Source organism: Bombus bifarius, unplaced genomic scaffold, assembly GCF_011952205.1.
Source record: "Bombus bifarius isolate JDL3187 unplaced genomic scaffold, Bbif_JDL3187 scf7180000007987, whole genome shotgun sequence".
NCBI classification, from domain to species: domain Eukaryota; kingdom Metazoa; phylum Arthropoda; class Insecta; order Hymenoptera; family Apidae; genus Bombus; species Bombus bifarius.
In genome coordinates, this window is record NW_022884369.1 from 525073 (window position 1) to 669251 (window position 144179).

Sequence of the window (144179 nt, forward strand, 5' to 3'; positions counted from 1 at the left end):
GCTAACGTATTGTATATCATTTTTTATGACTCTCGTAGGTCTTTGAGGAATATTTTTTCCAGGTATCACTATACAGGGACATTAAATGTATCGTAAATCTTATCGTTAGTAGTAAATATATATAGGATATATTTTTGAAGATTCGTCTTTAAGGCTATCACATTATTCAAAACGATTGAAGAATCGTTTATTATATTATTTCGATTTTTGTACCCATCCTTTTTGTAGCTCAATATGTCTTTCGATGACTGACTCGTAGGAATTCATAACACAATATAGGAGTTTTTTGTTTATTTGATACGATAGAATCCTTCGAAGTATTTTTTAATTATTCTGAACGTTATATTTGAGTTTAAAAAAAATATACGTGTATTTTGAACAAACAAAAAAAAAACGTGATACGTGATACCTAGTTGATAAAACGAAACGTACAGATCGCGCTTCTTCTATAAAAGTAAAGAATATTCCATAAAGAAACCAAATTTGACGCGTCATTCACATTACCGACAAAGAACCGAGCCAATTTCTCCATTCTTTGCTATAAAGGATTCGTTTGATACTTTTCCTTGCGTGTATCTATTCCTAAAACGGTTTACAACTCGTCGTGTGCTTCGTAGCCAACTCAATCGACGAGTTAAACGAAATCCAATAAGTATCTCTCTTCCATACGCGATTGCTTCTCGTTAAGAATTCGCCTGGTCAATTCCTCGTTAAAATAACATTACAAAGAAATTCGCCACGCTACAGAGCAAGCCGAACGTTTCGCCTCGTCTCGTCAGAGTCGAAAGGGTGAATTAATTAGGAAATTCAGCGTTTCATAACTTACGATCGGACAGGACTCGAACGGTGAAAGGGTCTTCAAGCTCTCCTCGAGTGCCTATTGAACCGCCGCCGCCGCGACCAGCACTCCTCAAACACTTCAACTCCGAGAGGCAATATCTCGTAATTGGACTATCATAATGGCGTGCTCGATGGACCCGGCGAAGAAACGTTTCCAAATTAAAACACCTCTATTCGGGACGTATCGCGCCTTTTCGAGAGACTTTGTGGATTTCGATGAATTCTTGGATATTTTCTTCGTGGATATTTGAGATTGGAATTTCCTCTTTTCTTGCCTCGTTCTATTCCGATTCGTTTTATTTGCAATTTTATGGACAATTGGAAAATCTCGATAATTTGTTACAGTCGTGTCGCGGAGATTGTTTAGTACTTTAAAAGCAGCCGAGGGATTTCACGGATTTTGTTGGATTTGTAGATGTTTTATCCGTGCTTAGAATTGGAATTTCTTGCTTTTAGTTTTGACGGGAATTACAAGATTGCGAAGAGTATTTTAAAAGTATCGTGGATGCAATTGTGGAACTTTTTTGTCGCACGTGCTTGGGTTTCGGATTTTTCCTGACTTGCCGTATCTTGTCGCATCTCTGGCTATTGTCGTGTCTAATTTAAAATTACAATTTCTTTCGCAATTTTTAATTCTATTAACATTCGAAAGATCAAGATAATCCATACTTTAGACATACTACAATATTAGATATATTACGTTTTAATGTTTTAATTGAATGTTTTATCCATAGCTAGAACTAAAACTCTCTCGTTTTCTTTCATTTTTATAAAAAGAGAAAATCGATAAATATACACGTATAATAGCTTCAGAAATTCTCTAGTGTATTAAATACCATCTGGAAAATGGCTTTTAAAGTTTCATCATAGATTGCATTAAGCTTTAAATCCTGCGATTTCTGGCCACAGCCCTGAAAGAACGCTTACGTCAACGCTTTCTCTCGTTAATGTCGTTAATTAAATCTGGCGCGGCCGTTGCGCCCCGTTGCAATCCGATTTCGATCGCGGACGCGTAAGAATTACACAGCGGCTTCTGTGTCTGTCACGAATAACAATGTATCGTTACGATTAATTACCCGGATTCAGTTCATTAGGACACCGGCGTGTTTCGCATATGCTTTAATTAATGCAATTTACTTGCCAGAATCCAAAGAGGCAGACAGAGACGGGGCGATGATGGCCAGATAGAGGGGAGTGGAGGGTGGAAGTGGCCGCTACAAAAGGAGTTTCATCCAATTACGATTTCATTCCACCGTTCATCAGGGAATTCTTTCGTTCCATCTGCAACAATTGTAAAAAATATATTTCATGTAGCCCTTGTGCCTTTAAAGTGGTCAAACTTTGTATTTCTAATAATTTCTTTCAATCAGAGTTCTAATTAACAAAGTAGTTCGTTTCTTTCCGACCTCCGACGAAACAGAAAATTCTATGATTTTAATCATTCTTAATTAGTTTTACTAAAATAAAAGTTTATAGAGCAACAGAAAGTTTAGAGGTTCGCAATACTGCACAAACTTCATCAAACCTTATAATGTTACAACTCCAATGCCGACCTCAACTCCTATTCCTGTCCACTCAAACTCACCCTTAAACTTATTATTTCCTCTGGACTCTAGGTCACATTTTCCTTTTCCTTCCACTAATTAACTTTCATCAAATCTCGTAGTTTCACGACTTGAAGATTACCCACAACATCCACCCTTGGCCATTCATCTCGAAAACCATCATTTCGTCCATTCCGATTCAACACTCATTCGCTTTTTCTTGCTCTATACCATATAAGCTCTGTCAAAACTCGGAAACTTCGAGCTATACAATTATTCCGAACAATCACCTTCGCCTGCACAAACCTATCTTCAAACCTATCGTTTCCTTGAGTTTCCCACTTTCTTCCAACGTATCCCAAACTTCATCAAAGCGCAAAACTTCCTTCAACTCCAAAATCATTCTCAACGACCACTCTAGCCTACTTAAAGTCCAACATTTTCTCGATTCCAGCTCTCGATCTCTCCTTCATCACCCTACCTTCTCCTACCTTCCAATCTGCAGCGAAAGGAGGCACCAATCTTGGCGAATTCTTTCCACGAGCGGATACGACGCGCTCGTGGGAGCAGCTGCCCGGAAACAGCGTCTATCCGCGAGCTCCTGATTGGTGCATGTTACACCTGTGCCATCGTGTGCATGTGCACACGTAATATTTAACGCGCGCGCGTACTCCCGTGTCTACGACAATGGGGCTTGGCAAACAGCTTTTCACGCTGGTTTCCTCTCGCTCGGGCACATTAAGCGCACCCGTGTAAATTTCGTGTACACCTGATTGTTCGCGTGTTAACGCGGCCCAGAGCCGTATGCATATATATATACAAATACACATATATGTATACACACATATATATATACATATATGTAACGCAGGAATCGAGCGGAACGTATGTACCAAGCCCGGAGAACATCCATGACAATCGCAGTTCGTTTAAGAGCGACGTCGACGAGCGGCACACGGCGACGCGTACGCAAGCGTAAAACCGAGTTTCCGGTTATTCGGATTATATTCGAAGACGTAACGATTGGCGCGACGATCTCGATCAGAAGAAGAAAGCTCGAGCGAGCTGCGCGTCTCAGAAACGAAATTTACCCGTTTCTTTATGGGGCCGTTGTTTAGGATGGAAACTATAGACGCAGATAATATTAATAACATATAACGACGAATAACAATGAAATTGTGGATTTTTATGCACCTATATGAAACCTAAAGCTGCACGAAGAAGACAGAAGGCGCACAATAGAAGAAAATATAGGAAATGTTCAAAGTAGGATACGAAATGTCAATAATATAACAGTTTAGTAATTAGAATTTCTATGCATTTATGTAGATGAAATTTACGTGATAACGTAAAAATGCACAGAATGCATACGATATACGAATATATACAGAATAAGTAGATTACTGGTCTTAATCTTTGTTGAAGTGGTTACCACTTCTAAGAAAACTCTACATCTGGTCTTTTTAGTTTTCTCAAGCACTGAAGCCATCGATAGCGTGTAGACAAAAGACTGCGACAAAGACAGACCATAAACAGTAGACAGGCGACGTTGGCTTTCGGGGTTTTCAGCTATTGGGTAACACAGTTAGAGTGCGGATCTGGACCAGCTCAAATTGTATTCTTACTTATAATTACACTGCTATTTAAATATATTTTTTGCCTCACAATTTATCCACGAGTTTTCTCCGTTTACACATCGAATAACCTCAACAATCTTGAATAAGTGAAACGAATTTTTATTTAAGTTTTACCTTTTCAGTTGCGTCCAAAAAAATATAAATTCGTATAAGAATCCGCGGTGCGTTGAAATTGTTGTAGAATATTTTTCGTGCCACCCAGGACTTCTAATAATTTTGAAGTGTCGTTGTAACGGTCCTCTCACGATGACCATCGTAATTAGCAGTTCTTATAATTTACATCCTCGAGTGTTGCTTCTGCACGTTGGTGGAATTCTAATTTGCAAGGGTTCATTGTTTCGTTTGGGGCGCAGAATTCTTGTAATTCACAGGGTTGCAAGGCGTTAATTTCTCGATTTTGCCTGGCTGACAAATTTTCTGCCCTAGTTTGGCTTGCTTCACCGTGAACAGCGGCTAATTTCGTCTTAACCGCGAGTCTGCTTTGAGAGTTCTATTTCTGTTTTGGAGTTCAACGAAGAGTTTCGGACGTTCTTCGGATTTGGCATGAACAAGTTTTAAAGAAGTCGACGGCAATTAGTTTCAAATGTAATTTCCACGCTTATGATACAATCTTTGTCGATATCTTAACAAGTTTCGCTGTTCTACGTAGAAAACTTGTGTTTCCGCGTTATCAAGAAAGACAAGGGGACAGAAGTTCTACTCGAACCTGATTGATTTTCTTCTACCAACGATGGCAACCGAGTTTTATCGTAATGATAAAGTAGATTTCAGAAACTATCGCTTGTTACAGATCCCAGTGATTTTAGTTTTGCGCCAGATACTTCGCGGAGAGCGAACTTGATAGAAAGGAAATGAATTTCCTTACATTAAAGAGGATTCTTATTGATTGCGATCGATCGTTATTTAAAAACTTTCTAATTTTACCATTAACCATATTTGACAAAGATTTTATGAAATCCGGTAGACATTCTTACATAGAACTGCAGAATATTTTAATCTCGAATCCTTTGAAAACTACAGTTCATTTCTCTCTAAAGAAATACCCGTCTTCGATCTTCTCTTTATTTCAGAAGATTGTTTTATTCGATTCGCATAATCTCCCTCCAAGGATTTCCTTCTTCATGTTCTGCAATGAATTTTGTAGAAGATAAAATATATCTTTCCAAGAAGATTGGAAATTCTCTTATATGAAAAAACCATCTATTGTTTCTTAAGAATCTTTTAATTTTTGCTATTAACCATACTCGACGAATATTTGTGGTCTTTTCTCGATTTTTTGATAAGTGTCTTTGAATAAAATTCCCGAGTACTCTCATCCCGAATCCTTTAAAAATATACCATTTCTTCCAATTCTCTACAAAAAAAAGACACTTGTCCTCAGTATTTCTATTTTAAAAAATTATTTTATTCGATTCTCCCTCTAAGAACCTTATCTCCATCCTCTGTAGCAATCGATCGTCGTGAGCGCGAAAGAGAAACCGCCTCGATTTATCCCAGAATTTCTCTTAATCACCGGTAGTGAGCTGCCCCGCGAAGAATACAAAATGCAGCCGAGAGACGAGGTGCTCCATGATCATGTAAATAAGGTACGAAAATGTAGTTTATGCTACGTAGCCGAGACCCAGTTTCGTGTTTCCGGGAAAAACGGTAATGGATAGGGACGAGGGCGGACAAAGCGGAGGACGAAAAGAAGGGATTGCTGCGCCAAGAATACGTACAGCTTCCGGAATATTTCCTATTAGAACAAAGGAGCGGAATACAATTTCCCAGGCAGCATCGTCTACTGCAAATGTATAATGACTTTGGGAATCGACGGACGAGTTCCGCGAAACTTCGTTCGGTGTCTCTCGTTCTGGTTTCATAATCGCAAGATGGTACACGAGAGATCGTTCGTTTCGCTGTGGATCGCCTCGATAATTGTCCCGGCAATTACACACTTTACAATCTCTCTCGTCGTTGTCATCGTCGTCATCGTCGTCGTCGTCGTCGTCGTTGTCCTGGGTGCTTCGCGACTGCATCAGCGCAGCAAGATAAGCTTCCCCTTTCCACCTCTTTGGAGCGTGGCATGGAAATTATGCGACATAATGAAATTCATCGATCGAAAGGCAATTTTGCGCGATGCCAGCGTACTCCAAGTCACCAGTATTATTTATCGGGGACCCGTTATCGCTAATTGCGGCCGATATTTTAAAGAGAATGTGAAGCACGCCCGAGCATTACCAGACGTGCACGAGGTTTATCGTGAAACTGGATTTGGCTCGGCTGGTTTGGCTCTCTTTTCGCTATGGTATTGTGCCGTTTAATTATTTATAGGCGGGGTACTTCAAGTTCTAATTGGGCAGCGAACCACTTGCTGAATCTTGATAGGATTCAGCAACCATTGTTACGCTGCAGATGTAAGGGAATAATAGCGGATCGTAGACAGGTACTCGAAGACCGTGAGCTCTTCCTATATCAGATTCCAATCTTCCATCGAACGATCTTCCGCCGGTTGCCGTTTTTAGGCGGTATATTATGCTCTTTGATATCGAGTAGTTGCGAGAATGTTCTGATATTCTATTATATAAAATTGTAACTTTAACATATCAGTGAAAATTTATCTTCTATTAACTATATCTGTTGTAACAGCGTTTCATTCATTCAAAAATATCAATCTCAAAATCACTTTCGACTCAAATTATACTCACAATAAAATTTTTCTTACAAACAGTTTAATCAGGACTGCATGTCGCAATACTTTTCACGTCGACATACGAAACACTTTTATTTTTAAAAGCTACGTCCGAGCAACACGATAAAGTTTGGTTGCGAACTTTTGCCAATCACTGTACGCTTGGCTTATGGTTCGCTTTCTTCAAATAACGATGGCAAAACCAGTAACCAGCCGACGAACTCGTTGACGCGAGTTAATCGGCGCGTCGCCGCTAAAAACAATCAGCCACGGGATCGAGTTAAATATAAAGTAACGCGAACGAAATAATAAACAGGACGCGCCAGAAATTGCGACGCATTTTAATGTTTAATTGGCAAACGTGCGCCGATTAAAAACGACCGGTCGCTGATTACCAGCGATGGGAAAAGGTGGAAGTGGAGGGAAGGGATCTTTTCAATCGAGTTAACGAGGGGATGCGATGCGATCGCGACCGATTTCCCTCAGTCTCGCCTACCGGTTTTCTCTATTAATATACTAATGAATTGTATCCATGGTAATTCGCTTTTGTCCTCTGGCAGCTGGACCATGGACTGTAGATCGACTTTTCTGCTTCGACGCTGGGAACCGGGAACCTGCCGCGTTTATTTCGTATACGTAGATCATAATTAAAGAGTACTTTGATTAGATCCCAGTAGAGATCTCCATCTACATCTTGTCTAGATTAATCAAGGAAACATAAATAAATATAAATGAAAAATCTTAACTTTGAATTTGTATTTGGTTGGCAACTAAGTGATTGCGGATTTTGTCGTTAAGCCTAGTTACTTAAAGCCGCAATCGCTTAGTTGCCAAACCCAATAAATCGAGTCTATTTCATGGCCTCTAGCTTGAAATTAAATAAATACGTACACGTGAATTTTAATTTTCCTTGGTCTATGATCATTTGATAATTTTTTACCCTAAATACCGCTTCTAAGTAGCTTTAGCTGCTTTCCAAGTTTCAAGATATCATTTGTTAATGCACCATCGTTATATTTCTAACAGGGAAATCACGTTGCACGTATCATTAAGAATATAGACTTGCCAAATTCTATAGCATCATCGTAATGACATCGCATAGTTCGTTTGGATGCCGGCAGTAACTTAGAAATAGTTACGGCTTCGTAAAGCTAGTTATACATGTTTCCCAAGATCGAGTAGTTGAAATTGGAAGCGGAACCTGCGTGGTTCGATTAAAATTTAAGCGGATCTACCGGTTCGAGAAGTTCGTCCGGATGTTTGCGTGAGTATACTGTTGATTAACAAGATCAAAGATATCGTGTCGAGATGTAAATGACGTAGTTATAACGTACATGATTTATGTACATATTGATAGCTTCCAGTTTGTTTTTCCCGCAATTAGCTCCTCTGCAAACTAAAATCTAATCAACATAAATTATCGAGACTATATCCTGTACATTGTGTCACGGTATACTTTTATATCGTTCGAAGAATTATCGATTAAATTCCCGAAATTTATTTTCTTATTTTTACGTAATCTACGCGAGGCTCCATACATTTCATTTTCGTGGCATTACATTTTTTAACTATACCAAAGTACCATTAAATGATCCGAAATTTAATATACCTCTAATTAATTAGTAAATGCTGTAATAAATATTTACTACGATGCGCAAATATTTTTTATAACCATTGTGTGAAGCGAATGACATAATATGTGCGATAAAATAATAAAGAAATAAAAGCAGTGGAAATTCGATTCACATTCAATTTATACTAAATCTGTAAATTTCATTTCAACTTATATTAGCTATACAATTATTTATATTAAACATAAATATAAGCTATCATCCTGATACTTATTGCCAGCAGTGTATATCGCAAACGATTTCTTCACGTGTCGGCGATGCTCGTCACCACGGAAACCATATATTACCCGCGGACCGATGGCAATTTGTACAGTTGATTTTCCAAGTCAACGAGCAATCAGGAAGCTGACACACAACTCCCGCCGCATTGTCACGTGAAGATTGCTTTTTCATTTCGTTGGTCGTTTATTTTTTCGTCGATCAACGAGCCCCGGGAATGTAAATTAATCCGGTATTGCATATGAGATGCGCGGATGTGCGGGCATATCGGGTCCGTATTGAATTCCGTGATTGGAAACAGGTATTACGCGTCGCTCGTGAAGGGTGGAAAACCGGCGTTGGGGGTGGAAAAAAAAGGACTGGGGCAAAGGGGGAAGGAGAGTCTGTGGCTCGTTTCTGGCCGTCGCTTTTCCCCCGGTCTGTTATCGAAGGCGTTTCGTCGAGGAGCGAAAATAGGGGAGCGCTTTTAGCCTCCACTGATTTGAAAATGTATCCTCGTCTCTGTCTCTTTCGGTTCTCCTCGTGGAAAATTGTACGCGCGATATCGTGTTCAAACTCTGCTTCGACTTTTATCCTGCCACTCTTCTTTCTTTTTTCTGTCTAGTAGATAATTATAGAGAAGCAGTCTTCGATACACCGTGGCTGAATATGTAGTAGCTCTCGTGATGTAGCGAGCTTCTAAATTAAAGCGTCCGGAACTGATTGATGCAGTGACATCCAGCATCGCTCGCGATACTCTATCCGTTTCTGTGGAGACTGAATCAAAACTGAGTTATGCTTTACGAGAGTCTTTTAGACACTTTTATTCGCCCGTTCAAATATTCGATATTTTAGACGTTCCTGAGATCTGTGTATTATTCCGATCTGTTTATTCATTTCAGGCAAATCGAACGATCTAACGTTTGCAATAATTCGTGCAGACGTGTAATTATAAGTTAGAATTCGGATTTCAGGATCTCCTTATGATACACATATGTTTATGTATGTTAGTAAAAAATTAATTAGGGCGCAAAGATACAATCAAGTTAAGCGTCATCGTTACGGATCGCGGAATGATGAACAACTACCTGCATTTTTTACGGAGACCCTAATTAATTCTTATGACTTCGGTTCCTCGAGTGTCTGGCTGCTCGAAGCTGTCCAATTAACCATCCCTTGGCCCACTATCATGAACGTCTATCTTGTAGTTTGTCTCAGTCATCATAGAATTTTTATAATAATATTTCGCAGAGCACGTAATTTTTTCCAAACTATCCTCCACGTTATATGATACGTTTGCCCAACAACTAAGTACTGTATTATACAGGGTGGTTGGTAACTGGTGGTACAAGCGAAAAGGGGGTGATTCTACGCGAAAAAAGAAGTCGAAAATATAGAATAAAAAATTTTTTCTTTCAATTTTTCCATCGAGACAACGATCAACAGTGAGATCCGTCATAACGTACCGCACGAGTTCCGAGCGAAAATTCAAAGTCGATTTTCTCGAAAACAAAGCCTCAAACGAAAAATTTTTATTCTATATTTTCGACTTCTTTTTTCGCGTAGAATCACCCCCTTTCCGCTTGTACCACCAGTTACCAATCACCCTGTATAAGTTATATATGTAAGATTAAAAAACTCTACGAATGGATCTCTATAGTATAGTAACAATTTCAACCGTTTCAGCGTCGATTTTGTATTAGTGGAACAGCACCGTACGATCCATCGTCGCGATTTCTCTTTCTTTTCTCTTTAACATTTTTATTAAATCATCTTAAAGCAGAACGATTCCAGGTAACGGCGCGCGAAATAAACTGCACGAAACGTAATTTGTGCTCGTTGTTTACGAACAATAATTCACGACGCATGCTGTTTCGTTCGCAACAATTAAACGAATACCGTGTTTTCACCCGTTTCAACGTAACGGTTCGCGTGCGTTTCACCCCCTCCCCCTGTCTCTTTTTTCTCCTTTTTTCCCCGCTCGTTTCTTTTTCCCATCCCCGTTCTCGTTTTCTGCACGGTGCTCGCGCGCGATCGCGCTTTTATTGGAAAGCCGCAACAGATATTTTCGCTGCGTGCGAATAACAGCATATGGCGGGGCCAATTTTCCGGCAACTTGGTCGGCTGTAAATTCAGCTGATCCTGGAGAACCAGTGCCGGACAGCAATTACATTTTTCATGAAAATTAAAACGCCGTCCACGTTGGAATTTGTAATAGGCTGCTTAATGGTCATGTTAAATTTCAACCTCGGACCAAGTCGAACGAACGCGATAGTTGAGCTTTACTTTCGATTCGAGTAATCATCGCATTTGTTCTCCGAACAGAACGAAATAATATGCCGAAAAAATGTTGTTTCAATTGGCAGAATTTTTCTAAATTTCCGTAGACGAGTTGAAGCTTTAATTCAACTTCGGAAAAGCACAAAATCAATTGCAATAGCTGTCTGTGCGTTTATGGAAAATATTAAATACAGAATGCACGACTTAATACGCCAAATTATATTAAAATATACAAAGTAACGCATTGGTTATAATATTGAATAGATAAAACGAATCTCCGCTTGCTATTCTTTTAACTATGCCCACGAAAATATGAAATTGCGCGAACATTCTAACAATATTACGCTACCTTCTTACAAGCAACTTAACTAAACGATTAATTTCAGGTACGATGAATATAGTCTTAAAATCTAGAATATAAAGTGATCTTCGTAATAGCCTCGTTCGAAGAGGCACGACTGACGAAAATTGGCAAGCGTCAGATATAAAATACAATGGCGAATACGCGTGATTATTTCGAAAATGAAATGGTAGCCTGGAGGCGGCTCGACCTGGCTTATTTACATTCCGGGTCAAGGGCTCACAAAGGAAGCTGTAATTATGAGATGAAAGCATTCCCCTTGGTTCGAGAGTAGAATACCCTTCCATACACGGGGATATACGTATAGATTCGAAAAAGAGGCGAAGCATTCACAATTTTTTGGCGTTTCATCGCGTCCAATTATTCGTTACCCAATGAAGACCATCCCTGAACCTTGGCCCTAATCAATTAGTCTCACGGACGATCTTTCTTCATTTTCTTTTTCTTCTTCTTATATTCCGTGTATTTTCAAAGCAAACCACTGAAATCGTGGTAGAAGGAAAAGCATATAAAAAAACGAACGAACGAACGAACGAGTCTCTCGAATCTCATTAGCCGTTCAGCTTCGAAACTTTGTCTTCCGATGTTATTAGAAGAAACGAGTTCGGTCGCGTCAATCGATATTTAATTAAACTCGAATTTGCATGAAAGTTCGACGTGGGTAAGAAAGGATAGGGGCGGCGGCATAATTAGGGATAATCTTTTACCATTTATCTTCTAAGCGTTCCGGATGTACATTGTTAATTACGGCTGACAGTAACGAAGAGAGCTCCACTTAATCGAGCACGGACTTCGCAGCCACCGACGTCTCGGTTCTTCCACGACTTTCTTTTCCTTTGATCCTTTGATCCCCCGACTGCTGCTGCTGGTCTGCTCCTTCAATATTTATTTATCCTGCCAGACGCTGCGAGAGCTCCGGCTAGAGAACGCTTTTATCGCCGTTTTCGCGGTCAATGGCGTCGCATAAAAGGACACCGGTTCTCGTGTAAACTGGCCGAGAATTAAATGGCCGAGTAAATTGTAGGACGAAACGAACCGCGAGCCTCGTCGCGTCATTTAAGAGACGACAAGATTTCGCTGGAATTTCAGTGGAGGCGGCAGATTGTTCGAATAAATTGAGAAAGAAGGCGTTAACCATGGATGGTTAGAGAAAAATGAAATACCATAGTACGTGAATGGGTGGACATTATTTTTCGATGTAATTTGTTGACGATTGTGCTCGAAAAATTATGACGACGAGTGATAATGGCACGAGTGGAGAGCGGTTGAGAGCTTTCACAGAATAAATGGTAAAAGTGTTCGATCTACCGATGGTTTTGTCAGTCTGACGAGCTACGCGATACTCGAGTTTCGCGAATAATGCTGTGTTTCAAGAATATTCGTCAAATTCGAGTATTAATTATAATAGCTTGTTATTATCGCAAAGAAATTTTCGAACAAAAACGCTTTCGAGAAATTAAGTAATTCAATGTTCGTTAGCATGGTTAAAATCGCGGCGAAACAATTTCCTGTTAGAGGATGGAAAGTTTAATCGGTCAGTTTTTTTTATGTTTCGAGGATGTTGACTCGTTGCGAGTTGATTCCTCGAAATTCTCTGCTCGTTCGACGACCGTCGATTCGACGATTTACACGGCGGAACGACGTCACGTGAGAGTTCTGGCGAACTCTGCGAGCAATTTTCTTCGAAATGAAACGAAACGCGTCCCCATCAGTATGCAAAGCTCGTTGCCTTCTTTTCTAGTCTAAGATCGAGGCGTCGCGACATAAATAGCACCTCGATTCTAAACGAATCTCCTAAATCGTCTGCTCGTTTTCTAATCAGCCGAACGGTGTTGGAATTTCGATTATTTCCAGACGAATTTGCTATCAAGAATAAGAAGAAAATTTCAAACTCTAATTCATTAATTTTTGTACGGTTAGATTGTACTTTCACCGCAGCTGCTGTTGAAACAATTAGAATTATTCGTAGTCTGAAGACGTTGTTTCCAAAGCTAAGCGATCGCGAATGAAATTTTGCGGTAGAACGTTTCCCTTCCGAGGAAGATTAGCTACTCTACATTGCTATTTCCACTCGTTGTTGCTCTATCTTCTATCACAAGAGAAACTCTGCTTTGTATTCAGGAAACGTTAACAGTTTTCGAGTCGCGGCGTGGGTGGGGTTTAAGCAAAGGCGGTTTAAATAACCGAGCAAACAGAATGAGTCACGTGCAACTTCCACGGAGGGTGCCGATATATTTCCGTTTATAGGAAGCTGGGTTACTCTCGGTAAACTTCGGTTTAATTGGAGCATCTTTCGTCTCGTGTCCCGTTGAAGGTAACGAAATATCAAACTATAGACTCGACGATCCCTTCCAAGCCATAGACCATCAGCCTATTTTCTTTCTTTTTGCATGTTATCGAATAAGAGAGAAATAAATATATTGGATTATACACAACTGTTCAATAGTATCTGGATATTTACTTTATCTTTATCAGATGTATTTTAGTTAGAGGATTATAAATGAATGGAATTGTATTAATTTTATTCTTTATACATATTAGTTTAATTTGTAAAATATAATAGGTAACAATAAAACTAGTGTCTGTAATTGCCAAACCTTTGTGTAGGTTTTTTTGTTACTTCAGATCTTTTCATTTCAGAATCATAAATCATTCCTGAAGCAAAAGTATTTAAATCGTATATGGTAGATGGTAGTAATATATGTAGCAAATAGTAAAACATATTATCGTCATATGTTCTAATAACAAATTTGAATTTACAATTTGTTGATTGCATAAACAGGCAGTAAGTACTGTATTTAGTCTTAACGATTAATTTTGCGAATCGAGAGGAAGCATCTGGATACTGGTGAGTGGTATTATACAAAAGCGGCGGTGTAATTTAACAAAGTATCAAAATGCAAAGTACTGTCGCAAATTGAAAAAGGCCGGGCCATTACGATTTGCACATGAGTATCATAACGTCAGAAATTATACGTATAATCATCAAAGACCCAATTCCATTTACATGAACAGTACAGATTACAAGCTCTTACGCGAGCAAACACGTAAAAGGTACACAAGGCAGGAACGAGCGTGGAACGGCAATGGGGAACGAATGTAGAAGCTTTTACTCGAAATTCGTCACGTTCTCATGGCGTACAAAAGCAGGGGCCGCGGCGCGTCCCTTTCGCACAAAGAACACCCTTTTCGAACGCATTTCTGCGAGTAGTGGCCGCGTTAGAAATTCAGCGTGCAGTTTAGCCCACAATCGACGTGTGCTCTCGCCGTCAGAAGGCTGTGTCGTCGCCTGGGAACACCTGACACAGAGCAAAAGGAGAGAAAAGATAGAGACAGAGAGCACGATGTGTAACAGTTGGCACGAGCGAAAGTTAACACTGTACCTGCTAATGGCACCCCTTCCTCCATTTTCTATTCGTGATTGTACACAGTACCGAGCGTACTCTTTTCCGAAACACTGCTCACTCGAGTACTTATCGTGTAGGACAGAGAAGAAGGAAGAAACGAGGACGAGGAGGGGCAAATAGCGGATTCGAAACGGTGTTACGCCGATACGAACGATAGAAGAAGAGAAATAGGGGGAGGTTGCGCAGCCGTTTTGTTCCCAGCGAGGGACATCAATATCGTTGCACCGCGCCAAGTATTCAGAATGCCCTTCAAGAATTTTAATGCGACGGAGAAAGAATTTATTGCGACATAGAATGCGCAGTAATGGCGGAAATACGTATAAAAGTCGGGAAAAGGGTGCGCATTGTCGCCGTCTAATGGCCTGCCCCGGGCGTCGCACACTGGCGACGTGTACACGCACCACCACCACCACCACCGTCACGCTCCATCGCTTCCACCCCTTTCTTCTTGCCGGTGCAGTGCCGTCCCTTCGAGAGCACCCCGAGGAGCAGTGAAATTTTAAGAATTCACGGGGACCTGGCGAACTTTCGACGCAGCGTTTGAGGTTCCTTTGTACACTTTCCAGTTAGATACTTTATCGTCTTTTTTTTTTGTTCATTGTGTGGTGCTACGATGGAAATTTAGATGCGTGAATTATTTATAATCCCGACATTGTGTACGCAACTAGGTAAATGAATTCGGTTCCTTATTCGAGGTAACTCGACGCTCGGTGTTAGGGAGTTTTTAAGATGGTTTCGAGTTTCCCAGTCTAGAAACGAGATCGGGAAGTTGAAATTAATTTTCTTTCATGTTGATCTCGAATTTCTTGTGTCTTCGTTTCTACGGTCTGATGATTTTTGCTGTCGAAGAAGGCGCGTAGTTGATAATCCCTCGATATAAGAGCAATTGGGAGAAATACGTAAGCATTCTGCGCCTTAACATAATAGCAGCCTTCATCGACGATTGTAAAAATACAAACGTACGATCATTTTATTTGACGATTTTAGAATTCTTACACTGACTTTGTTTCCATGTACGATGCTTTCTTACGTTCGAAGAAAGCAAAAAACCTATTTCATGACTTTATAATCTTTATACATCCTATAATTTTCCATATTCATCCTATAATTATAATTTATTATCCTATAATTTTCTTAAACACGAAAAATCTTTCAATCAATTTTATGGAGATAATTGGAGCTTCCTTGCACCCTTAATTATCTCCGCAACAGTCGCCAACCCTAAGAAAGCTCATCCTTTGAATTTACACGACGGTGTCCCCCACGTAACAACTTGGTGTACCAAGATTCATCGCCAGGGGTCCTCGGGCTGAAGAACCCTGACCTGCGTTCAGGGGGATGCCGCGCAAAGAAATAAGCGTGGATGGTGCCTACCCTTTCCCTTTCTCCACGTGTTTCCGGCCTTTCTCAGCCCTTCTCAATTTTACCGTCTTTTAGCATCTCTTTCCAGGCGATTCAAGAGTGTCTCGGGCGAGAAGTGCGCCATTAAAATAGATCAACTGTGATCTCAATTGGGAGAGGCGAGGGAAAAAAGGGTCGTCGCGCTTTCTTAACCCCTGGATGGGGGTCGCTTAACGCGTAATACAGCCCCTGCCATTGTGTCGAGGCTCGTTGAATAAATACCTTTCGCTTCGATCGCTATTATTCCTGGATGGCTGACAAAAGAACAGAAAGAGATCGAATTAACGAGCGAAATATCCATAAAACGTCGAATTCGGAAATCTCTCGGTAGAGTTTTGATTTTAATATGGCGGATAGCCCTGGGTAAATGGTAACATATCTGTTGTATCATTCACATTCTTTCGATTGGCACTTTTCAAGGTAGTTAGTCTGCCGATAATTGATATGGCATTAATTAACCACCAACGAAACTGTATATGGCGTATTCGTTTGTTTCTACGTAAAAAGGGTACGTCAAGGAATTTCTTCGAGCGTTATCAAATTTGTTAAAATGCAGGCTTTCATTCTATTTTCTTCTGCGATTACTAAGACCGCATGAATGCTTTTTACAAAATTAACGCCGACTGTATAGCATTTTACTTGTATTATATCGTTTTAATTAACTTGTATTATATAATTTTAATAATATTGCGTTAGGTCAATTCTTCAATTCCCACGACTTTTCGTTTATTCCATAGCGAAAGCAAATTAATGGTTTGCGTTATTCTATAACGCCTATGTAATAGATAAGTATAATACAAGTATGATATTTCTGTCATATTTCAGCTTTTATATGCATGAAATGCCTGGTCATTACACACTGATGTACTGATATTTTGATCCTAGCGTACATTACGCTGTTTATACTTTTACCGTCCAGTTAAATTTTTTTCGCTGTTCACTAAAATAACGAAATACGGCAAAAAAATTTGCGGTTTATATTAAAAATATATATATTTTACAATAAAACTTTAAAATCTGTTATTTCGTGTACGTGGAATTTAAAAAAAATGCAAATTAACGAAATTGTCTATATTGCGTTAGCCCGAATAAGGTACGAAGAATGGTAGACTTAAAAGATTCAGTTAACGCAGATGTGTAACAAACGGAAAGAATAAACGAAGAAATTATATGGAGCGAGCGGTAGGAAGCTTCTTTTCCAAGATGTTTCTAAGGTGTTTTTAAGATGTTTTCCATAAAACCTGATTGTATCAGAAAGTTAGTTAATAGATCGCGTCTGACGGGCGGGTATATAACTTGCCGCACAGCCCTTGGTATCATCGTCGATACGACGAGCCGCCTTTGAAGATCGTCGGTGACAACGCGCTGTCGATGATAAAGCTTGCTCCAGCGGCGTGACCATTAGAGGTAACGGCTTTTCATTGGAGAAAAGTTTACTTTCTCGAGCATGAGCGTTCACAACGTGAGCGAACTTGCTGACAGCATCTTATATACATAGGTAACGTTGCATTAGCGGTAAATGGCCGTAAGAACATTGATGGCCTCTCCTATTTCTGGCTCGCTAATTATAACTAGCACAAGGTCCCGTGGCACGTTCAATTTCGCGCACCGTTGTGACCCATAAATTACGCTAATAATTCCATTCTCTTTCGTTCTCTCCTACCACTCATACCTTCTCTACCTTTGTTCCTCTTGTCACACTGTTAGCCCGCGCTCAAACTCTTTTCCTTCGTTACGAGTATTATTATTTTCATTAGGAAATACGTTTATTCGCAATCCGTTTGTCGCTCGCCCTTAATTTTCATTCGATTATCGCGCGACACGGCCGATAAATTGAATTTCAAACGCACGAACTTTCGAGCATGAATTGCATTAACACTCAGCCTCTCAGTCTTTGTTACTATTATTTTCACCGGAGATCCTTCCGGCCTTTGTGCCATTTGCAGTTGGCTGGCGCAATGCTTTGCAACCGTACCGATGTAAATTAGCTCGGATGCAACGTTTAACCGTGGAATATCGTCAGGAAATGGGCTTTTGTTAAATACAAATAATCCGGGAATCAAATTATGCGCAAGCCAGCTGTGACGCCGGCGGGCCGAGCGTAGGACTCGGCTAAAGTCAGACAGAGAGAATATCGTTCGTTCTCTTTCGTTCGACCGGATAACGTTTCTACTTCAAATTTCACACTTTACGTTGTAATTTATTTGGTTTATGGCCGTGGAAGATTTAGAAGGGCGATACAAAGGGTTACGGCACGTTGTTTTGCAACGTCACTGAAAAGATCGAAATTGTATTAGGAAACTTGGGAATAGTATAAAGCATTTCCACGAGGTTCTAAAGTTTCACGGGACCATCAGGAAGACCATTATGTACTCTGCGACAATGTTGACACTTTTAAATTGTCTTACGAAACTTAGAAACGCTCTGGAGAATTTTAACGAGACACCAAGGCATCATAGGTCTCTTAAAAAGAGAGAGAGAGAGAGAGAGAGAGAGAGAGAGTACGGAACGCTTTTCAACATTGTTGAGAATTTAGAAATCTCTATAGAATGCTTACGAGGGATGCGTAACGTACTCATAGCATTCCAACGTTCCGTACGGTACCATCAGAGAAGCCCCATGATAATCTTCAACGTTGTTGCAAATTTCAAAATAGTAGAATGCTGAAAATAATATTGTTACGAATTTCAAACTCCATGATGCCTATGTTGAAAGGTTCGATTTTTAATTATTTACAAATTGAAGTTTATCCTCTTACGTTAATGAATCGAAAGTAATGCAGCGTGTAATGTTAAAATACGATTTACAAAGGATAATTAACTATCCTGTAGCTTCTCTATAGATTTTTAAATTGGTTTCAAATTTTGTTAATATAATTACGACAGTCGTGCTTTATTATAATGCTAATGAAGTTACGTAATATATGCATGAAAATTGTCTGTGCTACCTGTGTTCAAATACTGTCGCGAGTCACCGTAGATATTCCAACGAACACGAGAATCATGCAGCATTGTCGTATTATTAAAAATATTTTTAATATCACTGGTGAAATGCCTGCGGATCCTTTCCCATCCATTTTCTCTATTTATCCCGAAATTCCCATGTATGTATTATACAATGCGGCCTCCTCGATCCTCGCGTAACTTCGAGTTAAAGACCCCCGGAGCAAAATTCTGTCTCGACTTTGATCTCGTTGGGAAGCCAACGTTGAATGCGCGTGTATACGTATATCGCTGCTCTACGTCCTTTGTGCGAATAAACGCGAGTGTACGCGCGGAAAAGCGCGTATCTGCGTCGCGAGGAACGATAATGCGGCGTTCACACCGTTCGGTCGGAAAACTGTCCCGCCATTTTCGTCGCGTCGCTCTACCGCGAATTTTTGTCCACATTTGCATATCAAGCCAGCTTCAGGCATTTACTAAAAATCCCCGGCAAACATTACTATCAAACTTTGTATTCTTGTTTTAATTCAGGGTTATCAGGTGGAATAATTTTTGCACGAACCATGCTTCCCCCTTATCGGCTATCTACTCCTGTTTTTATTCTCGCATTATATTTCCGCTCGAGATTCCGCAGCGTTTTCTAGCCGTGTTTGCGTCTTGATTAAACGATAGATAAAATAACAACGAGTGGATGTTCCGAAGCGCGCGATTGGAAACGGCCGTTATCGTTCCGCGTGCTGTTGTAAACAGCGATTAATTCATTTCGCAAATCGCCAATCGAACCGACGCACTTCGTTACAGCGTTGTTTACATGTACAGCTGAATTATTATTTCATCGACAGGGAATTTCGACCAATGTTCGTTCTAGCAATTGATGGAGATATCGTTATCCGATAATGTTACGATGCAATGAAGGAGAAAAGAAAGCTTAAAATTGGTACACTGTGCGTATAAATATTAGTAATTTTTGTGCAAGACAAAATGTCGTTTTTATGCTGATAACGATTATTCGTACTCTGAGATACTGAAATTTACAAATTTGTTGCAGACACATAACACATAACAAACCTTGATTGGATGTATTACAAAAGATGACAGAGTTAAATTTTCGACTTGTAACTTCTAATAGTTGTACCGCGTGTTTTTTCACACCCTGTACATTGCATCTATAACTTGTCCTTAAATATAATCCTGTTTCGGTGCGTTTTATACCCGATCATCTTTTACATTAAATTCTCAACTTCTGGCTTCTATTATACCGCGTATCTTTTTGCACCCTATATAAATGTCAAATATAATTCCATTTCGTAACATAATAGCGTGTTTCGTTCAACATCATAATCGATTACCTTTTCCCGTAACTGCTTTTCTGTAGCCGTATTGCTTTCACAGAGGCAGTTCTTCTCCTGTAACGACTTTTGCCTCATCCTCCGTGTCGATATCCAAAAGAGGGATATAAAGTATCGCGGATACGTTATTCGCGACACTGCAGTAATTCTCGGAGCCACTCCAAACCCGAGGTCGACCCATTTTGCAAATAAATGCCGGAAAGCGTAACCCTCGTCGTTGGTAGCTCGATCGAATTCCAACGTTTCGTTTGATCTCGTTGTGAACGCGGCAGAAAGGAAGACGTAATGCGATGCGGCGCGGTGCGTGACGTAAAATGCGAAAGCTTTTGAAGTTCAACGGAAGGGTCGGTGAAATTGAAGCGATCGGTATGTGTGTTTCACGATCATACGCGTCTCTCTTATTGACGAACGACTGGCTCGCCTCGAGTATCGTCAATTCTCGTTAATTTATATCGATCTGTTGGACAGCTGTTGAAAAATGGTGGATGCAGACGGTTCTTTTCATCGCCGATAACAACATGCGGTAATTATTCTACCGTTCGCCATGCTTTATCCCTTTTACGAATGAAGACCACGCGAAAAACGACAAGACATTTTTCATTCTTTATAGGAGAGCTATTTTAAAGTTCAAAACGCTTTCATGAAATCCTGTAATAATACAGGATTATGTACTTTAACGGTTTGTTTCTTTCTTACGTGTCTTTAAATATGTGCTTTGTAAGCTTCTTGGATATCAGTTTATTTTAAACGTGTTCTTAGGAAATCTTATAGCTATTGTTAAAGATAAGTTTTCATTGGCTTTTAAGTATGTTTTATCGCTTTACTGAACATTGTAGTAACGTCTCCTTGATTTGTTAGAAAACTTCGTAGACTTGTCATCTAGTCTTAAAAGCTTACATCTTTGGACTTGACAGGTTGTTTGTCTTCTCAACCGTGTTGTATTAAAGTACTCCCGTACGGCTACCAGGCTGCATGGAAGTCACAAGATCAACAAAAATGAACTTATCACGCTCTTCCCCTCTGATCTTTAAATACTTGAATCCTTCTCGAAACAGTATTCTACGGTATTTTTCACACATCTACGGCTGTTTAACGTGTTTAAAAGACACAAAAATACTTTAAATCTTGACGAATGAAGAATGAAAAGCTACCTAATGCTTGCCAAAGAAACCAAGTACCGAATATTTGTTGCAAAAGGTTGGAATATCTGCGTAAATTGCGGTGCACAAAACATTAATGAAAGGACAAAGGTGTCTCGGGGGTTAATTGTTCAGCGAAATTCGAGAATATATTTGGTCGAAGAGACGACGTGGATACAATCGGTCGTTCGTTCGCGAGAGCACAATGACGCGTGTGCGGCGCTTTCTGCGTTTCGCCGCGTTACATCTGCGTGTTTAGCGTTTAATTAAATTATTTGGGGGTTACCTCCATATTCACTTCCGCGGAATGTGATTAAATTATGTTCCACGGCTGTTCCTGAAACGTCGTAATTTATTTAGTGTATTCACATGAGCAACAATATTCATCCGCGGGATAACAAGCCGCCTGAGAGTTCCGTGTCTGATTCCCTCTCGCTCGCACACTTTTGCTCTGGATTAATTTCACGTAAGTTTAACCTCTCTCGGTTCCCAACGTCGCAAACGCTTCGCTGCGCCTTTTGTACGCCGAACTTTCGCGGTGAATTGCGAATTCTCCGAATCACCCGCCTGAAAATTTACAACCCGCGCTGTTTTGTTTGCTTTTTCTTTATCTTCTTCTTCCTTCTCTATCTCCACAACGATAAAAAAACGTATCAGTTTATACATTGAAACGTTACGTAAACTTTTATCTCTATACGAAGAACTGGCTCCCTAAATACCTCCTAATTTCTTTTCTTTGGAACTCCTAATTTGTCCTCGTTCTAACGGCATTCGCAATTTCCCTGTAAAATTAACGTCGCAACCCCTGAAACTTGCTCGAGCAGTTGCAGACGTTACCGGATGAGAGATTTTTGGCTACGAATTTTGCATACAGCCCGACAAATCTTGCTGGTGGCGTGTCCCTAATTTCCAAGAAACAACCGCGGGGACCCTGCTGTCTCGTTGCACGCCGCCTGTTACCAAAACGCAGAGACTCGCTTAGGCTCGCGTCGATCGCGATCCAGCTCCGCCTCCAGCCTCGAGGAATCGCCAGGCTTTCCAGTTTGTAATTAGAATCCAACCCAGAATGAGATTCTCTGGAATATCCATGAAACGAGCGAGATTGTTCGCCTTAAAAACTCATAACGCTCGCGTCTTGCCGCAACAACGTTCCCATCCTCTCTTGGATTCAGTGGCTCCGTCTCGAGTGGTTAATCGTTCGAGTTAAGCGCTCATCGTAGTGCGCCATTTTACGTTGCTTCCTATTGTTTACGAGGGAATAGAGGAGCAAAAGCGGTGCTCGAGACGCGAATTCGCATTACATTCGTCGCGGCCTCGTAAAACACCGCGCTGGGATTCGGACCGCGAGATTCTCGCCGGCTGTTTCTGTCGCGTTTCCTTCCGCGTTCAGAACGAAGCGTGATCGTGGAACGATCGTTTAAACGGGGCGAGTAAATGTCTCGACGGAGGCTGCAGCTCGAAGAAAAGGCGGCGGTCGATCAGACGACGCCGATCCTGGACATAAAGTTGCCGGCCAGGTCCGGCAAATCGAGCAATTGGTCGGTAGCAGGCGGCGCGATCAATTCGCTGGAATGTTAGGGCAAATGGCGGGTGAATAGTCGCTGGCTCGACGTATGCCACGGGCTACGGCCATAGAAACGGATTATAGGCATCGACGAGCATAGCACGATACAGTAATAGCGGGCATCGCGTCGCGCGCCCGCGGTAATTGCAATAAATTTTTCAACCAGTCCTCGCGTCCTGTTATACAACGCTGGAGCGAGAGAATAGAGAGAAATCGTGCTTGCGCCAGCGCGATTCGCTTCGAGAGCGACGCCAGAGCAAAAGAAGAGTAAAACCGCTGCTTGACATAGAAAATATTTACGATTATTCGTAGGGCATTAAGGAGGCGAGTAGTTGCAGTGGACGTAGAGTCGGACACCGCGCCGTTTGCTTGGTCGGCCTCATTTAGACGACACCATCGAGAAGAAGGATAAAAGAGGCGGTACAGAGAACATTGGAGGATAGAGGTGGAAGAGAAATAGAGGGAAGAAGCGAAAAAGATGGGGAGTAGCGTGCGACCGAGTCGTTTTGTCGGCAATACCAACCGGCTATCCTTTCTCTATCCTCGTGCTAGCCGCGAACCACGTCTGAAAAGACCTTTATCTGTTGTGTATTTTCCAGTGAATTAAGTTTCTTGCCTTCTGCTGCCCAAGTTTATATGTTTTGCGGAGAAGATAGCGCGGCGTTCATCCTCGGTCGACGCGGATCCAAGGGCTGACTGGCTACCTCCACGACCTTTCTTCGCTCTGAAAGAGAACGCACCCGGCAGGAAGAGGGATTTGGGGGTTGGGTGGTTTTTGTTTGCGTCACTGCGCAATATCCAGCCACCGGCTTAACCAGCTTCCTCCCCGCCGTCTCCTTCTTTTCCTCTTTTCCTCTTCCTTTGTCCAGCTTTCTCGTCATCGTCGGCGCCGTTGTCGTCTACTTCTGGCTCCTCTCATCTTCCAGCTCGTCCTTTCCGGCTGTCTCGCACGATCCTCTCTACGTTAGCTTTCGGCAGGCCAGACACCGAGGGGCTGTGTGACATTGTTTCAGCAGCCTTGGCTGTCGCGCGCCGCCTACCCGAGATCTCATTCTGCCGTTATGGTTTCGCACTTCGTTCTTAGCACTCAACATTTTTACGCGGCCGCCGCTTTTGTTTTCGCCCGCTGCCCCTTTTCACGGCCACGTTTTTATCACAGCCCGGGGAAACGGATGATGGAACGTTCCTCCCAACCGTGATCCCGCACCCACCTCCTCTCTCCGTTAACTTTCAACTACAAATGGATCCTTTTTTTTCAGGCGACCGTAACAAGCCTCGACCCGCTTATCTCGTTACGAACCAACCGGAGGGAACACCAGAGAAAACGCTTCGAGAGATTTTCCTCTTTTACGCGGTTCCAGGCACCGCTTGATTCCTTAGTGTGTTGAGTGCGTTGTGGAAATATTAATCTGTTGATTTGGTTTCTTGAGCAGAGTTCCACATGTAGCTATGTATCAAGCGTGAAATTAGAAGTTAGTATAGTTGAAGCGATTTTAGTTATTTATTGTTAGATTGGTTTTAGTTCTTGGTACACGTAAGTGTAATCTTTAGTTGCATGTAAATGTAAAATAATGTAAATATAGTTTATTTTTTGGAGAAACGAAACGTAAAATGTAGGGAATAAAAACATCAATGATTAAAGTATAAAATTGTACCTTTATCAAAGCAATAAATCACTCAAATCCGTTGAAATATATTGCTGTGAATAAATAACATTTCGATGAAAATTGCAGTAAAATTCCATTCAAAATTATTTTCACCGCTCTGATGACTCTAGTATTATGTGAAGTTAAATATTCAGGACAAAGTTAAATTTTGTTTCGACTAAATGGAGAATCTGTCGTATGGAATCTTCTGACAGTTCTGTTGTTAATCCGCTAAGAATAGTAATATTCTTTACTTCGTCAAGTTTTTCACTAAAAGATAAGAGAAGCTCACTCTATGGTAAAAGAATTCTGAAATACCTTCTTTCTCATTTGTTACGTCATATAAGACACGCAATGATTCGATATTTTTGTCCAGTGGTATAAGTCAACGTTTGCCTCTGCCTTATCTACGTTTCCTTCAAAATTCCCACGACGAGAGATGGAACGCCAGCAGGATTTCCACACTCTCTTAGCAACGATTCCGAAGTAATATACATACGTATCGCGCGTACAGGCAAGCGCGACTCATCCGTGTTCGCAAGCTCCTCAGCCTCGGGATGCTCTTTGTTTGCGCCAATATTTACTCGCCGGCTAAATTACTTCCTTCTATAACTCTCTCCTCTTTCGCAGTTAGGTCTACGAGACTTCCTCTCGCTTTCATCCTCAACGGAACAATTATTGAAAGATCTGCGAGTCTTTGAGAATCGACATCAGCAACTAGATTATTCGTTTAGACGTCGGTTTCAATTGGATCTTCGTGACGAATTTCACGTTCTTCGGTAAATTTTCGAATCAATTAGATTTCACTAACATTGAAAAATATCTCCTCGGTTTAAACAAAATGAAAATACTGTTACATCGATACGCATGATTTTTACTTTCGACTTCGCGTTAAACATCTTCGTTAAACATTACAAATATTTTTTATTTATCCAAGGATCGTTTTTTAATCGACGTCAATTTCGTTTTGTATCCTCGCTACGAGTTCCTCTTTTCCTCGTTGTCCCATGGAGACTTTACATTTTGGATCGCTTTCGCGTAATACCGGGAGCTCAACGCGACAGACAGGCCAGCTTAAGCTAGTTCCTTTGAGGGCTACTGGCAGAGATTCAGACAGCGCGGAAGGGGAGACGCGTTTTTGCGTATGCCGTGGCAGACGTACGTCCATACTACTGAGTCGCCGCAGACGCGCGTCCATACTACTGAGCCGCCTACTGTCAAACGTCCTTTTTGCTCAGCCCTCTGACTTCGGGTCACTTTGAACGAGAATGTCTCCATCCGGAAATCCATGTTATAAGTAAGGTCCTTAAGGGTGAGATTGGGGCTTGTTAGGGGCTGCTTTCTTACAGGAATTGCTGGATCTTAGATCCATGTGGGTTATTAAAAGTTTTTTTCTTACTATTGTGTATTTTGATCCATTAATAACCAAGCAACAAAATAATATATTATGGAAAAACGTAAATAACGTAACTCATATGCTGTTTTATGAATCAATATGTTTACCAATAAACTACATATTAATTTCTTTCAGACACGTAGCAAGCGTCTCTTTATAATCGTTACGTTTTCTACTTAATTTACTTCAGGAAAAAGAAACTTCACGTTTGAAGCTTTCAAAAGTGTTTCCGAAAACTATTATTATAATATAATATAATATAATAAAATATTATTACACCGCGTTTCTTTACAATTCTCTTTTTCTTCGGCGTAATTTACTTTTACAAAGAGGGAACTTTGCGTTTGTTAAGTCTTCCGGAAATTATACTTTTATTACCCAAATAAGCAAGGTGCGTTTAACCCGTTCATTTCACAGAGGATCGAACTGTATCCGACTGCCCTTTCGCCAACCTTTCTCAAAAGACAGAGGCTGTCTGCCAACGTCTATATAGCGAAATATTCCTCTCCATTAAACAGTAATCGTGATTCGGTCGTCGATTAACGCAACAATCGATGATAAGAGAAAGCAGGCCGGGACTCCGGCTTAAGGCTCTGCGAACATTGCGCAGCCGGATCAAAGGTACAGAACTACGGTTTAATATCTCGGAAGAGACCAGATAGAAAGAGAAGTAGGAGCCAGCGAAAGGGATAAATTGGAAAGCGGAACGGGAGGAAGGAAAGTGCCGAGGGCGTGAAAGCACAACGGGGATTGGATAAGGTGGGGAGGTTGAGGTAGACGATGCGTGTAACGGGTACGAAAGACGGAATGAGAAAAAGGGGTGACAATGTGAAAGGTAGAATGGGACGGATAGAGTCGGGACGATGTCAGTGTCTGGCACGTCGTAAGATAAAGGGAAAAGTCCGTGCAACGCGGCGCCAACGATGGAAACAGGCCCCACAGAAGAAGGTGGTTTCGTCGTCGGATGGAAATTACGTAGGCAGGGCAGTACAGAGGAAAGCATCACCACGGAAACGCCCCACGGCCGCTCTGTAATCAAGATGGGTATTACATTTCCGGTAATGTCGTTCCGCCAGTTTGCGCCCCCGCGGATGATGAACTAAAGTGCTGGGAAAAATTCGATCAACCCGGTTTTCTGAACCGCCTCGTCTTTTCCCTCTTTACACTTTTCCGCTGTTATTGTTTCTTTCATTCTCGTTCCTACGGCTGTTTACTCTTTTAACTTGCTTCTCGAAATTGCATCTTGGAATTTTATTGTCTGTCAATAAATGGAGAACTAGGAATCGCAGTATATTCGGCGTTTCTTATTATAAAAAGTTCGTTACGTGTTTTCAAATCACGAAGAGATAAACATCAGTCATAGATCAATTAGTTACGAAAATAAAGGGATGATATTTTTAAGAGTTTAAATATTTCAGTTGATGGAAATCATCGTGATTTCCAGACCGCCGATCTTTTATCTATATCTGATATATTTTCAATTTGCTGTCTTTTATTATTTTGTTGTATGTAGAGAGATAATGGACAGATAATAGTGAAATAACTATCTAGCACGAGAGTTTCTGTAGCTTTCAGATATTGTTCAGGGCTTTTATCATAGTGATGTGTTTCTGCTTGGATACGATTCGACGAATGAAAAATGGAGAACGGCACGAGACGTCGTCCTCGAGATCGTCCGTCACACGGGCCGTCCGTGTGTTTCGCGAGGTTCAGCCGAGCAGATCAAAGATAAATGGTGCTGTGAGTATAGATTCTTGAGACATCGGAACCAGCGACTGAAAGGAAATTGTCTTTATACGGATGTTGGTCATTCGATGAGGGGTGAACAAGTCAGCCATGCGTTCTAACGTTGTCCTGAGTACAGAGTGTTTCTATCGCTTTCAAATATAATCTTTCCGTGCGTTTTACTGTGATATTGACACTGACATGGAACGTTTCGATCTTCTTGAATTTTCCATTTCATGCGTTGTCTACTTTACGTAGTAAGTTTGATCATGTTGGAGTAAAAGTAATTACATAAATCGGATACATAGAACGGGGATGTGAAATAATTTCTGCGTCAAAAATATAATATAGTAAAATAATCCTAAACAGTTTATAACAATGGAAAATAAAACGCGACACAACGCATCACAATGCAATGCACTACCAGTGAAACGAGTCACTTTCTGTTTTTCACAATCATCTGCTCTAAATCATCCAAAATTTCCATTCCCATAACGACGAAGAAACTAAAAACGGCGGTTGATATTTTCTGCAATTTTACAAGTTCACGCTTGGTCGAATCTTCGCACAGGCAAGTTTTCTCAACATATCGTAAGAAATCGAAAGATGCATTTAAAAGGGATGCAGACATCCGTCGACAAAACCTTCGCGACAAACGGAAGCCACCGTCGAGGCGGAACCGCGGTTTTCACACTCGCCAGCGATGAAATTTCAGGAGGGTGATCGCGACTCGTCGATATTCTTCGCGAAAGCTCACTGCTAAGCGACTGAAAGCAGGCGAAAGTGCTCGACGGGGTGTCGTTTCGTATCGTCGATTTCATCGACGTCGTGACGGGGACGAGGATTTCCCGTCTGCGAGGGTGTCGCGACGTTTGGTGAGCACAAATTCCACGAGGTCGTCGCGTGTAATTTTTAAATCGGCGAAAAATAATTAGAAGGTTCGTGCGTGGTCGTTCGTACGAAGTCGAGCTTGATTACTCCTAGGAATACTCGTCGTCGGCGAAACGGCAATTTAAATTAGCGGACGAATGTACGAACTCGTTTGACGCGGTTGTTTGCCTGTGCAGTTTAAAAAAGAATGTGTAACGAGACTGTGTTTGTCGAAATTTCCTACGGACGTCGAGCTACTGAATCATTCGTCTTCTCGATTCAGGAGTTTGCATCAGGACGTTGACCCGACGAATAATTGTCCATGGCCTGTGCATGGTTTCGCTGTGAAATACAGTTTGTATTTAATACGGAAAGGTTATGATCTCTACGACGAGTATACTACGAGTTATGGAGCACAAGATTATAGAAACGAAACAAGAGAAAGGACAATGGGAAACTTGTTGGGAAAATGGTTACGTTTAAAGCGATCAACTACGATCGCAGATCCAATCTCGAACGTGCGAATCTTCATTTTCCCAAAAGTTATTTATTCCCCTGTAAGTTTAATACGCTTGAAAAAATTCTATAATTCCATATTTCCTATTTAAAATATAAAACCAAATTTCATCCGTGTAATATTCTCTAACCATTCTACGTTCCGAACAAAATAGAAACGACTGAGTCTGTCTGCAGGGTAGTCGTGGACGCGTCGCTAAACTCTCAAATAATATCATCCATCACGAAAAGGCGGTTTTAACGAGCGGTATCCGCCGCACGCGGCCGCAGTCGCGTGTTCGCGGCGAAGCGATCGCGTCACACGTGGCCAGTGACGATCTCGTATCGACTGGGATGGGAGCCGCAAACGTCCAACGCATACACTTCACGCATGGCACGGCCGAGTGCTCCGCGCGATTCCACGTTTCTCTTTCGTTTCATCTATCTTTTCCTCTTCCCATCCCTTTCGTCTGCTTGCCAGCAACGAAAAACAGACTTTCTCTCGAAACGAACACGCAACACGCCGGTACGTCTGTTACACGAGAGTCTGTTAGTCAGCTCTCAAAAGGAGCAGAAGAATTAATTAATCCTGCCTGTTTGCCGCTTTTTGCATAAGCTCTCCTCTCATCGTGCTCGCTCCGAAGATTTATCACGACCGCTATTTTGTTGCAGCAAAACCAGACGAGTATGTTACGTTCCATCGAACCCAATAATCACGCTTCAAGCTATAACGATGGCCTAAGGATACGCGAATGTTCTGTCCCTTGGTTATGCGATATGGATGGTGATTTCATGGGGCTGTTTGAGAGATCCGGTGGATGATGAACGTGTCTTTTTCGGGGTTGATGAATCTCTGCCGTTTTTAGCTGTGCTTCAGTTAATATCGAGTGATACAGGTTTGTTAGGATTCCAAGAAAGAAATGGAAGAATTAGGGTAGATGTTCAATTACGGAACACATTCTGCTTGGTATCTTGAAAGTTAACTTTTTCGAGGAATAAAGTTAACCTTATCAGCGATAAACAAAATTATTTATCACATAAGTAGATTCATAGCGCGTGATGAATAATTTCTCGGAACTCACGTATGGATTCACAGTGTTGAAAGAGTTAACAGCCTTCTTTTTCCTTCACGCGGACTCTATGAATATATAAAATTATGCAATTTTTATCTTGGGTGACGTATATATCGTACGTGTACTTCAAAAGCGTTGCTTCTTGCGTGTTTAATAAATCATTCTTTTTTCTAAGCTTTCAGATAATTGTTCGCATTTGTTGAAAAATCTATTGGAACAGGGAATAATCGACGAACAAAAGACACTCTATTATCCGTAGTACGTTCCGTCAATAATACACCGAGGTTTCTTCTCCCTTCCGCCATTAGGCAGATCATTCTCGCCCCTAGACGCGTGTATCAGTCCGCGGGACGTATCGATTAAGGGTTTCGACGATTAATCAACGTCTATGTTAACAGGCGCGTCACTGAGCTTGCCTCAGGACCAGGCAGCGCATCAATTAATCGACGTCTCTATCAACTGACGTCTTGATTAACTCGATCAAGGTCCGCGGGAGCTGTTCTTTTTTAATAGCATCCTCCATAATGCGAATGGAGCTTAAGAGCGGCGATACGATCTTCGAGCGAAGACAAGGAAAAGAGGTAAAACGGAATTAGCAAGAAGATCGATTTCGAGCGAAATACCGAGTAGTCTGCGCGGTCTCGATAAAAATGCGACTTATGCGGACCAAGTATCGCGAGAGGAACACGCTGTTAGCTCGCGAGGAATCTTGGAGTCGTGCAACCTCGTCGCGAGAGACGTACTGGATTCTTGAGATTGCTGAGAGTATAAGACTCAAGGTAAGTGTCGATTAAGTGGATCTTGCAACACTGTGAATCCGTACGTGCATGATAGTTCTTCTAAAATATCCTGATATTGAATATTACATTTTAATCTCTCGCGGTGTTGATATACGATGAGATGTGGTTTCGATCTGCCCTGAAAAAGTGAATTGTGATGTTCAGGAAACATTGGCGCGAAAATGCAACTCATCACACGGTAGTCTACCAAAAAACCAAAATCACACCATAATGATGATCTTAGAGTTTTAAAGACGCAGCAAAGAATAGAAAGACGAGAATAATAAAACGAAGGATAGAGCAAAGAAGCGTTAGATGAAATGTGACGTTTCGCTTATATATTCAAGCGCGTTTCTTACTCGGACTCATTGAAACTATATAAAGTACGACGAGACAGATGGAAGAATTCTTGTGTTCTTCTAAAATTCCCCTATAATTACCCCAAACCTATAAATTCCATTCTACATCCCGAATACCATTGAGAAGCATTCCTGTAGACCGCGGGGAGTTCGCAAACTTGCTATCAGTTTCAATGTCATTTGAAGAGCCCAGACTAGACAGCCGACCGAATGCGACCATCGTGCTCCTCGTAGCTTTCGTAGAAATATATAGGGAACAAGATCTAAAGCGGGCGGGGGTGGTGTTGGAAAAAAAACAGAACGCGGGGCCAGGAGGATGCGTGGGACCGGCTCATGGTCGTAAATAACGAAACTTTATACATCGACGCGAGCTGCTTGCGGTGTTTTTTCATCGCATGAAGTGGAACTGTCTAGACGCATTCAACGCTTCTGCAACACTGCAAGGAACACCTTTACGGTACCCTCTCTCGCAATTTCCCGCAACGCGTCACTATCCCCAACCCCTTTTCTCTAACTCACCCACCTCCTCTCTTTCATCCCTTTCTGTCTTTTTATCTTTTTTTTATCGTCTATTTCTCCGCGTTTCCTTTTTTTCCACCTTTCCCGCCCCTGTTTCACTTTCTTTTTACACAGCGGCGCGCGTTGCGTCTCTCCACAACCTTTTTGTCCATAGACCCGGTGCGTTACACTTGAAAACGGTTACAGGAGACTGGCGCTAGCGGAGGGCGCTTCGTCTACGGCCCGTGGAAACGCAGCCGCGGCTTCGATTCAGCGAAACTACGCGAGGAGTCCACCCTCTCTTTGCACGTGGCGCGTCCGCTATCTTGCTCGTCGCCCCCGCAGAAAAACGTTTCCGCTTTATTAAAACGGAAAACCGGGAGACGCGCGACACCGGCGAAAAACGATCGCCTTTGGGATCGCTTCCCTCGCCACTGGGATTCTTCCACTCACGTTTTTCAGCGTCTCGTCTCTCGCGGTTTTCCAGGGCTAATTTTAGCGAGGAAATGCTTTGGGTAGTCGTTTTTTTAACGATTAGACGATCTGAGAATGTGACATGTGAAGATACGCCCTGTATCTCGCGCGTAATATGCTTTTTCTGTTTGTAGTAATGTGATAATAAAAAGTGAGATTATCGTGTGTTATTGGATTTATCAGTAAATCTTCCTTATCCTTCCTTATCCTTCTTTAATAGAGTCCAAAAGGCTGTACTTGGATGAATGTGACAAGTGGTTAAAGATTTATATAAAATGCTATGTAAGGCTCATGGGAAGCCTAACGTGTTACGAAAGCGAAGAACGTACGTGTTATTTTCCAAAGAAGAAAACGCCAGATTGCAAGAGCAAAGAGAGAAATTTTCAAATTTTGTAAAGTTTCGTTAAAGACAGAGTGGATCAGAGAGTGGTGAATGACAAAAATTGACGAATTATAGTCGTAGAATAACAAAGAGCGAGAAAGACGAAAAACGTGATTTTTGTACGGTCGAGGATATTGTTATCAGCGGTGTAACATTGCACACTGCGAAAATCTTGCAATTACTTATACGTGTGATCTCGAAATTCAGCGTTTAATTCAGCTTTATACAGTATGGCGGCAGTGTATTGTAAATTTCTACGTTGCGCAATCTTGAATCGTCCCTTCGGACCGGATGGAAACCGATGAAACGTTTTGGCAGCGATTGTCGATCCATACGATCGTTCCAATGCTGATGAACGTCCTTCTTCGATGCTCGACCCAGTTTCTATTCCCTTTTGCAACGTGGCGACGTGCCATCCTCTGGCTGAGAACGTTTTATAGGGGAACGTTTTACGAGTTGAACGAGGCGCGAAGTAGGGGAGAAAGATTGTTTGAGATTGAGATCGATTTGTGTTGAAATTTTTGAATATAATAGAATACAGGATATTTTATAATTGACGTAACGTTTTTATATATTATTAGTTTGTTAAAGTATTACAATACTTCGATTTTTCAAGATCGAGCAGATGTTTTATAATTGATGCGAATGAAGAAATATTAAAATTTTGAACATATTAAATATAGAATATTTTATAACTGATATGAAAGGAAAAATATTACAATTCCGTAGAATATACAGTTTTCGAACATTTTTCGCTTTGGCCAAGTTCGTATTACAAGATACACTTTGGTATAAAGTGAAAATTGACTGTCACGAGCATAAAGGTTCGTGCAAATAAACGCTTGTGAGATTGCCCTATTACGAAACTCTCTATATATTTACAACCTTTCTGACAACACAGGTAGATAGCGATACACGTACGTTCTTTTCGACGCGCCAGTTTTCTTTTAATTTTCCGGGAAATGACTTCAAACGATCACCGTTTTGATCGTGACATTTTTCGTGCATGATCGACATCTCTACTCCTTTGTTGCCTTTTCAATACGGAGAGAATTCAACCACGTTGGAATTTTCAAACTGAACTTCAACATGATCATAAAATCTAAAGAAAAAAAAATAGGAAAGAAAAAGGAACTAAATTGTTATATCGGAACTCATTAAATCATAATATTCGATCGTAATTCTATACACAATTTTCCTCGCAAAAAATATGCAAACGCATAGAATTAGAAGCATCGTTCCGTTCGTCGTAAGAACAGAAAATTTGTAAACTAAAAAATCGAGCAGAACCAATCTCGTTACAGAGAAGTAACGAACACTTGAGGGCAAACTAAAATTCCCTGCTTCTGCGGAATTATTGAATTCTCTGGAATAACCCATTGCAATCCACGAAAGCTGCATTGCAGCAACGCAACTTGGTTAAAGATTTCCATCGATCTCGAAGTTGTATTGTTACAGGCGACGCGCAACATGAACGCAAGAGTAAGTTTAACACGCAGCATCGAGAGAAAAGAATCGAAATTAATCCTGATTACCGGTCGAGGCAAGCGTACGCGTTGCATTTCCGTTTCGTGCATCTCCCAGCTCGGGTGGTATCCGCGCGTCCGCGTAATTGCAGGAAAATTTGCGAGCCCCCGCGGCAGAACTTATCCGTAGCACGGAAGCTAAACTTACTTAGAAGGCACGAAGTAAAATTTACTTCTGTAGCTAGCAAGGACTTACGCGCGCCTGTAATAGAGTCGCGTGTGCTTTTGCATGTAGCGGTTTGTACATTCTCCCGCGTTATACTTCTTTCGTATAAAACAATTCCCTTCTGAGCAAGATGTACGCGAGACTGCGGAAACGCGAGTTTCTTCGCGAGTGTTCGTGGATTCTTTCGCATGAAAAGAGAAGAAGAAAACGGAGAAAAAAAATTGAAATGAGAACTGTTGAAGTGGTTACCACTTCTAAGAAAACTCTACATCTGGTCTTTTTAGTTTTCTCAAGCACTGAAGCCATCGACAGCGTGTAGACAAAAGACTGCGACGAAGACAGACCATAAACAGTAGACAGGCGACGTTGGCTTCGGGGTTTTCAGTTATTGGGTAACACAGTTAGCGTGCGGATCTGGACCAGCTCAAATTGTATTCTTATTTATAATTACACTTCTATTTAAATATATTTTCTGCCTTACAATTTATCCACGAGTTTTCTCTGTTTACACATCGAATAATTTCAACAAGAACAATGGAGGAACAGAAGATGTATATGGCGATACTTGGTGAAAAAGATTATTTAAAAGACTGACTAGTAACATCGGTTGATCGCTAATTTGATCGAAACTACGGAAGATGCTGTTTCATCGTGTACAAGGTTTTTGGTTGGGGTTAGGCTGTTAATTTAATTTATGAACCGACACGTCAAGTTTATTTAAAATATGCACAAAATAGGGAATTGTGTAGGATGATCGTGGACGAGAAGATGCTGCACATTTTGAAAAATTGATAAAGCTTTAAAACAAAAAATGCTTTCAAGGATAGGTACTGGTAGTATTGTCTATCACTAACAATCTCACTACATCTTCTCCAATGACATTAACGTCATTTATTATCCATTCTACTGACAACACTCTTATTCGAAGTACCGTAATGTCTGGCGAAACTTACAGAAATCGCCGCGTCATTATTTCTGAATTTCTCCGTTCGAATTTGCTGGTTATCGAAAAACTTTAGAAAAGAAAAAAATTCAGAAGTTTGCGAGATAAAAATTTTATCGACGTCCTTGTACCGGCACGGCAACAATGGCTCAGAGTTGCGTATCCGAGAAATTATATCGTAGGCGAAAGTTACTGAAACGCGGGATGTGGATCGCTTCCATTCCGAAGTTTCTCGATTCCTACGAGGAAAAAAAAAAGAGATACGAAATTCGCGGTTTCAAGTCGGACGAATGTATCATTCGACGGTAGAAGAGTTTCTTGCGAAAATTTGCACCGTAAGAAACTTTTATTGCTTTAGCGTGTCAATAACAATTCCGCGACGCTCTCGAGTTTCCGAACGACGTCGTGATGTTGCTACTCGCTAGAGAAGACACGAATTCGATTCGACGAACGCATCGATACGACAGTTTTCTAGAATGAAACATTTTGTCGACGTTTATCTATTTATAACAGATAGATAAAGTCATATAATGGCTCACGAAAGTATTCGATCATTTAGCACGGGTATCTTTCGCGTGTACATTTATTGTGCAAATTATTATGAAGTATTTTGAAATTCCATTAACGCAATGATGAGACACGACCACAGTGACAGCAAATAATTGCTGATAGAATTTGAAACGAATTTGGAATTGTACGTGAAATTTACGAGATAATTTACTGCTGATATATATTTAAAAAATTGAAATACAGCACGAATAGCCATTTAAAGCATATGGTAAGTACTGGAGGTTTATAAAATGTGCGAATGTGAATGAGTGAGTGAGTGAAAATGTTCTCGTGTGAGTCAGTTTATTAGGATTTGAAAAGCTCGATTAATCGCAGAGAAGATTTATAGGAATTTAACGAGTTATCGAAAGGATCAGCTCGTTCTCAAGGTAAACGAAAAAGAGATTGGACCAGCAGTGGTTCAGGGAATTAAGCAAGCTTTTTGACTTCCTATTTGGCAATTACTGCAAGCTGTTTCGTTCAATAAAGCAGTTCGTTTTTAGCTACGATTTCATTTCGTCTCTGGCCCACAGCGAAAATCCTTCTTAGACCAATCAAATGCTCCTCAACATCGTGCTTTCTTCGCTCGTTTCTTCGTTTTAGCTCAATTATCTAATGGCCCGCGTGGAATGGAATCGATGTTAGTTCCCGGGCTATTGCGAATTTCCGGTATCGAGCACGAGGTTTCCTTTTTGCTCTACACAGCTCTGTATTATCGATACAGATTTTCACTCCACCAATCGTTCCGTTTTGTCGCGATTTATGTTCCAGATTAATAGAGGAATTAGGTCGATCCGCGTTTATATCAGGACCGACCGGTTATTTCTGTCTCGTCTATTTTCGAAGCCGGTTAGTACGTTTCGATAGGTCATTAGATTTTACAATTGTGAATTTATAAATATACCGAATTAAAGTTAATTTATATGTTGACGGGATTGCTTTGGGTTTAATAAATTCTTTGAAATATTAATTCCGCATTGGAGATTGGAAAATTTAATTAAGGGCTCGGGCAATTGGAGTCGCGTCATTTGAAACTTTCAATCGATTCTAAAGGACTAAATTTATCGAAAATGATTATATGTAATAACAACACAGATGGATAGCGAGGAACGTACGAGAAAAAGAGTTGAACACGGGTAACTGGCACTCTGTCTATTCTTCAAAGTTATCACGTGGTTTACACGCCACTGGCTTCCTACCTCCCCGGGCCTCCACTTTTTCTAAATTATTTTCCCTCCGATTACGACGCTCGAATCTTTCGCAAGTAAAATCATCTAGCTCGAAATTATCTAAAATCCGCTGGAAACCAACAATTTTGCTAGCATGTTAATGCCCGAACGGTAAATTCAATAACATAAATTAACTACTGAAATAGAAATGCATAAACGTAATGTTGGCTCTTAATGAGTTAATGGCGAACTGGTGACAGCTGTAATATAAAACTTGTACTAAATTTCTATCAAAATATATGCTGATTCGGTGATATGAAAATCATATTTATCAAACATTACTCAAATCTCCAAAAAGCGTATCATTGTACATTCGTAAAATTCGTATGAAAAACTACGAATTTACTATTTTCATTGCGTTTACAGTTTCAGTATAAATCGTCTAAAAAATATGATAAAAATGACAATGACATAAATCAGTTTCCACCTATTTATTTGACAAACAATTACTCAAGTACTCGAGGATGCATCGTTATACACTGCTTCGGTGTTGGAATCTTCCAATAAGCTTAAAAGAACAAAGGTCATGCGGACCAAATTCCCAAACCTTTCGTCTCTCCCCTTTTACGTCCGACGTATAGCTTTACCACACGAACGACGTAACAGAAAACTCTGGAAAAATCGTTGGGAACAGCTACGGAATCCCTCTGACGACGTTCTACGAGGTATCGTGGCCGTGGCGAAATTAACATTTCTCCTTTGAGCCGGTCGATCGCAGTAACACGACGCGTTTCTCTCCCCCTTTCGATTGGCTGTTTCTCTCGCCGGATATAGGCGACGACGCGGCGAGCTGCGACGTTGCGGAATGCTCGCGTGCCTTTGGAATCGCGATACCGAAACGAGACGAGGGTTATTGGCCGTTGTCAAAGGGGCGACGCTCAACGCCACGCCGGCGACGACGCTCGCGCGTTAACAGCCCAACCAACCCTTTTACGAGGCGTTGGAATTCACTACAGCTACCCCTTTCAGTGAAAAGTCTGCCTCGGCCGAAATTAAGGCTACGCCAACTGGGGACCGTAGACGATCGCCTAGGGAGGACGGTTCTCCAAGAGGATTTTTTTCGATCTTCACTTCTTTTTCTCTTCGTCACTATAGCTAAGACGGTGGCTGTCTGAGGGAACGTTGATCCTAAGAAAGAGGTAATCGACGATGCGAAGGAAGACGTCTCGAAAGATTTGTGGAAATGGTTCTTCCTGTTGCGCGGAGATTTCCCAAGTTTCTTTTAGGACTCGGCAAATAGGCTGATGCGGTTTTGTTTGGTTTGTAGCGGATAAGGGCGGGATTTATATGCTCTTGTTTGTTCGAGGATTTAGTGTATGGTGACGCGTAGGTTTTTCGGAACTGGTTTAGAGCCACGTCTGACGATAGTCAGCTCTTTTTTCGGTTTTTTTTCCTCATAACCTGGCTTCAGCGGAACACAAATCTACATTTTTATAACGTCAAAACACACGCATGGACATTCGATATACGGCGTTATATCTCTGTTAGTATAGTAATTTAACATTAAAATTTCGCAATTTTCACTGCGCTATCTTCGGTAACCATCTTCATAATGGCTCTCACGCCATTAAGTTCTCACTCGTGCTGTGAAAATTCACTAGAATTTCGGACACTGTTGCGAACTTCAACAAATGAATATCAAACTATATATATCTCACACACTGTAATTTCTTTCTGATAATTATGTAACCTATTTTCTTTTCCTCTTTCCAGTTCGAAGTATCTGGAATAATTTTAACAAGATACGATCGATACTGAAAATGTTGATCGATGATGATAATGCTCGGACGACAATGCCTAGCTACTGTTTGTGCTCAACCATGAAATACGCTCAAGGTTTAGATCCATGAATATCAATATTGCAAACAGCGTTATCGATTGGCCATGACTAGTAGTCCTTCGGAGAGACTGTCTCAATTTTACTGCCATATGAATATAAATTATCAAGCTGTCATTACCATCCTATTGATTGCTTGTAAATTATGGGGACACTTGCGTTACTTGAATCACAGCTACACGACTTCGTTTCCCGTGCGTGCCAAGTAATTCAATAAGTCGTCGTCCATGCGTGCGTCTCTTGCTTTGGATTCCGCTTAACGAAGCATTGTGTCGCTTCGTTATCGCGATCGACAGCGAGTCATTCAATAAGCGCAAGAATTTGAAGCTGGATTGTGTTTCTTTGAAAAGTCTGACAGTCGCTCTTTTTGCATAAAAAGTATCAGGCAACTTTGTTGGATCGGACTTCTTATCGAAGAGATTGCTACTTGGCGAAGGTTTCCTGGCTACTCCGGGCTTAATCCTTGACTGATGTGGGATCAAACCGTTGATAAATAAGCATTAAATACACAAACGATTAATCATCAGGACATGTTGCAAGCATACGAGAGGCCACTACGTAGCAAAAGATATAAAGTTACGGAAGAAAATATTTTATATCTCTCGCTTCGATTGCAGGATCATATTTGAATAAATGAAGCTTCATCCAAAATTAAAATTCGTCTCGAATCTATCGGTTCGTCTGCAATGTTCTCTCTTCAGCAAGTATTGAATGCCATCAAGCATCAAATACCACAACACTTGGTAAAACGCACTATGATCTATGTTAATCTCTTGATTGTGTTGCAACCCTTGACGCAATCGCTCGGTTGTCAAAGATGTATACGACATTCTTCGTGTCGTCTCGCAATTCAGCTGCTTGACTCTCGACACCGCGTACTTCAAATTCCCGTCGCCAGGAAACCTGCGCGAGGCCTCTACGCCGCAAAGACGGCCTAGCTGAAGCGTATTCACCCCTGAAAGGCCTCGTTCTCCCGATAATCCCCAATTAACGTTCCAGCATAGGCAACAGTAAGCCTGGCGTTTTAAAAAGCACATCAGACGAAACTTTCTTCCGAAGACGAATACGGAAGTCTCTACCGAACGATAAAGAGGAAGACAACTTCCAAACAGAAGGCAGAAGCGGATAAAATAGAATAGAAACAAACATGATTGATACAGGCTAACGTATAATAAGATAGGGTCTTTAATACCGTATTAGATGCTATTAGTTTTTAAGCGATAATGAGAAAATATGATGTACATCGGAAATAGTTTAAGAAAATATGAAAAACAAGAAAATGATTCGAATAATTTTATGGTAGGATTATATTATTTGAGCGAGTACTTGTAGAAGAAACGATAAAATAATTTGTATAAATAAAGTAACATATGCTATGATAATTATAACTAAGGTTACTCACATTACTTGAACAAACTTTTTACTTTCGAATGAGTATATCTGATGATATATCTGATCAAGGAACTATCAAATGAAAGAGAACGATACATTTCACTACTTGTCGTATCGCTTGTAACGAGTTAAACAGTCTATTGTCAGAAGTATATCGTTCAAAAACTGCAATGCAAATTACTTAACATGACTGGAATATCACATTGACTCAAATAACCCCACTTTGCTCTATAGAGAGAAAAAAAAAGAGGTTTCACCGTAATGCTCCCCATAAGAGGGGAAAGATACAGGGTGGCGGAAGAGAGTTAGGTGCATCACACGCGCTCCCGCGTACATATAATTCAGTTTCACGAGTTGCCCGGCCGCCGTAAGCACAGTAGAATATTAACATATGGATGGGGTTGCACAGTGTGAAGCGCTTATCACACAATGGGGCTACCCATTGTCATGCAGATTCCCCTTGGCTAATATAAAATGATCATCAGACAGATCGGGGGAATCCCCTAATGCTTTAACACCCCGTCGGTCCGGCTGAGCTGTTGCGTTCGTTCGCAAGTGTAGCCATGCGTGATAGGCCAGATACACGCGATAATTATATGCTAAAGGCATGTACGCCAAGTCTAGCTTCAAGGCTAGATGGGATTTACCATCTATGCACGTCTATTTAGCGACCTGTATCCCATGGATTACAAAGATCGATTGGACTCCACGGAAAAAAGGATAAAGGGAGATCGGATTGGTGAGACTGTCTCTCTTTTTTATTTTCTCTCCTTTTTAGTAGGCCATCTTCTTGTTTTTGTGGAGAAGAGATAGAGGTTGGTTAGGCTGGTCGATCAAATGTGTGGCCTAAAGGGCTTCCGTGTTGGTTTCGCTTGATTGATTGGAATTTTGCGGCCGTTTCTCGGTAATTGGGTTAACTGCTAATGGGAAATTTGAATCGCGTGTAGCAGTGGATTTTAAATCGTCCAAGACGAAGGTTTTCAAGCAGGAATTGATATCATTGACGCGTAAAAATATTTATTCTCCAACGAATAATTTTATGTGAATTGTGGAGGAGTAAAAATTTGCGTAGACCAGAAGCGATCATAACACAGAGTACTGGAACAACAGCAAGTGAGGAGCGATGTTGAGAATGCTCGTGGTGATTTGTATGCATAGAGTCACGTGTACATTTGACTGTACGTGGGAAGAATGTGTGTCGCGTGAAGTCGTTAAGAGCTACAATTGAGAAACGAGGCACAGATTCATGCGAATCGTCGAAAAGTTGAAAGTGAGAGCGATTATTACTATTTCACTATTAAAATTCGTATTTTTACTTTATTTTATTTCTCGCGAATAAAAACTCTGTCTACGATCCAATATGACCAGGTTTTCTAATAAAGATACGCGAGACAATACATCTTGCTAGTAACAAGACGAGAACGATGCGTCATTGTGGCGAATGATATTTCAATCGAGCAGGCGAAAGTTCGCGCCAGGGAGTTCTCCTATCAAATTCCAGGCTTTTCAAAGGGAAATTTCCGTGTTGAAAGGGCCGGATGACTCAGCTCCGCGCCACGGCTGCCTCAATTATATTCACGGTTTCAGATGGCCGAGTCATTAACCGCACGTGCTAAGAGCGCTTCTTAAAAAGCGGCCGAACCTTTCTCGATTATATCGCGCGGCTCGTAATTATCTCACCGAGGCGATTCACCGGAACCTTTTATTCGCGACTTGACCCTTTATTCTTCGCGGCCGCATCGGCCGCGCCGCTAACGATTATTTCTCTAGCCAAGTTCGTTCCAGCTAATTAGAAAAGAATCCAACTCGAGACCTGCAGCCTCCAGCAATTTTATTTGATCTCTATGGGAATATTCTATTTATTCAGATTCTATGCAGCAATATTTGTTCGATCGTAGCTTGTGCAATTAACGACGTGTTAATACTGTGATTATTCAAATTAATGATAATAGACGATGTGTACAGTTTCTTCTATTTTCTTGCTCTTGTTCAGTTTCTTTCTTCCATACCCTTATTTTACTTTATTCCTTTTCAATTTTCTTATCTTACATCATCCACTTCCTCTCCTCCTTCATCTTTTTCCCCTCTTCCTCTATTTTATCTTCTTCCCCCTTGTTTTCCTTATTTTCTTCCTCTTCCTTTCTTCTCTTTTATTCACCCATCTTTCCAATCTCTTTCTTCCATTCTAACGACATCACGTCATTCGTCGGTGAAGGATCCAAAAACTCAACGACTCTTGACCGAACGAACGTAGTTGCGGAACGACGTTCGTCTTGCCACTTTGCAGCGTATTACGCTCGAATTCGATTTGGCCCAGTGTCCGCGGCGATCGTTCCGTCGTCACGAGGACGACGTTAATTTAATCGGCATTCTGAAACGACCGGAGAGAGGATAGCCGGTCTGAAGGAGGATGAAAAAGGACACGGCCAAGGCTAAGGGAGAACGGGAAAGAGACAGAGTGGAGGGAGGTGGGGGGTGGAACACTCGAATCTGCAAGGGAAATTAACAATGTTTTCCTCTTGCTCTCCTTCTCGAGGATCACTTGTCACTAAGTAGTCTTCCGCACAGTAGAACATTCCACTTTAACTTTGCGCCCTGTCTTCATTACTTTGGTAACGGGCGCACGGCGTCGGCAAAAAACCCTGGCATAGTTGTATACTTTCGCGGCGCTAATTAGGACCTATCAGCAACGCCAGTTTCGTAACGACCCGCGCTTTGTAATTTAAAGTCCCCTATTCCCCTTCTTTCGCTGCGTTCGAGCCTCATTGAATTGCATTGCACACGGCTTTTTGTCCATTCAGCCTCTCGTTGTCGTTTTAATGCGTTAATTATCGTAGAAATTGAATTTTTTTTTAATCATCGTTCGTAATTAGTATCATTAGACACTTATGCAAATTTACATTCCACTGGGTACAGTCGAAAGAGTAAGCACTAGGCCTAGACAGAGATTTCTTTCTGCAATTACAAATGAGGACTACAAATGAAAACTAATATCATTGATATGTTTTAAATGTTCGAAAGGCTGACAATAATGTGCATTTAATCGCAAAATCAAAGGCGACGAAAATTTTCTGAAAACGTATTGCGTTTTAAAATTGTTTTTCTATAAAACACAGGAGATACAACTTATAATCTCTCTCATCTTTCCGTTTGTATATTTTTCCATATCGCGTACATTTTATACACTTTTTCTTTCATATCAACGCAGAAAAATCCGCGCACTAATTACTAGCCGTTAAATATTAAAAATCGGGTAAGAGAGTTTAAGCGTCTCGTCCAGTGTTCGACGGTCTGTTTCACTTAATCGATTCTTTGAAACTGGCGAAAACGCTGCTTTTAAAGGGATCGAACCGGACAGCGGCTAAGACGAGGTCGCAATACTTTTGTCCGCGAGCAATTTGCAAGGAGTTTTAATTAACCGTGTTTGCGAGTAATTTGGCGAAAAACGGAACTTTCCGTAGCAACAGATTTTCCCCTGTTCCTCCGCGTTAATAACACGCGTCTAACAAGCACACGTAAATTCATAAACACACGAATAACGCAAAGAGGATCACAGCCTTTGATAGCCCCTGGGACCGACCAGCTTGTCTTAGATGTCCGGGTTCTCTATTGTTCCGAGTCTCTTCAACATTTGAGCACCGTAGTCTCTGGCAATAATACCGAGTGTACAAACGAATGAAATTTTAAACCGGGGACAAGTAGTTCGCGTTTTCTACGGCGCCCTTGGGACCTGTAGCTTTCGCGTCGCGTTAAAGCGAGTCTCTGGCAACTTCGACCAAAAAACCAAGAAACTAGCGTCTCGAAAAGTCGCAGCTGCTGAAGCTTTTAGCGAAAACGAAACCGAATTTAAGATTCCAGTATTGTATCAGGCATAAGCAGAGTCGAGAAGGTGGCTATCAATACAGCGGAACGAAATAAATGGAGTGGCGGAGGATTAAGAGTAGATCGATTAAGGAAACGATGAATTAATTGAAAATTCGGTGGTGATCCCTTCCAAGAAAGATTGAGAATCAGACGTACTCCGTTCGCTCTTCCTCTAATTTGTAAATGCAGATGATCGATTTTTAGAGTACGCTAAAATCTCTTGTATCTAAACGAAGATAAGATTGTACAAACAGACGAACAGTTTTGATGATAGAGATCGACCAGTTATTACATCCTTCTTATCAATTCGGATAATGCAAACTCACGTTTGGAACTGTTGAGAATTGTGGAACACTAAGGTCACACTTAGAATTCATATTAAAATAGTTTTAGATTTATTTAATAAACGATTTCCAGGATCTTCGTCGACATACATTTGCACGCGTCTCAGCACTTCCTTTGTCTCGTCATCTTCCGTAGCAGACTGCCAACAGAACAGTTACATTCATCTGTTTTTCGCATACACATACTTCCACACACTCATATTCACATACGTGTGTCACTACTACGCGGCCAATCTAGTCTAGCACACAAAATTATACATATCTCAATAGGAACATTCAAGTAGTTGTATCTTCAGCACGTTTTTTTCACATATGAAATTTATATCGAGACAAATGGTAATGGTACAATATATTCATCACAGTAATTTGTTTATATCGACGAGATGTATCGTGCATACAGACCTGTTGTGCATTGAATTATAAAATAAGTATTCTTCAGACTCGACTGGAAGATGATCCCATTACGCTGTAAACCAATGAAACTTCTAATCCTTCAACTCGATTCTCCATCATAGGACACGCACAGAGGTTTCGAAAAGTGCGTGTTCGATATCAAAATGTGTCGACGACGCTCGCGTTTAATCTTTGACGGTGGATGAAAATTCCGCGAGATACGATGCAATTTCACGAGGCATCGTCGAGATAAAAATGACGCGATGCGGCTGGGTTGGCACGAGCAAAAATCGTCGTACAGCAGCGGCGCAATTTTAAGCTTGTCAGCGTTCTTGCGGGAGCAAGGAAGAAAACGGTCGCCTGGAACGCTGACCGTCACCGCCATTCTGTTTCGTTAAGCCCGTCGACGAGCGGCCCTCGTTGGATAAACCGTGCAACAAGCACGGGACATTATACTTTTATGGCAGCTCGTGATTATGTATCAACCAGACAGATTTATACGTTATGTATGGGCGGTATCGATTCCGCCCGGGCAACAACACCGGAATGCAACGTGCGTTGAGCCCTGTGGGAAATATGCAACGCCGAAGTAATGGCGTTCCAGGGCAATAGACGTTAATCCGGAATAGGCACCTGCCTGGCGGTACGTTTCCAACGGACGACTAGGGAAAAATAGAAGGAAACAAGAATGAAGGATGAAGAAAAAACAAAGACCTTTCGGATCGTGAATTATTAGGTAGCGAGAGCGTGAAGATTTTTCGAGGGTGAATGGTAAAGGGGTTTTAGGATGACACGTAGGATATGGCGTTTTGGGGAACGTTAATGGGACGTTTATTCCGGAGTCGTGTGTCGTATATTTTGTCACGAGCGTTGTGAACATTTTGCTTTATCCTTGCTTTACTTTTATGCTGTTTTCTTTGCACTCGTGAGATATAGAGAACAATATGACGCGAAAAATATTATAGTTGGTAAAAGTTCGCAAGTTTGTGTTTCTCGGATTGTTAACGATCGGGGAGGAATTTCTAAAGCTGTTCACATCTGGATTTGTACGACGTAGAAAATAACGATGGAGGAAGCGATTGATAAAAGCGTGTATATTTCTTCCTTTCGGATTTTTAATGGTCGAGGAAAATTCGAATCTTTAGAACGGAGAAAGTGATCGATGAATGTTTGTAGATATTATTTTTGGTTTGTTAATGATTCAAGAGAATTTAAATTTTCAGAGTTTTCCATATTATTACGAACGTATTACGAAGGTGTAATTTCAGATGGATCGTAAGTCGCGAGCGAACAGCCTGTCCTGAGAGAAGAAATATAGAGATTGCGACATTCCGAGGAACGTGTAAGACATTTTTTTAAAATGAACCATAATTTGTAAGGGAGAGACGCCGTGTCCGAGAGGGAAAGAGAGAGAGAGAGAGAGAGAGAGAGAGAGAGAGAGAGAGGTTAGAAAGGAAATGTGGAGATTGCGAAATTTTATGAAGTGTACCAGACACTCTTCACGTAAGCTGAGCTGTTCTTTGCCAAGAATGGAAACAAAAATTCTTTAAGGGAACGAACCTTGTATTAAATAATAGATATTTTAATCCCTTTTAAGACACGTGTCTTTCTTTTAATTAAATTCCCCCAAAATATCCAGACGAAGCGGAAAGATCATTCTCCTAATTGAATTACCAAAAACTACCAGAAATACCAGATAGATCTGTTCTCTAATGGAACTTTGGAAAATTATCAAATTCACTGTCAATTACTGCTTCAGCAAATACACAGCGAGACTTAAACGTTTATAATTCACAAGAAAATTATTTTCAAATAATTACATTAATTATTCATGAGTCGAGAAGGTGAAACAGTGAAAGAGTCGAATTAAACCAATATATATAAATCAGCGTTATTGGAGAAACGATTATTTGTCAGTAACCGCGAGCAATTACGTTCTCGAACAGTTCCGCTCTCCTTATTTCATCGAACAGATCCAAATGTCGTTTCAAATATCCCAAGAAACGATCGAAACCTCGGCCCATAAAAATCATAGTTTATTGAACAGGGTCCGTACTTACGCTCGTAGCTTTTAACGAGAACCGCCGGTCCAATTTTTGTCGGCGTTTGATAAATGGATCGCACGCGGGAAGAACGAAAACGACGGCCGCCATGAGATTGCCGCGCAGAATTCGCGCGTAAATCGCATTGATAACGTGCCAATGTGCAATCGTTTCGTCACCGATGCCCGTCCCGCCGACCGATTCCGATTCCACCGAATTGCGGAAGCGAAGACAAGAAAGAACGATCCCGAATCCCCATTTCCTGACAGAAAACCCCTTGTTCCGGTCGCTGAAAGGACACCGCGCTTCCCTTCCCTTTGTTTCCCCATCGTGCCTCATGGGAAACAAGGGAAATCGACGCGCAGAACGTTTCGTATCCTCCGTGTTTAAAGACTATTTGTTGGTGAATATTAAAAGGTGATAAGTTAATAGCTCCGAGAAATGAATATGTTTAATCGTGCAGCTTTCTGATAAACGCGGCAATAGATGACGCTTCTGGTGAAAGAGCCGTGCAATTCCAGGCGTGGAATAGCCAGCCGTATTTTAGTAACAGCAAATTTCACTGAAGCAGCGATTTTCAACCTTTCTCATCTCGTGCCACGTATGAACTATTTATTAATATTGTTTCTATTTGACGATCTAAGACAAAAAAATGTCAGTGTTCCTGATTAAGCAATCAGGTATCACACATTTAAAAAATTCTTGCAATACATTGGTTGGAAAATAATCAAAGAACGAAATACCATAGGCTGAAATCGGTCTATCTAAAAGTACACGTACACATAATAACCTCGATAGAAGCAAAGAAGATTCTCATTTTAAAGTAAAAATTGGAAGAAGGGAAGAGCGCACGTGGAGAATTGGCTTCTGAGCCAAGCATACGCCATGACACTTCGATGTTCACGTCTTCCTGCTACCTGTAACCCTACAAACCGTTCTCTCCTCTTACAGTCTTCATCCTCACCTTACTTCCTCATCCTACGTTTTCTAGCCACGTATCGTGAGTTTTGTCTAGCACCGTTACGATCTGCGAAAGTCGAGGGTTTAAGCGCAGCAAACCGCGTTTTATCGACACGGTGGTGGCACGAAGTCTGGCTCCCGATCCTCGTCGGGGAAATAATGTTAAAAGTTCATTCATTACTATCGACGAGATAAGGCGAACGAATTATGGACTCCTGATAGTATGCCCAGGAGAGGGATCGTGGTGTGCGATGCCGGTTCGTTTTCGTACGATATAAATCCTGGAACTGTAATTAGGTCGATAAGGCAGCATTTACATCTGGAAACGAGGTACGCCAGCTTTTTGTACTAAGACGCGGGATTGGATCGAACTTTCCATAATTGATAGTTGGTTCCGGTGCACCGTTCGAGTTCCGGTCGTGTTCACGATGCGATCAATACGTCCTCGATCGATCGACACGCGTAACCATTAAAAGTCGTTGGGCAACGATGTCGTAATTAAACCGAGACCTGCGTTCTTTCGATCACTTTCGGCTGAACTGTGTTTTCCTATCCTTGGAAAGTTTCTTAAATTTGTGGGAAATATGAAAGACTCGTTATTAAATATTTTTGTAACGTCTAAAGTATATTGCGATAGTCTCGAGATATTACAAATTCTCCTCTTCGTTGAAACTAAAGCAAAATTGAGATACAAAGTATTCGAAGACTTAACGTTTTGCCCTTCGACTTCTCGTTACGAATCTTTAAAAACGGTGGAATCAGTGAAATTTATACTCATGTTTCATTTTATAAACGATACATTCGAAAGGGTGCGAAGAGAAATTCCATGCAAATTAATAGAGAATAAGGCATCCGGTAAAAATGAATTTCCCTTTGACTTCATTTTCCGTGTGAACTTGGATGGTGTTCGTTTTTCCAACTGTCGACGCCGGTTTTACGAGAGTGACGAGTGAAATTCGTATTATTATCAGCATCGGACGAGACACAGGGAAGTTTGTTAATTTGTGAAACAATTTAATTACGAAGCGAAGGGGAGTGTGAAAATATCCCTTGCCAAGCTTTAATTACACAGATGCTTTGGCCCGGTTCTTGCAAAAAGCTTTGCCACTACGTCCCAATTTTATTTCGAAAGCGCTGTCGGCTACGTTATTTGTACGATATATTGTTTTATAGCAAACGCATATATAAATACAGATGACAAATATCGTTATTAAGTATTTGTTGGAAAAGAATTTCCGATTGACGCTCACAAATCAGTAATCAAGCAAGACAGAATTCAATTTTCAAAAACTTGTTTGTCTGTCAATGATATCCATTTCATTAGAAAACATACAAATTGTTGTAAAAAATAATTTATGATGTTCCTAAATTCTTGATTTATCACTTATAACCAGGCCTTTTACACATTATATCACTATATTAATTATTTTCATTTTACTTAGTTGTTTCTTTTTTATAATATATACGAGATATTTAATTTTAACGTATTGAACCAAATATTACGTTTCGTATTAGCAGAAAATCCCATAAAACTACCAGAAATTGATACTTAGGCGCAGACAGTTTTCTCGCTAGATCGCCGAAACGTTACACAGCGCACCATACAAGGATGCGTACGATATTCAATTTCTACGACAACGATTGTACCGCGGAGAATCGCTGGAAATTTATGATGTCTCCGCGTAGTTGCAGTAAGCCGGAGCTAAGTCACGGTGATTAGTCACTCGAAAAGCGAGTCGTGGTGCTTTTATCCGCGAACAACTTCCTGATCCGGACAATGGATGGTCCAGGGAATATTAGGATTATACTCGCTCGATCTTCGCCTTACTCTATCTGAACACGCTTTTCAGTTTCGTTCCGGCAATAACCGATCTCCCATTCAATCCGAATCGAACCGAAAAATCCGTGTAAATTAACTCGGCTGTAATTCTATTCCGAATTTTATTCTTTTTCCGTCTATTTCAAACGATATCGTCTAATTTTCTTCGCGGAGAGACAAGGCAATTCTCTTAAATTTCAATTTACAAACGATTCGAAATGCCACGAACAAACCAGGGTCGGGGGCGATCAATTTCACTACATCCCCGCGAGGAATCGCGCGTGTATCCGCTGAAAAACGGACAGATAATTCTGGATGCCTTGAGAATAGACTACGATAGAGCTGGAAGATTCACAGACAGCCTTGGTTCGCTTATTTTCGACCAAGTTGTTCCTTTATCGATCACTCGAGTACTTTCTTATCTCTGTTTTCTCTTCTTCCATGCGCGTCTGTTCTTCCAGAGCTCTTTTCTTTCTTAGCTTTGCAAGCTTCTTACGCATAATCAACGTCATAAACATACCATAAATTAAGCTGTTCCTCTATCGATCACTCGATTCCATTCTTATCTCTGATTTCTTCTCTTCCATATGCGTTTCTTCTTCTAGAATTCTTCTCTTTCTTAGTTTTGCAAACTTCTTACGCGTAATCGATGTTATAAACATGCTATAGATTAAGCTGTTCTTCTAGCGATCATTCGATTCCTTTCTTATCTCACATCCTCTCTTTATCGTTACCATTATCTCTTCACTGACACGCGCCTCTTTTTTCACTGCTCCTCCTCTCGTCCTCAGTTTTTCCGACCCTCCACGCGCAATCAACGTTATAAACATGCCATCTCGCTGTTATTCCAGCTCGTGCAAAGAATCAGAATGGACGATCTCATTCAACGCGCGCTCGTTTCGCGGAATCGTGTCGCGGAAATGATTGCGCAGCCACGGGAACGATGTCGTCTTTCAAATCCTTTCGCCGATGGCTGGCCTGTCTTTTCCGACGAACGACTGTTTACCCACCGCGATACCTTCTTTGAAGTATTTGACGAAAAGAAACCGACAGAAAATGAAGAGAAAAGAAACTTATGAGACAGGAAGTCGCAGAGGCTGGGGATGAGATTGAAAAGAGACAAATGGAGGAGTTCTAGCGTAACGAGGCGAACGAAGCGTGGAGGAACGGACCCTTCCACGAGAAATTGAGAGCGAAATGGAAAGAGGTGCGGGCGGAACGAGGCGAGAGGCAGGCGAAGTGTTTGAATCGAGATGAGAAATGCGACAGATAAGACAGAGACTCTCGAGCTTTCCGCGTATAAGGAAGGAACGTTACTGAGGATCGCTATGGTACAGAAATCGCCCGCAGGCTGTGCGATTCGCGAGGCTTCTCGCGCGAATTCGCCGATGAAGAGAGGAGAAGACCAGCTCGGGGAACTCGTATGTCGCTTGAACGTGCATATTCTTCGAGCACGGCCACGAGACGCTACGTGCTTCGAGAGGAAATGTCTGTCTGGAGAACGTGCCGCGGTTGCCCGAGAGACACTTCCAGGAGCGTGAATTTCGGGGCTTAGATGCGCGCGCCAGCAAAAGAGAGAAATCCCTCGATGAACGGCTATAGTCGCGCTGAGCGTCTACTGCAGTCTGATATCTAAATTATCGGTTCCTCTTCGAGTTTCTTTTTAGGGAAATTTGCAACTTGTTGTAGTTGCTCCAGGGATCGTTACTGTACTGATTACTCCAAAGGAACGATGCACTGTGGATGTTGTTTTTTTAGTAATTTCGAAGCAGTGGAATCTAAAATGTTGCTTTTCTGGAAGATCTTTGGAAGATGGAAGAAGACTTTCGATACTACAAACTAAATTCTTGTACGAAATCTGCGACGACAAGATTGATAAGGGATGTACAGTATAATGGTGAAAAATTGCGTAAGGATAGATCGAAGTTCGAAGAAATGAGTCAAGGTCATAATTAAGTTATTAAATCGTTAGAAATCCTAAAGTTTTAAGCCCATGATCTTTTCTATGGTTTTACAACAATTAGCCGTTCGATCTCAACTGTGAACGAAATGTTTCATCTCGTCCTTTTAATATTTCAAAACCACCCCTGTCTACATCCCCGAATCTCATTCAGCTTCTTCGATGAGGTATCCCGGTGGACTTATCAATCCTGGAAAATCTCCGTGCACAGAATCTCCTTACACTTTGATCCTCTTGCGTCACATTCCTGCGACTCACTTTCCAACTTCTTCTGGTTTTTGGTAATGGCTCATCAAGTATTCGCGGCAGATAAGGAACGCACGTCCCGTTGGTGCGAAGCATTTTCAGAATTATCTGGTACTCTTACTCTCAAGCTGAAGCCAGTCTCGTTCACAAAGACGCGGTAATTCCATTCCCTTGGCAGCCATCAAATTACAAACTGTATCGCGGCCATGGGAGAAAGAGGGAGGATGCTGGGGCCCAGACAGACCCTCTTGCGCGCGATCAGCTGCTAACGATACCAAAAATGAAATTAACCGACCGTGGAGGCGGGAAACAGAGGGCAGGAGGGAGGGGAAGGTTGGATCGAAGCTAATCTCGTCTGGTACAGCTATCTCGATATCCTTGACGTAAATAGATTACCGTGGTGACGTTAGGTGACGTCTGCTTTAACTCGCGAGACAGAGAGGCGGCTAGCGTCTAGCTATGCGTATATAGATATATCTATATATATGATATATAGGGTGTCCCGTATAAGGTAGTGTATAAATAAGTCGAAAATATACAACAAACTTTGTTCGTATAACGCTCCGTTTTCGAGAAAATCGAGTTTGAGCGTTTGTCAAGCGCGCGTATACCTGGTCGATTCTTAACTGAGCATGTTCAAATTCTATTTTCTTAACAACGAGAACTTAAACAGGAAAGTTACAGTGACATTCATGTTGATGATTAGCGGAGTTCACTTCGATTTCCTCGACGACTAAGTTTCCGACAAACAAATTTTATCCCACAAATTCGACTTGTCTCTGCGCGTGGAATCTCCCTCGATGTAGATTGTACGGGTCACCTTGTATATATATAGAGGGAAATCTATATTCAGGGGACGACGGTTGGTTTCGGGAAAGCGCGCGGAGGAAAAGACAGTGCGGCGAAGGAGTCGTCGTCGTCGTCGTCGTCGTGGCAGAGACAGAGGGCAAAAAGCAAGGGAGGACCGACGATAGAAAAAGAAAGGAAGGAGAAGAGAAGAGACGTAAGAGGCACACGAATGGGCGGGATTGGATAGAATTGTACAGGACACTGATAAGGGGACTCGGAAGGAACTGGCACGCTTTGACAGCCGGTAAATTAAAGTATATTTCCGCGACGCTAGAAGGCAGATGTGCTGTACGTGGTAATCCGGCAGAGATTCTGTGCCGAGATGAAAGGTAGACTCGAAAGAGGGAATTTTTTATGAACGAGATCGGTATGCCATGGAAAGGGAACGGGCGAAAAGAGAATACAGAGGTTGAACGAGGATGGCTGGAAAATGGTGTCCACCTGAATGCAAGAGACATCGGGACGGGAAGAAGTCAGCGGGGGGAGTAAAAGAAGTTGTCAGAATCAGATGAGAAGCACGGGGAGATACTGCCGCGGAGATCGGGCTACCTGGCTTATCTGATCGGTACACGGCCACGAAACGAATCGATGAAACAGGTACACAGTGAACGTGCGATCAGCCTTAACAACTTCCACACGAAATCGACGAAATCTTGCTTTTTCGTTCGATCGACCTGTCAACGTGCTTGATACACTGCAATGGGAAATCTTGCTACAGGTATATGTATATAGCTCGCGGTCGGTTATATATTGCTAGGGTTTAGAAGTTTTCTTCTGTGGCTATCCGCTGGGTCTTTTCGTACTTACGCATTATATATCGTTTAACTTCCAGCGGATGATTTGACGGATATGTGTGAAATCAAAAAATAAAGTGGCTGTTATACGTTGCGCTAAATCTTTCTATATTACGAGCTAGAAGTTTGGAATTGTTAGATGTTTCGCAGAAACCAAGGATTTATGAAAAGGGCTCATTTAGGATCGAAAAACCGAGAAGGATACACAACATAAAGGGATAGAAGAACATTGAACCAAAAATCTATTGAAGCAACGTAACAATTATTGGACACATTATATTTCAGTTTATTTTAATTAATTTTTTCAAGCGTGACACTGCACTGGACACTCTCTTAGATGCACCGTGACTCTTTGAGGATTACGAAAAATCATCAAAGACACAACTCTCTGTGATAAATAATATAATTCACTCGTCCCGGAGTACCATCTGAAACAAGGAAGAAAAAATACGTACAAGTCAGACAGAAATGTTTCCTATTTCCGTGCGAGCGTGCTGGTCGTAAAAGAGCGGAGGAGGCACGTTAATGCGGAAAACGCGGCCTTTTTTCTTATCCTTTGCAACGGAGAGGAGAAACGTAACGATCTGGACGCATCTCGGCTGCTCGAGGATACATAACGTGAATGGTAAAGACGACAAAAAGGAACGTCGACTATAAAGGGCCACGGGATGCTTCTGGCTGCGTTCTCGATGGTTCGAGCAAAAAAGCCGGTTTGAAAGGTTTGCTACTGATTTTACAAAGGGACACAAACCGTTTCAGGGTCTCTGAGGAGGCCGATCAGTATTCAACTGCAGGCCTTGGCCAGGGTCATGTGACGAGCTGGACATACACAAGATTTGCCGGAGATTCTTCAGAGTGTACAGGATATGCCTGGCCCGGTAAACTGACCCTACGTGCTCTGGCTCCTTTATACGTCATTCCCATTTCCGATCCGCTCGTTCTTGAGAATTTCGATCGGCGCACGAGCCAATTTATTCCGTACGTCGCAACCGAAACCCTGGACTTGTTTCAGCTCATCCAAGGCACGTGAGCCTCCACCGCGTTCACCTTACGAAAAAGAATCCTTCGTGTGTTTCTTTTGGTCATTACGCCATCTCGAAACGCTGCTGCTCTCTGATCAATCCCGACTTCGATCGATCCTACCGAACACAGACGTGATACTCATCTCGAAGTTCAAAGGAAATATATAGCGAAGAATGAAACGAAGAATATGTGTGGCATCGTAATTTCGTGAACAAATGCGGAAGATTTTGCGTCAAGTGATAGTGAATCGAGCTTATGCTTAGATTAACGTATTGGTACTGAGTGAGGGTTAATTTCGAGAATGTATACGTAGATGTGATGTCTGTTGTCGTGTGGAAATTTCACTACGTGTAACAGAAATATGTTTTTGTTCTTAAAAATGCAGCGTGAGTGAGGTGTGAAGGAGCTCTGAATTATTCGTTGATTTGTAAGAGTCGTCAAAATTGAACATATCATAAGACTATATAATCGCTGTATTCGTTATCCGTTGTCGTAATATTTATCAAACAATTAATAATTACACATTCCTACGAACAAATTTCGTAAACGTTGAACATTCGAGTACTTTTTAAAGGATGAAGTATGTCGTTTGTGAGGTAATTAAGTCGAGAGAAGGGTGGATCTATGTAAAGCGGTTCTCTTTTCACGTAGTCGGGGGAACGTATGACCACATGGCAGAAAATTATTAGACAGCGTAAAGTTGAAATTCTGTGAGACCGCTAAGCAAAGGTAGGGAAGCGTGGTAAGCTCCTAAATCCCCGAATACTATTTTTCAGCGCTGCAGTTCGCGCATGTTGGCTCCTTATTAACATTGGCTAATGCTGAAGTGGCCCAACAAGCTGTTTACATGCGGTGGTTTTAGGAGGTGAAGGAGAGAGAGTTACTTCAGTATGAAATGTTTCAACGTGCATTCGCGGGAGACTTCTATACACATCTCAAGAAAATGACGTTTACCCGAGGGAAACGTACACACAAACGCCCTAGACAGAGGAGGGCCATGCGTCGTTGTTGCGCCACGAGACGGCAACCCCCCCAGCACCGTGGCCCGCCGCGTTGCCATCAAACGCTTTACGCTCGATATACTCTAAACAGATTAGTAAACACATACGATGCGCTGTAAAATCAAGGAAATTTGTTAAAAAATTTCTTAGAAATAAAAATAGCAGGATCGATGAACATTAAATTAGAGGAGCTTCGATATTATGTGTATGAAATCTCTAAATCTGGGAGAGTACAGTATAGTTGAGGCGTGGAAGATTTTTGAACGAATCATTGAGTTGTGAAAGACGTTCAAGTAGTTCGAGTCGTTAAAATTAGAAAAGAAAGGAACTTGAAAAAGATTTCGAGATTACGCTTCTTTGTACTTTTGTTAGAAATTTCTATGAATCGGCGAAATAGTTAAAAAATTAAAAGATCAAATTAAAAGAACAAACTCTATTTAACTTCGTGCGTCGAAATTTAATATCTTCCCTATCGTCTATCTCTTTTACGCGATTTTTCAATCAGGCTACACATGCATGTTATGTACATATACGATATCATATCGTATAATATAACAGCATATTTATTACTGCTTATACTTTCAGTGTCGATTTCATATTCAATTTGTTTGTATGCATTTGTAATTTGTTTACTACCACGCGTTATTTGTCCATATTTTCCAACCGTTCATATACGACAGGGCATAATATTATGGTAATGTATGTCCATATATGTTGGAAATATCAGCAATGGTACATTCGGGCCGGAGCGTGCTAATCTTCGATCTAACTGGAGTCCAAACGTCATGGCCAGGCGTTTCCCATTGAAATATTCCAAGACTACTCTTTTGTACAGCAAGTGAAGCACACTTCCCTAGGTCAGTCTGTCACGAAGCATCGACGAATCGGATTAATTCGTGGCAGGAGGATGTTCTTATTCACCGCGTGACCAACTGCTTTTCACGGGGAAAGGTCGTCATTGTATCCCCGTATCTTTTCATTCCAGATCGACAGTCGCGGCAGATAAGACTAACTGACTGACACGAATAGCATCAGGGAACGACGGCCAGTGGGCGGACAGCAACAGCCCTTTTTTCTCCGCGGCTACTCCAACCTCCCCTGTTCCATTATGTCGCGTGCACTTCCACCCTAACCGATGCTGAAAAGACCGACAATTTGCCTGCGCTCTGTTTCGTCGTTGTTCTCTTCCCTTTGCCCTGATATCTGCTCCTTTCACGTTGCTCGGATTCCTGGAAAGAGTGGCGAAATGAGAGTGTCCACGGGACACAGGATGGTGTGGAAAGAAACCAGGAAAAAAAGAGAGGGGAACTCGCGACACTCGGTGTTTTGTAGCCCAGCTTCCTACGACGAAGGGTACGCGGCGTCAAGGAGAGCCGGAAAATGAATGTCAGCCACGAGTACCACTCCGGCCCTCATCAGCAGATTCCATTCATTTACCTTCCACCTACCCTTCCTACCTTTGCTCTTTCCGCTATCCCCTTTCCTATGCTTTATATCACACGCTTCCGCGGTACGTTCCGTGTCCCTTAGAATGGAAGTTTGTTTCGAACCGGTGGAATTGTAGTCGATCGAAAGTAGAGCTTTTTGGGCTTCCAATAATACAGCGGATTACTCGTGGAAATCATTTTTCAGGGTTTTTGGGGGATAGAAATGGCCGTGGAAGATAACGTTTTTTAAGAGACATTTTCTACGAAGAATTTATGAATGAGGCTGTTTCTAAGCATTAAGACACTCGTTTGAATCATTTCTTTGGCTTAGCTCTGTAATTTTCACCACGACTTCAACTCTGCAAATTTTGCCACGACGCGACATCTGCGTCGGTTTACCGTAAACGAATTCACGGTGCGCGCATAGACCCAGTGAGGAAGGGTTAGCAGTCCCTCGTCTCTGCCCGGAAAATCGCGTAAGCCGTCTCGGTATCAGGAAAAGTATTTACATATCCGCGTTTCGCGAGCGTGCCAGCCCATCAACTCCAGCATTTTCACGTAAAAATGTCGAAAAGCGTAGCCTAGCGCAGTTCGCCAAGGTGTATGTACACGCCTACGCTTTGTAAGTCTGAGTTTCTGGAAACGTAGTCTGCTTTGGTAAGCGGCTTAACCGATCTTAAGCGGCTTCGCGTGTCCCTCTGAGATTCTTGCCCGTTCACCGGACACACCTGACGCGACGCAGGTGAAAATATCTGGAATGTTAGCTCGATTCCCTCGCGACTTTTCGTCTCTCGAAACATGGTTCAGCCACGGGTCACCGGGGATTCCGATCTCATTTCGAACGAATAAACCTCCACGTCGACATTCCTCGGCGACGATCCATTCTCATCCACAGTGCACGAGCCTTTGTCAGCGTGTTAATCGTCGGAGTAGATCTGAACGCCAGGATGCAGCGCCCCGTCGAGTTCGTCCAGTAGGTTGGATTAACTGTCTGATGATTATCTTACGGACTACCATTTGGACCGAGGATTTCGCGTTTGGAATGTTACACGAGTTCTTTCGAAATGTAGTTAGAGTTGAGTTATGTTGCTGGACGTGGTGATCCAATTTTAACAATACGTGTGAAATTTAAATTGTTTGTTAACCCTATTATTCTTGTAAATACGTTCTTCGATTCTGCCCTCGCTATTTCGACTTAAGACTACTGATCGGTCTAATAACAAGGCCAAATTTGAATATCTACAAAACTATATAACGCAAGGAAGAAGACTATATTATTCAAAACATCAAAAATGCACCGGTTATACTGTTAACATTGCACCATTCTCATAAAGAAATGTACTGAGAATCTGAATTTCAGACTGTATTAAACAAAATTGCATTGACTTGTGTTGCCTATAAATTATCACAGTAAAACCTTGGTTTCGTGAGTCCTAATTTGATCCTCGATAGATCATATGTTTAAGACTACTTCGAAGAAACAAGAAATTCAGACAACACCATACTCTGATTCCAAGGAGAAGGGCCAGAAACTGCAACGTAAAATCCATTTTTCTGACTCGCAGCAGCGAGGATGGGTTCAATCGAGAATCCGGGTCGTGCGATTGCGAGTTTACGAGAGTCTGTCTTGGACATCGGGTTTTTATAGGCGCGATGGTTCGTGATTGTAAATGATAAGGCTTTCGTGAAAAAATTTACGGTATATCGAAGCTCGCTTCCACGATCGTCAGAGGCAAACGCCTGAAAAAGCCCAACAGAACGAACGGAAAGATAAAAGAGAAAAACGAAGCAAAAGTCTCTAGTGGACCTACGAAAATTACGTGCTGCTAGTTTCTTGGTTCTCGAGGGCAAAAATCCAGGAGAAGTTCATTCTCGAACACACGAGGATCCATAGCTACCTTTTTTTGTCATCGTACTATTCTTCTATACTATACTCCTGTCATTATGCTATCGAAAATTACATCGAATCAGTGTCTTGTTTCGCAAGATTAAGACACTATGTCACTGTGTTATCCTTCCTGTCTCTCGATCCTCGCCTCTTTCCAACGTCGTTGCTGTTCCCTTTAGCTTTCTCGAAAGGTGGCCCAACCAGCCACGGAAAATGACGAAACGCGGCGTTACCAAAGTTGCGCACAAAACGCATTATACACGACGTGCTTCGCCGAACTTTGTAAATATATCCGGTAACAAATACGCGAGGAGAACGTGCAACGAGGGAGAAACTGGGTGAAATTGTTTCCATGAAACGTGAAACATTGTAGGCTTCGACCGTATAATCCCGTCGCGATGTTTAATTACGAATTTTAATAATGGTATTGTGGATGGCAAATAGAGTGCTTCTTTAACAAACGATAGCTCTCTGTAGTCGCATGCGCTGACTTTTGTTCCAGTATTTCGCGTTTTGTTAATGGTTTCTGTCTGGAGAATAGAAAAGGCGTATAATCATGGAAATTTGATTTAACGGTATATTTTACTCTCGCATCTGCCTATAGTTTGATTTTCTCTATTGTTTCATTTCTCCTAAAGCTGAATTATATCGCATTGATACTTGTAAAAAAAATTAATTATCTGAAATTATTTTTGAAAAATGATTATCTGCCAAAGCATTCAAAATTATAGTATTATTGATCATAGTTACATTGGAAGTTGAAATCGAAGCAACATCTGCTGGACCAAAGTTACTTATGATTCATGGGAAGGAGAAGGCAGAGCAGGGTTTCCATCGCGATAACCGCATGGAAGCTTTCTCCCTTGTACACTAAACGACACGATCCTTTTGTCCGTGACTACGGCCCGTGACTCGACAGTTTCGTTTGATCCTTTAGTATTAACATTTGTACAACATTATAACCGTATTACATCCGTTGCTACAAGGGCAGCGGGCTACTTGTGTTGGGTCGTAACAAACTTTACGAAGCTCACGGTACTCCCACATCTCGAACACGTATCGGTGTTTCTGATGTTACTATTATTCTAGATAGCGCAGGAAATACAAGACCTCTCGCGTATTGTAATTCCATTCCAACTTCTAAATCTATTTCTTACGTATAGTTTAGATTATATCATATCAGATACACATAGTCGAATTATTATGCTATAATAACTACATATAACATAATCAAATTTTGTCAAGTACTAATGGTAGAGATAGCATTCATCAACCATGAATGTTATCTAATTCACGAGATAAGTATCCAATGAAAAAACCTCAGCAAAGTACTAAATCCTTTTCCGTGGTTCAAATTAACCTCTTCCATCCTCATTTTCCAAATATTCTAACAGAAAGAACCACATAATAGAGGAAGATAGTAAAGTTTCCCTCGAGCCAGCGGCATTAACGTCGACTTAAATTTCCCATATAAAAATCCCAGAAAAATACTAAATCTCTGTTCATAGTCTAAATTAACCCCTTTCACCCCTATTTCCAAGCGTTTCCAACGAAGAAAGCGACGAAATTGGACCATCGTGGAAATCTCGTTCGAGAGGATCAAAGAATACTGACCCGGGCATTCACGACCCAAGCGCCATTGTGTTAAGCACAAGGGGATGAAAACTCGATCCTCGCGGATTTTTGCAGGAAAAAGCGCAACCATCACGCGAAGGGAGTTGCGGTGAATGGAAGTTACTCGATAAAACTATCGTTGCTGTTCCCGATCGTCACGGTCGGACGTAGCCGACCGCTTCCGGGGTCCCAATAGCGTAACCGTGCTTGTTCGCGGCCCATAACTGCCAAGGGACGGTTCGTGCCATAAGTTATCGGGACGCTTGGCTGCCGTGACATTTTTCATCGACCAGACGGGAAATCGAAGGGTGTGAATGGTGGATGAAATTCGGGATTTCTAACGGTGAAAATTCAGCCCCGTTGAGAGTGACTGAATGACGGCGTTAACGGTCGATTAAATAGGAAATGGGTGAAATTTGGGCGCCGCTTGTAAAACAGATGGAATTGTAGAGTTCCGATACTTACGTATTAAGACTATCGAAAATTTTTTCTTTTTTTAACATCGGTCATACGAAACAGGATTTAAGAGTGTTGATAATTAAATGTGATTCTTCAGGAGTCTACTACATATATCCTTCTATTCGTATATTAATCTTTCCTTCCTCTGATTTCTACTAAACTATTACATTTCAATCTAAAAGATCTTTTTTGTATCCTCTTATCAAAATTTCCACCGTTCCTCTTTCTATACTTTTTCGTTCTAATATATCCCAGATTTCCTTCGACAAGCTACGAACAAGCGACCCAAATTTCCTACAAGTTACACCACAGGGACGATGCTGCGAAGACAGTGAGTCGTCGATTAAGTCGTCGATGAGCCGAACTTTAATAAAGCAAGCGATTCAACCGTCCCGTTGTATTACGTATTTACGTAACAATGGTTCTCGTCGCGCTTCAGTTGACAAAGTCAAGTCCCACCATCAACGCCATTTCCTTCAGTTTCACGATAATCTGCCTGGCACGAAGGGCTTCTTCGCGTAACGACGATTGTCATGCGGAACCTCTGTCGGCGACTGTATATCGCGGCACATCCCTTAATCGCTTTGCAAATGTCGGTCACGGATATCGGTGACACAATCATGAACTGCGTGGTCTGGCGTCCCCCTGGGTCGCCACTGACTCATCCTACTACGGCACAGTTTGATAAGTGGATCCGGCCTCCTATGTCCGGACGACGCATATATCCAAGAACTATATTTTTCAGTGTCAAAAGTAAGACGATTTCCAGCCCTGCGCGCGGTTCTTACGCTATATAGAGCAAAAGGATGAAATCGTAGGATCCGACGCTTGCCTCAGCGACTTTCCTTCGAGTTTTTCGTGGCACGAATCTGGAACCGATGGGACATTCAGTCTAGGGTGTACTTTGGAAATCGATAAAATGTTTTTCCCAGTTTCGAGGGGAAAAAGGGGGATGACGTCGGGTGATAATAGGAATAGTTATTTATTACGTATTTATTGAAGAATGCTAGTTTGAGTATTGAAAGTGTATTTGTTTCGGCATGGATGGCAATGGAAATTGTGAGAAATGTTATTTATTAGGTATTAGGATCGTAGAATGTAGATTGTAGAATGTGAATCGGAATATTGAAAGTGTAATCTTTTTGGTATAGAAGGTACATGATGCGTGATTCCCATGTGTGAGGCAGATAGGAATCGTTGTATTTGTGCGAGTTATGCGATGTATTCTAGAAAAAGAGTATCTGGATGGAGAATTGGAATACAATCAAAAGTTTGTCCAAGCGAAGCTAAGATACGATTCTCTCCCCAACCAGAAAATCGATGTATTGAACTTACTTTCCTATCATTGCGTTTTATCTCCGCCTGCGAGAGGTACGCGGAATAGCTTTTAATCGCTTGCCAATATTTCAAATAATATATCAGCACCAATAAGTAACCAATGTACACTTATGAAATGCGATCTATTATCGATACTTTGTCCTATTCGCTGTTAAAAGCTTTTACTTTAATAACATCGATCTATTGCTTCATTTATTTTTCATGAGATCGTCGATTTAGCTGTGGTAAATGTTATGCCCGATTAGCACCAACAAGACGAGCAGCATCTCGAAATCGGAAAGAATCGGACGAGGTTTAACTGGCCCCGTAAATTTATCTTAGCTTAAATGGTACGTTACACGGAAGAAATTCTACGTATCGCGGTTTCCGCGATTAGAGAGGAGGACGAGTGCGAATGCGGGCGATGTGGTAATTCTCGAGAAGGAAACACAGTAAGACTGATTCATTTTCGTTGAACTTAGATAACAATAAATACCCATTTTCCTTTTCGCCCTTCTTCCCCGTCGCCGGTATCTTTAATCAGATTTAAGAGAGCTCAGCCAGAAAACCGCTTCTCTGTCTTCCTGGCCGAGCGCGTAATCGCCTCGCGCTCTTGTTTAACAGCCCGGGCCATCTCTCTGAACCCTCTTCGTGTGCAATACGCGCAATTACGATTGTTCGAGTAACCGGGAATCGCTATCCGGACCCGATATTTAACTCGCGTTCTCGTGACGCTTTATATCCGCGCGGTGACCCCGCAAATTGCTACGTGCCAGGATGACAAAAGAACGCCGGTGGAACGGACAGAGGAAAGGGAAACGAGCGGCCGCGCCGCGCCAGCAATTAACCCGTTGTTAATTAAATTAACCAAATTACAGACACGACTGGGGGGATTCTTTTCCGCGGCTTAAATTAAGCGACCCGAACCCGCAATTCCTTGCAGCCGCGCGCCACTGCATTTACCTCGCAGCGTTTATTCTCTCTCTCTCTCTCTCTCTTGCTATCTCTCTTTTTCTCTTTCTGGTCGACCAGACGAACCAACTATTTACTCTGTGTACGTCTGACGCTTTACCTCCATATTTTCTTTTTTGCTCGCGAGATCGTTGGCTGCTGTAAAGTTTCGAACTGTTTTACGGAAACCTTCGTTGCCAGTTTTAGTTACGAGATTCCTATTGTCAGCGCTGGATGAAATGGTATTTTTAAATCGAGATGTAAGCTCCTGTCGCTGCATTGTAGTGAGGTTTATACCATGTTGCAAAATTGTCTTTGGTTATCTAAATGATTACAGTGGAACTTCGTAATGAGAGTCTAGTTAGTGTCCGACTAGTGTCTAAATCTACTTATGTGAACGTGAAATTTTGTTATACGATTAAAAATATCTAAAACTTGCTGATATTACTTATACACGGGTCTTCGTCTAATATATTATTCCATTTGAAAAGAACAAATCCAGAAAGCTTGTAAAACGTACGTATTGTAGACGTATGAATCACAGGGAAATTGTAAGGAATCATACGAAGGAAAGAAGAATATCGGCAGTCGTGAATGGCCCATTTCAATGAAAAGAGCGTATTCCTTCCATTCTTATCCGTATATCGAACATTTATATTCGTTAATAAAACTACTATTCCACCTCGAAGTCGTGACAACCTGCACCTTTCTTCAGACCTTAATTACCCAAGCGAGACCCATCGCAGAAAGAATTTTACGAGTCTACTTATATCTCGTAGCAGTCGTTCGAAATCTGACAAACCTGCACTTCCACGAGTCCAATTACACCGAAACAGTTCCAGCGGACGGTCGAGCGCAATTCTTCAGCGCCAATATCGCCGTGCTGGATCTCGAAAAGAATCTCTTGGTGGCACGATTTCGAGGCAGCGCGTATCGCGTGAACCAATCGACCGGGTATATTTTCGTCAGGCCACGCCATAAAACGAATCGCGGTGGAAGGAGTAAGCGAGACGGAACCTGGTGGACCAGTGTCCGGTAGCAAGACAGGCATTGGCTGCCGGTCGACAAGACAACATGCAACGAATTCCTCGTTAATTGAGATGCCATGGACGACTCACCCTTTAACCGGCTTCTGAGGCCAACAATAAATACTCGTTCTCGTGGCGGATGTTATCTGGCGACGACGTATCTTCATCCAGATTCAGGGTAAAATGCCGGCGGTCTCCGGGAACACCACTTCCACGTATACCAGCTTCCGCCGTCCCTCATTCTTTTCGGTAGTAATATCACTGTATAATTACAACTTCTGCGGTTACGACGAGGGCCAGCCCAGGCATTTTTCTTATCTCCCTGTTGGTCCGCCTGCAGGGGCCGCTCTCGCATCTCCTCGTAGCCTTGGCCACGGCCACTTATAGCAAACATAATAGGGTTCTATTCCGAGACCAGGTTTTCTTATCTGATGTACCGCGACCGGCTTCTCCCGGGACGGACACTTATATGGCCCGTGTAGCGGAGCACGATGCTCCGCCATTCGACCAGGCATTTTCCTTATTGGCCCTCTTGCAGCCACTCCGCCCAGCAACCCTCTTGCAGCCAACTCATCGCTGTCGTTTTCTTTCCCGTAGCTTTGCGACCACCGAGACAATTCGACTACTTTTCTGAATATAGGTCTGGCGTTTCTACTAGTTTCTACTGCCTCGCAGCGGTAGTCGTTTTTCGGGATTATGGTACTGGTAGCTCTGGTGACCTGGAAAATATATGGGAGGTTAGATTTGGAAGATTTTTCGAGTTGTTCGGGTTTCGGTATGAGGAGTGCGTCGCGCATGACTTTGACATGATTTTGGAGAGTATATGGAGTATTTAAACTGCGAAGTTGTAAGTAGCTATTACAGGTATACGGTCAAGTTGATGAGTTGAGCGGTGATTGTGTAATCTGCGCGAGTGTGATAAGTTTCATGACGATTTCTTTAAACTTACGTACGGTAAATACAAAGAGATATGGATGTATTAAAGAATGTATAGTATCGACTAAATTTGAAAGATTAAAAATACTCGAACTTCGTACACCTGGTGGAATATATTTTATAATCGTTAAAATTCCGGAAACGGCAAATGGAAATTAAGGGAGGAATATCGTTTTAATCCCCGTATAAACACTGTATTGTATAATTAATTTGACAAAATGAATTATTTGGACCATACATTATGAATTTATTTACGTTTATTATTATAAAATCTAGATATAACAGTAGTTATAAATCTAAATTACGTGTATTTTCCTTTCACCAAAGGTTGAATCAGAGTTCGCTGTAACGCATCTCTTTATCTTGCGATTCTCGACGATGAAAGAACTAGTCAGTCCAGAGGGAACGATACTCGACCACGCGTTAAGATTTATATGATTTTTCCCGTAATAATGACGCCGCTTTGCTGTTTATAAATTCATGCGTTCTCGCCGCGGGAAACGAACAATTTATGTGTCTCTGGCGTGCCACTGTCGAACATTTTCCCACGGTGAACGTAACGTTTCTCATACAGTCACCTGGACATACATATATACGTGGTCGCATACGTGTACCTTTCTCTACCTTCTTTTTTTTTTCTTTTTTTCATTCATTGTCCAGGGGCCAATTGGATTTTTTCTCGAGCTGTGCGCGACGCATCGAAATTCTGTCGCGCGACAGAATGTAAAATGTGGGCCAATATCGACGTGTTAAAAGAGAAGATTAAAAGAGAAGTTAGCAAGGGAAACGAAAGTTTGTCGTTTACCTTTTTCGTACACGATTAATTGTTTCCAAATGGAGAGACACAGGAGAGAAAAACATGATAAGTCAGTCATATTTCTCGTATTTTATAGAAGAGCAATTTAAAAAATCGATACGTTGTCAAGCAACTCCACGCCAAAACAATTTTGCTAATTGTTTTCGGGATTAAATATACGATTCTATTATTTAAAAAATATTAATAAGATTCGTGAGTCACATCGATTGTTATCAATTAAATTAAACTAACGTAGTAACTAAACAAATATTGTTTCTTTATTAGAAAAATGTTTTGAGTTTATAATCTATTATTCAATTATTTCATATTAAAATATATTTTTTCAGCCACTTAAGCGACATGAAAATTAAAAAACTAACAAAAGTGGATATATCAGATATCTGTCGCCTGATCTTCAAATGGAAGAAATATTAATTCGAACAGTAAATTCGATCAAAAGCAAATGGTGTAGCTTAACGTGACCCAAATCATCGCGTCAAAGTTCGTAGTATGATCCGGATTATTCCATGGAGGACGATGTGCAAACGATCATCGCATTGGTATCGATGTCGTGTCCTCAAATCTTGATGAAGCTGGTTATAATGCCGGCGGTAGCCTGAGATGATTTCCAGAAACTACGCCGTTTGTACAACCACAAATTCTAGCTACCAATTTAACTAATGACATCTACTTGAAATTCACTGAGGCATTAGTAAATGATTCTCGATAAGTCATGTTCTTACGACGTTATCCATATTAATCGTCTAATCGGAAATTGATTAAAATCTGCGATAATAGCGATCACGTTATCTCTAAAATGTTATGAAAATTCGAGTAAGAAATTTAAAAATTGTTCCTGACGCGGTTATACTCTTAAATTGGCTAATAGGTCGTTATTGGTGTTAACTATGTCTAACCGAAAATCCATTAAAACGACTGTATTTTACGATAATCATGAAACTGATTATAATTAGAAGTGAAATAGCAAATGATATGAAACAGCAAAATCTAACTTTTCTTTTTTAGCGAAAAAGGAGCCAAACTTCATACGGTATGTGGCGAGAAAGAAATTATATAAACATTGAAATAATTTATCGCAGTGTTTCGAATTATCGCAAAGCAGCGCTATCCTCGTGAAAGTCAATTAGACTTTGATTTTAAAAAATAAAAGTATAATACACAAATAAATAAATTTTACGCGTTCACAAAAATATTTTACCTTTTACTTCTCCTTCGAATCTGTAAAAATGGGGAACGTTGAATGTTCATAGCGTTTAAATTATAAATGATATAAGTGCGAAAGTTAATAAAAATGCATCTTCTATTTCTACCAGAAATGTTTATCTTTGACATCTGTATCGTTTATCTCACATAAACTCCTCGATTCGCGTTATCTCAATTTACTATCGCATTATCAACAAAACACAAAGGAAAGTGAAGTAGGAGATCTAGAAATGAAGTTCCTAAATATCCCCTAAAATAGGAACGGCTCTAATGAAACGGAACAAACTTGAGGAATTCGTGCCTCGCGATAAAATAACCTGAAGCTGGGAGTAACTGGGAATCTTGAAATATGCGGCTAGAGGTGGGAACGCTACGGGCTTCCGGTTACCGGGCGGCAATTAGTCGGTATTATTAAAAGGAAAAATTTATACGCCGGGTCCACGGACGTCTGGCGGGTGTTTGCTAAATTGTTTCGCATTCTTGGCCGCCGTTAATAGAATTACTCGAGTTTCGACGCGATATTCTGCAGACGGTGAATGAATTAAGACCGGAACGAACGAGAGAAAGAGAGGCGGAGAGGAAAAGAGAGATACAGAGATGAGAACGAACTCTGGGTCCGTTTCAACGGTGTCCTTCCGGCGATTCCGCGTTTTCGAATCAATCGAGTTACAGCCGGTGAATGAGGAAAATGCGCGAGTAATTGCGAACGATGCTGGCGAGGCTGTAAATTTGCCAAAAATCGCGAACCGGTTAATTAAGGTCGGCTTGATCGGAACAGCCACCAAGATGAGGGCGCGATCTCATCGAGTTTAATTAAACTTGGCTGATGATCATCTTCTCTTCTTTTTAATCATTTAATTTCATAATCTTTCTATGCCCATCTTTCATATTTTTCTATATTTTTAGAATATTTTAGAATTGTTTTATTTTATTTGTATTTTAGAATTGGCTCTTCTCGTATGGCGACAAAATCCTATAAATAATGCTTCACATTTTTCAACAAAACTTTGCTAACGACCACTTTCCATTCTCTCTAATCACGTCATTTTGATACAGTATCCTTCGTATCTTTCTGTATTTTTAGAACATTTCGGAATTTTTAGTTTGGCTTTTCTTATACGATGACGAAATCTTGTAGATCCTTCGTGTTTTTGTATCGAAGCGTCGAAGGAACATAACTTTGATGGAACTCTCTCTAACCTTTACTCTTCCATCTCGTCGTTCTTTTCTTTATCAACTCTTTTCGTCGTTCTTTCTTTTCCTCTTTTGTCATCCTTTACAGATCGTCCTTTCTCATTTTCTCTTCTTTATCTTAATTTAACACGAATACGAAAGGGTCACCTAGCGATCTCGTTATCTCACAAGAATACCAATCACTTCAGTTACGATAACTTTAATTACATTCGTGTTGAGTATATCGAGAATTTATTCTCCTTTTTAATTTTTCTCGAAAAAAAGGACATTGCACGTGTGTTAAAGTAGACACGCGGCAGAAAGTTGGCTGACCATCGGGCGACGAGTTTCCTCGTCAAAAACAGCCAGCCATCGCATTGCTATCAGCGTCCTTAATGCCGAAACTTTTGCGCTGGCTGTGCTATCTGCGCCAAATAAACGAATTTGCCAGGAGTTAGTCGGGATAATAAAGTTCCTCTCTCTTCCCTCTGCTCTTCTTTTTTTTTCTCCGCTGCCCCTTTGTTTTTCACCTTCTTCCCTCCACCTCGTGGGACTACGCGAGACACAGAACAAACAACACAGCGCGTGGAGAAGTTGCGGACAGTGCGGGCTGATAACGATTCCTCGGTGAAAATAAAAGGACCAGGGAAGAGTAATGATACCCATAGTTGTAAACTTTCGGCCGAGTGGACCGTGTACGACGATATTCGAGAGTTACGTTAAGACGTAGGTGATAAAGATGGCAAGTCGAAATACTCAGGATAGGGGGATAGGTTTTATAACGGCCAGGTGTCGAGTGGCCATTTCCTCAGGAAACCCATAGTCTAGGGTTGTTCGACCATCTAAACACGTTCAATCTCTAAACCTTATTCGTTCTTATCTCTTTTCCTTTATTATCGTCTTTTAGTGGTAGCGTTTGGTAACATTTCGATGTAGAAAGCTTGTAAGCAATAAAATTGCTTAGCAAAACAATCAAAGGTTTCCATCTATTTAGACAACGAATAAAAAAGATAAAACAAATATTAGGAAATACTCAGAACCTAAAACCTACCTGATAACCCATACCCGCTAAGAATACGAGAAAAGACAAATATAATCAATGTCTACAAATTCCCGAAACTTTCTAAACATCCCCTCGTCTGTTTCCCCCGTTTCCTCTCTTCAAACGATGTGTATGATAATTAAACAGGCACAAAGAGCTTCAAAAAAGGAAGAGGGTGAACGACCAAGCGCCGACAAAGAGAGGCCAGAAGCTTTCCGACGGCTCCTCGTCGCTGTCCTTCGGCAATGGAGTCAGTCGACCTTAGAAACAAGCACAAAAGACCGTGTTCCGACGATCAACTCGTTCATCCTTCTGCTCTGAATCCACCCTATCTATCCACGACTACGTCTCGCCCCTTTCGCGATCAAACGCATGCCCCACGTGTCGTCCCGTTTGTCATTCTGCGATTGAAAACGGGACCTACTGTCATGTCACTGGTACCGGCCACCCGTCAGGTGATGCTTCAGGGTGCGTTTCAACTTTTTTGGCCGCATCTCCGCTTTGTAGCACGTTTAAGCGTGGTTCTAACTGCGGCACGACCATTGAGAGAAATTGGGGTTGATGATTTTTTAGGGGAACATGTGACGAGAGATAATTCTTTAGATTCGGCGGTTGGTATTGTTCGGATTTTAAGGTATGCGAGAAAGATAAAGAAGACAGATAGGAATATTGGATCGTTCTACGACTAATGCGATTCTTTCTCGGTACGAACATAAAGCGGAGATGGTTAACTATAATATATCCGTCGACAATGTAATTTTCGTCGTTTGGAGAATTGCAAATTAATAATGATGTAAGCCAGCCCACTGTTTTCATAAAATAGTAAGATTATAAGTTAATTAAGTATAGTACGCTAAGGGGATGGTATCTTTAAAAAGTTAAGATACGTCGTTAAATTGAGATATTAAAAATCTTGACGTACACCATTTCTAATCATTTGCTGCGATCGCTTGATACTTTTCTATTAAATTTCCTGTTCCTAGCAATTTTATTCGAATTTATCCTACGAAGAAATTCTAGAGAAACTGCTCTTTCAATATTGCAATTATTCCAGACATCGAAATATAGCAGCGTCTCCTGAGCGTGATATTAAAGTTCCAAGAAACGGTTCGCAGAAAAATGTTTGATTTCCGGCAAAATAGAGGCATTCGTGGCCCTCGAAGGCGTTTCCAAATGCTGCGATTTGATTGAAAGTTCCGGCGCGCCAGTTGAAGACAAATGGCCCCGGCAAGGTCACCGGAAACGCTCTCAGGGCCGCGTTGTTTTTGCCCTCCGCTTTCAAACTTTCGATTGCCCTCGAGGAAGTTTGCCAGCGCCTCCGGCAAGGGAATTCCTCTTTTCACGGAGGAAAATCATTCAGCAAGGTCATCGGTCTCGCGCAACATCCTCGCTGATGTTTCCATTTACCGACTGATTAAAGCAGCATTGAAAAATCTCGACTTTCTAAAAAACTACGATATAATATATGTATATTGCATAAAATATTTCACCGCGATCAAACCGGAAAAGGCACGATAAACGTTGTTTCGCGTGTATATATAAAGCTCGGCTAATTGAATATTTATTCATTTGTAATTAAAATGAATCATCCTTCTCGTCTATACACTAATCCAATTGTAATCAGCTGCATTTCCCCCTAGCGATAAAATTACAATTAATGAAAAACAAGTAACAATACGATGAACGAAAACCGGCCGAATAATTCGATTTCGATCAAACAGACGTAGACGCGTTTAGAATGGAGAATCGGGCTAAATATCAACCGCGAGAACCCGACGAATTTTTAATGAAAATGCTCGCGACTGATCGATATCTGGCGCACGCGGAATCATAGCCCTCGATGGAGCACACTATCGTCGTTCTTCTCTCTCTTCTTTCGTTCCCATTCGTTTTGCGAGCGTGGAAAACTCGCGCCCAATGCCGGATGCATTATCGAAATATTATGACGTTTGGTGTCCGGTTTCATCTGATCTTCCATTACGTAAATTAACCAGCTTTACATTTGGAAACGGTATGTGACCTGCTTCGGGCCAAGTAGGATCAATACCTGATAACGTACGCGACTGGACGCTCGATAGAATAATGAATGATAATGCACGATAATTATTCGCTTAATCGTCCGACTTAATTATTGAAATTGCACGGTCAATCGTTCAGTCAGTCGTGCTGCTATAATTAATGGTATCGTTTCACGCCGGGTCTTGTCGCGACTTTATGCTCGAGTTGAATCGCCGCAGTTATTTTTATCCTGAAAAAGGATTGCTTGTACGAAGGTGATCGCCGTGTAAAATTATTCTACACGGTGACAACGCACGCTAAGAAAAGGAATCATCGACGACCGTGAAACGCTGCTAATCAGAAACTCGAACGAGCCCTAGATTTAATTCGTGCGTTCAACGCGAAATGGAAAATTAATTTCAATGGTCGCGATGAAAATAGAATACTCCATGTCGTTTTGTTCAAATTCTCCTCTGCTGTTTTCTCTGCTTCCATTTTGCCCCTTTTTCCTACCCATTACATGCTTATTTATTTGTTCGTTTAATTACCTTTGCCTCTTTTTTTTAATATCTAAAAATGATACTTCGGATCGATTGAATTGAACACGCGAGATTGGTTTTCCGATGCCTCTGTTGCGTAATGGGAAACGGAGAAGTAGAAAATCGAGGATAACGAAGCATGGAGTGTGGTATGCCGATGTAAGAATAAAATCTTTTCGTTTGGAACAATAGTATCGTCATTTAGAAAGATCAAGACGAATTTTGTCGTTTCACTCTCATAGCCAAGAATGATAAGTTTATAATATTTTTTGCTACGACGATCAAATGATTCCTTTTAACGAAAAGCGCACAAGGGTTTCTAAAGTGTTAAACATTTGCATTTTACGTTTCTTGTGATACGGTTCATTGTTAAATTGTTGCTTTCTTTTGTTAAATATTTTCAAAAAGTGAAATGCTTTCTTTCGACACAGCGTTCCTGTTGGAATATTTCGAGCCGCTGGCGAGGAGACAAACGATGTTTCGAGCGTTCGTGAAGGAAAGCTTTTGTAAGCGGTTCGAGAAGCGGACACAGTATAAACAGCGGTCCCAAAGCGGTCGATGGCAAATTAGTGCGTGCTCTAAACACGCTGGAAGCCTATGTTAAGGCGTACAGGTACACTTAACCGGGCGCAATCACGGCCCAGTATTTACCTTGTCCGACCTGCTATCGGGTTAATGCGGCTCACGGTGAAATTAGTTTCGCTAATTTAACCCTGATAATGCGCCGATACCGTTTGATTGATCGTCCGTTGCCCACGAGTTACGGCGTCGCGTTCGATCCCGCGGATCGATCAACCAAGATCGCGATGGATTTGCGACTCTGCTGATTTTCGCAAACAAGTTTCAGCTGAAATTAGATGGCGACGACTCCGATGGATTAACTTCGTATTCCGAGTCCTCGTTAGACAGAAAATTAAGGAATTCGCCGTTTAATGTCCTAATTATTCTTCCTTTATTTTTTTGTTTCGAAATAACTAAGTGATCATCGAGATTCAGATTTAAAGTTTGAAGCATTGAACAGAGGAGATCGATCATTTTCCGCTTAGTGTCGTTTCAGACGCGTTTTGAAACGTACAGCAGACTCATCTTTGATTGCCTGTGTGATGGAAAACAAAAAGGACCGACAATGTAGAGAGCAACGCTGGAGAAACATGGTCTGTATAAACACTTTTTCACGATTTCTTTAACAGTCCAATCGAACGGAATGAAAGAAAGCCTGGGATACAGCGTAAGGCACTTTGTCCATTTGGAGTATCCTATTTCCGTTACCTTGAACAACACAGTAAAAAGGATTCTTAAATGTTTTTCTGCTAGTTTGGATGAAGATGCGGAAAGACTGTCCAGATAACTGAAATACCTTGAAAGTCATTCTATTATAAAACTCGATATTTAATACGTAATTTTGATCGTATACTACAAAGGATTATATTGGGAATAAACGTTGCTGGATATAGGAATAGGTGAAAGTAATTTATTACCGCGGAAGGATATTTACGGCGAGTTAGCAGCATCCATTTGGAAACTAAGAGGAGACGGTGCTAATCAGGTCGGTTGGATATCATCGATTCGTCGTTAAGCGGAAATTTCTGCGCGAACTAATTATTCCCGTCGGTAGGAATTACACGACGCTTTTCCGATTCAATGGTAGCTCTCAAATATCACGGAATTTCACCACCAAAATGCGGAAACCTATCGAACTCTTAGATTCCCTAATCTTCTCGTATTCGACATTTTCTTTATATTCGACGATCATAAGCGAGAAACGTGGTGATAAGTATATTTTTGCTGATTTTTTGATTTTAATTACTATTATCTTATTGTAAATATTAGCGAACGACGAAAACCCAGCGTACGTTTTAGCGTAATTGAAAGATCTCAAATTTCACATTCGAAGGTACTAAATTTTTTATACAGCAAAGTGTATTCAGTAGAATAAATTTTTCGCAATTTCTCTGCATTTTCAGAGGTTTTTTTTTTTATACGTTTAAATAAAAAAAATTGTTCCGCAAAAAGAAATAGCTAGAAATTGGAGAGAAACGATCGTATTTTTTCAAATTTACCTCGATACATCGAGCGCCTTGCGACGATATTCGGACGATTGGCTCACACGAGATGCAGTTAAACGATTCTTTATTTATGTATTCCGCAACGAGGGGATGGTCGTGGCCAAGGTTCCTCGTTGTTCCCAGCCCGGCTGCAACTCCGGAAACTTGTCCAATTAATTTTAAAAGGTTCTCGAACGGAAGGAAACTTTTAATTACGCAATCTGCCTGTCAAGAATCCTAATTTCCGTGAATTTTTTATCGCTACTCGTGTTTCTTCGAAGTGTCGAGTGGAAAATAAACGGGAGAAAGGTTGGAGATGATTAAATGACGATTACATGGGCAAACAGTGTTGGAAAATGAAATAAACTATCCAAGAAAGACGTACACGAATATTTACCAAGTACTAGAGAACGTCGAATATCGTAATGGCTAACAAAGGTATACGATTAAGCCACTCAGAACGTAAACTAATTGTATAACGCCATTTTAAGGCCAGAGAAGAGTGATCACGTTGGAAATATTTTTTAAAGTTTATTTTCGAATTTATAAGCCTTGTATACATTCTTCTGCTTTAATAAATAAACTTACAGAAATTATTTTTATGAATGAATCTAGGAATACACAAAATTACAAATTATATTGGTTAAAATAGTTGCTGGGTTCACGAGCATTCGAACGACTTCCTAGTCAAACTTTCCCGAGTCGTTTGGCTAAAATAGCATAATAATCGTATTCCCGAGATAATTTTGATGGGTCGCGACTATTGCAGCGACACAATATTCTGCGAAGACGAAGGCTGAAAGGAAGCCCCGGTAGCAAGTAGCAGCAACGAGCGAATCCTTGCCAGGGCTCGTTTGTACCTTCTTCGTTGCTGTTTATATTTAATCTAGCAGCAACGTTTAGGGCCTTATTTCTGCTTAACTAAGCGTTTCTGTGCATTCCACTAGGCAAAGTTTGTACAAGTAGAAACTCGACGGCGTTACTTCCACGCCATTCAGTAATTCCCAACGGAGCTACCTCCAAGAAGGCTAATAGCCAGCCGAAGCGATGCTCGCTCCCTTTTAAGATTTATTAAAACGTACGTTCGTGCAGTGATAAAAAGAACATTTCCGCCTACTTTCACTATTCTCTAAATAACATGTAACATTTTGACATGCAGTTAGTTATACGCTTTGAAACGTTTCAAACGCTGAAAGCTGAAAGATTCGAATCGTTTCGAATATGCTTCGATACGTGAGACTTTTGAAAAATTTTGTAAATTTTCAACTGCGACGCTTAATGGATTACGAATCTTTAAAATTCTAAAACTTTTTAAGTTTGCTGCATGTTTTATAATTTCTAACTATATTATATTCTATCTTCGATATTTTATATCAGTTACTAACAAGATCTTCAAATTTTGATCAAAAATATATCATACACACTGTAAGTATGAGATACTTAGCAAGACTTTCAACTTTTTACTCCATAAAGATGACCTGGCCCTTCGTTCGAATCGCCAGTCTTTCGAAATTAATTTGCCTTCATTATCCTCTAGTTTTGTGATTACAGAATTACCTGACCAACGAATGATCTGATAAACAATTGAAGAATTTAAAGTATCTACGACTCGAACGCCCCTATCAATTAACCAAAATAAAAAATCACCGTTAAACATTGTTACAAGGCAGAGGGTAAAAATCGATTCGTTCACGTACTCGTCCTTCGTTCTTGTTTTTATCGATTACGAACGTTAGAAGCTCTCAAGGCAGAAAGGAAAAACGAGACGGTCGAATCATTACATGCTGGATACACACGATGGCACGAGAAAAGGGGAGAGGGTGGAAAAAGAAACAGGTTGGACGGAGTAGAGAGAGAGAGAGAGAGAGAGAGAAAATTGTAATTTTCCAAGAGGCTCCCAGCGAGGTTGAGAGGGTTTTTACAGCATTATTAAAAAAGGTGTGTTTCACGGGCGGGGATAACGAAACTTCCGCCAGCGCGGGGCTCGCCTCCGGGCGTAAGTGGTGCTTTAAAAATTAACCGGGAGTATTATATAGTTTTTTACAGCACGGGCACCTTGGCCGGCCTCTCTGCCGCGTTTTATGGACCGCCAGAACGAAAATCCTATCTTTGTCTGCTCTCTGCTCTGCTACTCGTTCTCGATGCCGAACGAACGAAACGTGTCACGAGAACGCGTTACGCTCGGCGTAACGAGGCGTTATCCCGGTCGCTAAGATGTATCCAATAAAGCGTCAAGCGTTAAATTCCGTTCGCGTCGCGGCCGAGAATTTCGCAGCCGCGAAATTCACAGTGACGGTCTGCTGGATGGAAAATTCATCGGCGCCGCTTGCAAGCATCGAGCTGCTCGTGCCTGTTCTTAATCGCGAGCGAACGATCCTCGTGTTAAAATCGTCCAGTGACTTGATCGTATTGGCACGACGTTCTCGTGAATTATTCCGTTGGCTCTGGTACACGAACTACTGGATTAACATCGCGCCGCTCGGAGAAGTTTCGAGTATTTCATTTTCGAGTTATTACGTTCTTCGTTTAATTACGATCAGACGAAACGATGTCTAATAACGGTTTAATGGAACGAGTTTAAGATGGCACAGAGTAATTCGGCGTTTGGAATTTCAACAAATCTTGCATTTAAAATAGATGACCATAGGTGATTTTGAAGAATCAGTAGATTCAGATCGATGAATTCGTGAGAGAATAAACTACGCGTTCACTTAAAGGGAGAAACGTAATACCCTTTCAGAGACCGAAGATCGCTTTGAAATCTCAAAAACGCATCAAAGCGAAGTAAGTTCGCAACATTTTTTCGTATAACGTGTAAAACTTGCCATGGAGTATCTTGCGTATGCGAGAAATAAGGAAACAAGGATTTTTCGAACATATATTTTCCACGACTGGAATACACGTGAAAAGGAAGGTAGAGGCAGGAGTTTGAAATTTAATGGACGTTCAGTGGCGCAGCCTGTCTGACCCATGACGTAGTAATTCTACTTGCCACGGTCGCGCTGCAGGCAGCCAATCGCGAATCGAATGAAAAGCAGATTCACACTTCATAAACGCGTTCTGAAAGTTACACAAACAATGTGAAACAATACGGGGAACGAAACAGGGGGCAGCAATTACTCCAATTAAACTCTCATTACGGTCTGAAAGGCATCGGTCCATTAGCCTCCCATTCCAGGCGCTGTTTCGAGGGAAACGACGGAACAAAAGGATCCCCCGTAAAAATCCTTCGATCCACCTTGAAATAACCAGAGGGAATCTATTCCGGCAACGGGCATTAATCATAATTAAACCCATCAGGCGTTGCTGTTTCGCCTATGGCGACGCGAACAAAGGATACAGGCCGGATATGTTTTGCGGGAGGGTACGCGCGGAAAAACGAATCGAAAGGGCCGAATGGGAGATGCGAAACGAAAATGGAGGAGAGGGAGAGGCCGAAAGAGGAGAACGTCGATCGGTATGCATTTCCTCTAGCGACTGCACGCCACTCTTATTGGCCGGCGCGGCGCACTCAGCGTTATTGAATTACGATACGACGGATCCATCGCCCTGTGCAAGAGGATCGCCGTTGAGAGATTTTCTATTAAATGTAAATACCGTGTCGCACTCGTGCACAGTTCCGTGATTCGTCGTGCACGGTCGTGCAACCGTTCGTTTTACGTTACGGCCTCTTAGACACCGAGGGCACCTGGCTGTATGCAATTCGTAGCCAACCAGGCAAAATCTACGTACGTACAGGTCGTAGCTCGCAGCATGAGACAGAACGCCAAGTTTCTTTTTCAAATATCGTTGAAAAACATGCGAGGCTTCAGGCAATTAGTGCTCACTGAGGTTATCGAGCGTGATAGAACGCTAGATAAGATAACATACAAATATGCTGGTTCGAGCATCGTAGTAGCGTACGATGAAAAAGTGTTGGTCGAATTAATTTGTTTCATTTTGTAAGTGCTCGCTTTATATCATTTATCAGAAATTCAATTTATCCAGTAACGTAAATTTTTCTATTCAAATTGGCTAATTCCGCGTATATAAACGCATAATATTCGTTGCATCTAAATTTCCTCGTCTCCTCAAACCACGGATCGTTATCATACTTTCGCCAAGTTGAACGATGCAAACAATTGTCCCCATCTCGAGATCGCTTTACACTGTCTCCTTCTCATCCACCCCCGTCACCAGAGATCGCAACCTGCGACGCATAATAATTCGCGTCAGCGTCGTTTTATCGCGTTAACGCGACCTCTCTGTCTCATCCTGCGTTCTCCCACCCTTTTGGCAGCGATCACCCTATCCAGTCTACCGTTAGCCAGCACGGGGAAAACTCGTAGGTAGGAAAGAGCGAACGAAGCCGTGGTACGAGGAGTTTGTTGGCGGATGCCAAGGAAACTGTCCAGTTTCTCGCGATTTTACCTGAACGCTTCCTCCCGGCGGAGTTTCCGCAACGATTCATCGTCTCTGTTCCCTTCGGTTTCTCTATCTCGGCGCACTCGTAACTAGTCCCATTCGCCGCGTCTTTGTCTTCGTCCCTTTGCCTTTTGTCTCTCTGTCCACGTTTCTCGTCCCTTTTCATCGTTTCATTCTCGTATCCGCCTTTCTCTGTTGACGTCATCCCGAAACTCAGAGGGGATCGGCCTATCCGACCGCAGGATGGACTGGATACAGAACGGGATACGGTCAGGCCAGGTCTGTTACCGTGGTAACGCGATACAGAAACTAAATTCCGTATGTACCGTCGACTAAGTGCACCTCTGACCAAAATTTCCCTACCTAAGCAAACGTTACGTTAACACTTAAACGGGATTTTGCAATTAATGCCGCTGGTTACGCGCACACGCGCACGCTGTAAATAAAACGCGATCCCTCCAACCCTCTGTTCGAGCTTCGGCCTTTGTGTATTATTCCGTGTTTGGTCTGCGCCGATCTGCGTGTCGCCGCACCGCGAAAACACCGATCCTCCTTTCACGATCGTTGTTCCGGTTCCTGGTTCCAGTGGAGCTTCCTGAAGGTACTCGTCTGTGTTTTACCGTCTGCAGTAATTCAATAAGGCGATGTAAAAATATTACTGTCGAAACTTGGTGAACTTGAGAAGATTCGTGTGGATGATGAACGATGAAGAATCGAGCGAATTTGTATACCAAAGTATCGACAACGAGAGAGAAGTAACGAGGTGAAATAGGATGCACAGTGCCACGTGGAAATTTGCCTGCGCGTGGCAAGGATGTGTGTTGTGCGTATGAGATATCTACGAACACGAATATGATTGAGAAGTGGGAGGAGAGTTCTGTGAAAATAGTTGCAATTTTTCATACTCTACATACGTTTGCATATAACCTATGCATCTTTGCTCTTCCAAATTTGTTACAAAGATAGACATAGTTAAATAAATAGAATTCCGTAATTTCATTTTTATATTTAACAGATGAAAACCATCTCCGTAACGTCGTAAGAAATTCAAAAGATCTCTGTCTTTAGACTCTGCATTTCCTTTCAGTTTTTTCTTTAGATAGCGTAAAGCGGCAAAAAAGTATTCTACGAGCGGTAACCACGCTAGCAGGGAAGGTCGCGCTAAAAATTACATTTTCACGCTTGGCACAAAGCCTCACCCTCGAGGCTACGTATCGCTCCCGATTCCGGCGGGTGCACGCACGTGAGCGTTTCCTCGCCCCCACCCGGTTGTTAGAGCGTCACGGGAAGGGTATCCGGAACGAAATCTCTGCAGACACGTCGTTTCAACGTCCAGGGTATCCGGAATTCTGCTGTCGGAACGAGAACGCAGCTGAAAGACAAGCGTCTCCATCCCTCAACGTTGGTAGGCTCTTCATGCGCCGCGTCAAGACGAGAATCGCCCTCGTGAAAGCGACTGCCGCTTCGTTTGCGCTCGAAAGATGAAAAAATCCCATGGTAAAATTCGGCCTTCGAGTTGTGAACTGCACAGTTCGCTCGACCACGAGTGGAACACACGGCCGAATTGCCTTCGCCTTTGACGAATTTACTCGTCTATGGGGCTAGTCATCGCGTAAAAATCGCCGCTTTTTGTCAGCCTCCCGCATCGACTCTTTTTATACAAACGGGAGGAGACAGAGCTTTTTTGTGCTCTCTTTTAGGCAGATTATTTCTTAGAGATAGGGGTTGCCATGAATTGGATGGCTGAGTGATTTGGTAAAAGTTCGGGGACTGAAAATGGAATGTGAATGTGTGCTGTTTCGTGATGTGAATGATGGCTTTACTATTTTCAATACTTTCGATAACTGGTATTGATCGAGTAGTTGCAATAGTCGAGTCTTTTTTGGTAATCTTAATTTGACGGTTGAGTCTTGTTAAAAATATGCTCGACAACTGCAACCACGTCATCTGATGGAATTCGAGTTGGTTTCTTGCGCTATTTAATTATTCGATGATGATCGACAAAGTCATTTTCACGCGTCTTTATTACGGTGAATCACAGAGTTCCGTTTCGATGAATCGTTCGATTTCATCACAATGAAATCCCCTTCGATTATATTCTGCTATCAAAATTAAGAAATTCTTTATCCGATTTATCCGAACATTACACGGCGAAGAAGAACATAAAGCAAAATTACAGAACCTCCAACAATGCTCATCTCCTCATACATTGAATAAACTTGTGTCGTAAACCGAGTTCCCATGTGACAAACTTTCTATATTACGTCGCAACGTGCCGTAAATCATCCAATTTCTCGCGATACACTCAATTTCGTCCAATATCGGAAACATTTGGCTAAGCAGAAACGACTGAGCTTGCACGAGTCAAGGTATTAATCGGCGAATTAATTCGCAAGCGTAGCACGGAAGCCAGTTTTCCTGATCGGCCGCAAGAACTTGTCATTCCAGGCGTTTACACGGGGCCGGAAGTTTTTTAATCCGTGAAGCGCAACGGCATTTTGGAGGATGCTTTGGACGCGAGATTTCTCGTCGAGACACGCCACGTCGTTGCTTCCGGGATCCTTCCTCGCCGAACCGAAAGTTCGCCGACGTCTCGGGGCAAAGTAGCCAAAGAGACGTCGACTCGCGTCGCTCGTTTCGACTTAATCGGGCCGAACTTTTTCCTTCCACGGGCAAAACCGTGTCTCCCGTCTCGCAGTGGCCCGCATTCCTCCCCTTCCGGTGTCTGGCGGCTGGTTCCACTTCGGCTGGCCCGACTACCGAAAAACTTTTTACGCGATGAAACAATCGACGCGTTCACGGAATCGACAAATCCAGCGTGAAAATCGCGCCAGAGCAAGATTCCGTGTCTCAGGCGTTTCTTGCAATGGATGGACAGTCGCTAGTCGCCGTTGCTTCGAGGAAATTGACGTTCCGCTTTTCGACGAAAGCTGCCCCTGTTCGATTGCAGCCGGAAACCGGAGATCAGACCGTGGCCTCGCTTCTCCAGATATTGTTCTACACGTGCATCCTCCTTCTCTTTGACGATACCAAGGTTTTAAGGGATTTGATGGATCCCTTTGTGGATTTCTTGCTTTGTAGGTCCATTTTGGTTTTGTTTGTGATTGAGAATCGGTGATATTGGAGAGAATCTTTGTGCGAGGCGTCACTTGTACACGCATATATAGGTTTTGTCATACGATATCGTTCAAACAATACACTGTACGATTATTTATGTCAGAACGACAAGAACCGAATACGAGATTCGATTGATAGTTACGACCCGGCGTTAGGTCGAAATGTTTAAAGAAATCATAACTCAATGGTTAAGAACAACCTGCTGATAAGGTCTTTTTTTACATTAATTTCTGTACGGAATATTCCTATGGTATTTTTAATCCAAGTTAAAGAATTGAAGAAAGCAGAGTGTAAATTGTTCGAAGCTGAAGACGCTCGTTGCTTCCTTGTGCGAGACAGGTGGCACGACTCGATTAAACGGTGCGGATGAAAAAAGCGAGAAGTTCATCTCGGTTAACTCGTCGTTAATACGTCGCCATTCGGAAGAAGAAGAAGGAAGTTGAGTAAAAAAGAAAGGAAAGAAAGGAAGATGAGGGGAAAGAGGAAAATCGAATGGCGCTGCTCGAAATCTCTCGAGCGAAAGTTCGCGGCGAAAGAGGAAAAATTCTCGATCGAAAGCTCGAGGCGGGCCGGCGTTGAGTCGAGTCGAACAAAAAGCTTGAAAGCATCTGCTCGTTCACGCCGCGGTAAGATTAAAAAGTTCTTCGATCGGCGAAGAGCTCGCGACAATATTACTCGCCGAGTGGCTCTGACAAACGAACGCGTGTGCACGCTCGAGAACTGACTCGTAATACGACCTCGTTACAAGAACGTTTTCATTCCGTGGAATATGAAACGTTGAATGGGAACGCGAATTTCGCCTACATACGTTTTGTACGTACTTTATTCTGACAATAGTGTCTCTCGTGTAAAACGTTGGTTGGTAGTAATTTATTGCTGAAAATGATGTGAGTGATGTAGTTGTACTCTACTGCTCATAATTATTCGAACGATGCATTTCTTATTACATAAGTTTGTACCTAACTTCGGCTGTAAAAGACGTGTAAGGATTTCTTGTTATTTGTAAAACATATGCTGCTTTATTCGAGCAATGCGCACTTTCGTTTCCGTTATATCATTTTTTAGGGATGACAGATGGTTGTTAGAAAGACAGCGCGGTATATACTTTTCTTGATTACGTTTTCCTTGTCTTTCATGCGATAAGTTTTTCAACGTTAAAATTAAAATGTCTTTTAAACCAAACATTTTTTCCATCCAAGTATCTTAATACGATTTTTCAGAGAAATAGAGAATGAATAGGATGGTGTATAAAAAATATACGGTTCCACTGAAGAAGATTGAGTTAGCTTTGAGATCACCTGGACGCCGCCACCTACGACGTCGCCGTATACATGAAAAGATTTCTCTTCTGGAACGGTGTATTTTTTGTTCGATCGACTTTTTCCTATTTCTTCCCGCTTTGGAGAAATCTTAATCGATCGTTTTATAAAAGTTACCCGGTATGTGTTCCAAACTCTAATCATTCAAGCAACGTGCATTGATTACCGAATAATCACGAGCAGAGAATATTGGTTCTTCGAGTGTCTCGAATTAATTAAAAATAATTTTCTCAGAAAACGATACTGTTTTTTTCTATCTGATTCTAAGAAATTTATGATATCATGATAGACTAGTCGAAAAAAAGATTTAATATGATTCATAAAACGATACGCACTGTGACTCATAGTAGCTCATTCAGCCATGAAATTCGCCACGTAAACGATTGTAACAAAATCAACACGTAGAATTCTTCGGAACTCGAAAATGTCTGCCGAAGTAGACGATAAGATTAGAAATTTGCTTTTTCATCCACATCCATGCAATTTCAATCTTTCCGCAACAAGTCTCCCAAGTGCTACGAACCGTGACCAATAAAAAGGTCCCAGCAACAAATGGCGCCATAAGATGTATAATAAAATTCGTACGCGGCAGAAGGCGTGGTAAGGTCTCGCGTTTATGACGCGTACGCCCGAGACAGATGGTCAGGTAACGTAAAAGTGCTTGGATAATGCGAGCGATTCTTTCCGAATCTCGTAAATCCCCCAGACTCGACCGACTGACGCCACCGAAGAAACTTCATATCGTGCTTAAATGTCGAAACGTTGTCAAAAAACGTTCTGTCAATGTGCCAGATGGAAGGTTAGAAGATTCGTCACATTTCTATTTCACCTTGAAATTTCGCTTGAAGTTAAATAGTTCGGAATTAAAAATGAAAATGTCGCGAAAAGAAAAAAGAAAACGTGAAAAATTCAGGATTTTGTTATCGAAAAAGCATTAAGATCGAATTTCGAAAGAACGAAAAGAGTTGCCCGTTATTCCAGGATCGTTTACCTCGGAGAATCGAACGAGAGTGACGAGGGCAATTTGTCAAAGGGAATTCGGGCCAATTAATGGTATCGACGTTCGACGTTCCGCGTGAAAAGTGATGACGTACGCTTATTAATTGTGCGTCAGCGTAAATACAAATACGATGGTGGCGTGGAACGTCCGCGGGAAAAGTTTCGGCTACGGTCGTGTTGGTATATCGATTAAACCGTAATTATTCCACGGAAATTGCGTCCGATAGTTGTAAACATAATTTTGGCTGCGGCCAACGTACGGCCAACTTTATTCGAATCGATACAATTTGAAATAGACGACTTCCTGCTTGCTTCCCTCTCCCTCTTCGCCCATTTCGTGTCTCCTTCTTTTTCGCGAAATATTAATTAAACCCGTAAAATATCGGCGCGGGATGTAATCGAATCGCAATGGCTGGGTAAGTTTAAATTACGCGTGCGTGGAAAACGATGTATGCATGCGGAATTTAATTGACGATTAGATCGAACAACATATTTATTTACATAGTGTAATTAAATTTTCAGTTCAGCTTCCTTCCGACCCTCATCAATTATAATATCGCTTATGATCGAAAAGCTTCCTGGAAAAATTGCTAATACGCGTTTGTGGTAAACACAACGTGGAATCTAATGTATCTTCTAATTATATGGCGGAATTGTTATAAAGTTTCGATTCATTTTATAAACGTAAAAAGAAGAAGGTTTCTTTCTTTTTTAAGAGCCCCAGATATTGTAACATTTGATACGTTATAACTATCGATTGAGACGTGAAAACCGAGATTTCTAAAAGGATTCCGATTCCCAACGCAATTCATACAAATCACAATTTTGTCTTATGAATGCGTTCCCCAGAAAGTTCCACAATAGAAAAAGGATTGAGAATAAAAATTTCCACGATTAATAAAATTACGGTATTCGGTAAAAATACTGGCGATTATATCTGCGACTCGATTGCTGATCTTCTTAAGTGAAAAGGAACTTTTTGCAACGTATTCGCCCACTTTTGGGATCGAAATGATGTTCCTAAGTCCCCGAGATATTTCAATTCCGTCGATTCTTGAGAAAAAAAGCTCGATAAGAGACGGCCGACCTAGATTTCAGACGTTGCGTTGTCGGCGGGATCCGATTCACGGCGACGAGAAATCGATCGAGCCAGTCGGTTTTCCAAGTAAAATGAAGACACGAGACGTGTCGTCGGATGGGAAATCCTTTCCATTATTTACCACCGGGTATGCTAGCTCTGGAAATAGACGTGTCTCGATGCGCGCTGCCTCACGAGGTTAGATGAGTTTCGAAAAGTCACCGATCCGGATCTGGGTAATCGATCCACCGATACCATATGGAGCTCTATTCTTGTATCGACATTATCAATTTTCGTGTCGTGGAAACTTTAACTTTTTGAATAAATATTTCAGTATTTAATAACTTACTGTCCTCAATTAAATTCATTACGAGTAATTCTATTGAATCGGTAGGGAAATTATTGTATCCTTCTTTATGAGAACTTGATTACTTGAATACGAGGTAAGCTCGACTAATATTATTAATCTTCTTATAGGTTTCGAATTTATTTCTACTTAAACCATTCCGTAATATAATCTGAATAAATGATAATTAAAGTTTCCTTGTACAATTCCTTAATCCCTTTTGCACACGCGAACCTTGTCCCGATGGAAATTCTTGTTAATGACATACGTATCGATAATTTCTCAGAATACACTTGCACTCACAGTAAACTACTAACCGAATTTATAAAAATAAACGAATAACTGTTAACGATTTATAACGTGACAGCATAGAAAATGACAATCTCGATCACAACCTGAAGACATCGTTTGTACCATTTACTGGTAACTAATTATAACAGAAAGGGATTCCGTTTTTGTAGGGAGCTTAATATGAGAGAACGAGAATGATCTATTTAAGAAACAAGTACAAAGTAACGCAAAAAGGTTCGCGAGCATCAAAGAATAATGGGTCAGAAGAGGTTCGCCCATTCTCGCCGTTATCCTTCTTCCGTTTGCAAGCCGAAAATCGTGTCAGACAACGAAGGATCGTCCAGCGGAACGCTTTCCATCAAGGCACTCCACCGCGGTGAGATATTTTCCATCAACACGACGGAGGTCCCTTCGTGTTTTCCGGCAACCTTTCATTACCCTCGTCACACGAATCTGTTTCAGACCTCAGCTCCGCACTTTCCCGGGGCATTAACGCGTGAAACCCGACGGGGGCGGTCTACCATCACCCTCTTCCCTCTGGATTTATACGAGCCACGTCGTCAAGACACGACCAACAATAGGAATTTCGGAAACCAGCAAGGTTTCTACCGTCGAGCAAACTCGCGAACCGATAGTTTCCTTGTTCAAGGGCTGATCGTTGAAGGGTTAACGATATATTTGTTTTCCTGATCTCTCCTTATAGCTAGGTTTTGAGGGTTCGATGTCAGTTTTAATTTGGAAGGACGTGCGGATATTAATTGCGGATTATAAATCATAGCAGTGTATGTTGATTACATTGTTTTAAATATTCCTTTCATGATTGAAGTGTTGTCGTAAACGTGTTTTTTCTTAAGCACTTGTATGAGAAATTACTCTATCCAGCGATAATATGAAAATGTTCATAATAGATATAATAATTGTAGTAAAACTAGTAACAATTCCAAAAATATTTTTAAATGCTACTAAAAAAGTTTAAGGAAAATTGATCTATAGAGAACAGAGGGTTTGAATATTTATACCATCATACACCCCACAAAGGTTTTCATCTTTCTTTTCTTTTTCACTCTTCTAGAAACGTAAATGGCCCTATTCCTCAAAAAACCACCTCATTCATGAAAAAAAGCTGTTCACTAAAAGCCAACACTGCTACCACACTTATGTATCTTCTTCTCTTACACGAGGCATTCATCGTGCAACTGCAGTTTACCGAGTATGTTCCCCTGAATCGTGGCACATAAACAGAACAGAGGATAGCAAAGAAGGAAGATCAAAAGCCAGGGCGGCTCTTCTGTCTCTTGGAAATCCTCTAATAAACAAAGAAAAGCCTTAACCAAACCGTCGAGTACCTACATTGAGCTGAGAATCTGGTCCAAATTTCTTGCATCCTTCCGGAACGTGTTTTACGATGTGAAACGTTCCCCGGAAGTGACAATCAAGAGGCTGGTTCTCGGAAGATATCCGAGGAAAAAATTTCACGAGGAGAAACCACCTCGTCTCTGATGTCCATTCTCGACGAAAAGTGATCAAGTAGCTGGTGAGCGTTTCAAAGCGACCAACATCCGGCTTCCTCTCTTTCTCCAACTTTCCTCTTGGGACTCCAAGGCCCCGTGTTTACGTTAATTAGCTCGCTGAAACCGCGCCACCGGCTGCAAAGGGAACGAGTACGTGTATACGAGACTCACGGAACGAGACTGATCTCTTCTTTACTGGGTGTTCCAACGTTGGCAAACGTTGCTACTGATAATCCCGACTGTTTGCGAGAGTGACTCTTCTCTGTTTGGCAATTCGTGGCCATAGTAAATCAACTAAGATTCGCGTAGCGGAAGATTTGATAATTTGTTTGGTGGTCGTACGGTTGACTTTGAGTAAAATTTAATGGAGATTGTAAATGTAATGAATTTATTGCGAGAGAAATTGCGTAAGATTATTTGAAACAGTAGGATATTAAGTGAGCTTACTATAACTCGTTAAAATCTGCTATCAGTTCAGTTTTTAATGGTCTGCGTCTAGAAATAGATTCCTGCTAGAAACAGGTTAATATAGCAAATAATTTACTGTTGAATCGGTCATCTCTGCAAAGTGAATTTTTGCAATAAATATCTCGCAATTTCTATACATATTTCAGATTCGTTTAAAATTTATACAATCTCGTATTTTCATAAAGTATTCTATGAGTATTGAAATACTTTCGTGAATCATCCTATGTTTGATGCACCGAATGTATCAATTAATTAATTAATTTTCTATTATTTTTTTCAGTCATAATCCTTGATTCCCCTAAGCTGAACGTTAAATTGAATATCAAAGGATACGTGTTTCTTTATTTCTTACTTCATTTTGTTCTTTAATTAATTTCTTGTTTAATTGTTATTTCTTCGGTTGGATTCTATTATACTTTCGTCGTGCATATTTATTATGCCAGTGTTTAATATTCCGTGTACAAATCTGGTAAAGTAATGAGTAATCAAAATGTTTTCACAAATTAACAACGGAACTTTGTTCTCTTATTGTTCGCCGACAATAAATTCTCAGTCCGTTTCGCGAACCAAGTCTAAAAGGTCCCGACACCAAACTGCTCACTTTGAATACATAACTCTAAAACTTGCACACCCGGTATCGACCTACTTTGCGGGATTAAAATTCCGTATCTGTCCTATAGTTCGACTACATTAAGTTGCATCGTACTACAACGAACGTCTTGATCAATTCCCATTTCGAAACACATTTTCAAAAACAATTAAGCGTTACGAGCAAATACGTTTCTTTGTAATAAACAAAAAGTAGATGGTGAACAACACCTAAAACAATCTTCAGTTCTCCGATTCGTGGAAATACGACGTGGAAATATCAATTATCTTCGCTACGAGCTTAGTTTTTCATAAAAATTGTCTTTCGATCGGAGATTAAGCAACTTGTGTCACGATATTTTTGTACTAACGTGAAAAACGCGAAAGTTAATAATGTTAGTTACTACTTTGCGGCGTTGATAAGGCGCGACTTTATGGAGCAAGCTTTATGGAATTCAGTTTTCCAAATTATGGAAAAAGAAGGAAAGAATTATGGAAAATATTTTCTTATATTTATATTCTGTGAGGTGTAAGTTGCCGCGTCTCATGAATGGCTGATCAGAAAGTATATTTCAAAATCATTGTACTCGCATGATATCGCGTGCAAAGGAAAGGATAATATTGCGATTTAAAAACATTAACTGTCAGCATGGCGCCTCGTGATGGATTCATGAGAGCAAAGCTGCCTATTGTGCAACAAGTTTTTCCCTTAACACTCTTGCTTCTACTTGCGAAGATCTAGAAGATCTCACAGGCCACAAATCTTCTTTACAGTATCGTCAAATTTCGCGGCATCTCTTAGAAGGAAAAGAGCTTAACCTTCCACCTCTAACCACCCCAACTAGAAGTTTCTATAATTTTCGACTGAATGTCCAATCATAAAGACAATCATCATGACAGAAATCATGACATTAAAATCATACGAGTCCATAAATTAAGGAATTATTACAATTAAAAGATTAAGAATCCAAGTGACGAGACAAATCGTCTAACACAGTAAGAGCGTGAATGAAAGGAAATATAAATTTCATGTCAACATTTCCCAAAATTCTACCAGCAACGTGCGATTCCCTAACCGGAAGTACTTCGTCGTGTCTGCCGTAAAACGCATTTGTTCTGTTTTTCTTGTAAACTTACCCTAATCTAAAAACCGTGTTTCAAAATACTTTTGTGGAAGGTAGCCACGAATCGAGACTGTTCGTGGAATACGCATCTGAAATGAAAATACGCGGGGGCAAGATAGGCTGACACGGTGCCAAACGCGGGTTCGTTCGTCCAGGAAGACGTTAAACGGGATATAAACGCGACGATTAATTTTCCAGCACGATTTTTCTACGGCCGGTTGGCCATTATCTGATTGGAACCAACGCGTCGCAGTCATTTTGGCCAGCAGCCGGCATATTTTCCCAATGTAACACGCGCTTTTTGGCTTTCTTGTAGCGTGAAATTTGTTTTACGAATCTGAGGGAGAGAATTTAAGAGACTCTGCCTCGCTTTGGATCGATAGAAACTACGTTGCGATAATCTAGATAATCTAACGATTACACTTTACGTCGTACGATAAATTTGATTCGAATTATTTCTGTTCCTACAAACGAAACGTCTAGATTTTGAGCTACGGTTATTTTTCATCGTTGTTATTGTGCCGTTATTACGGTCTATTGGCTTGAAACACAAGTCTATGCGTAGATTATGGCGTTATTAATAGTTGCTGATCCGAAGAGTGTTTGGTCGCAAGATAATCGATACATGGTGTAAGAGTCTTTGAATCGTTAATTGGCGTGAAAGTACCTTAGATCGAAGAACTAACATTGTGTTTCAAAGATCTTGCGTTATCGAGAATCTTACCTACCGTCTTATTTAAAAAGAAAACGTTAAATATCTAAACTACGTCTAATTTAAAAAGAAAATTAATCAACACTAGAACTACCGACAGTTAACACGAAGCTATTTCTACCACAACCAGTCGAGATGATTGGTCTTTAAAAAATACGTAATAATAGAATATTTTTATATTTATTGATTTATTACCTTCTTACAAAAGGAATTCCATGTTACGTAGTAGATTTTTGGTATTATTAATCCACCTGGGACCATGATCCCTAAACGAAGGTTGACACAGTTATAAAATTGTAGAACCAGTGATTTTGACTGCTGTGGTATTTCTAGTGTTAGCATCTGGCGATCGATCCGGAATTTTCCTGATAACTGATATCATCATATTGAATGATACGCGGTAAAAATTAAAAAAACGTGTGGAAAGTTGCGTAAAACGAGGAAACTAGTTAATTGGGCTTCGATAAACAGATTGCAGGATCCTTTTACACTTTGACAAGTAGCAGTCATTTTCACTGGTATTGGTATAAGTGTTCGAATACATAAAAAACAAAATAAAATTCATTCTATTATTCTTTTAGTTATCGTTGCGAAAGTCATTACATTATTGAGCAAAGAAAATATAACATGAAGTGGGAATTTTAAAATAGAATTGTAAAACCGGTCAATTTGACTGGTGTGGTAGTTTTAGTGTTAACTACCCAAAATTTATTTCTAACGGAACGTACGTAAAAATGTCAATCTTTTTATAATTCGATCAATGGTTGAAATTCAATTTTCCTAACCGACGACGTTCTCACTTCGGAATTTATTCCATTTCACGCAGCTCCGTTTTAATCTTGGATCTTGTAAAACAAGGCAAACTCTGTTTATCATCCCTTTATCTGGTTTCCAATGAACTATTAAGCGACGAAGTAGCGAAATTTCCGAACGCCAATTACAAGGAAGTTCTTGTCGGAACTTAATTGCTACTTACTCGCGAGAATTATTGCGGCTACGGAACACGCTAACTTGCAAAGGAATCGGTGAATTTCCGTCGCGAAGCGATCGTCGAATCGTCGAGTCGTCGCACGATTGTCTAATATCGGGGCACACACGAGCGTGACAAATCCCAGATTACTTTCACGGCGAACAATACGGTACGGGATGCGTAGAGAGCGGAACCGAGCTGTTAATTTCCTGTCGCGGAAGCAAACAGGCGACAAGCCAGCTAGAAACAAAGGTTCGCGAGGGATCTTTACTCTGTACACGCCTCGACGCCCTCCCTCCCTCGACCCTATCGTCGGCCTGCCCTTTGTTTTTCCACTCCGTTATAATTCACTCTTAACTCACCGCGTTTCGCCGTTGCGGAGAAAAATGCGATCGACATTGTGACATCGTTTTCGAAACGGTGGTTAAGCGCGAGTTGTGTTGGCGATGTAAACCGTGAATTTTCATATCATCTACCGGATCTGCACCGAATACATCTACCGGAATCTGTAACATAATAAACGTGCAAAATAGATTTTCGAACCAATCAGTATATTGTAGCGAAAGAGAATGCAGTTGAACGTCTAATCGCGGGGACAGAATTAAGAAATGAATTATTCAAGTGAAGATAAATTAGAAACTAACGAATACGTTTAACGTTTCCAATGAAAGAAATTTTTGTCACAATAAAACGTAATGCGACTAAATAGTTGGTGAAACAAATAGCAGCTAATAAATAGAATATTCAATTGTGAACAAGCATACTAAAAATTATATGCACTCTCATATACTGTATACAAGTTTATTAGAGCTACTAATAAAACAGAGCGGTAAACACATCTATAGGAAACAAATGAAAATTAATTTCACCTCTCCGATATTATAATGAGCACTTTACTTTGAATATCTCGTATATTGTACGCCCATAGTCGAAGTGCGATATCAATAAAGAAAAATCCCAAACGCTTAACCAGAGAGAAAAAAAGAAAAAAGAAAGGAAGAGAACAATTAATCATTTCCAAATTAAGAACAGATCTATCCCTGTTCGCAGACCTTATAATGATCCACTTTTTCCGGAAACAGCCATCTTCCTAGCCACGTTACATCTACTTTTTCACGCGGACAAAACACACGGACACCGCACCGTGGTCGGTGTGGCAAAAACGTTCCCAGCCGGTCGTTCATCGCGCAGAACGATCCTGTCCGTTTTTCAGAACATTTGTCGGCCGGTCACGAAACAGACCCGTCATTTTGTCGCCGGTCGTGTATCAGATCGTGCAACGGACGAGCATTGTATTCTCCTGCACGACTTTGTCCCCGTCGACCGGTGGTAATCGTTTAGCCCTTCCGCAATAGCGCGAATAGATCACGAACGATTATGAGAAACGCACGTTGCCTGTGTCCTGGTGTTAAGTAGGCCGCGAGTCGTAAAATTACAAGGCGCTGTCCCCTGTTTCATCGTAATTTCACGGGCTATGGATCGTACTGATAACGGACCTCGTAACGCAGCAACGCGGGTTCGAGACTTAATGAACGGAGTTGCGTCGATGGACGCTTGAATTTTCATGCAGCCACGACTCGACCTCGACCCTTTCCTTCTTCCACTTTAGGCGGAGAAAGGGCGGAAAGAACCGCGTGAACGCCTCGCGACAATTGCTCGTTTCCGGTTCGACCGGAGGCTTTGCACTTGGACACGAAGGTTTCGCGAACTTCGTGGCCTTGTGAACTGTCTTCGTCGAAGAATTTTAATCTTTTACGACCCTTTGTTCTTCTCTACGTTGCATTTGTTTTGTCGAACGTTTGGACTTTTTTTGTGGGGACGTGATCGAGATAATTAAATATATTCGGTATGCTATAGGATGAGTTAAGGCAAAGTTATGTTGAATCAACGACTAAAGATATTTCTTTTAACGAAGAAAAAGAGAGACCACGCCAAAGGAAATGATAAAGTTTCAGTTTGCTTCCGTTTTAGAATGGTACATAGAGCGTTTTAACCTTTTTTTTTATTTTTTTTTTTTGTACGTGGAGAAATCCTCATAGACACTCCGCTGTTGCAATAATTGCGTAACAGCAGAGTAGTGTCGGACTCCTACGGACTAAAACTCCACGATGACTATCCTACGCGTATGACAGGGGTGCTCCAGGAACCTCTTATGAATTAACTTTCTGTTGCACCCCTTCTCGCGTTCTCATGTTCTAGCCAGTCCTAATACTTCCTGACTATTGAATTGGCGTTAGGGGGCCATTGCCCTTAGCGCTGTCTCTCCTTATTGATATTCAAGGGAGGCTTGCCTTGTGTGCTTCGACCATCCAGCGGCCCAGAGTGGCCCAACTCCAGGGCGAAAAAATGGCTTCGGCGCGTCTCGTCCTCGGCAACGCCTCACGGAGCGGTCACCCATCCTAGACCGCTTACAGCGTTTTAACCTAGACTAAATAATGAGGGAATAATAGATCTCTGATAGTTCGGAACTTTGAAGAATTTTCACTCTCAGAGCGATTAAACTTGGAATTATTAGCTGTTGCAGTGGATTCGCCGGTTGATCGAAAACGTTACGACTGTTGTTGCGAAGCGTGCGTGTTCTGATTCGGAACGAATGAATTCGCGGTCAGTTGTGGACGTTTCGACGAGCAAAGTTTCCAGCACAAGGAAATTTCCAATTCAGCTCGAAAGCCTCGTCACATGGAGATCAGTTAGAAAGTTTACCGATTACGTTTCCATTGCCTTATCAGATATTGGCCTTCCTGAGAGTGCGCAAGTACCTGCTACTTCTGGATTTACGTTCCATCGATTCTATCGACCAGATAAAAAGAGTTCATAAGATACAGATACCTCGTATCTGCGAGATATATCTGAGGATTATTTTGTATAAATAATTAGCTATATCCCAGTCTTTATTTCGTAATCCCAAGTTCTAACTTCAGTCTGACTTAAACAGGTGAAAATACCAGAAATTGTGAAATTAAACAATCCGACAATATTTTACATAAAAATCTTCACCTCCGCACTATATATAATATCACTGCAACTCCTAAATTCTTCCAAACAACTTACGACAACCTTTAACAACGATTTTATATAAAACGTGATACGTAGGTACTTTGAACCCTCAAATTTTTCAACCGACGTAATACTCGCGTGTCACGTTATCCAAAAGTGACGAAGTACCCTCTAGTCCTCCCCTCCTTAAAAAAGGGGGAAGGAGAGAAAGGTGAAAAAATCGCGTAGAAACTGGCGGGTAAAATTGCCGGGCGAAGAAATCCTCGACAACACGGAAACACGCAAGAAATTTGATCTGCAAGCTCGGATATTAAACTCGTAGGGGGAGAAAGCGAGAAAGATGAGGAGAGGGTTCGCTACATACGGGACCCCTAGTCAGCTTCAGACGAAAGTCCAAAGATGAGAAAGCATCGCTACCATACGGCGGACCTCTGATATCAAAGGTAGGAAGATAAGAGAGGCTCCTCGTCGAGATTGGCACTCGAGATTGATACACGCGTGCTTGATTTTCGCTTGTTCTTTGAAGAGACTCGCCGGCCGCTCGATGCCTCCACCTTTCCTCTCTGTTCCGTTTTACGAGATATCATTGCAAGGAGCAGGCTGGAGATTGCCCTGAGTCCTTTTCGAATTTCACGGGAATCGCGAGATTCTGAATCGTTCGAGCGAGGTAGGAGGAGACTTCTCTGAGTGAAAAAAAATAGAAGAGAATATATAGGAGGAGAGGGACGAATACAGAGGTAAATACATTCTTGTAGAATATTATTCTCCTAAATTTGTTTTAATCCTTCGATTTTTATACATTACACATACACAGATAGTCGCATACGCCATCTTTCAATATCATGTAAGAAAATTTGTAGCATGCCGTGACTCGAGAAAGAACTTAGATTACTAGTTTCATTGGAAAGGCAAGATGTAAATCTATGTAAAAATACGAGGTTAATGATAATGGAATATAGAAAGTGTTTTGTAATTTGTAAGAAGAAATAAGACAATAAACTCTTAGAAGCTATTTTATATCAATTGCTATACAAATTAATCAGATTTCCGTATTGCATCACAATTTGAAATATGTGAATTGGCGAGGTAAGAAACTCGTAAGATATAGCATAATGTACTTGTGTAGATTGATACTATAGAAATGATTCAGTCGATATTGAAAACTTAAGTATGTCGATATTGGCCGATCTATGTATTGATAAACCAAAAAATGTATCGCTACAGAAATGGTCTCCATTGCGCAAACGATGAATTTTAATATTCGATTCATTTTTATACAAACTTATCAAGATACATTTAAATTTGTCCGACGAATAATAGCATACTATTAACGGAATATTCCGAACACTGTTCCACAATTTAATAATCGCTGAACCTGTCAGACTGTTCAAAACCCTCGGCGACGTCCCCTGGGGTGCAAACACTGGTTCGAACGCGACCAAACTTTACGTGCTGTTTCCTTGGTGCGTGACCACGCAAGTCTGACCATTTGTATATTAGCTAGCTGCAGGTAGACGGAACCTGCAAGATTTGACAGGGGGCGTTTCCTATCCTAAAACTTCTGAAGACCCTAAAAGAGAAATCTAGTTTAAAGTTCGCTCTTAATGTATTCCTCTTCCCACGTTTACCTCCATAAACCTTCCCAATTCCACGAAACACTAATCGAAGGAACGAATTTTTTTCCACCCACCGTTTCCAACTTCGGACCATCGTCTAGATCAGAATATTGGAATTCTAGCCACTAACTGCTGTTCTTCGCTAGGAAGCATTGGCATTTAAGATAGCGCACTGGTAAGAAACATAAGAACGTTGACTCGCTTACAGGTAAAAAATATAAGTCAGACTTCTTATCTTTCATAAAAGAGTGATTCTTAAATTCAACGCGTTGTCAGCAGATTTCACATTAAGATTGTCTGCGTGTGTTCTAATTATTACAATCTCATTGACATCTATTTCATTGACGTCTTTACGATACTGACAACTTTTGAGCTTTCGAATCTGATCAGTGAGTTCGTATCTTGGTTTTCGTCGATGTTTATTTAATCGCAAAAGGAACAAATTTTTTAAAAAACATGATTAGCAATCATTTGAAGAGACGCGATAACCACTATCCTATCAGTACATCGATCAGCCTAATAGATAAAAATAATAAAACTTCAAAGAAAAAAAAGGAAGAAAAAATAGAATGTTCAGTCTCGATATTCAACGCCATCTTTCACCATTAAACGAATATATGGAAATTGTCCGTTTGAATGTTGAACACGGTCCAGTTTGGTCTCCCGATTGTTGTTTCAAACGGTATAATAGCGAGCTCCATATTCCATACCTACCCCAGGCAGTGCAGGACGTTCCCAAACAGCGTTCGCGGGGAATCGGGGTATATCCAGGTCGCGATTCGACCTCCGGCTCGTACAATTAACGAAACACTTCGTTCAACGACGATTCGCCGACGACCACGATCGCGTGACTCTGTCCTCCTCTCGTTGCTGTTGAGTATTTTCCGTTGCGATGGGATCGTCGAAAGAACGGCGACGAGCGCACAAAAGCCGCGCAAATTGAACAATGGAATCCACGAAACGAGCGGGAACGATCGGTTTCTGCGAGAGAGCGGCTCAAAGATTCGCCGAGCACTATGCCCCGTGGGGTGCGGCCGCGTAATGCAGAAAAACGTTCGCCACAGAGCGAGACAGCAGTCGATAAAATTGTATCGTCCCAGCGGAGACTACGGCCGATGGCCAAACGGAAACCTTTAATCTCACGGATCCAGGTCACCGGTCCCGATGCATCATCCCAACTGCGTTGCACTGGCGATCATCGATCTTAACCGAACCGCCTCCGTAAGCAGATACGCTTTTTGTCCATTTCGCGGTAATGAAATGGCCGGGTGCACACGGACGGTGATACGAATGCGGGCTTTTCTCTCGCGTTCACGCTACGCCTGGCCTGCTATCGCTTTTAATTTAGCGCTGCTTACAGAGAACGATGGAGCAAGCTTGGTGTTGGTTTCGAGTGGAAGTTTCGAAATGAAGGATTTCCAATGGAGACTAGCAGACGAGATAAAGTAGAGTTTTTTGACGAGAAAGTTTGTCGTATATCGTTCATTCTGATTCTCTATGCGTTTAATCGTTTCGATGCCTTAATACAATCACTATACCTTATCGATACACGTGTCGACTGAATTATCTCGTTTAGATTCTACAATACGATTTACCTACTCTACTTGTAATGAATAATCTCACGGAAATAAGTAATTTATTTTCGAAGAAGTTTCATAACAGCTTTCTGAAGATAATTCCCCATTTTGATTTTATTTCGACGATATTGTAGTCTTGCCTGAGTTACGGGAGAATTCGGATGAAGCTCAAAGCCAACATTGAAACGCGCCACTGTTACATGACCGATTCGTTGTTCACTGGGTTCGTATATCGATACATGTACAGTCGCACGTTTAATTCACCGCTTTCATCCGCGGGTAAACATCGAAGCTTGGCGATTTAATTGAATATCAAACAATAACCGAACCGCTCGATTCTATTTTATACCGATAAAAGCGACGCGTGGTCCTTTAAATCTTTGCCATGTCTGATACGTTAACCCCGCTGCTTCTATTCGGTGGCACAATGTACGTGCATACATGTCCTGGTCCAGAATTTCGTGTAAAAGCACCATCCCGTCTTATACTTGAGAGATAGCTCGAGATAGAAGAAACATCCTTGTTGAGGCGCTGAATTCGTTTCGTGGAGAAAAGGTAACGGCTATCCGGGGATTTGGAGAAAACCCATTTTCACGGGGAACACCATCGCCCTTTACGCATCGAAATCTAATAATAACCGCATCATATACATATGCATGCGCATCGATTTGCGTTTCCAGGTGAACACACGCGAACTCGTAGCTACGGGGTGTTTCTAAAATATTTGATTCGCATTGAACATCATACTATTTGTTAATAGTTGAGATAGAAAAGAAGCTAACCTTCTTCCTTCATATCAAACAATTCCCTTTCTGTAATATTTCGTGTCTGGCACTCAATTATTTTCATTGTTTCGTGATAAGGATTTTCTTCTAATTTGTCAATGTAAATTGATTTCCCCACGAACAGGGATTGTTTTCAATTTTAATCGCCTGAATGGCTACGAGATCGTGCAAATAATGGGGAAATTAGCAGAAAATTCGCGAACACCGTGTACACGTGGTTGCGTAGGTACTGGCATTTCCATACGTATATAGTTGCACGGTTAGAACTATTATCGGGGCACTGTGCTGGTTTGGCCAAGGGTCGTGCGGTCACGTGGACCAGATAGCGGTTCACGAATCACTGAACACGAAGCCATTCAACGAGAAACGCTGATGTATAATCTACGATATTTCTCGAAATCACGCGTCTCGCTTACCGACTGGCGAACTTTATGCACGCACGGGTGGCATGCTCGATGGCTTTCGATAGACCGGGCAGAAATGTGTGGCCTTGAATTGAGGAAAGGAGGAAAGACTACTTCTCTGAACACAAGTCGTCTCCCAAATGGTGGGAAAATCGGGTTACTTCGTCAAAGCTGTTTTTGAAAGGGAAATCATCAGATCGAGTGTTGAGGATAATCTGATTGATTTATTGTGCGAGACTGTATGGAAAAATAAATTGCAAGTATACACAGAGTCCATTAAGGACACGGAGATTCAAATTTCGATACATTTTTTCGTTTGCGGGTTCTACAAAATAAATATGCGTTATTGATAAAATCGACGTAATTAGAATTTTATTTAATTAGGTTGGATGTTTTTGCCTGAGAAGTTCGTATTTAAGTATTATCTACCTGTTATTTTTAGGTATAACGATTAATGTTATAGTACTTTAATGCATTTTGTTCTTTCGACATTCTAGTTCAATTCTATGAAGAAACGAATAAATTGTACAACAAATAATTTATACATACGTATAAAATTAAATGTCGTGTCGTGGTCATAAAGCACTCGCGTGTTTAGTGATCGGAGAAATGGCATCTATCTGTGGTCGTCATCGGGGAAAGAACGTCCCGCGGCCAGGCGATGTAAACGTAACCCGGTACTGAATTAATTATCCTCGCTCGACTCGACCGCAAACACGGCGGACCAATGTTCCCTGATCGATATTCGATATTTGCCACGATGCTGACATGTTTATGGAAACATTCGTGACGAGCGCGTCGTTATACCTGTCCTAATATTCGACGAGGACCCTGAACTTTGAAATTAATCTCCGAAATCGCCAACTACTCGTGCTATGTTTGCCTTAATAAATCCACCAAGTGAATTTCACAATCCAAATAATTCTCTTTCGCCAAAGTTCTCGAATTTCTCTCGAATTCTTCGCGAATCGCACACGCTCAAGAAATTTATCTCCACGTAACGTTTCACGCGATCCTCAGCAACCCTCGCCAGGTCCAATAAACAAAACTCCTTTCCTGGACCCTCACGCACGACTCGGCTGGCTGTCATTAGATTTCCTTACAGGAAGACAGATCCAAAGAGAAGAGGAGAAAGAGGGAGGAACAGCAAAAAACTGGCAGCGATCTAATCCAGCTAGGAACGTGTCTCGAATTTACCTCCCCGTCGATTCGTTCGACGTCAGCGTTGACTTACAATATTTCCCAATTGACCGACCCACTTCGCCGGGAATTACGGATTAGCTTTGACAAATGCGGCCAACGTCGAGAATTCCCGGCATTCGGAAGCAGGAGAAATCATATCGGCTGTAATAATTCTCCGGGCAATGGCAGGGCCGCGAGTTCGAGGCCGGATCGCGCGCGATCCATCTTCCTTCACAGAGAAAAATCAGTTCACGCTCGTTTGTCACCGGCAAGAGTTTTAATTACTAGCAGTGCGGGCGGTAATGATGACGAACGAGCTCGTATCGACGTCATCGGTGAGGTAGAGGGTTGCTCGCGGTGTTGGATCAAAGGTGACTGTTTCGTTTGATGATATCGTTCTACCAGTCGATTTCATTAGATGCTCAATTGAACCGTTTGTTGGTCGCTCGATAAGCTTGTCGGAATGCCAAAAAAGAATCGAGGTGCAGGGACATAAATAATTAGACAATTATTTAATTGAGAAATTCGATAACGAACTCTTCGTATAAAGAATCGAAGTTATAGGTAATTAAACAGTTACCTAATTTAGAAATTAGTCGAATGAGAAATTCAATATCGAACTCTTTCTTTCTTCCAACCTTCTGCTCCTTGCCCTTTACCTACCGATCACAGCATTCCGAGTTCTGACGCAGTCGAAGGTGGAGAGTGGAAAAATTGACGATTGGATAGACGATTCGTGGAACGAATCGAGTTCTTTCTGAGGGACAACGTCGAGATTCGACGAACAAAGATCAAGGCGACTCACGTCGTGCGATTATATCACGATTTTCTGTCCTGGGAAAACGTTCGACGTTAAGCCGAAGATTCGTCTGGAAGACACCCTCGGTCCTTTTCATCGCGCCGCACTCCATAATTAAGGGACCGTGCGTGAAACGTGCGTGTCGCTTAATGAAAGAAGAGATCTCGAGGATTTTACCTTCGCCAGGATTGTTCTCGATTCACAACGTGACGATGCTGCGTTCACGGGATTTCCAGGCTGACCCTTGATTCGATCGATGCTTCAAAGGTTACTCTCTTGATTATGGTAGTATAACTTCGTGACGTGACTCCTTCAGTATTTTGGGTTTTTGAATATTCCTCGATTTATTTGAATCCTTTATCCGTAACAATGAGAAAGAATGATATATGGTTTTATTTATAGATTTGAAACTTTTAGCCAATACTCCTGTCTAAATATTTTATTTTATTCTTTTATTCCTATCGTTTATTCTATTCTATTTATATCATTATTTATTATATCAATTACTCTTTCTTCAATACTCTCACACTTTTCTCTTAACGTTCAAGATCTAGGGACAAGTTTAACACCATTTGGAAACCATGCTCATCTAGTCTATAAATTACTACCAAAAGTATAATAGTTTTGCCAGTTTTCACGTTTTCTTATTCAGATCCTAACAATCTTTCAGAGGATCTTTTTCTAGCACTGCACGGTAGCACACTGGCAAGCAATAGTGTGATGTCACGCGTGTCTCAAAGAAATAGAAGCAGAGATTCTACTTCGATCGAAGTCTCGATCAAAATTCAATTCGATAATTACCGATACCTCCCCGAATTGAAATCGAAGCGTAAAAAATGCACGTGTACTTCTTTACGAGAAGAATAAAACAGAATCACGTTGATCAGAATTTACCTGATACGAAACGCCACGTGCATCCTAGTTTTAAAAATTCCACGAAAGCCTGGTGACCGTCTCGCGTCCGTTCGCCTCGCGCAACTACTCGTAAATATCACTCCGGTCGCGCTGAAAATTTCATGTATGCACACGTGCTCGAGCATTTCCCCCGGTTGTGTGCCGTCCCTCCGTTTTTCACTTTCCTCCGGTCCGGCGGTCATAAAAAACCGCTGACCGATATTATCCACTCTAAGCTGGTTTACCATGTTCCTACGTGTTCTGTCAGCTCTTCACGCCAACAGGCAGCCGCCGGGACTAAAACGAAAAAGCGCAACGGCCCGCGCCACGTCGCGCGTCGCCACGTGACGTGAGTAATTACCGGTACGAGCGTGCATGTGCACGCGTGGCTATATACAGGGTTGCCTAAATGCTAGGTATTGCCGAGAGTAGAACAACATCGATTAGAAAAAAAGGAAGACGACTTTGTAATCTTCGATAGTTTGCCGCTTGTTAAAAAATTGCCGATGGAGTACCATATTTTGACAAATATCCTATTGTATGATTACCTATTTGCAAACATAACGGTGGATATGTTAAAATCTTCGGTGTTTCGTTGTTTGTATTTTATTGTATAATTTTAGAAATATTTTTTTGTACTCGCAGGAATAGCGACGAAGACCCCAAAATATCCTGAAGACTTTCTGAAGAATTATTTTCACATATGTCGAATTTTTAAAAATCTCGAAAATAATCTTCGGTATGCTTTCGATCACATGACGATTAAAGATATATTCTCCTTGATATCGCACAATTTTCTTACCTGTTCTTTATATTTAAAAAATCACAGAAATAATCTCAGCATCTCCGATGTTGCTTTACTCGTACAAAATTTTAGTTTGCCGATAGAAAAGAAGAAACAGAAATACTTTCTCATCACTAACCTACTAATACAAAAGAAATATTTTCTTTCAATAGTAAATACCATTTCTTTCTGTTTTTGTATTTCTGGAAAAATTAGTGACGGTATCGGTAAGTGAGCAAACTTATTGCTTCACCCTGTATATGAGCGATACTCGACTACGCATCGGACTACACCGGCAAGATTTTTAATAGTCGTCAGCCGGAAACTCGACGGATTAATGCGACCCGGCGTAATGAGAAGCAGGCAGAAAATAACCGGGAAAACGTCCAACCCTTTGGTGTTTCACCAGCCAGCTCTTTCCCTACGAAAATGGAAGTGAAACGTGCAATTCTCTAACTAAGGTAGATTGTACGGTCACTAGCAATGCTAATTAGATTGATTATGTTTGACGTTACAACGATTATCACGAGTAAGGATGAAGCAGACTTAGTAGATAAGCAAATTGATAATCTAATCTATCTACCAATACTGTTGCCGAGTAGCAAATCGATTGAATGAATTCCTTGATCGACAAGTGAGAGAGAGGATATCTTTATCTTTTACTATTTTCGTTTCTCTCTTTTTTTATATAAATGTCGTTTGCACTCACACGAAATCGATTATAATACCCCGTTTCACGTATTCGTTACTCACTACTTCTACGACACAACAACACAATGATCTTCACACGACAACGATAAATTCAACTCTGACTCTCTCAACTCTTGTTACAATGTTTCCCATGCTCACTTTTTCCTAAACATACCTTGGCATCGCTCACAACACTCTTTGACAACGTCAACATATCTTGACAACGCTAATAAACAATTACCCCTCACGCCACGTCCTTCCCTGATGTCACACTATCTCACATATAAATGTCGGAGATGAAAGAACATCGGGACCTTTCTTTTGTAATTTTTGGGAAGATCCCCAATACTTTAGTCTGGACTTTTTATTATAGCTGTACTTAAATAATAAAACTTAGGAGTAGTTGTTTATGATTTAATCCGATTATGTTTGCCCGAGAATTATGACAGTAGGCTTGAGCTCGAAGTGACATAACTGGTCGCCAAACGTAACCACGGTCACAGGATGGACGTTTTTACCTAACAGAGCTATGGAGTAGTTGTATAGCTCTCCTTAAAAATATAATTGACCCGAGGAGTGCAGAGAGCTACAGAGAAGAGTATATAAGTACAGTTCCTCCACTTGGACTGAGTAAATTGAGTTCTATTTGTACTGTGGACAAGTAAGTTGAGGTATACTTGAATTGCGGACAAGTAAGTTCAGTTCGACTTAGATTTTGGAAGAAAGCGCATTTGCTATCCCGTTGATCGTGGATTCGTTATTGAACCTGTGGTCATTCTTATTAGTATCTCAAGTATCTAATCGTCGCGGTTACTTGTCAAGTTCTGTAATAATCATATTTGTACCAGTAAATATCATCTATGTTGTATAACAACAATGACTAATCCAAAAGAAGATTCGTTACACGCCTCCAACCTCAAAGACAACTCGACATATATATGTCGGAGATGAAAGGACATCGGGGCTTCCCTTTTGGAATGTTGAGAAAAACTCCAATACCCTAGTCCAGACTTTTACTATAGTTACACTTAAGTAATAAAACTAATAAATAATTAATTATAATTATTATTTATATTATATTCATATTTATCACAATTATATTATAATTTATTATATTATATTTATTATAATAATTAATTTAATGTTCTAATCCGATTTTATGACGATAGGCTTGGGCTCGAAGTGATATAACGGGTCACTGAACGTAGCCACGGCCACGGGAGGGACGTGTACCTAACAGAGGTATGGAATAATTATATAACTCTCTTTAAAAACAAAGATTGACCCGAGAGGTGGGGAGAAGAATATATAAGGGCAGTTCCACTTGGACTGCGGGATCAGTTCATTCAGATAAGTTTTACTTGTACGTTGAGTCATACGTGTATCACATCGCATTCGTCATCCCGTTGACCGTGGATTAGTTATCGAACCTGAATTCGTTGTCATCAACATCTCGACCATCCGATCGCCGCTATTACTTGTAATAACCACATTTGTACCAACAAATATCAGCTATAACCGCGATGACAAATTCGAGTGGAGGTTCGTTAAACGCCCAAAATTCCAACCTTAACCCAACATATATATATTTATAACGTTTCTTTTAAGGAAGATTTTTATTAGATTTTTATAATTCCATATTTTTCATTCCAAATTTGTAACCATCTTGGGGTTGACTTGATTGGATTATTTGTCGCGAAGGGAAGAATTTCGTAAGTCTGTCGCGTCACCCCAACATCCACGAAGATCTTGACGATGGTTGACGGAGTTTGACGGGGCTTTCATGCAAATGTACCCGGCCTCCATCAGCTATAGCCGTTCGAAATAGCGTTCTTCGTTAAAGAATCTTCCCCAACCTGTGTCTTTCGAACCCTGCTGACTTGACAGATTACTCACACGCTCGGAAGTGTCAGAATAAATTTTCTGTTTGTCATTGTTGCCGTTTATAGGCGGAAAAATTGATTTCATCAGAGACAAACAGAGACAAATAGAACAAATATATCGTACAAGTCTAATTAAAATCATTATCGTTGTTCAAGTGTCCTTTATCTTCATCCAATGAGATATGTAATCTCAGAAACTTCTTGCACCATAAAGGTTGAACGTAAGTTGCGCAAGTTGTTGTCGCGTCTCGGCGATAGTCATCTTTGACTTAGCATGGAATGTCCGATCTTTGAGGAATGATCTCTGATTGTCGATAGCGGCAAGCTATATATAAAGGTACCAGTTTTGCGACTTTTGAAAAGTCGATCGAACCGTTCAATACCGAGGATACTCGTCAAAATGCGTGCTCTCGTTTTTCTCTTTGCCTGTTTATTGTTGTTTGCCTCCGCATGGGGTAACAACTTGATTCTTGGCAGACGTCTGCTTGGTGATGTTCTTGTCGAATCTCTACCCATCTTCAAGGTGAGCAATGACAGTAATAGATTTATATTGAATCCACGTCGAATTAATATCATTCAATTGTGTATTTTCGACCAGTCGCGGGGAGACGCGTTCGCGAGGAAACGCGTCAACGGGAGTCGTAAATTCCCATTACGATTGTAGTAATCGATGCCGCGAACAGATCGATCCCTTGATTTCCGTTGAGATAATAGGGGATAATAGAGATAATAATAGGTATAGCGCTGCGATTAACAGGGTTATAAACTATGTATTTCCAACAACTTGACACAAAATAGTAACGCCTATGCGTAAGATGTAAGTGAAGAATAAATGGATTACTCTTAGATGAGAGAATCACTGTAGAGATGATGACTGATCTGAAGACAGAGCTCGAGTCCTGGTAGATATGTTGTCGTCGAAGAAGTCTTGAGGTGTTGAGTCTGTTAGAACTGAGAGATAACTTCCGTTCTCATGTAATTACGAGGAGGAAAGCTCGGTGTGTAGGTATTTTTTGAACGGAGGAAGCGGATTCGTTGTTCACACTTTTCGTTATGAAAAGTGAGGGTAACGATCCGCGATACCCATTGGTTATGACCAGCGTTAATGAATGAAGATAGGAGAAGGAAGCCTTCTACCAACGTGGCTCACGGGTGACCTTGTTCATGGAAATACCCAGCATTTTCCATTAGGTAAATGTACGTTTTTCCCCGTCATATAACTATCAGCTTTTTCCGTAGTTTCTAAGAACGCACAATAAACCTAAGGACTTTTCTAAGGACCATACATGTAGTATCGTGGAAAAAAGGCCTGTGGTGGCACTCGATAGCAAATACCATCACTCGACACTAACCAGTGTCGGACGACGGCAGCGTAGTGGTTACACCGACGCATAATATAGTATGGCTACGTTGTACCGTCGCGTATCGGTACCTTTGCCTAACACATCATTACCAAAATTCACAGTTTATTGTGAATACCAAAATGTATTTAAAATTGTATCTTGGGTTAAATAAACATCATTAAAAAAAAAAAAAAAAACGACGGCAGCGCAGTGGTTAGCGCCTTAGGTTGCGAACGTTCGGAACCCGAGTTCAAATCCCGACGAACGGAGTCCAATTTTTCTTCCACGATACAAAAAATGAGAAGAAAAGCGGCGTACCCAGCAGCGACATCTACAGCGCTAAGCAGCTCACGATACTACATACATAAATCGAAAACATTTACGGAATTAAGGATTTGCACGTTAAAGATGAATAGGCGCACCTAAAACTATTTAAGTTAAAAGTCTAAGTTAATGGTGGGTCCTTAGGCTTATTGAGGATCTGAATAACGGTCAGCGGTCAAATAACGAGGGGCGTCGCACGGTTTATATCACGCAACGTAACAAATTGTTTATGAGCCGCGATAATTCGAATCGAAACGAGATTTCTAAAATCTGATAGTGATAATAACGATGAAACTGATATTAGTCAGAATAGTACTGCTTTTAACATGAAATACTAATTACTGGAAATTTTAATATATGTATTTTTTACTTTCAGCCACCAGTGCCAGGTGTCAGTCACACAGCCACGATTAACATAACTGCACCACCCGGCTACGTGATCTCATTCGTCAGTGCAATCAATCGAAATCCGAGGGTAGTACACATCAGACCTAAAAAGGGTTATATTGGACAAGACTCGATGATCTTACTAGCTACTGGAAGACCAGGTTGGGCTCTTGCGATGAAGGTTACCGCTTTCGCTATTCGTTCTAAACACCCTAGTACCACAACAACTAGTACTACTTCGTCAACGACTACGAGCACTCAATCAACCACTACCTCCACCAAACCAACGACTACCAGCACTCAATCAACCATTACCCATACCATACCAACGACTACGAGCACTCAATCAACCACTATCTTCACCAAGCCACCGACTAAGGACACTCAATCAACCATTACATCCACCGAACCAGCGACTAGGGACTACATAGTGAAACTTCTTGCACCATGGAAGTTGAATACTTACGAATGATATATTTCAAAAATCATATACAGAGCATAGAAAATATAAAGATCGTAAATTTTTAACAGTAGCATAAAAAAACTTAAATAAAATAAGAAGCAAGATGAAAACAGTGCGATTAATATTTTACCATACTTTATTTCCTTTAATCTAAAGTCCCGGTATTTCCTATTCAACGTGAAATTTAGCTAGATATTTGTCACTATGTATCGTCGAACAACGAGTACGTTGAATACACGAAAACCGATTACTAGAGATAGAAGGACGCCTGGTAACGCTGGGAAATACGGTGCCGCGACTCCTGGTGTACACAAATTATTTTTCTTTCATACGGCTACACAATTCCGTTTTGTAGAGCGGCCGAGCGGTGCACTTTAATTTCTCCAGAGATTTATGCAAGCCCGACCGCTTTGAGCCCGTGCGCCACGCGTAATAACGGGGATGCGTGTACGACCTGCAACATCGGTTACACGTTTCCCGTGCTTTCACAGAGCCAAAATGTCAGCGGTCTTAATGCCCTCGCCAGGAAGATTTACGGGGACAGACCCGCTTCCGCTTTTCTTGCATTTGCTTCTGCTTCTGTTCGATTATTTTTCAAAAGGGTGAGAATTTCCTTAGAAAGCAATGTTTTTCGCACGATGAATATTAATCGTTGTGTCGTCGACAAATTTGAAACTTTAAAGAATCCTTTTTGTTTTTTGTTTCTGTCACGTTTCATTTAGAATGCCATTTTTTATATATCTTTTAGGATTTTTTTCGAAGTAACTGTGTGGTTCGTTTGTATCAGATTTTGCGCACACATTCAGTAATAATCCGAGAACATCCAGCATTATTTTTAAGTGAAACTAATTAAAATTGTGTCAGTTATATTCCATTATGTAACTGAAATTTAAATAAGTTTTCTTTAATTACTATAATATTTTTTAATATTTTAAAAATAAGTGTTCTATTGGTTAACATGATTCTGCTATTTACTGATATCCAAAAGATATCTAAACAATGCCAGTCTAGACCGAAATACCTACTTTTTAAAACACACTTTTCACTGCAATTACTCGTAGTGATCACTAGCACATTTAAAAATTGAACTATGCGCTAAATATGTAGTAGGTGCACAACTGCTTCTACACTAATGAAACGATATTTTGATTTGTTCTGCAATTGGAAAATGTGATATGGCTCGATGTAAATGTATTAGTTGTTAGATGAGAGGATGATTTACTTCAGGTAACGCTTCTAATCGTACAAAAGAAACTAGGTAGCATTTCAAGAACGAAAACTTAATCGAACCGAATATCCAATAGAGATAAGATTAAAATTAATTGATTAATTCGAATTTGTAGATGAGATCCTTGACGATTATTTTATCATTTTGATTATTTTATCATATTACTTCTACTGATTGTCATTCACACTTCTAAGTACGTATAGGATTGATTTTCTGTTTCGTCATTTATTTTTTTTTTTTTTAATAAATTTCATGAAATAAGGGAAACCCAAAGTTTGTGCGAGATAACGTTAAAAAATTCTTCAAGTCACGTCCTCGTAGTATAGGTGCAACTAATTAATGACTAGTTAAGGAGCACAGCCTTAGTTAACCGCTGAAAAGATCAGCGGAACGCTACCGATCGTCCGCTGTTTGCCGAAGAGGACGTCGTGAATACAAATTCTAAGCAGAGCGTTAGAACTGAATTTTAAGAAGCGACTCGTAAACGGAAGTTTGTCGAAGAAATAAACAAAATGCGTTCACGTTGATCGATTTCCGTTCGATATCCACGAATTCGTCGGCGTTCGATCATTTGGAAATTACTAAACGCGTAAAAATCGACGGAAAAGTCGATAACAAAATTTGATTTCCGAGCAAATTGTGGCTTAAGAATAGTTTACATTTTTGTTACGCTAAAATTACTGAAAATTACGAATTCCAGAATTTCTTTCTTTGCAAATGAGGAGCTTCCTGGGGGACATATATCGAAAATGAAATGATGGATTAAGTAAATTGTCAGATATATTGTATTAAATTGAAGCTAAGATATATTGAACTGTATTAAAATTTAGATCTACTTCTTAGATATTAGCTGCGTTTCAATCGATAATTTTTGATAGTTAGAATATTGAAAATATCACTTATAATCAAAGGAGATCGTAAGACAATGAGAGAGAATGAGAGAGAATCGATTATCGCGAAAAGTAACAGGTTTAAGCGATCTGCGATAAAAAAGAAGCAGGATGTATATATCTCACTTATTGTTTCCGTATCAGTGATCGATCATTCTGACAAGCCTCTATTAATTAGATTCCGCGCTTGTCGAAATATTCCATTTAAGTTACATACTTTATGTAATTTCGAATATCGCTTTTCAATTATATTGTTTTTCTCTCTTTTTCGGTATTCTTCAACTACGATAAGCAGGATATGTGGCCTTGTCATCTTTCGACGTCACAACCTCAAAAGTGACTCTTAATTCATTGCAAAGTTCACCATATATCGCATATATTTCGGGTTATTAGATCCCCAATAAGTTTACAATGAACAATACTAGGACGACGAGTCCCCGTGTTTGCCTCCGGAGATAAAAATCGCACATCATGTTACACAAGCTTAGCTGTGACTTCTGCGTTAATCCAAAAACAAATTTTCCACTTTTTATGTTGTAAATTATATGTTCTTTTGTGATTAAATAAGGCCGAACATCAACCGAACATGTCAAAAGATAAATATATAAGTATAGCTAACCCCGGGGATAATATTTTAAGTAAAGGAAATCTTTGAACAAAACAATCTACCTTTGCCTTTTTCCATTTCCTACTTCTATCTGTTTCTCTTTTCTTCTAGGTGGAAAAATATCGGCATTGCTATCTTTTGTTGTACAAAAAGTATATTCAAAGACAGCAGGACGAAGTGCAACGAAAAGAAAGAAGAAGATGGTTAGAAGTATCAGTCACCTTCGAAAAGTGTCCGATGAAACAATGATAAGCAAATATCGTTACGTAAATTGTTATCACGATTCAGCGATATATCTTTACTTAACACGGATTGTCCGATCTTCGAGGAACCGTGTCCGACTGTTGATAAGGGGGAACTATATATGATGTCGTCGCCAGTTTTACGGCAGATTTACGAAATCGATCGAACTGATCAATACCGAAGATAATCGTCAAGATGCGTACCTTCGTTTTTCTCTTCGCCTGTTTATCGCTGATTGCCTCCGCATGGGGTAACAACTTGATTCTTGGCATACGTATGTCTGGTGATGTTCTTGTCCAATCTCGACCCATCTTTAAGGTGAGCAATGACAGTAATAAATTTATATTTAATCCACGTTGAATTAATATCATTCAATTGTATTTGAGCTGCAGTAACTCGAATCGAAACAAGATTTTTAAAATCTGAAACTGCTATTAGTCAGAGTGCTGCTGCTTTTAACATGAAATATTAATTACTGGAAATTGTAATATATGTATTTTTTATTTTCAGCCGCCAGTGCCAGGTGTCAGTCACACAGTCACGATTGACGTAACTGCACCACCCAACTACGTAATCTCATTCGTCAGTGTAATCAACTTGAATTCGAAGGTAATAAACGTCGTTCCTATAAAAGGTTATATTGGAGAACAGTCGATCGTCCTGTTGGGCATTGGAAAACCAGGTTGGCCTCTTCTGATGGAGGTTATCGCTTACGCTTTTCCTTCTCGAGACGCGAGCAATTCCACATCAACCACTACTGAACCAACCACTACTAAACCAACCACTACTGAACCAACCACTACTGAACCAACCACTACTGAACCAACCACTACTGAACCAACCACTACTGAATCAACCACTACTGAACCAACCACTACTGAACCAACCACTACTGAACCAACCACTACTGAACCAACCACTACTGAACCAACCACTACTGAACCAACCACTACTGAACCATCCAGCACTGGATCAACCACTACTGAACCAACCAGCGCTGAACCAAGCAGCACTGGATCTAGCACCACTGGACCAATCAGCACTGAACCACCCAGCACTGGATCAAGCAGAGCTGAACCAAGCAGCATTGGATCTAGCACTACTGAACCAACCACTACTGAACCATCCAGCACTGGATCAACCACTACTGAACCAACCAGCGCTGAACCAAGCAGCATTGGATCTCGCACCACTGGACCAATCAGCACTGAACCACCCAGCACTGGATCAAGCAGCGCTGAACCAAGCAGCATTGGATCTAGCACCACTGGACCAATCAGCACTGAACCATCCAGCACTGAATCATCCAGCACTGAAGCACCCAGCACTGGATCAAGCAGCGCTGAACCAAGCAGCATTGGATCTAGCACCACTGGACCAATCAGCACTGAACCACCCAGCACTGGATCAAGCAGCATTAGATCAACCACTTCCAAATTAACTACCCCTATACTAACCATATAAGCAGCGAGCTATAACACCAAACCAACAAATATCTCCACAACTGGACCTACTATCCATTTACATTGGCGTCCTGATAAAATATCTGTACCAATACTTGGTGCAGTGTGATGGAAATGTTCTACATTGAATGTATTGACACGAGACAATAAGCGGGAGATTGAAAATTAGCAGTTAGCTGCTACGATTTTCAATTTTTTGTTAATGTGTTCCGTACATTTTTCAATTTCGTGTCAGCCAAGTAATGTTCGTATTAACGATCTGATAAAAGTGTTTATATAACATTTTAATATTCTATTCCCAGCTTTGTAATTATTTAATAATAAGCCACATAATTATTTAATTCTGTTAATTGATAAAGATTCCATATATTTAAATAAATTACAATTAATTAAATACATTGTAACTATTTTATCAACTTCAACATTCTACCAACAAGGCCAGTAATTAATATTTTATTCTAAACTTCTTACAATATACTAACTTCCCATTAGATAACATCAACGATGTTGATCTACGATTTGTTATTATGCAAACGATTCGCATTTCGCAAATTCTATCTTTCGATCAACTCTATCTTCTTAGTACTTAACTGCAAACTTCGCTTAGTTGGTCTATAGTAACTTTTCATTATATAACGTCTAGGATGTTGACGTACGATTCGTTGAAATGCAAAGGATCCACATTTCGCGAATCGACCGTTCCTAATCTCGAGCAATTGCGATGTAGCTAGCGAGAACCTGCTATTTAGTTACCCTTTTGCTGAACGTTTCTCCGGCCCTCTAGGGAATAAATTAGAATTCCCACGGGCGAGCTTGTGAACGCGCGGAACAACATCGTCCTGTTCCTCCTCGTTGTCATCGCTTACGTATTTTCTCAGCTACCATTGATTCCGTGACGGAGGTGTAATTCGGCGGCGCTTGAAAATTCGAAGCACAGACGTTTCGTTGCTAACGCGTTTCCAGGAAACTCGCTTGCTGGCCCGATGCTTTAAGGCTGCATCGCACGTAAGCCACCACCGTTACTTGATTCGCTTCATCATCCGGCGTAGTTCGCGTAGAAGCGTCTTTTCCCATTTTCCATTTCTTTTTTCCACCTTCCTACCCCGCCTGTAGTCTATGTTACCCTTCACGCGAAGCGTTTTCGCGCACGAAAACTCGAGGCCACGTTCGTGAAAATTGTACTCCAATTTGGTAAAATCCGATTTGTATGGATGACCGGGGTCGCGATATCGAGAACGTTGGCTATCGAACTGGCCGGCCGGCCGGCCATCCTGGAATTTTTATAGCATTTACGGAGATGAAGCGGCTACCTAATCGACTCTTTTGAAAAATTAATTCCTCCACGATACCACCCTCCTCTTTGTTAAATATTTCACCAGGAATCGCGGCCGCTTCCACGATGCCGGATAAATATCGCGATCTATCGAACTGCCCGGCGTAAAATGTTCGTTCTATTTTGATTGGAGAGAAACGATTCGAATAAATGATTCACTATCTCCAGAAAAAGTATTTCTATATTTTCGCCAGTTTATTGTAGAGAACAGGTTTCGTGGTTAGAATCGAGATTGGTAAAATTCTTAGTCCAATAGATTATTCCAATCATTTTTATATTGATGAAGTTTTTACGAAGTCCAGGTATCCCATACATCGAAAAACGAATGTCACGTACATATTTTGATGACTCATTTATCAAAAGAGGATCGTATAAATAATCAGAAATTCCAAGGTAAATTCTAAGAGATAATCTTTTAATCGCAGCTTATGAGCGCGCATGTACAAAGATCGCAGAAAACATGATAAGTAACTTCAAAATTCAACGACATTTTGGCAACAAGTTTTTCGTGTCAGATCAAGCAGTTAGTAAGAACACCTCTCGTATACTCTTGGCATACGTACGATATTGTAAAATTTGGACAATTGCGAATCGACATAGCAACAAACTATATGGTAACATACGTTAGAAAGACACGCTCGAGAAAATAATTACAGCTACTCTTCACGCGCCATCCAAACTCCTCGCCCATTTTTCAAGCGTTCAACGTTAATCCTGGCGTGTCTAGTCGAAACTTTGCCGCGTCTCCGACTATGAAGGCAGAACAGGAAGCAGTCGGAAAAACAGGATCGCGGGGATTACAGCGTGGTTATTACGTCGCGAGCCAGCAGCTTCGTATAACTCTCCGGAACCTCACTCGTAAACTTTCATTTCCGAGCGGTGAAGGACGGCGCAATTAAAGGGCCGCCGCGAATTTCTCTGTGGGTCCTGTCCAACTTCCGGTTTCTCGCGTTACGAGGCGAGAATCCAATCGATTCTCGTTTCGCTCTTTCGTTGCTCGTTCGACGATGAAAAATCGTGACGAGAGGGGAACGAAGAGGGAGAAGAGAGAAAAAAGACGAGGAAGAGAGGGGAATCGTTGTGGCGAAGGGCATTGCGACGCCGCCACAGCAACAAGTGAGAGTCGAAGAGTTATTGGACCCAAAAGCCTGTAATAATGGCCGGCGCGGAATCGAGCGGAATCGTTTTATTCCGGCGCATCCAGATCGGAGAAAGTCAATACAAAGGAGGGTCCGATCGACTGGAAAATCGCTGCATCGCGATTACTCTTCATTTTTTCCCTTGCTTATTTTTCTACTTTTTCCCCGTAGAATTAATATCGTCGGGCACGAGTTTATGAAAGTTGGAAAATGCATTAGTTTGTATTATTTTGAAACAAATGATGCGTGTTCGTGAATTAGAAAGTTCGTAAAAAATGATATCAACTTGGTATTTGAGGGATTCGTATATGGCAGAGCGTTTGAAGTTAACGCAGATGTTACGTATTTTTTAAAAAGTTTGAATAATAATGTGATCGTGCTATAGGAATGTAAAGATAATAATTCGATAATCACACTAATGATACGTAACGTTGCGATTGTCACGTAAAAAAATGACAGGAAAATGACAATAAAAAAGTGTTAGGTTCTTGAACCAGAGTTCGAGATACCTTCATTCTATAATAAGATTACAAGTTTGCGATTAGACCGTTACCGAAAGACTGAAGCCTCGATCAAGACCCAGCCCTTCTAGATGTTCGTTTATCTTATGCCTACGTGCCGAATTCATATTCCCTTGTTTTGAGAGTTGGTGTCGTGTGCAAGGCGGTTCAGGTTTCCTGAGTCGGTTGTAGATATTCGTTGACGTTACACGATCAACGATTTTCTATCGATAATCAGTGGCAACGTAAACGAATGTTCGCTTTAACAAGGGTTTAATAACGTGAAATTTCCATCACTTCATGCTATGATTTCAGATTTCATCGGTTATCGAATTTACTTCTAAATTTCGCTTCGATTTTTGATGTATACTGATTATGGACACGTGATTAGTTAATCTCATAGTTGAGAGTAATGTATTATCTATATTTAATCGATGATGATTATTCGTAAATGAAATTTTAGATGACTGTAATTTTACGAATAATTAGAGGTTAGTGTATAAACGGGTTAAATTAAATATAACATCGATAACACAAGCCGTTGCTTGTAACTTTTAACCCTTTACTTTCTGATATCATAATTCAATTATGCGTCGATTAAAAACGAACTATCTCTTTGATTTCGTCATAAACCATCGATATTGTCTCACCTTTGATTTATTTTTTCTATTAACCTTAATGAAATAAATTCATGTTCCCGGTTTTCAAATAAATTATTTACCTTCTCATTAAAAAATGAAAACAAATATTTCAACATCTTTTTAAAAAATCACAGGACACTCGATTAAATACGAAATACAAACAAGATCAAACTTCACGCGTGTAGCTAGTGATACGTACGTGTGAGATAAAAGAAATGAAACGACTAGGCTAATGCAAGAGATCAGCAACCTTGAATGATCAAAGTCTTCGACGTCGATTGCGATTCTTCAATATCTGTCATGTGCCCTTCCTCTCCGTTTCGCGTTCAGGATACACCGCAACAATTCGGCGAGTGGCTCGTGCAACCGGCATATCTCTAACGCATTAATATGCCAGACACGAGACTTTTAGCGACGCCATACACCTCGAGTTATTTCCTTCGTGAATGTTTCGTATCGATGCATCGCATGCAAAGCCTTCGCGATTCGTCTTTTCACGCCCTGTGGCTTGTAACTTTTTCATAACACCGGAAGTCTTTGTATTTTTGGTGGTATCATTGTTTTTCTAATTCATCAATGGGACCAGAAGTTTGGAAGAAATCGAAAGTCTTCAGAGTTTTTATTTTAATATTAGAATTGACAGAGCAGATAAAATGTAATTTTTTGGAGATCCGTGATTTTTCTAATTTTCCAGACAGATTGTATAGATTTTAAGATAAAATGTGATCTTTAGTAAAATATCATTTTGTAAATGTTCATAGAAATTTGTATAGATCGCAGGCATTACAGCGATTTATTAATACATTATATATTTTTCTATATATCTCTTGTTTTGATTTCTTTGATGAAAGGTTTTCATTTTAGCTATTCGTAGCTTTAGCATCAAAAGCTAATTTTTCACTTTTAGTTTGTTTCTTCTATGCTTGCTCCACTTTTTCTCCCTTTTTCTGGTATTGGGATCGAGAGATCTATGGGCAGGTGGATCGAAAATTGATTTTTCAAACGCTTTCCTGTGGACGAACGCGAGACACCGAACCCTCGTGTTTATTTTAATTTCCGGAAAATCGTGCGAGCTTTTCCGTTCCCCGACCCTATCGGATCGTTTAATTAAACGAGCCGTAGATAATGCCGTTATCGGGACGGATTTCAGGCAATTGCGCGATGCTTCGACGAATTTCTCTCCAGCGTTTATTTTTCTTTGTTATTTGAAAAAAAGGAAATTGCTTTGTATGTAGTATTCGATTCGTAAACCACGTAGATCCCAAGATACCTTTCACGCCTGTGCAATGTCTTACATTTATAACAATTCCTATAATTCCGTCAACAGTTACACGTTTTATATTTCCATCAATATGCATAATTCTTCTCTCAAACTATTTTACAATTTTTATTTAAGCCTTGACGTATATAGTGTAAAAGAGAAAACTGTATCATTTCTCAAATAGAGAAAGAAAAAAGGAGGAGAGGAATCGAACGTTAACGCGAGGAATTCCATTCGGTTGGCCGCCGTTAATCTCACTCAGTCTATTCCGCGATCGTTCGGTCTATTTCGTCGATGTGGAAAAAGCGTTGGCGATCGGTAACAGAATTTCAGCAGGAAGGTGTTGTCGAATCGCGTGGATAACACGGGACGTTCCATGCTGGAAGCTCGGTCCACCGCCCTCGGTTCGCTGATCCGAGAGATTTTAATTATTAGCGTCGAATGCGTCTCATGCCAGTGTACGCATCAAGTCGAATGTAATGATAAAATTATACGAAACGTTGTTCGATCGACAGGATTAATTATCGGGCGTGTAACACGCGAGCAAAAGGGCAAAAACCGTGTCTCGGCGAGAGAATAACGTTTAATTGACACGTAACGCGTTTACTTTTACTTCCGATCTATTTTCATTTTCTTTTCCACTTTTTTCCTCGTCAACGACACGGATCGTGATTAACGCGCGACGAGGGATCGTTTTTTCGTGGAAAAACGAAAACGCCGCCACGATGAATCGACGGTGTCCGATTCAACGACCTCGCCAGGATCCGTGAAAAAATCCTAGGCGTCCAGGTTTTTCCCGGAGAACACACAACCATCGAGGTATTCGATGTAAATGCTCGCGCCACGTCGCAGCGCCATAAAGTATTAAAAGAGCAGAGCGCGAGATATCAGGGCTGGGGCTTTTCTTCGAAAGCCCCCATTGAAAGCCCAGCCCACTGCGCCGCGGCAACGGCATTCGCGATCCGTTTACCGATTCCATACTTTAACCGCATAAATCTCATTTAATAAATGTACACGCGTATACACGGCGTGCATCAGGTCACGGTACGCAAGCCGCGCCAAACATTTATCATTCAAAGTCGTCGTATCGGAGCCACCTGAAAGAGACCCGGAAGATATCCTGCGCGAACGGACTTGGCCAACCAGCTTCTTGGTTTCCACTCCTTTTTGAGCAAACCAACCGTGAAATGTTAATGGAACGTGACGTTTTAGTATGGGAATCGTCAGTCAGATTTGGCTATATGGAAATCCAGTGCAAAATATATCGGTCGAATTGCAACAAAAATACCGATGCACTATACAAGTTTTATCTAGTATCTTTAGTTATGTGCAAGAGGAGTGCAAAGTAACAAACGAATTCCCATTCTCTTTTATCAAATTACAAAATGTATTTACTCGCAGAAGTCTGTAACGCCATACAATAGCGTATTTACTTTCTAACCACAGACGCAACGGTAAAGTATTTTTAACTCGTCTTAACATAAAATATACCACTTTGCCACAAAAATTGTCTAGCATTTTCTCCTATTAAAAATGGTTTCCTCATAGAGTACACGAAGACCTGCAGGTTAACTGGAAATAATAACGAAAGATGGAGAAAAGTAAGAATCAGCAGTAAGCGAATATATCCAGAATCGAATCATCAAAAGAGTCTTAGAGAAATCATATTCACCCCTGCTTTCCTTCTACTCGCCCCTACTTCTATCCGTCATTTCCTACAGATACATCAGTCTTCGGATTTCTTCAAATCATCCGCATAAACCACTTCGCGCTAAGAATATCGATTGCCTGACAATATCTGAAGAGCTGGATCGATCGCTCTACACATGTACATACTCGTATACGTCTGCAGGAGTCAGTTGGTACGCATCGAGTAGGCGATTCCAGCAACACATTTAGCCACTTTATTACGCTAATTGAGCCGTTGCTGGCAGCTACGAAATTCCAAAATAAGGGTTTTCGGCTCGTGGCCGAGCTGGCTGATCGCGAGCCTCGGCCTTCCCCTTCACCTCGCGCGCAGTTGTACTACGCTCACTCGGCTTTACTAACGTGCATACGCCGTGTAATTTCACGCTTACGAACATGCACGCGTTTTGCATATTCGCTGTCGCGTTGCTCTGAAATACGACGGAGATCGAGCGTGGTGTCGCGTACTCGCGTCAACTTGCACGCCTGCTATACCCCACGAGCGATACGTCATCGGAAAGGAATACATCACGCCGAGAGGAAACAGACGATTTTCGACGAAGGTATTGCCAGATGAATTAATTTCCGAGAATTAGTTCGTGAAATCTTAGATGGAAGACCTTAATAGGAATTCTGATGGCAAATTTTTTGTTGGTATAGGTTGAGGGATTGTAGAAGTAGGGCAAAAACGATAACATGTGGAGGGATGTATAAGAAACAAATGGAGAAAATATTTCGTTATACTCTTCAATCTTCAACATCACGAAGAAGAATGAACCGATCGTTTGTACAACGTGTACGTACAACGTACGTACGTACAACTTTCCAGAAAATTTTCTGGAAAGAAGATATGTCTCATTTACAGCTAATTATGGTATCTTCCTCTATTGATGGAAAATAGAAACGATTGTCTTAAAATTCTTAATAAAATTTTTTGAACAGCAAGTCGAAATTTAAAGTATCATTTTCTGTACTTATTTTATACTTTAAACGCTGTATTCGAACCTCTTTTCAGCGTTGTTATATATGACTACTGTAAATAAAGAATCTGAGAAAATTCTCTTTATAGTTATTTTTCCCGACAGTTCTCGAGATATTTCGTCCCTCGGATATGACGTCCGATAATAACACTCTTTCATCGAAAGTAACCCTCGAATTTTCCACGCGTGTCGATCGCCAGACCAGCGAGTTTTTCTTTATCGTCGAAACTTGCGTCCTTCGGGAGCGGGTGGCCGTAATAAAAAAGTTGCTACTTTTGGATGGAATCTTACGCGACTTCTCAACTTTTTGCTACGACTCTTTTCCAAAGGGACCGCCACTCGTTATCCCAATATCGCCTATTTTCCTCCTTCCTCCCTCGTAAATCATCTTTCTCCTAACAACCTCGCTCTCAAACATTTGGAATCTACTGCTCTTAAATTACTTTGCAAAACATTTCTCGAAAAACAAGATTAGCATTCTAAAAAAATGATACCGATTTCCTGCGTCTTCGGTTTTGCTGAAAGAAATTAAATTTGCAGCTAAAAAGCAAGGCAAAATATTCCTCGAAACTTTGTCGACTTATTTACGACAACACAAATGTTTGCGCGGTTCGTTGGTTTGCTTGAAATTCCATGTTCGCTCCGGTCGTCGCATTAAGCTTTCTATTTTCGAACTCGCGTTTCCCCGTGCTATTCCCGCGGTTCGATCGAACGGGTTTCTTTTCGCTTCTCTTAATTGAAGCCTTTCCGACGATGGGAAACAGGGAGAACGTGGTAGAGGAAGATAGAGAGTGATGGAGAGCAGGAAAGTCGAATAACGCGACCCTCTCGACTTCTTACCTCGTCGATGGAACACGGGTAAAGCGTTTTAGCGTTAATTTTCAGCCGGTAATTTTTTCTCGCTGGAGCAGGTGAAAAAATGGCGAAACTCGAAGATATTTACCGTGTAGCCGCGTCCCGAAAGTCGAACACACTTCGCGCTCCAAAAGCTTCTGAGCGAACGTGTTTCGCGTAAACTTGGCTGATTCGTGGCGAGAGAATTTTATTTTATTTTTCTAATTTCTTATTTAGGATTTTCGGGGTAACGTATGTATGCCGGTTGCAACACAGTATCGCGATAATGTAATTATAGAGAAATCACAGAGAGATCAAAAAGTGAACAGTCGGAATTAGACTGGCGCCGAGTCAAAGCGTTCCCGGAGACCGAGAAAGGATCTCGCGGTAGCTTGCGGAGTCAAAGAGTATACCAGAGGATTATGCGGTATAATGTATAAAGAGAGCGTATAATTAAACATTATCGTTGTGTGTTGCCGCTCACTTTTTCGAGATACGAAAACACCTCGTGCACGCTTCCGATGTATGCACTTCATTATCCTTTGGCTTGTTCGAGCCACTGTGGGATTCTTGGAAAGGACACGGGACACGTCTGAATCCTTCCTTCGCATCTTCGCTTCGTGCTTGATGATATATTATACGGTATGAATATTCTTGTGCGTTATACAGGATCGTTCAAAATTAGTAGACGAATTTCGATAAAGGATATTTTCCTACCATCTCCTACACAGTTGTTTCCTTCTTCGGAATCTAAATATTATCTGTTTTTTAATCATGCAGGACATTGATTTGAATGTTCAAATCGAATCTTCAATTTTTAATCACAACTTCGCCAATATTTAAGCACAGTGGAACTTCGTTTATACAAACTTATCGGAGAAAAAGCTGTTTATATAATAAGAATTCACTGATTCCTCTCCTCTGCTCACAATTTTTCGTGCACACGATGCTGCCTCATGTACAAACAAATAGATTCAGTCGCCTCGATTCAGACAGCAGACGACTTGAGATACGAGTTCGTTGAATCCACTACCAACTAAACATTTGTTCGACTAAACGAAATTCCCCCACACAAAAATCTTGCATTTTTCAATCGCAACAAAGAAGAAACGATCTTTGTCCAGCAACCGGCTTTAACCTTCAATCGTCGTAGTATTCAATAAAATTTCCTCATTTTCGATTAGCCATCGATGGTGTAGCACCCATTTGTCGTGGCACATCAAAATCATGCTCGTATCATCACGAGACGTCTCGTGCGTCTCGGAATTCACGAGCTGTGCTTGCCAGGCCGGATGCGAGAGAGCTGCTCTCGAAGGTCCGGCGTTTCGCTCGGCTCTTCTTGCTTCTTTCTTGCGGTTTTCTTTCTGACCTTACGGAACAGCCACGGGGCTGCGAAGATCGTTAACTAAAGTGGGTAATCATACCCACCGGTTTCACGCCGCGGCCATTCAGCCGCCTCATCTACAGGGTGGCTAAGTTAAACGATGCCTACGTCGCATTTCGCTCGAGTTTTCCGCGACCAAACCACGATCACCGCTAGCCACAATCCAGGAACTCGTACACGCTTGTCGAATAGCACCGTTTTCGAGGCAGTAGAAAATTCTCGACACCGCCAACGGCGTAGGATCCTCGTGGTAATGACGTGAACAGAAACGATTTGCAAGGGAACCATCTACGAGTGTTACTTTGCTGGTTCTGCGGACGCAAAGTATCGTCGGTTCCAGGTACAAGAGATTGTTTTAGAAGCTAATGGAGCGGCGTTTCAATTGCGTCCTAAAGGATCCTTGAAACGTTTCCTGGCTCCGGTTGCAGATTAACGATTTCTTTTTGTACACGGTGCTATTAATTGGGAAATATCCACTGTATTTTATTTTACAATGCCCGCTATCGAATGTCGTATACCCCATTTAATAATACAATAATAATAAAAAAAAAAAAAAAACAAAACAAAAGCGACGAAATTACTCGTTAACCGCCAAGGAAGTCCATTTCATCACGTAACCAATCCTCGATAAGATCGCTCCCAGGAACCCATAGCATCGGCAGAGCTTTCATCGGCAGACCCAACAGGAAGCCAGATCTTCGTGGCGCGAAGAATACGAATAATTTCGAATTAATTCACCGAAACGTTCAAACAAAATATTCCACGGCCGTAACGTTAGCCCGACGTCCGGCGATAAACGTTCGCTCGCCTCTGCCTACCGGTCGCGAATACGCTCGCACCTTCGACGCCGCTCCGTGGCTAACACGTATACTCTGGCTACGATTGTTCGCCTCCGGTCTAACCAACGATCGATTTACGTAATTGGAACACCCTATAGATAACCGACTGTATCGAGGCGTGCATACGAGCAGGGAGGCGAGCATATAATTATATGCCTCGAGTCGGCACCTCGAAAATGCCGGCTCGTTAGCAAATCTTGCGAGAACCGCGCAAACACCTGCCTGATTGTTAATAATTTGCCGCGCTAGAAGCGTTCTCTCGGCGCGAGAGCGCGGCTCCGTCGCGTTCCTTCCTTCTTGCTCTTCGCTTTTCTCGCTCTGTTCCCCGCTTTCGACACGCACACGCCTCGGAGTGTGTAAAAATCGCCACGATGAAGGACTACCCGGGCCAGTTAACACTTTCGTACACGGCCAAGGCCTCTTTAGCCGCTGGTAATTTTGCCCTGGTCGATCGAGATTCCTGCTGTCGGCTCGTCCGCGCGCGCACCATCCCGGCTAATCGCGATGCTCTGGTCTCGCGGCAATTGCGCGCCGAACGATTCCACGAACAGCAACCGGGGGAAACGTTGGCAGCCGGAGACTGCACGGTAGCATTCCTCCGAGAGCGAAGGTGATTTCACGAGAAAAACCTCGCGCAGGTTTTGCTCCCGCTGAAGAATTTTTTCTGCTTCAGAGCTCGTGGTTTAATTGAAGTCGGTGGAAGATTGGCAGAATTCGAAAAAGCGGGGCCGCGGTCCGTTTCTGTTTATCGTCGCGGAAAAGAGAGAAAGGAATAAAGTACCTTTGGTTTGTCGTAACTCGTTCTACCGATAAGATTGGCACAATATCCTGTACTAATACAAGCCACTCACAAGATACGTTGATCGATTGTATAAATTGACGAATAGGAAAAACCGATAATCTTACGAATATTACTTTTTAATCTTTCTATGTTTAATATATTGTTGATTAAGCGAATGATAAATGTACTTGTACTTAGTGAAACTGGTTTGGAATTGTAGCAGAATTGTCTTTTTTTTAACAAATCGCGCGAAGAGATGAGTTTCTACCATCAATAATTGGTAAAGGTACAATTTACTTTGCTATATTTACTGTACAGGTTAAAAAAATTCGATCCTCGAAGGATTAATCTGTCTGAAAATATATAATAGTTTATGGCGTCTCCTTACGACGAATGGAAGTTATTTTTCATTTGAGAACTTGAACACTAGTCGCGAACTAGGATCATAAAATTGAGAAATTTCCACGAAGCGTAGCTGGTTTGTTTAACTTCCGGCGAATTTCGCAGAAGAGGTAGCAAATTACGCTAACTTTTTCAAACTTGCTTTTCTGCTTCCATTCGATCAAAACTCGCATGTGCAACTATCGATTAACCAGTTAGCTACAATTACCACCGTCTACTAACTTTCGTGTCCACGATTGACAATTACTCCAATCGTATGATCAGGGACGAAGTTTCCCGTGCGCACGTCTGACGCATCTCTTCATCGAACGCGGCATAATTTCCAATAAATGCGCGGTCATTACGCCCACGTCGTTCTTTCACGGTCGTTCTTCCATAGTATTTTAAGCCTTTGCTTCGAACATTTATCGGACGAAGCATCTTCGGAAGGAGAAGCGTTCGCGAAACCTCGGAAGAACCGAAACAATGGAAACGGTACGTTCCCGTTTCCACGGGTTCGAAGAAAAATAGGCTGCACGTGATGGAACAATTTGAATGAATTAGTCGATCGGTTTCTTCTCGCAGGCCTCAGCTTCTCGCGAAATCGAGTTACGCCTGTCGCATGAAATAATAACGGGTGTGCTCCATTACCTTGGAGATAAATCGTCTCTGAAATTTCAGTATCTTACCAGAGATCCCGTGACAAACGAAAAGATGGTTTTTCTCACAAGTTCCGATCTCTCGTCCAATAAAAAAATTCAATCGATGCTGCGTGATCGAAGATGGAGTGATTCGATTAGTTTGAGTATTTTCGACGAAGCAGTCGAACGTGGATGGTTTTGGTACGTCTGACGATGTTGTCAGTTTTCGAAGTCTTCTCCAGAAGAATAATATCGGAAATAATTGACACGATGCTACGACGATTGGGGAAAAAGTCATCGGGTAATTAGCTAATTAGCTGTCGATGAGAGGAGACACTGAGGTTTTTCAAATGAAATGTTGTTTTGTTATAGGCGGACACATATAACCGTCGACAAGAAGCGAATTATGTAGATTAGAGAAACTCCACCAACTATGGAATCAATATTCAAGATCGAAGATTATTTGCAAAATATAAAAAGGGAATCAAAGCTGTTAAGATATCGTAATTGTTTCGTTGACATGAGACAAAGTGTCAAGCGTTTCTCTTTGTAAATCAAATTTTATACTCTCAGATAGTTAATTAGATAATTTAATGTATACGTACCTATAAACTGACAAAACTATTTTCAGCGCGATTGTATGAAGCACACGATTGTTTCCAATTAGCAACACTCGGATTTAATTAACTCGTCTCTGACAAAAATGTCGCTCAATGATCAAAGTATACCTTTTCACTGTCAATTTGTTGTTCCTCCTCGGTAGATACAATTAGAACTCTACCATACTGTTGGAAAAGCAAGAAAGAGACCATTTCCATTTTTAGTTTCAGATAAACGACAAAGTTCGATTTGTAAGCGAAGCAGAGAGAAAGAAATTTGGCGACAGCGGTGAGGAGGGAAGAGAGAACCGTTCGCAAAAGTAATCAGAAACAGGTGTTGACACTGTTCTATTATGTATTCAAGAGCTCTCGACGTGGCTTTACACAATGCGCGCAATCTTCGCTTAATTTCCATCTTAAAGCATTTAAGATTGTATGCATACTGGCGCGGCTGCGCGAAGCCGCTGGAACGACGCGGCCATTCCGATGCGGGCTATAATTTGCCAGGATATTACGCGAATGCCGACAATTTTCGCTCAGCGTTTCGCGCGGTTCCGTTCGAATTACACGCGTACCCTTTCACCTCTGTCCATTTTTCGAACCTTTACCATCCTTCTATTATCGCGGTACTGTGTTTCTCATTAAACATATAACCGTACACATATAGTCAATGTCGATATAGTACATTTTTGTCGTCTGTTTGACTTTAATGTCACTTTGTGACATAAACAAATTTGGTACAATTGAAAATGGAAAAAATCTGTCAGATACAAAGTTGCAAGATAGGAGCCATAGATATGATTATTAAGACAAACAATGTTTTAATGTCCGCGATATTGCAATGTTATGATGAGTAATAATTACTGTGCAAATATTGAGAGGAAAAAGCGCAGATTAAAAAATAAAAACACAATTTTGGTAACATGAAATTAATTATCAAGGCACATTAGCAACTATTTAGCAACTGAATGTTGAAAGTGTTTCCTGGTAAAGATTAGAAAGTATCACCTATCGTATTGTTCCTCCACACTCTTCATATACATGCACACGCGCATAACCTAGAGAAAGAAAAACCAGGTCTCTCGGCCCGTTGTAGAAAACTGGGTTAAACGTCGAACACCTCCCCTTCGTGTAATTTAACAATTTCCCCTTTTAAAATGTTTCAGCTGCGCGATAATTGCACGACCAGCAGCAGACGAACACGCGCCAGTAGGTACAATTGAAGCTGTTCGAAGCGTGCGCTGGGTTTTAATAAAAAAATCTGGCACACACCCGGTTCCTATTTTTTCTTTACACCGCTCTCCTTTTTTTCTTTTTTTTATTATTCCTTCCGCGGAATTATTTCTACACGCGCGGGAGACAATGGGTAAAAATTCTGTGTGTAAAGCGGGGGGCGCGAAAAGGTGGCGGCGAAGTGCGAGTCGCATATTGATATTCCAAGCGAAATTCGCGCTTGCTGTTACAGGGGATTGCTGCTTCGGTATTTTGTCGCGGGGTAAAAGTGATTTATTGCGTTGCACAGCGGCTCTGGTTGGGAATTCGAAAGTTTCCACGAGAGAGAAAGGATCGGGTTATTGTAGAGCAAGCGCGATTCGTCGCGTTTGAGAAACAGTGCCGGGCTTGTTTCGACGCTGTGGAAGCTTCGAGTAATTAAGATGCATGCAAAGAGAGAGAGAGAGAGAGAGAGCGGGCCGTGTGTGTAGAGAAAAGATTCTTGTATCGCGAGACAAAAAGCTCGAGAGCGGGAGAACGAGGAGGAGTGAAAAGATGCGACACGAGACGTTGCTTTTCAGACGCGCAACCTAATTTCCTGGTGTGAGGTGGTTCACAGAAATAGAATACCTAATTGTGCTCTCTTCGTCGTTTCAAGATGCGAACGGAAGCAATGCGGAACGAGACTGAATGCGGACGCGGCGAATAAAAAAAAAAAGATTGACAAAGTGTAAGCTGCTAAAGGAACGCGGCTACCGAGTAAATAGGTTAAATAACAGGCGAAAGAATCGGAATACATTAAGCAAAACGTAGAGAAACGTGTACCAGCTTTCCATTACTGTGAGAGAAGAGGAGATTCTTGAGATTCAAGCTACTACGGGATCACCACTTTAACTGATTAAACTGGTTTGATCATTTTAAACCAATCTAAATCTGACGTTGAAATTGACTACTTTCAGAAATTTGTGAAAATCGTCCGTAAAATCTTCATTTAAGTATCAACGACGTGATTTGGCATCGAATTGTACGATTTCATAAGAAAAAAGAAAATCCGTAAAGAATCGATGGCGGCTAGAAACTAAAACGCTTAGATTTCGAGAAGCGATTTCGCTCAGCTCGATATGGATCTTCGAATAAATCGACCACCGAATTAATATTCAAGGTAGAGATCGAAGTGGCGTGGATCTGCTGGCTAGATTCGCTAAAATATTTTTCCACCTGAACGTTATCGTCTTGCCGTATAAAATACCGTCGGACGTGTCTCTCCTTCGTCGATTCGATCGGATTTCGCGTATTGTACAGCCCGAATACTTTATACGCTGTATGGTTGCCAACTCTCGCGGCGCTTTTCATACGGAACGCGTCTATAGTGAATGTTTTCCAAAGTTTTTCAAAGTTAAGCAAAGGTACATGCAACTACGATAATTTTTACGCGCGATGAAAAATCAATTTGAGAAACGGGAACTAAACGCGTAGATATTGTATCTCGTTAATAGACTGCAAATCTTTATGCAGATTTATATCTTTACGAACACAAGCAAAGACATAGAACTTGGACAAACATTTCTTTCACCGACTAAATATTCTAACGAGTATTTTAGGTATTTTACCTTTGAATTTGTAAAAAATTATAAAATTTCTTCAATTCTAATACTTCTTAAACCGACTATGCCCTGAAATAAATGTCGATTGGAAACGATTTCTAAACGCAATGAACTGAATTTGAAGGAAGATTCGGTTTGAAGAAATTCCGGTATCTTTTCGATTATCGAACTAACTATTTCGTGAAATAGTGTTTGAAAGCGATGTGGAAACGCAGAATGGCAGTTGATGGTAATTTTCATAAATCCAATTCGATCTTGATCGTTTCTAGTATAGTTTCGAATTCTGTGGTTTTGATAACAGGAACAATTTCACGCACAGTATCCCATTTTCCGCGGTTCCCATAGAAATTCTGACTCCTCTAATACCGAACCTCTAAAACCTGGTATTCCGTTAAAGTATGCAGAAAATTATTACTTGGCGCGCCGACTTCGCGTGAACGTTTCAATCGCGGGGCACACGGTTTCCGGAAACGGAGCGTCGTTTCCGTGTAATCTTCATAATTCGACGAGGGGAATCTTCGCTTGCACGTAGCGCTTCCACCGGCGCGCTCCGAAACAAATATTTAAACGACGCGTTTCGAGTATTCTGTAATTGCTTTTAACCGGCGAGCAGCTAAAGTCAATTTCAATTATCTAATTCCTATCGTTTCAACGTAATTAATCACGAGTCTACCTCGCGAAACGTATCCTCGACTCTGTAATTCCGACACTTCGCGAGCAAATCTCGTTATTCCACGTTGAAAGTGCGCAACTGTTCAAATTAAATATTAAAGAACTTTTTACTAAAGAACATCTATTGACAATCATTAAAATTCACGATTAGAACCACGAGCTTTTCTGTTTTACAACTGTATTCTAGATTAAAATTGTCCAAATGAAATATCAAAGTTCTTTTTGTGGTAGAAGAACTAATTGACAATCGTTGAAATAACACGATTAGAATTACGATCGTTTGGAATTTTTCTATTTTACAACCGTTCAATATAAATATCAAAACTGTTTTTATGAGAAAATATCTATTAATTATCGTAAAAATTCATCATCATAATTATGACTAACCAAAGTTTTCCATTTTTTCTTTTTACGGATACTGGCGGATGCAAGTGATCGCCGATAGTTTTGTGAACCTTCATCGTAACCAGGGCAAAGTTATTATCCTGTCTGGTCGTAAATTCCTCCACGCCGATCATTACGCAGCGCTTGGCTCGGATTACTTTCAGAAAATGTCAACGTTGCACCGCCATCGCATCACGCTGCCGTAATTAATCGGCTCGCATATTCACCTAGACAATGGGCCGATTTAATAGCCGTGTTCCCGTCTGACGACGCGATGCTTCAAGATGACTTCGTTCTCGTACCGTAGTAAATCCTCAGTTACAAAGTTGTGAACAAAATATGTAGAGTGATTTGAAAGAGATACAGCCTTCGATTCTTTGCTACGGAAGAAAAATTTGTTTAAGTAGTAAAAGAAAATTGCGGTGGAAAGATGTCAATATTTTGTTCCCTGGATAGAAACGTTCTGAATATCTTTCAATAAACTTGCCTATACTAGTTTCAAATTTTTGTTTCTCGGAGACAGGAAGAAAATTACTGTGAATGGTAGAAAAATGTTGCGATACGAGGAAGACGACAGTAAACATTTTGAACTCTCAATAGAAACGTTTTATACACTTTTCGATAAAATTGCCCGTACCATTCGCGATAGAAAGACGATGGCATTTTCAACTATCGATACAAGCCTCCGCTATATTTTTCAATAAAGTTCCACATTCAAATCTCCAGCAGCCTTGTCATGCGATGCGGCAGGTCTCGTCATCCAACAATTTTCCAGTAAATTCCGTTCCAACAAGCTCTCCAATAAATCTAAAGTCTTCGAAAACGCGAACAAACGAATGCGCAAATAAGGAGGAATAACAAGGTACTTCAAAGAACGCGTCGTCGTCGCGCGAACACGTCTATCCGTCTCGTCGCGTAGGCGTCTCGAACGAGAACCGAAATTCGTCGACCAACGTCACGAGAGTCGTGTTCGATCCCCGCACGCTCGACCTCGTATCCCCAGTTTCGTGTTCCCGTTCCTCGCGTTGGATCGACGCGACATGGCGCATATTTGGGTTTCGTCATCGAGACTAGCACATCCAACCTGGAATCTCTTGGATTTAATTGCACCTGAGCGGGGAACTGCGAGCGTTGCAGATCGGTCCAGCAACGTGGCGTGCCATGGCTCACGAACTGCTGACTACCGGCGAACCGCCTTCCAGCAGCCGACCTTTTGCTTCTCAATAATTAATCCCAGCCCCACGGCTGCCCCGATTATCCCTCCATTCGAGCCGAAATCGATTCGTCGTTACGTAATCGTTGGAACGTGGCGCGACCGCAAAAATTCCACCGATGTCACGCCGGATTTATCGCCTGCCGGGAAATTAGTTTTCACTTTGCGGAGATTAAGGTCTTTGCGATGCCCGAGCTGGACTAAGTCGCTGGATTTCGCTATCGGCGCGGGATACCCCGTGCGTGAATCGGGACCTAGAACTTTATGATTTCGGGTCTAGATTGTTATACCGAGTAGATAAATGGGTTCCGTTCGAGATGCTGTGACTTCTCTCCTAATTGTTTGAAAGGTTAAACAATCGACAATTGGAAAGTAGCTAGCGTAGAAGAAGGAAACGGAAGTAAGGTTACGATAAATACGGTATCTATGAGCAGTACGAAACAACAATTAGAGAAAACTTACGAAGTTACATAATTTAATATCGATAAGCATCGATCGAGTGCTTTTCATTAAAACTTCCAAAATTTCCAAAATCTCAGCAAGTGGAATTAACCACTTTGGCCTGTGCAAGGCTCGTATAAGAGACTTAACTACAGCTTAAATGATTACTAAAAACTATAACTTTCACCGAGGTATAAAGTTTCTATCGCCAAACTATCCTTTTGCATATCATCCCTGTTTGATCAGCAGTTCGCAAACCTTATCCTTATCTTTAACGGATCATGCTCTGGCAAATATAATTCCGGCGTATTGCTATAGTTGCGCAACTACCTTCCATGTCTAATATTTAAACCAATTCTTTTCATTCTCCTGGTGTCCGAAAATACCGAAAGTTGGAGCAAAAAGGAGAAACAGGAAGCGCATAAATCGGTGCCGCGGATAACGGGCATTAAAATTAATCTCCGGTCGTTGATCCGCCTGGGAACTCGGAATCCGCTATTAGCAATATATCGTCGACGTCGTTATCGCGGCGCTGTTTGTCGACGAACGGATCGACCGCATGGCACGTTGTAAACGTCTTGGGCAAACAACGCAGCGCCAGGTAGAACCGGGACTCGTGGCAGACGGGGCACGTCACTCGGGGAGTTGGAACTTCCGGAAGCCCGGAGATCTGCAACTTTCCGTGGGGGGCTCCAAGACACGACTTCTGCCCGACTGCTCCGTTCAAACTGTCTGAGTTATGAGCTCGATTCGCGAATTCCGCCCCCTCCTTTCGCGAATAATTATTGCTCTGCAGCAAGGGCCACCACCCTCCGACAAACTTCGTGACGTAGGGAACGGTTATTGCTCGCGGGAAACACGTAAGTTTCCTCTGCGTGAATTTTCGAGGAAGAGCTGAAGAGCTGCTGTTGCGTCGAAGATTATTGTACTGGCATTTCATGGTTTTAGTGGAAATTTTGTAAGGTTTCAGCGAACACTTTAATGCTTCGGGTTCTTCGTTAGTCAAACGAAACTAATGTTACACTTTATCGTGTAGTGACTACCGTTTCACACTGTTGCAACGTGATTACTTGAAATCCTTTTACGTACTCTTGTAATTACTTTGGAAATTATAGACAGTAAACCGGATGATCGTGGTTGAAACTGGGCAAGAAAAATTCCACGATTCAAAATAAGCGAATAGAGCAAGTTTCTGCTGAAGAATTCGGTTCTTGGAAAAATAACTTGAAGATAGGTCAGATTTATATTTTATATTTCATTGCGTTGAGGATAGAACGAAGCTTTTTATGGCGAAGAGTCGTTTCATCGTTTCAACTCTCTTGAAACCGTAAAATCTTCCGCACGCTAATTGTACCAAGAACTGCGTCCACCCTGGAAAGTATTAAAAGACTAAAAATGCAAATGTTCTGCCAACTAATTCCGACGTTTCCTTTCCGTATTACAATGAAATCGTAAATATATCAATTTGTATCTGGCGTTGTTTCCTTGCATCGCGCGATGCTCTCTGCAGCAGAGCAAACAAATGAATATTTCATGGTTACCAACCGAAAGGAAGTGGTAGCGGTGAAAGAAGGATCGGTATAAGAGTTGGCCACAGCGGCGTACGTATAATTGATTTCAATCGAACGCCAAGGAAGGAATATCGAGCCAAAGAGTGCTCCATCGAACCGGATATAGAAAAGTTTGCGGTTCACCGGAGAGAGATCGGGTTAGGGGTTGAAGAAGAGCAAGAAAAAAAATTTGTTCCGGGCCAGGGACAGACAGATTGGCCGACTACTAGGACTGACTGGTTCCTCCGAGAAAGCCAAGCTTTTTCTACTTTTTCCCCCTTTTCTCGTCTAACAACTAACCGATCTTCGACAGGTCGAACGGATTACACGGACAAGTCCGACCCTACACGTCTATCCGAGCAATTTAAAAGTTTGTAATTCGCGGATACAAATGTTTCGTGTCGGCCGTGTCTGCTCGTGATCGCGGCTGAACTACCAAGTCGACGTATACCTACATACACTTCTGTCTGAAACGAACTTCATCGTCTGGCGCGGTCTTCTCGCGTGAATATAGAAAGGTTTGTTTCGTGCAAATGACGCGTCGCTTCCTATCGAATTTCGAGCCTATTTGGATATAGAATTTTAAGGTTTACAAAACTATTTTATAGGATTATTATTATTATTATGTGAATTTTGATATCAACATCGAAGAACTTGATGTTAAAAGATTTCATGGAATTTAAGAATATCTTCACCTTCGAATCGAAGCGTTTTATATTTCACTAAAAATATCTTCAAAGTCCATAAGTCCGGGCTAGAGAGAAAGAGAGAGTTCCTCTACGAAGGTATCATTGAAACCGGAGAGGCATCAACTACGCTCCATTCAAGAACGAAGCGTATTATTACGCGGTTACGATGTAAATCTCGATTAACACGTAAGGACCGATTCATTGAATCGGCGCGCAGCCCAACCATTGTTCGGCTAACGACGAGACACAACGGTGTGTGGTTCGTGCCCTTGCGACACCGGTCGTTTCTTTGTTTCAAAAACCGGTTGGTTTCTTGTTCGAGGTTGTGGCACGGCGCATCGTGGCGAATCATAAATGCAACCAGCATACGTCGAAATTAAAGGCATCAGGGAGGAACAGGCAGAAAGAAGAGGAACAACGGAGATAAGAATACGAAAGTTACTTTCCAACATCCACGTTGAAGTCCAAGTCGAAACAAGGAAATTTTCACGGTTCACTTGGCTTTCAAAGAATTCAGAAATTAAACCCTCCTCTTCATCCACCAACAGACATGTACTTTGAAAATTGCCATCGAAGTTCAAGACGAAATGGAAGGAAGAAAATTTTCATGATCGGCTCAACTTTCCTACAATTCAAAAATTAATCTTCGACCTTCCTTATCTTCTCGATCCACCACCGTGCGTATGCTTTCGTTCTTCAACTTTCTAATGCTCCATAGTATCGCAAACTATAAATCGCGCACCATCGGACACCGGCACTCAGCAAGAGTTTGCAATTTTCCACCAACCTCGATTCCCCGTCTAACACGAAACCCGGTGATCGGGACGTTCTTTCCCTTTTGCCGGTCGACGAGATCCAACGACGGGCGTCGGATACCGATCCGTTGCACGGCTAAAAAGTAATTCGTCCGGCGGCGGTTAGAGTCGTGGCCGGAACTCTTCTTGTGCCTCGTCCGCTTCTACACGGTGTTTACGATTTTTGCAGACGAGTCCCATCGTGGTGGCTCGTTGCACGCAGCTTTCACTGGTCCCAGGAGGTGTAAATAAGCAGTCGCCGTGATTGCGCTTGATTACAGGGAGTCTGGCTGCATTCGGTTGTCTTATTGCAGACCACTCGGTGCTTCGTATACATCGGTCGAGGCGTGAACCTTTGTCCAAATTTAATAATTCATATTTGCCAGCCGGCGTATCGTAACGACCGAACCAACCCGGATCGTTCCACTCTCTTGCGGAGGTAGAGAACACACGCGGGTGGAGAGGTGAAAAAAATAAGCACCCACCGAGAAAATGGGGGTATTACGATAAACATTAGCGGCTCCAAGGTATCTAGTAATTTCCGGCCCCTCGATGTTCCATGACCTGTCCCTTTCCCTCCCTCTCAATCTCTCTCTCTCTCTCTTTCTCTCTGTCGAGGCTGACACGATTCGAGAACCCCATCGATCGACGTATTTATCAGAGCGTTTCTCGAAATTCGCGTATTACCAACGATTCGAGGCATTCCCGCGGGAACGAAGCGCTTCAAAAATCCCTTTGATACGCGGCGGCTGCGGAAATTCCTCGCGGAAAAGTGGACTACGCGCGTACTGCCATCCCCGTAATCTCATTAGATTTATCGAATAGTTGGCGATTAACGATTTAACCCATTTATTCGATAAAGCTCGGACGCTTAACTTTGTTTAAATTTGTCTTGAAATCGGCCGACTATTCACGGTTCTGTGATCGGTGCGCGCAATCTATCAGAGTCAATTTGCCTATTCACCTCACCGATCACAGTCTACTTAAACCCTCGATCTGCCAATTAAAAAAAAACACCACGAACGCCGACCATCTATCTCGCAACCAATTGATCACATCTGTTCACGCTCCTCTTCCATTACAACCTCTCATTTTTCGAAACGGCCGATGCAGCCTCGATAAACCGCCAGCAATCACTGCTCGCCTAACCGGCGAGAGACTTCTCGCCTCTTCCGACGAGACTAAAACCGTCTTCTCCGTGATACCTGTAACGTCGACAAGCAACAATGTGTTGCAGATAAAAGGAAGAAGAGGAAAGAGAAAAGGAGCGGTTTGTAGTTACGCGAGCTGGAACGCGATCCTCCGCGCTTGTCAAAGTAGAATCAGCGCCGATAAGCGTGCAACATTAGTCGGCAGGCTCGTTTCACCGCGATGGACAGCTTGAGTTTTGCAGTTTTCCTATTTACAGCGTCGATTCCGTCACGGTCGTGGAGTTGCGCGATTTAAGACTTCAATTCGACGCACCCACGCCGTAGACGGTCTTATCGTCTAGTGCCCTAGAGTTTTGGTGGGCTCGCGCGCGACGCATGCTTTATCGCTGTGACATACTTCCGCTGGACACGGAAATCGATACCTTCTGCATGTGGGAAGACGAGATTGCTCCAGTTCCTTTCCCGATAGACTGGATATCGATCGGATGATCTTTGATGCAGTTTGATTTGGTTCGTAGGAATGGTCCGGAGATGTTTGCAACGGAACTGTGTAGTTGTTCAGCCGGAACGAGTTGAGCTTCGTAACAGTACTCTGGTGTATTCTGATAAAATGTATACCAAAGCGATTTAAAGTAAAATACATAATAGAAGGCAAAAAAGAAAGCAAACTCTCGTCGAAAATATATTTTACGAAAAATTGTTTAAACTTTTAAAATTATAACGTTTCTACGAAATATTAGACATAAATCTTGAATCGTGTAATGTCGATCCGTATGACTCCCAAGAACAAGAAAGCGATTCATAACGATATAAAAAACCTAAGCCTAACTCCAAAACGCATGCTGACAGAGAAATTAAGTGACAGAAAAAGTTGACGTCATAATTACCGATGGCTATAATACACGTACGAGGCATTCCATTAAATCCACAAAATTTCAATGAAAAATTACGAATTGGTCATTTTGACAGTGTTAAATTCATGATATGGGGTACGATCGTGAAACAGGTAAATCTCCTCTAAATGCTAACGAGGCACTCGAGCAGTATCAATATTTTACCGCAATAACTCGCACCAACGAACGAGGCTACGGTAAATCAGCTTTTCATTCAAATTACTCGTCGAACAAATTAAAAACCGAGGAATCCACAAGCAATTCAGCGCCGCAGGGAAGGTTCACCTATTCCTAGATAACTCGGCTAGAAGAGTCTTCCACCTCCTGCTGATCCAATTTCCATAAATCTATCCTCACGGTTATAACCACCCTGCATATTCAAACACCCTAGCCAAGCTATGCTCCCTTTGGTAAACAACCGAATATACGGATCCATTCGATAAATATCCGTTACTTTTCAGAGTCCCTTCGTCTCCTCGCGAGTCTCTACCTGGAACTCGATCGAACCGACAGTCAGGCAAAAAACCCGTGAAACGGCGTCGCTCTATTTCTAGAAGCCGATAGGCCGATAAAGTCGAACGAGTCTGTCGAAGAAAAAGCACGAAAACGATTCGCTGCCTGGCATAATGGATTCTACGGACGGTAATATCTCAGCCGACGGTGTAGCGAAACTTTCTGTTCCTCTTTTCGCTCTTTTTTTCTTCTCTCCTCGTTCCACTCTCTTTCTATCCCTACCCCTTGTTGAAACGGTTACTCGTTTCGCTGATACGATCGTTCCTACCTTTTTCGCTGTTTCTTCGTTGCACATGCTGCCACAAGACACAAGGAGCTGATCGGAAACCACCATACAGCAAGTGTAACGCCGCCTGGATGCTCCTTGCATTCCGCCATCACGCCGCGCGGTCCGCAAACGTAAAAAGCTCCTTTTAGCTGGTACGAGGATTCTGCGGTGGAATGGGAGATGGTTGCAAGGCGATTGGTCGATCGAGAGGGACACACGATATTTTCGGGCTTCTGACGTACGCGGGTGTATTCGGTTTCAACGCTGGCTCCTCGTTAAGGATATACCGGATGGCTCCAGGTAGATAACAGGTGAGTGTCGCTAAAAAGAGTAATAAGGAGATTCTGGAGCAGGTTTCGGTTAATGCGCCCCTTTGGCGCGGTCCGTGGGATGCTGTGATTAGTTGGGGAAAATATGTATAACGCTTTCGTTGGAAGAATGGAGATATTCTTTGATATATTGCTTTAGCATGATTATGGAAGTTTCGCGAATTTGACGCTTTAAAATACATGGATAAATATATTGAGAAAGCTGATGGTAATATTATAGAAAATTTTGGGTAATTTTAATTTTTGATCGAGAGATAATTTTTCTTAAAGGAATTATGCCTACAGATATTGCCCACTATATTTATGTATTTTAGTTTTGTTCTTTCACTTGCGCTTAAAGTTTCTTTTACGGATGCTGACATAGTCGATAGATTGAAACTCGGGGAGAAAGTACAAACACACGTATTACTTTCTGCAACGTTCTTGGAATTTACGATTTTCTTATCATCTGTGCGTAATAAATAAATTGATGAAACTAAGTCGCTTGTCTTTTACCATTCTAATTACCTGTCTGGTTGGTAAAATTGAGAACATCAGGAGAACAGAAACTAACGTTTCTGAATAATTGAACGGGAAAAGTTGTACGCATGACTGGTGGTAGTGCCGTCCTCATAGAGCTGCAGCAGCCTCGTCGTTCGATCCTAGGATGCGATCGTTCTCCCAATAATTCAACAGTCGGACAAGCGGTTGTGGAAGTCGCGAGCCGACATAACCAGCCGCCACGAAACTCGTCGAAATCGAGTCGAACGCGACGATTGAAAATTAAAACGTAATTACACGTGAAATCGTCGATTAACCAGTGTAAATAATTATCCAACAGTCAGATAAAATCGAATAGAACGAATTACGAGCGTTAGCGTTGCACGCGGCGACGATAGGGCAAAAGGAACAAAAAGCAAGAGAAGCGAGATGAAGCTTGGAAGCAAAAGCGAGGAGAAAAACCTATGGGAGTTGATCGTCGAAATTCGTTCCCGTTGAATTCCAGTTCCGGGATCGAATCATGGAATGGTACCTTGCAACGACGTGAGACAGAAAGAACGGTCTCGGTGCCCGATATCACTTAAGCTCGATTTATTTTACGATATCAAACGATATCTGCCGCGCGTTCCGCCTTGCGCTCCGGAATGTCAATAGCCGGCTTAATCGTTTTTTGCCCGACGTGGTCTGCACGAGAAAGCGGACTCTCTTTCTTCCTTTCTTTCTTTCCTCGTGCATCTTTTCCTCCGGGTGCCTGGTGGACATTGTACCAAGACTGATGCTTCCGAGAACATCCAGTGTCGTCGGTTATCATGGCCAGTCGTGCGTGACGTGGCTAACAGCCCCGCTAAAAGTCACGTTCCCCAACGTTTGACCTTGATAATGCAGGAATTTCATATCCACGATACGACCTATGACCCCTCCGCCCTTTTGTCAATGCCGCTGTGTCTTCCTCCTATCTTGCCCTTTGTTCTTTCCTTTGGTCGTGCCGAGACCCGCGCGGACCAACGTTCTTTGACAAATTTCGTAATTATACCTAGCGGCTAATGCATCGTCCTCGTTCGTTGATTAACTACCCTGGCAACCACGCTCGACTGGCCCGGTTGTTCTTCAAACGAATGAAGATACGAGTTTTTGCGACGATCACGGGCCTCCTTCTACTAATTTGGCCAAACCAATAAGGATGGGTGGTTCCTGGTAACTGACGCGCACCAGAGATATGGCAGAGACTGGCAGGTTGAATAGGAATGAGAATCGTGTAAGACATTCGTCCGTAAAATTCTACGAAGCGTAGATTCTCGAGCGATCTTCTTTAACAGCTTCCATCAGCCTCGATTACTTCCTACCAAGAGGAAATCTAACGCCAGATTATATTTGTTGAGAATTGTGGATCTTGATAGCCGAAATAATGTTACAGGAACACTAAATCTACACTTGGAATTAATATTAGAATAGTTATATATTTATTTTATGGACGATTTCTAAGATATTCATCGATACACGCTTGCGCGCGTCTCAGCACTTTCTTCCATACCCGACTGTTAACCGACTGAACAGTTTACGTTCATCTGTTTTCGAGACGCCACGCACACACATATCTCCACACACTGACACCCACACACAAGTATCCCTACTACGCGTTTAATCCAGTCCAGCACACAAAATTATACATATCTCAATAATATTTTCACTCAAAGATTTCAATTTCAATGAAACTTTCATGTCTGGTAAAATGTCCTTTAAAATTGCTTGATATTGCCAGTTTTGAAGCAAATAATAGAAAATATAATTAAGTAGGTAATTGTCTTAAGATACCACATTTTCATGAAAATGAACAAAAAGCAGAGAAATCGATAACACCGTGTTACGAGTTTCTACAATATTGTACACTGTGTCATTACACGAAGAAACTCTGAAGTAGCCACAGCGACGAGTCGAAGATACGTTGCCAAACCCTTCGCGAGGCACGTTCATTATGGCGCGTGAAATCAGACGTGCGCCGGGCAAAACAGCCGCGTTTAATCGATTCGCGAGTCGACGATGAGCGTCAGTTCTCCTTCCAAAACCATAGATCACGCCATTTACGCCGTTCCACCGATCAATTACGAGAAATTGCGCGGCATTGTAGCTTGGAACAACGAGCTGCCTACGAATCCCCGTTAAATCGCATTTACGTCGACCAGTTGGCCTCTTCTTGGTTTTATCTTCGCCTCGTATCGAGCTGTAGGCGATTCTTCTTCTACTTCATCGTGTTTCTCTCTTTCTTTCCAATAGAAACTTTCTTCTTATTTCGGAAGAGAGTTCCTCCCTTTTCTTCTTCGAGAGGAAGGCTTTTCTTCTTCTTCGAGAAGGTTTCTTCCTCTTCTTGTTCGAGAGGTAGGTTTTTCTTCTTCTTCTTCTTGGCTCCTCGAAGCGTGATCGTCGGCGCGCGGCTCGATCTTAATCTCCATAAACCGGCCGGGCGTAATTTCGGGCCAATTACCGTACGCGCGTAACATTTATCCCGAGGAAAGTACAGGGTGTGGTTAAAAAATCTGGCCGCAAACTGTTGGAGTAATTTTTGTCGCGAGAAGGTACTCGACACCGTGGTAAACGTCTAAATTTCACGACGCGTTGCGAACAACTCGTTAAAGATGACCCAGTTCTCCTGTTGATGAAAAACGTCCAACTTACTTTCAGTTCCAACGTGAGAGTTTCTATCTTCTTGTGTGCGTCATCTTTGAAGATAGATTTATTCGACTGGTGAAAAAAATATCAGCAAGCTACTCCGAAGCTTTCAGCATGAACAGAGTATCTTGCCTCGTCGGCGCGGCGGTCGCGTTCCTGCTTCACTGCCACTTGGGCATCACTGCAACTTTTATCTTACTTCCAACGACTAGCCTTCTCTTGGCGGCGCTTTCCTTCCTTTTTGAAATATACATTTCACACAGGCAATGATATATTCATAGGAATTCCATATTCCAAGAAGGACCACGTTGTGACACTTTTAATGATTCGGATCGTTGGATTGTAAATTTATTGTGTAATAAGTATGCGTTGTTTAACTTAGTTCCACAAAGGATCTTCGGTGGATTTGTAAATTTATCCAACAATGTATACATTTTTTCGGGCATCAAGTATTATACAATCTACTCGTTTAAAGTATTAGGTTATCGGAAAAGTGTCTTTCTTTCGCAAACGTGTATTTCACAACAGTGCACCTGAAACCAAGTCTGTGAAATGTCGTAATGTTTATCTCAACAGAACAAAATGGATCGTACGTAATTCGACAAAATAATACAAAACAAAAAACGTTGCGCGTCTATTATTTCCTCATAAAACGAAAGAAACTTTTCGGACAACCTGATATAACAAACTCTTGCCCAAATAATCTCTAAACCGAAGCCCCAAAGCTCGAAATCGATTTAATTGCGTAATACCTATTTACGTAACCGCGTGTATTGAACAAGAAAGTTCTCATTCCAATGCAACGAGATCAATCGCAATCAAGAGGAATAGACATGAGAAGACACCGAAAACATCGAACGAACATCGAAACACCGAGTTGTGCATATGCAAATGGTGCCGGCAGGCAAACACGCGAGGCTGGAACCGGCACGAAGAATTCAAGTCTTCGTTTCTCGACAAGTCGAGGAGTCGCCACGCGAACACGGTCGTCGCACCTTCGTTCGTTTCTGGCGAAACAAGCTAGACAACGGTGCTCCTTCGAAAACGACAAGACGCGAGGATGCAATGAAACGCGAGAGTCTCTGCCAATCAAACAACGGCGCGACAACAAGCGGCAGGAGTCGAGGTTGGCTTTCATATGCAAATCGCGGGTCCGCGCCAACACACGTTTCGCGAGCCTTTTCCCTGTCCCGAGCAGCCGGCTTCTCGCTTCCAGTGAAAAATGATCTCGCCGACAATCGATACGCTTCGCAGCTCGCCCCTCGCGCCGCTAACTTGTTCGCGCTCCTTCCTCTGCCCTCGCCTGGCCGTTTTCAGCGCGGCTGTCTTGCGAATCATTAACCCTTCCCCCCGTGATGAACAGCCTGGCCCAATTTGACGGCGAACAAGGCGAGTAGAGGTTAAAGTATGATCCGTTTCGTTCGATCAATCGATGGGATGGTAGTTGAATGATGGTAGTTGACTGATAGGGCTGTTGATAATTGTGGATTTTAATTGCCGAAATAAATGTAAAGGAACACTAAGGTTACACTTAGAATTCGTATTAAAATAGTTTAAGATTTATTTAATAAACGATCTCCAAGATCTTCGTTGATATGCATTTGCACGTGTCTCAGCACTTCCTTTGTCTCACCATCTTCCATGCCAGACTGCCAACGGAACAGTTACATTCATCTGTTTTTCGAGACACCGCTCACACACATACTTCCACACACTCATATTCATATACGTGTGTTACTACTACGCGGCTAATCTAGTCTAGCACACAAAATTATACATATCTCAATAAGGGCAGTGGATTAGACGATTTGGTCGGCGAATGAAGAAGGGTGGAACTCGTGGTGGTGCTGGCTAGCGAAGAGGAATGAATTGAAACTGCGTTTGTTTTAGCTGAACGATGACTGGATTAAGGATGACGACGACGAAAGGAGTTTCAAGCTGGAATGATTAGTTTGACTGCCACTGTGACTACATTATGTTGCATCGTACTTCAACGAATGCCTTGATCAATTCCCATTTCGAAGCACACTTTCAAAAACAATTAAGCGTTACGAGCAAATACGTTTCTTTGTAATAAACAAAAAGTAGGTCGTGAACGACACTTATAACAATCTTCAGTTCTCCGATTCGTGGAAATACGACGTGGAAATATCAATTATCTTTGCTACGAGCTTCGTGTCGATAGTTTTTCATAGAAATTGCCCTTCGATCGGAGATTAACACTTTGGCTACCACGTTGATCATATGTGACCAGTCACGGTTTCTCCTGTGACGCCACGGTGGTCATTGATGACCGGAGCGCTTAAACTTCTTAGAATTGTAAATATTGAATGAAAATTGACAGTTAGGGTATTTTAAATATAACCGATAAATAGAAGATACTTTGAAATAAAAAGTGCCCCACTGAACAATTAAACATTTTTATTAGATCAATAAAAAAAAAGAAAAAATGAGGAGGAATGTTGCATCTAACGGTGCACTGTGTTAGAACACTGTGGCGTCCTGAGCGTAACATGTGATTTCGGCGTGGCAGTCAAAGTGTTTTAACTTGAACGAATATCGAGTATGGTTTTTCAGACTGTGTACTTCGGTTAATAGTTTGCAATTAGAGTTGAAACTGGATTTAATTTGGCTGAATAACGACTGAGTGAATTAAACACAAAGCTAACGGGAGCTAGTTTCAAGGGATTATGCTAAGCTAGAGCATCGATTGATTTCAAATTAAACAAATATCGAGTACGATCATTACAATGGTGGTATCTCGGCGTATATTTGGCAATTAAAACTGGGGCAGGATTTGATTTTGTTGAACGCAGACCGGATTAAAAATGTAGGTTGAGGAAAGGAGTTTCAAAGATTGATTTCAGCTATGTCGAGTTAACCTGAACAAACATGGAATATAAACGTTGCCACAGGGAAACCTCCATTTAAATTCTACGATTAAAATTTCTATCTGGCATGTTGGTTATTCCGAAGGAGCGAATCGATCGTTGTAAGCGAAAGGCTCGTTGAAGCGGAAAAACGAAAGGGGAGGTATTAATTAGTAAAAATATTTAGTCGACGCGTGACGCCTGAGCAAATGTTGGGTCGATTAATCGAAAAGCTCGCTATTTATCGGATGGGATTTCGGATAAATCGTCAGGAGAAAATTATCGCGTCGCCACGCGGCCACCGATAAATAAACTCGCGCCCGGTAATTAATTACAGCCGAAAATCTGCACGCGCGTCTCGTAATTGCGACCTTTTCACTTTCTCACCGCGATTGTTCCAAGTCGCGCCCTATTAACGTGATCTCTCGTTGATCGTTTCGTCGCCATGTTGCGAGATGATTAAAACGTCACCTTGTCTATACGAGTTATATTTCATTGGAAACGTCATTTCTGCCAATATTTGGTGTCCAATCACGAACATGTTTCTGTACTTCATTTCTCGTTGACCGAGTTCACCTTTGAAATCTCTAATTTATGAATTAGATAAAAGAGATATATCGAATGAATTGATAAATCTATATGCTCAAAATTCCCAAATAACCGTAGTGTAACGACGAAGAATAAAGTACTTTAAAAGTTCAATGAACACTTCACGAACCTACTAGCAGATTCGCGATGAACCATCTTTTTCTTCTCGTTTTATTTCACCCAAGTACTTCCTCCAACAATGGTACTTCTACTTACTTCTTCACGATTTAATATTCTTTTAAGCTACCCCTCTCTTCAACCGAAAACTTTTTTACCATCCACGAACCACTCATTCTCCGTTGAACCACGCCGTTTTGCCCTGTCCATCCACCTACTCCCTATGCCTTACAAAAATATAAGCGCTAATTTCATGACGATCGATCGACGACACGTCGTTTCTTACGTTGATCAATGGATCGTGACTAATTCGTGCTCGATTTACGCGCGCTGTTTAACTTCTGCTTGGCCCTTCTTCCTATACGAGTGTCTACTTTCTTCCAGTTGGTGCACGAACGACTAGGAAGAAAGTGAAGAGGCAAGAAAAGCAGGTTGGACGGGGAATGAGAGAAAAAAGGGGGACGGCGAATACACGAGAGACGAAGAACAAGCAGAGAGGAAAATCAATAAAGTCGAAAGGCGAAGTCTTCTTCCTCTTTCCTTTTCCATCCTCTTCTTCTTTCCCTCTGTATCTTTCTCCGTCTAGCCATGATCTCTCGGTACTCAGAACACCGACGTAGCATATTAATCTAAACTAAATCGTTTCGTGCTGCCGATCCTATGCTGCCAGCCACGACAGCCACACGAATTTCACGGAAACACGAACGGCCTGTTAGACCAGGCTGATTATAATTCTGGAGGCAAATACGTCTGTGGCTTATTAATGGGAGGCAATCTTTCTTAAGGTGCTTCGTTCATCGGCAGGAAATTTCTATAATTATTTTAGTCCCGGAGCTCGGAGCTCATTAGGTCGGCAGAGGGTCGTGTTGCTCCTCCTTCGCCTCTTCTTCATCTCCTTCCTCTGCTCTTCCCCTTTGCACGTCCCTTCTTGTGTCTCTTCATGGTCCATCTTCGTTTCTACCTGCCCCATCGTCCCACCTTTCTAACCACCGACCGGAGCACACTAACGTTCTCATTCTTCTTTTGCTCGTAAACTAACGCCCGCCCATTTTTTCTTCTTCCCCTCGATCTCTTGTCTTCTTTCTCTTCTAGTACTTCTTCTTCTTCTTCTGCTTCTTGCTCTTCTTCTATGGACAAGCCGCCTTGCCCTTGTCCTTGTCGATGATCCACGTGTTCTCTTTTTGTCAGCCGAACCGACCAACGAAACATCTGCATCGTATATCTTCC

At 41.5% G+C, this 144179-nt stretch overlaps 3 protein-coding genes across 3 annotated transcripts; 2 read left to right on the plus strand and 1 right to left on the minus strand.

The window, feature by feature from the left end:
* Window positions 1-1724: 1724 nt before the first annotated feature.
* On the minus strand, window positions 1725-102904 carry LOC117205301. The gene is made up of 4 exons (XM_033443573.1): window positions 102866-102904; window positions 91325-91468; window positions 64373-65001; window positions 1725-2121 (listed from the first exon to the last, which is right to left on the minus strand). Exons 1-3 carry the CDS (start codon window positions 102902-102904, stop codon window positions 64597-64599), a joined length of 588 nt encoding a protein of 195 aa, XP_033299464.1. The 3' UTR covers window positions 1725-2121; window positions 64373-64596.
* Window positions 102905-104973: 2069 nt separating this feature from the next.
* On the plus strand, window positions 104974-107099 carry LOC117205302 (cell wall protein DAN4-like). The gene is made up of 2 exons (XM_033443574.1): window positions 104974-105096; window positions 106617-107099. The coding sequence occupies exons 1-2, from the start codon at window positions 104974-104976 to the stop codon at window positions 107097-107099; spliced, it is 606 nt and encodes a 201-aa protein (XP_033299465.1).
* A 2990-nt stretch (window positions 107100-110089) lies between these two features.
* Window positions 110090-111522, plus strand: LOC117205303 (salivary glue protein Sgs-3-like). The gene is made up of 2 exons (XM_033443575.1): window positions 110090-110376; window positions 110569-111522. The coding sequence occupies exons 1-2, from the start codon at window positions 110254-110256 to the stop codon at window positions 111520-111522; spliced, it is 1077 nt and encodes a 358-aa protein (XP_033299466.1). The 5' UTR covers window positions 110090-110253.
* The last annotated feature ends 32657 nt before the right edge of the window (window positions 111523-144179 follow it).

Coding starts and splice junctions, on each gene's coding strand:
- LOC117205301 (XM_033443573.1), bottom strand. CDS start 102,904: ATGTTGACGTTGTCAAAGAGTGTTGTGAGCGATGCCAAG. Junction 91,469..102,865: donor GTGTTGTGAGCGATGCCAAG/GTATGTTTAGGA, acceptor ATTATGTTACAG/ATTCCGGTAGATGTATTCGG. Junction 65,002..91,324: donor CTCCGCAACGGCGAAACGCG/GTGAGTTAAGAG, acceptor TATATTTTCCAG/GTCACCAGAGCTACCAGTAC.
- LOC117205303 (XM_033443575.1), top strand. CDS start 110,254: ATGCGTACCTTCGTTTTTCTCTTCGCCTGTTTATCGCTGATTGCCTCC. Junction 110,377..110,568: donor AATCTCGACCCATCTTTAAG/GTGAGCAATGAC, acceptor TTTTATTTTCAG/CCGCCAGTGCCAGGTGTCAG.
- LOC117205302 (XM_033443574.1), top strand. CDS start 104,974: ATGCGTGCTCTCGTTTTTCTCTTTGCCTGTTTATTGTTGTTTGCCTCC. Junction 105,097..106,616: donor AATCTCTACCCATCTTCAAG/GTGAGCAATGAC, acceptor TTTTACTTTCAG/CCACCAGTGCCAGGTGTCAG.